Source organism: Pectinophora gossypiella, chromosome 10 (assembly GCF_024362695.1).
Source record: "Pectinophora gossypiella chromosome 10, ilPecGoss1.1, whole genome shotgun sequence".
NCBI classification, from domain to species: domain Eukaryota; kingdom Metazoa; phylum Arthropoda; class Insecta; order Lepidoptera; family Gelechiidae; genus Pectinophora; species Pectinophora gossypiella.
This window is the reverse complement of record NC_065413.1, coordinates 11982149-12126327: the sequence shown is the minus strand read 5'-3', so window position 1 is coordinate 12126327 and position 144179 is coordinate 11982149. Positions and strand designations below refer to the sequence as shown.

Genomic DNA, 144179 nt, shown 5'->3' with positions numbered 1-144179 from the left:
CGCTCACTATCATGTTCTCCAACCCTTCGTCCATCTCCCACACCATTGTGTACAGGTCGAACTTCCTGGAATTATAAAAAACATGGGTCAATGAATTTGTGCCTGCTTATAAACCTTTAAAAGCACAAAATATCATAAACAAAGAGCGTTCATAGGCGCAAGGAAATAATATTTTAATAATGTACAAGTAAATAATTAGGATTTTTATTTTCCTACAAAACTGCATCTATGGATATACATTAGTTTATAAGTAGAGTTGTGATTGATTTAAGATAATGAAAGGAGTATTATGTGACTTAAAAACATGGTCCTAAAATTTTAATTACAAACCTGTAATAGGAGTCCAGCTGAAACCAGTCGGCAGTCAGTAACGCCGACATTTTACAATTATTTAAAGTTTACGTTATGAAATGAAATATGAGTACAAATGTGATAAGTTTGGCGATAACTGGTAGATTTTCCTCATAGAAACAACAAAATTATAGATCTGCCGGTAGCAACTCCATTTCCACACGAATTATTGTATTATCATGTCAGATATCCACCAAATATATTAAGTGCACATTTTTATTGATTTGAGAATATTTTAATTAGAGGAAATATATTTTTCCTTGGATTTACTACAAATTCATAACAAACAATTCACGGATTTTGACGTTTAACGAGATTTTTTTTTTTTTTTTTTGTTTTTGTTTTCCCCGAAGGGTAAGGCAAAGGGAACTATGCCCATACAGCCATGTCTGACGTATTTTTTTTCTTGATGATTAATGAAATGATGAAAGGTGATGATGATGAAACCTAAGCCCCCACCCTCGGAGTAGACTCCTACTCCGAACCCCAAACGAATTAACTCAAAAGTCCGCATAAACTTTTGAGTTATGAAGCGGCTTCCTGACACGAAGCGAAAATAGGCAGATACACTTTGTTTATTGAATACTCCAATATAATAACACTCGCGAATGTCTCCCGACTAACTTAATGCGATCATTAACCACAAAACACCACTTCGTATTAATTATTTAGATTATTCAATGAAGAAAGCAACTGTCCCGTTCCCGTTTCCCGCCAAAAAGCCCGTTTAACGAGAGCTGTCGTCTGTCAGATTGGCATATTTCGTATCGTTCAAAAATAAAAATTTGTACGTTTTGAAATATGATCAACTAAAGATTTGTAAAAATGTATTATTAATAAACATAATTAATTTTAAATATTAACAAACTAAATAATTATATTAAATTTGCGGCTTCTTTTTCAATTAAACCAGTTTTAATTTATAGACTCAAGTAATATTTTTATTTTATTTTTTTACTGGCTGAAACAATGAAAATATTTGATATTATGGCTATTCGTTGCAAATAAAAAATATATATATTTTTTCTATTTCTAAAGGCGTTATATATATTTTAATTTTAGCGTTTATTGCCAGTTTTATGTATAATAGTATTTTATGCAACAGTTGTATAAGAAGGGTCAAAAAATGCGAGTGGCGTGAGTTGCGATGTGAGCCTTGGCGAACATCGCAATAAGAGACGCCACGAGCATTTTTTGACCTAGTTATACAACGTTGCATACAATACTTTTTCTACGACGACGTAATTTTAAACGAAACACAAAAATTTTCTAATTTATTTTCCAACGCGCGGGAAAATGGCGGCAAATGTATACTTTTTTTTTATAGTATATCTATGGCACCAAACAAAGTAAAGGTGCCAGTTTGCAGGTCAAAAAAAAAAAAAAAAACAACAACAATGCTTTTTTGGCGACATTATAGTACAGTTACTTTTTTTTTTTTTTTGTTTTGGTTTTCCCCGAAGGGTAAGGCAAAGGGAACTATGCCCATACAGCCATGTCTGACGTATTTTTTTTCTTGATGATTAATGAAATGATGAAAGGTGATGATGATGAAACCTAAGCCCCCACCCTCGGAGTAGACTCCTACTCCGAACCCCAAACGAATTAACTCAAAAGTCCGCATAAACTTTTGAGTTATGAAGCGGCTTCCCGGCACGAAGCGAAAATAGGCAGATACACTTTGTTTATTGAATACTCCAATATAATAACACTCGCGAATGTCTTCCAACTAACTTAATGCGATCATTAACCACAAAACACCACTTCGTATTAATTATTTAGATTACTCAATGAAGAAAGCAACTGTCCCGTTCCCGTCTCCCGCCGAAAAAGCCTAGTACAGTTACACTTTGTAAACAATGCTTTTATAGGCCATAGAGCGTACACTTTTTCAAAGAGTTTAATTATGTATGTACTTATATTAGACTTTTTGGTTATTTAAATGCCAGATTAAAGTAGAGGAGTAGAAAAAAAATATAAAATACCTACATTCAAATAAACTAGTTTATAATGAAAAAGTTATTTTTTGAAAAAGTATTGAATAAATAAATTATAAATAGCTTGTTCATTGATTGGCGAATAAAACTATGGGCGAATTTACCTTTATTCATTTTCAATTTCTGTTTTCGACTGGAATTAATTTCAGAACTAATCATAAGTTTTTCTCTGAACCTGATAACGAGGTACTTACCTCTTATTTACCTCTATCGAGGTTAGGTGGCGCCACCGTTGCGTACATATTCAAATTCAAAAGCTCCGTATTTAAATTATTTGTAAATAAGTAAATTCTAATCGTATAAGTGTGAAATAGTTAAAAAGGTGTTCAAGATATTCTAAATTCTTGTGACTAGTGTTATCCAAGCGAAAAAACAAGTGGATATCTAAATATTATTACGTAAAATGAAAACTGTGAATAATTGCCTGTTTACTTCTTAAATGACTTGCTAAATACTTTTGAATTACATAGAAACATAGTGAATAATAAAACGCGAACAGTGGAGTGCAGAAAGTGGAGGAACAGTGATTATAGCAATAAAATAAAACATTGTTTATATACCTACCAGTGACTTAAAATTTCAAATTAGCTTTCAAATCAACCGCCAATTCCATAACTCTGTAGCTGAGACATGAATTGACATGATTGACAATTTCACCGCACATTCTATCAATCGATTAGCCTAGCGTACTAACTTGCGCGCGTCGAACGAAAGGTCGTGGGTTCGAATCTCAGTAAAAATAGATTTTTTTTCCTAACTAGTAAGTAAAAAAAAAATTACTTAAATTCTTTTGACTTTTTTTAGTTTATTTTTTGTTATTATTAAATATGTGCAAGAAAATAAATATCAGGGTACGCCAAAAGTACATAGTATAATAATAAGGGTAGAAGTAATATCACAAAAAACGCCATCTATTGGATTTTTGGTGAACCATTTTAATATAGAAGAAATCGAAATAATATCCTACCCAACAACTCTAAGCATCTCACAAGATGGCGCTAAAATGCAGTAAATGTACTGGTGATATTGAAAATAGGCATTATTTATGTTGTCAATGCTGTGGGAAGGCATTTCATGTTGGGTGCACGATAATCGCAGAAAAGCTATATAATGCCTATTATGCCGGTAATCCTGAAAAGAAGAAAACATGGATATGTAACGTATGCCGATCCACAACAAACGCCACAAATCTCCAAACATCACCGATACTGCCAAGCACTTTCGGAATTAAAAACGCCACTACTCCTGTCAATTATATCACACAACGGAAGAAGTCTGTTGTTAACGTATCTACTTATAATTCGTTCCAATCCCTAGCCGACTCTGAAGATGATGACGAGGACGTCAACGTATTAGGCTCCGTGGACGGAGCACGACACATAAGTTGCCCGATTCCGACAGCACTAGATTCGGAAGATATTGAAGAAATAAGATGTAAGCTTCAAGCCTTGCAAACGAAGCTTGACGCAGCTGATGGCGAAATACGTAAATTATTGAGTGAGAATCGTGAGCTAAGAAAGAAATTACAAATTAGTGAATCAACTAATGAAACATTGTCATTGAAACGCACATCACCAGTAGTCACACCTGAAAAGAAGAATGCTTCCACAAACTTACGAAAAGACAAACGGGAAAAAAAGCGGCTTGACTTCGGTCAGTGTTGTACCTCAACTCCAGAACAACAGAAGGACCTCTCCAGCATCGCCGAAACCAACATCTTGACCTCGAATAAAACTAAGGTAGATAATTGTAAAACTCAACAGGAGCAAGCTGTGACAACCAAATATCTCGGGGGCGATAAACACGGAATAGATCCACCGAAGAACAGGGTTATGATTTATGCGGATGAAAACGGAAGATATTTAAGGAAAATATTAAGCAAGCTGTTGGGAGATGAGTTCATAGTAACTGCAACACTGAAACCGCATGCGTCATTTGATGAATTATTAAGTAGCTGTAATCGGGAATGTCGTAATTTCACAAAAAACGATTATGTCATTATATTGTTTGGTGTAGGATTAAAGTATGGAACTGATATGTTTAATAAAATGATGCAAAGGGGTGTCAGAGAATTAAATAACACCAATGTTTTGATAAATGACTTAATGAGTAAGCGACAGGGAATTAAAAGTGTAGACACGATTATAAAGTCGGGTTGTCTTTGTCTGGCACATGTAGAGAGTTACGAAGTATTTTTGTATGATGATAGAACGCGTAGTAGAATGCTTAAAGTAGATACTTGTAAATCTGTATGGAGAGCAATTATGTACATTAAAAGTCACACGGAATTGAACCAATTAATACAAGTGAATAATGCTGGACCGTACTTATTGAATGCTGAACGTAACTCTGTAGTCACAACTACACGTATGTTTGATGTATGCACTCAGACGGATGATACGTTTTTTCGTGACTGACCTGGAAACTTTTAGTAATCGTTTAGACCAACTAGAGACTTGCTCAAAAAATAAACCTGTACAAAGTTCTAACATAACTATATTTTATCAAAATATTTGTGGAATAAATTCCAAAAAAGATGAATTATGTTTGTTTTTAAATACTCTTGGCCAAAGACTACCACTTTATGTTTGTATAACTGAACATTTTCTGAATATCAATAATATTTCATTATTTAACATGGACAATTATAAATTAGCTTCTAGTAACTTTAGAGAGAATATGATACGGGGTGGTAGCTTAATACTAGTTCTAAATGAGTGTAACTTTGAATCCCTGTCTATATGTAATGAGTTGTATAAATGTCTTTACTTTGAAGTGTGCGGTATAAGGGACATCGACAATAATTTAAATGTTTGTTGTGTGTACCGTAATCACAAGACATTTCGTTTTGTTGAATTTATGAATCAACTAGAAAAGCTGTTGGAACATTTCTTTAGCAAAAGATGTATTATAAGTGGTGACTTTAATATCGATTTATTGAATAATGATAAGTATACCTAAAGACGATTTTTTGACACTGCTAAAGTGCTATAACTTTAGACCTCTGGTAGTAACTACGACATTCATAAGGGGAAATGCGCATTCTTGTCTAGATAACATTATTACAAACTTACCTGAAGATATGATAGTCTCTACTTCTACGAATGATAATGGATTATCAGATGGCCATGCTGCGCTCCTTTGTGATATAACGGTCCCCGAAACATACATAGATAGGAAAAAAGAATTTATATTTACTGACAGAAGAATATTTAATCCAGCTAATACAAGTCTCTTTAGATTAGGTATATTGTCTCACGACTGGACTAGCAACGGGGTTAATGGTTTTTTATTGGAATTCGGTGGGATTTTCAAAAAATGTTTTAGTAAGAAAAGATGTAAATTGAAAGATTTTACAGGTATTAATCTTCAATGGACAACGAAGGGCATTAAAACCTCAAGTAAAATGAAGCGCTTATTGGTTACTGGTTATAATTCTGCATATGATGAATCAATAATACAATATAAAAATAAATATATTAGGATATATAGGCGTGTAATTAAATGTGCACGTAAACTAGCAGTGCAAAGACTAATTAAAAAGGCAGAAAATTGTCCTAGGACTATTTGGAAGATTGTCGACAAGCATAGAAATAAGGATAGAAAAAAGAAAACTTTAAAAATACACATAAAAACGAACGGAAGATTTATAGATGACTCTAAAGAAATAGTGGAATTGTTTTCTAATTGTTTTGATAATGGTGGCAGTGGTGCAGTTGTTACGAAAGATAAAACGGAAGCAGCAAAAATATTAGAAAAATGTGAGAAACGTATCGAATGTGATATGAAGTGGAAGTATATTACGCCTTTTGAAATCATTAAAATTGTTAGAAATATGAAAAATAAAAGGTCATCTGGGTATGATGACATTCCTATATCAGTTATTAAAGACAATATTGATATTTTAGCAGCGCCTCTGTCTGATTTTTATAATAAGTGTTTTGAGGAGGAAGTGTTCCCGGATCAATTGAAAATAGCAAAGGTAGTACCAATTTATAAGAAAGGTGTAAAAACAGATTTAAAAAATTACAGGCCAATTTCTCTACTGCCCATTTTATCCAAAATTTTCGAGAAAATTATTAAGGTTAGATTAGTAAAACACCTCGATAGCAACAATATAATTAATGATCGACAATTCGGATATCGAACTAGTATAGGCACCATAGAAGCCATAGATACCCTAGTGGATGACGTGGTGGTTGGTTTAAATGGGAAAGAGAGAGTTGTTGGCATATTCCTGGACTTGACAGCTGCTTTTGATACTATTGATCATTCCATTTTGCTGGATAAACTTTACCATTACGGCATCAGAGGAAAAGTCCTAAATCTTTTCAAATCTTACTTGACTAATAGGTATCAGTTTGTGGAACTTGCGGATGTAATCGAAGGTCAAGAAATAGTGTACAAAAGCAAACTGACCGCCGTCAAAAGAGGTGTGCCACAGGGCTCAGTGCTGGGGCCTATACTTTTTAACATCTTCACTAATGATCTCGTCCATTACATGTGTAGTGAATTGAACGATGTTAAGGTGGTAAGTTATGCAGATGACACCAATGCTATTATCTCGGCAAAAAGCTTCCAGGAATTACAAATCAAGACAAATTATGCCTTACAAATGTTTGACAACTGGTTTTCCACTAATAGCCTGTCCTTAAATATAGCTAAGACTAATGTTATGTTGTTTAGAACCACTGCCAGGAAAAAAGAATCTTTATGTGTAGCTTTGAATAATATAGATATTAAACCTGTAGAAGCAGTCAAATTTCTTGGTGTACGTATAGACACTTTTTTGAATTGGAAAGATGAACTCTCTCGCTTGGAATCTAAGATAAGCTCTGCTTGTTATGCATTGAGAAGTTTACGCGACGAGTTAAAAGTGGAACATCTGAAAACTGTTTATTATGCTTTGGTAGAGTCACATCTGAGATATAGTATAAAGTTTTGGGGTAACAGCTATAGTTATAATATAAACAAAGCGTTTATTTTACAAAAAAGGGCAATAAGAACAATAGTGCGCATTCCTCAGTGGATATCATGTAAGGAATACTTTCGCAGCCTTGGAATTTTAACGGTACCTAGTCTGTTCATTCTTGTCCTATTGACTGATCTTGTAAAGCGGCCGAGTAGATTTGAAAGTTCTGAAGAAAGAACAAAAAGAGAGACGACACGAAGAAAGGACTTACAGAATGCAATAGCCCCCCAATTCAAAGTGGCAGAACAAAGTGTAAGGTATCAAGCGGTCAGATTATTTAATTGCCTCCCAAAAGAATTTAAAACTACTGATGACGCTAATTTATTTAGTAAAAATCTTAAACTCTTTTTGCTGGAGAATTGTTTTTACAGCGTTGAGGAATACAAACAACATCGACATTGTTTTTAGTGTAAGTTTAAAGTGTAAGATATTTTTTTTTTTTATTATTTTGATATTGTATGTGTTTGTTGTAATAGTTTGTTAGGTATATTGTAAGTAAGTTATAGTCCCACTGTTGTTTTAGATTGTAATGTAGTTTAAGCTTGTTTTTATTTATTTTTTATTTTCAATTTCCAACACAATGTTAAGTTGTTACAAGGAATAAATGAATATGAATATATTTAAGAATGGAAAAATAATAATCGGAGTTTATTAAGTACGTCCACCACGCTGCTCCACTTTGGGTTTGCGTAGGTGTTTTTTTACGGCTAATAGCCGGGACATGCGGCTTAACGTGCCCTCCGAAGCACGGAACGATCTTTCCTTTTTCGGACAATCAGCTGATATGCTGTGGGAGTATGCTCCATGCTCTGATTGGTTGAGGGGAGGACGGGGCCCAGCAGAAGGGGCTTTTTATGTTTTATGTATTAAGTAGGTAGGTAATATTTTCTATAAGTAGCGCAAATATACACGTAGGGTATAACATTTAAAATTATAACTTTTAATTGCAACCTCTTTATCGTGGCCTTACACTTCAGCAAAGAAGGCACAGGGAGGGAAGGAAATAGGGCCTTTCCCCACAAAAGCGAACCTAATTTTTAATTCCATAAACGATTCATGGTGATCTTCTTCTTATCGTGTGGGTTGTGAGGTGGAATACCACCCTCATCGACCCTGGTGTCAGTGTTATTACTGAGCCGCCAAAGATTGATTTTCATAGTGATGAAAATAATATGATACATTATAAATTGAATGTTTGTATTGGCGCGATCGACATAGAATAATCAATATTAATTGTAATATTAGGTACCTACCTATCACCAAAATGATGGCGGAAAGAGAAAGCGATGAAAAATAAAGGGAAAAGGGTTTCCCAATTCTAACTTCCTTGAAAATATTCCATTACACTTAATTAATGCTATTTACGTAGTATTTACTCAAGTTTGTTTACGGTACATTAATTTTAATTAAAAGACGAAGTTTGAATTTCTTATTTTTTGCTTAGGTTGGTACCTAATTCAGGATTTTGGTTTGAAAGAGGTTTGATTTCAAATAGGCTAGTTTCCAGTAGTCAAATCCGTTACTTTTTTCTAAACGACAAAACACGAAATTACCTACTTTAGCACACTAAGTATGACGTCATAGAAAAAAGTGATAAAATGTTGGACTTATTATAACGTTTTCTTGATTAAAAATGAAAAATAAGTTAAATAGAAAAATAAAATGATTTTCGTGAGTTTTAGATCTGTCTTTAGTACTTAATCAAAATATTATAATTTATCTTGAACCTAGTACGGTCACGAGCATCAATATGCATGCATACACTTTGGTACCATGTCACATGATGTTTTATGACAAATTGCACTGTAAGTCTCACTAAATGTTAAATTATGTTAGTGCGACAGAGTCCTAAAGTGGGTACATTATATTGCTCATGACTGTACACGACACGACCCAATTTCCTCTACTACTTAGAGATGGACGAGTTCCCGGCTTCCCGGTGCCCGGTAAAAATATTTTTATACCAACCTCTGTAAGGATGTCATCCTCTGGTTGGCATCGCTCCTGGCCACTAACTTCAGGTCCTGGATGGTTGCCTTACTGACAATAAGTACACGTTCAAAATTATTTTGTTGAAATATTATGTTAATTGAAAATGATTTGAATAATAATAATGATAATATGAAAAAAAAATTAATAGATAATTAAACGACCTCCGTGGTCCAGTGGTTGAGCGTTGGGCTCACGATCCGGTCCCGGGTTCGATTCCCAGTGGGGATATATCACAATAATTACTTTGTGGTCCCTAGTTTGGTTAGGACATTACTGGCTGATCACCAGATTGTCCGAAAGTAAGAGGATCTGTGCTTCGGAAGGCACGTTAAGTCGTTGGTCCCGGTTACTACTTAATGATGTAAGTAAGTAGTTGTTATAAGTATGAGCCATGTCAGGAGCCTTTGGCGGCTCAATAGTAACCCTGACACACGATAGATAGAAGAAGAATAAATAATTGTTTAATTAAATAATTAAGATAATACGTAATTCAATGAGTCTGTTACTAACTTAGTACCTACGTAAGTTCCAATTGTAACGAACCATCTTTACGCTAAGTTGCTTGAAAATAAATGTTTTTTTTTTAAATTCATCTAGCCCATATTTAGACCTTTTAAGGCACTTGCTTTCGTTCGCCGACTTGAACCCGCTTTTTCTTTATATAGATTTTTTATGACTTGTCATTTATTTTTCATGGCTTCAACTCTAACTAAAAATATAACGGTACGAGGAGTGACTGGCCACTTAGCAGGGCTATATTGAGAGTGAAAATAAGACAGATCCGTCCGCTTTGAGGTGGTTCTTAAACCTGATCTTATCCGCTCTAACCAGTACTGTAGTGTTTACATAAGTACATAGATACATCTTATTGTGGGTGGTGAGGATGGTATCCCGACGTGCCGGCAGATTAGAGGAATGATTGGTGATAAACGATGACAAATAACTTCAGCAGGAATATATATAGTTTATTAATAACACTTCACTAACAAATCCAGAATTAGAGGGCACCCCTAGAGCTGAACAGTATAATATCTTTATGTTGTTCTTATGAAGGTCGGGGATGCAATGAGTCAGTGTGAAATGAAAGGAAATGCGGAATGGAATGAGAATTTGGTAATTTAAAATGATTGACGGTCAGAACCAAAGGCCAGTATGTGCAGAGTTTGTACTCTGCTACAGATATAATTAAATATATAATATATTATTAAATACTTGAATCGATTCATAAATACAGGGTATTAGTAACATCGTAACGAATACTGAGGGGGAAGATTCACTCGATACTCGATCCACTTGATAGTAACTCAGAATAATGAACTAAATCACCCCCTCAGTATTCGTTACGTTGTCACTTACACCCAGTATATTCTGTCGTCTCGGGCACTACGCGGTGGCCACAATTAAAAAGTAAACGGGACTGGTATGTGCGTGGAGTGTAGACGTAGTGTGTGGCAGCTTGACCTAGGTCTGCCAACCATTGCCCAATGGCTCAAATTAGCTTCCAAACGTTTTTTCGATTCTGCTCCGCACCACCCAAATCCCCTGGTAGTTGCGGCTTCCGAGTACAATCCGCTTAGGGACGGTACTGAAAAGTATCGGCGTCCGAAGCACGTAATATACGATCCCGACGACCCGATTACTCTAGCCATAGAGGCAGCCAATCAGCTCGCGACACCAAACACTTCAGGTCCCCGATACCGACCCCGCCGGCGTGGTCGACGATTTCCCTCATTCAGCGCTTATCGCTATCGACCCACTAGGGTCGATTAATTCTTTCAAATATTTTTCCTCTCAGACGACGCCCTGAGCCGAGGTTCGCGCCCAACTGGGCACCCTCAGGCCTGTTGTCTTAAACGTTGTACCGGGTGAGAGCCTTCAGCGCTCCCCATTTGTCCGGCCAAGTAGTTAATGCCATCTGCGGCAAATCTACAATAAGTCACGTCAAAAAAAAAAGTGTGTGGCAGCGAACCGATATTTAAATTATATATTATATTGAGGCGAATACACTACAACCTTAATATGATCAGTAAAAGCACAAATAGACAATGGAACCTGTGCGGTACGCACCAGGAGCACGATAATGCGGTGCGGAGCGGTTACTTGTCGTGGTAAAGGTATCGTAGCAAGGATGGTAGTTGCAAATAATGCGATTTTAGCTTGTTTTGCCGTAAACGACATGTCGTATGATGTCATCACACATCGCTAGCTCGGAAACGATTGGACAGTTCGTGGTGCATTGCGTGAACCGGAATGAACTTTTTAGCGAAAAGTCCTAGTAATCCTAGTAGTTCTAAGTTATATTACAGAGAGTTGCTGATTGATTGACTAATCAAATGTAAATTTCTTCAAATTACGTTAACGTTAATACTGACCTATCGCGGTAGCCTAATAATAAAGCTCGGCGAACCGCGGGTACCTATTTAGTTCGCAATGCGATGATGTACTTTGCCGCATAAATGTCACATACCTAACTGTATAGTGCTGTATGTAATGTATAATCTTTATTTGTTAATTATGTTCTGTCGTCTTACTCTCTCTAGAAAGTAACAGTTCACGCATTCCCAGCACTCCTTGTAAATAATCACTACAACTTTACGCACAAGTTAATAATTTACTTTGCTATCTCTCTAGTAAGTAATATAATCTATTTTCTTACAAATAACTGGAAAAACTCGCCGCGTATGAGGTGTGGTTACACTGGGCACTCTCATATACGAGCCTAATACATGGAACTTGTAAGAAATACAGCTTTCTAAGTCAACTTGCCAGCTTTGTCATGTTATTATGAGCAGTGGCGGGCTTAGCAAAATATTTAGGTGGTGCGAGACATCACAGTGACGCCCCTTCAAAATAGAGGGTTTTTCTCGATTAGTTTACGGCTATCGAAATATAACTAATTAAATCTTTTAAAAATGTCGTTTACGGCCACCCATTAAATGTATGAGTTTTACGTGGCCGCTAAGAGGTCCCTGATGCCGGGCAGCAGCGGTATTAGTACTGGTCGGAGGCCGAGGAAATGGATTCTGGTAGGGCTCTAGCTAGAACATCACCGATTGAGAAATTGGTCGGTGTACTGCGGAACGGAAGGCGATTGGGGCAACCACCGTTCTACACGCCCTATCAGAATCTGTGGAGTAATGAAGGCGATTACTCCACCGACAAGAGCGCAGCTCTTAAATAAGGAGAGAGAAAGAGGTCCAGGTAATTCGCAGGGCAGGTGTGCCCAATCCAATTCCTCCCCTTAGTGCCAAGGCTGCCAGCCAGGGTGGTCCGTCGTCAGGGTAGCTGATTTTGACGTCCCTCACCTAGTGCCGCCACTGATTGTGAGCAAGGTCTCATAAGGGTGAAATCGAAAGTGTTGTAATAAGTAGGTACTTACCTAATACGAATTTTAAGAAAATTTACTGTATTGTATAAAATGGCATTATTAAATATAGTTAGGTATTTATACTCTGTTAAATTAGGAATTAGGTTTTTAAAAATACCTATCCGACTGCGTAAAAATTTAACTAAACAGAGGTAAACAAGATGACGTAGGAAAATAGTAGTGACAAATGAAAAACATTTTTACCAGATTTACGTTAAGGTATGTATCTTCTAGGTACGACTCCTGTTACCTACATGGTACTACTACACTATTACCCTGCGTTATTCAGCAACTAACTCTACTATTACCCTGCGTTATTCAGCAACAATCCGTCTGACTTCTTCTGAACAAAACAAAAATGGACATTATAAACCGTGTTCTTTTACGAAGATCAGGGATAGAAGCCAATGGAAATCCACGTGCCTGCGTACCCCGGTGGGAAATAGGCATGAGTTTATGTATGTGTATAAATGGTGGAACTGAAAATTCTGACAGCGTGTATGTAGCTTTAGAAGACTAAGTGTATGTATCTAGAAATTTACTTATACTGTAGGCTGTTTATATAATATTTTATGGTATTTTTGTATTAACTGTTCTCCCTCAAAAGTTAGTGTCTTAATAGGTAAACACACATACATAAACTCACGCCTATTTCCCACCGGGGTAAGCAGAGACTATAGAATTCCATTTGCTTCGATCCTGACACACTTCTCTTGCTTCCTTCCTTGCTTGTGATAGAGTGAGAAACAGTGTGATAAGATAGAGATGTGGTGTAAAAGACGATATAGTGACTAAGATTGAGAAGGGAATGTTAGGTTGGTTTGGACACTTAAAGCGGATGAAGGATAATAGAATTGCAAAAGCGGCATATAAAGCGAAAGTTGATGGTAGGGCTGGCAGAGGAAGACCGAGAAGGACTTACGATGACCAAATTGGAGATGTCCTTAGAAAAGGTTTAATACGATCTACTCTGAACCGGCCTGCGTGTATGAAGCGATTGAAAATAGGTAAAATACACACATATAGTAAAGGATGTATTGACTATATGCGATGAAGCTGGATGCACCGTCTGTTGCATATAGTCAGCTTCCAAGGTCGCAGGGTGACTGCACAGAATGCACTGCGAGAGAAATAAAAATGGAAACCGGTCATCTCAAGATAGACTTGTTTACAGAAAGCTGCATATTATATGAGCCGAGTTTTTGATGTTGTGTATATGCTGGTTTATACGAGATACTAGAAGTTACACTTAATCTAGGTACCCACTTATCTAATAATCGACTTAAGTCTTTTTTTACCCACGACGGAACGGAGCAGGTATATGCGTTTAGGGTGAGAGATGTTTGTGTGTGCGTTTGTGCAAAGAAATGTTACTAATTATCTTCTAAACTAATAATCCGATTTTGATGCGGTTTTCAATAACGGGTTTGTGTTTGATGAGTTCATGTTATTATTGTTTAAGAAAATTGCTACTAAAATGATTTCAAATCAAATACACTTCTCATCAAAAAAATCGAAACACTTCCGTTTTCATTGTTTCTGTCCGAATTTAACACAAAAAAGAATTCATACGATGAAAAAAAAATACATAAATGTATAGCTGGCAGTTTGGCCATTACAGTAATAAGCGAAAATTCTAAATTCAAAATTAGAATTTCATTTGTTTATCTTATAAACGAAATGAATCACTGTTTTGAGACAAATGTGTGTTTAGGGTTGGAGTACATTTAGCGTTTAAAAACTAAAAATTGGCACCTATCCTTAAACTTTTTGTTTTTTATTTCAATACTGTGACTTTGGGACGTCTGAAAAAAGGTTTTTTTTCTAAAACGTATGGATACTTCGCCCACAGAAGCCGCCCAAGTTGTGGCATTGCTGGATTCTGGCCTTAGTCAGCGTGTTGTGGCTGCAAGACTGCATCTAAGCCTGTCATCTGTTCATAGAGTCTATAAACGTTATCGGGAGACTGGTTTGTTCACGCGCCGTTCAGGATCTGGCAGGAATCGGGTCACTTCTGAGCGAGATAATCGATTTATTGTAACAACTTCTTTAAGAAATCGACGCCTTAACGCTTTTCAACTGCAGCAGCGGCTTCGTGTTGTACGAAGGGTGGCTGTAAGTGACTCTACAATTAGAAGAAGGTTGAAGGATCGTGGACTGGTACCGCATAAGCCAGCAAATGGGCCGAAATTAACTGCAGACCATCGAAGAGCGCGCCTTAACTTTGCACGTGAGCACCTAAATTGGTCATACCTACAGTGGAGCAAAGTTCTCTTTTCTGATGAGTGTAAAATTATGCTGTATGGTAACGACGGAAGGAACAAGGTCTACAGAAGAGACGGAGAACGCTATGCACAATGCTGCATTGAAGAAAAGGTCAGCTATGGTGGCGGTTCGTGGACGGTTTGGGGAGGAATCAGCGCCGACGGTAAGACAGAGCTTGCTTTCGTGTCTGGGCCACGTCTGCCTGCACTAAACTGTCATCGGTACGTCGAAGAGTGTCTCGAGCCTCATGTGATGCCCTATGCACATTTTATTGGCAACGGCTTCATATTCATGCACGACAATGCTAGGGCTCACACCGCGGGCGTCGTACGAGATTATCTTAACGAAGTCGATATCTCTATTATGGAATGGCCAGCAAGAAGCCCGGACATGAATCCCATTGAACATCTGTGGGACGAATTAAAGAGACGAATTCGAGCAAGAGATCCTGCCCCAGAAACACTTAGCCAGCTGCAAGATGCAATCCAAGAGGAATGGGACAATATACCACAGCATGTGATCGTGACTCTCATCCGATCGATGAAGAACCGTATGGAAGCAGTAATTAGAGCTCGGGGAGGGAATACAAGTTATTAAATAAACGTTTTTTAGCTTTTTTTCATTTACGTGTGTTGTTTTATCCATTTCCTTTATACTCCATACGGAATAAAAATGACTCATTTAACAAAATACGAAACCTATGAAAAATTCATTTAAATTTAGAACATTAACATTAAGATTTGATAAGCTCATATTACTCACTATTAAACGACATTTAACATTTATTCCTAAATGTACACATTTTTCTGATAATCCTGACAAAACGTAAACTTGCAAGGTGTTTCGATTTTTTTGATGAGAAGTGTAGTTTTTTTAATTAAAATGGGTTTGCTCTTGACTTCGTTCTTCCGCGAGGAGAAGAAGAGATCGACGTAGTCTATAAATGTAGTCGTCGTATCGTGTCGTCGTCTGTCTATCGTAGTCGTGTCTGTCTGTCGTGGTCGTCGTAGTTTACATTAATATGTATAAGTTTGGCGAACAATCTTACTTCCCGTCGTCTTGCATCATTAGTCCATAGTTCTTAGACAAAACGCAAGCGACTGTAATGCAGTTTACGCCGGTTCGTTCCTTTAAATTAAACTGTTGGGGATTCCTGTCACATCTAGCTTAATAAGTACCTTCTACTGCAGGCGAGGGACCAGCGAGCGGACCCTTACTGTGGGGGACACGCCACGCCGACTAAGCGCGACTGATAATCTGTGGGTACCTTTTTTTTGACGTGACTTATTGTAGATTTGCCGCAGATGGCATTACTTGGCCGGACATCTGTGGGTACCAGTCATAGTACAAAAAAAAAACAAGGTATGCTCAAAGTGACAGTTAACATTTCAAGGTTACCCGCGCTGACGTCATCTCACCCTCCGTTGCTATTTTGTAAAAAACGAATCACCCACGAATAATGTTTTTAATTTACTTTGCAAGGCAATTTTAGTAAAAGATTTACTTACAGTTTTAATGATTTTTATATATGTGACCACTAGTGATAAGTGATCTTCTTCTTTGCGAGTCGATGGCGATCGATACTAAATTTTTGCTGACCAATAATTGGCTACGCTTACGGCATTGTCAGTGGCTTCGTAAAGTTCTTTAATAGTGCAGATGATAATTGATAGTAATTAAGTACGTAAGCCAGTAATTCGCTTAATTTTCAATAATAAAATGTAAGTCCTTGGAATGAGATACCAATTTAATGGTAACGTTAATATAACACTTACGTTATCAAACGGCTAGCAAAGGCGGCTTTTCATATGATTGAGCATACCTTCTTTTGTTGAATCATGGGTCGTCACTAATTTAGATTTTTATTGGTATCACGGGTACCGGTTATAAAATACAATTAACATTTATCCGCCCCGCGATTTCATTCGCGTGAAACTACTATTGAAACTATAGAAGATTCATACAAAATTTGCGACCAGGCCCGCAAATACCGCCTCTTTATATGGCCAGTCCAACGCTGGTATAGTCATGAGCAATATCATGTACCCGCTTTAGAACCCTGTCGCACTATCATAATTGACATTTAATGACACTTACGGTTAAATTTGTCAAAAAAGTTAATGTGACATGGTTTCAAAGTGTATACATATTAGTACTCGTGACCGTACAGTACACTGCGCTGACCTTCCGCGTGGCGTATCCCTACACCAACATTTCGCACGGACCGCCTGCACCCAGCAATTTTCTCACGAGTCGTCTCCTCCACTGACTATTAAGTAGTCACTGGAATTTGCATCCATAATGAAAATATTCCGTCTCTATCCCACGTATGATAAACATGCACGTGTGAGGGGTACATTAGAGTCATGAAAGCGTATCCTCATCGGTGGAATTAGCAGTAGTTACGCGCAAGTTGTTCCGAAGTTAGCAGTAGTCGCTCATGTTTTCTATTTAAAGTAATTACTTAATTAATGATTTCATTATTGTACACGAAAGAGTTGAAAACTATGGCCACACGACATAAGATAATATCACACCTGTATGGTCACGAGTACTAATTATGTAATACACTTTGAGTCCATGTCACATTAACTTATTTGACATATTAAACCGTAAGTCTCATTAAATGTCAAATATGATAGTGCGACAGGGTTGTAAAGTGGGTACATGATAATATCAGATAATACCTGTGTAAATGTCATGATTTTGTTTTTTTAGGTTACGCTTTTTAAGTTTTTAAATATGTATAACCGTAACCGTATAAAAGAGGAAGCTAGTCTAGGGTGGATCATGCTTACCTAACAAATGCCAATTCACTCTAGCCTTGAAGAATTCCAGATTATAACGAGTTGGAAAAACAGACAACGTCCATCTATAGTAGGGCAGTCCATCTACAGTAGTTAAAAGACAATGCTGACAACATAAAAAAATGTTTTTAAAACGAAATATGTAACTAACTAAACATATTTAAAAACTTAAAAAACGTAACCTAAAAATACAATATTATGACATTTACACAGGTACCTAAATGTAGAACCAATCTCGAAGTGGGTTGGGGTAAATATTTAAATTATCCTGAATATATTATTAGATTAAATTATCCTGAATATATTATTAGATACAATCCGGAATTTCGCATCGGAGATTTTTAAAGGACTGCTGAAACGATTTTGGAACTATTTATAAAACGGAACCTACTAAACAGGTATCCACCTCTGCCCACCAGTCCCAACTGTTTTAGGAACTTACTCGAACATTACACAATACGATCATGCCTATTTCCCGTACATTCATAAAACAAAATTCGATAGACAACAAATTAGGCAATTAACCTTCGACGAAAAACTACTGAACCGAAAAATATAGATTTCTAGGTTAGCAATGTTATAGATTTTAGCTAGTTTACTTTAGCTCCTCAATTAAATAATTGAATATATTACCACAATGTTACAATAATGAACAGCCTCCGTGGTATAGTGGTTAGAGCGTTGGGCTCACGATCCGAGGTCCGGGTTCTATTCCCGATAGGGATATCGTTGAAAACACTCTGTGAAACTATCAAATCAAGTATACTTTATTGCACAGAACTAAATTTCAACAATCAGACATAACTGTCCTTTGTGTGGTAAGGACATTGCAGGCTTGAATCACCCGATTGTCCGAAAAAGGAAGATTCCGTGCTTCGGATGGTACGTTATTCTGTCGGTCCGGATGTTAGCCGTAAAACAGCTCTACCAACCCGCAGTGGAGCAGCATGGTGGAGTATGCTCCGTACGTCTTCCGGGTGATTGAGAGGAGGCCTGTGCCCAGCAGTGGGATGTATATAAGCTGGTTATGTTTTTATGTTTATGATATAATAATGACAGGAGCTCGGTGGCGCAGCGGTAAACGCGCTCGGTCTACGATTGTTGAAGTAAAGCAACTTTCGCAAAGGCCGGTCATAGGATGGGTGACCACAAAAAAAAAAGTTTTCATCTCGAGCTCCTCCGTGCTTCGGAAGGCACGTAAAGCCGTTGGTCCCGGCTGCATTAGCAGTCGTTAATAATCACCAATCCGCAGTGGGCCCGCGTGGTGGTTTAAGGCCCGATCTCCCTATCCATCCATAGGGAAGGCCCGTGCCCCAGCAGTGGGGACGTTAATGGGCTGGTGATGTGTGATGTGATATAATAATGACAATTATTTGGAAAATAAACTTAAAACGGAAGAAATAGAATCATGTAACAGGGGGCGAGCCTATTGACAAATTATTATCAACTTCCACACAATGGCCTCCGTGGTCCAGTGGTTGAGCGTTGGGCTCACGATCCCGGGTTCGAATCCCTACGGACATATCACAAAAATCACTTTGTGATCCCTAGTTTGGTTAGGACATTACAGGCTGATCACCTGATTGTCCGAAAGTAAGACGATCCGTGCTTCAGAAGGCACGTTAAGCCGTTGGTCCCGGTTACTATTTACTGATGTAAGTAAGTAGTCGTTACGTGAGTCATGTCAGGGGCCTTTGGCAGCTCAATAGTAATACTGACACCAGGGTTGATGAGGTTGGTAATCCACCTCACAACCCACACGAGAGAAGCAGACAGGGCGAGCCTATTGATAATTTATTCTATTATCAACTTCCACATTAGTACACATTAGTCGCTGGTGCGCAGGATGCGGGCCAGCTCCAACAGCGTCCTGATGATGATTGTATCTAGACTGGACTGCCCTTTTCTTCGGCATTGCTGTGAGAGACATCTCTCTGTGCCAGTGCCGGAAAGGGGGTTCTAAATGGATTTTATTATTTTACTCAATATTAATTAATTTTTCATTTTAATAAATATGATTTTAATTTTAAGTACATTTAGTATTTATTTTAATATTTTTTAACTTTATTTCATTATTATTTTAAAATTTTTCATTGTGATAACTTTTAATTTTAAATTGACATAATTGTATCTTACAATATGGGTACCTACCCGAAATAAATGCATTTTAAAAAAAATATTTACAAACCTTTTATTATCTGTCAACTTATTAATATCTAATGGTACAACGCTTGCAATACTGTACCGTCGTAATAGAACCGTCGGAATTATAAGGGCCTTCAGATGGCGGTTTTTTCTAACATGACTTACGAAGTCCTTGACAAGTTGAGATGCTTGTTATACCAACTTTAGAGGAACATACAGCTCGTTAGGAGACAATTTATTGCCCTCCCGACTGAAGACCCTTTATGGGTTAAAAAGATTGGCAAGATCCCAACCCACATATATAAGTACGTTTCTATTTATGTGATCTCCAACCCAATGTATTTATATCGATTGAAAAGAGCCCGCTTTTTCGGTATGGTATTTATATCGGACATTTGTCCTCATTTCATTTCGTTGTTATTTTGATATAATAAATAGGTATTTAAAATATTCTCCATAATAGGTTTTACAAAACACGTTTCTGAATTTTGTTAATTCATCAGTAAGAGTATGCCTAGAGTATGTATGTATACTCCACTAACCCGCAGTGGAGCAGCGTGGTGGAGTATGCTCTATACCCCCTCCGGTTGATTGAGGAGAGGCCTGTGCCCAGCAGTGGGACGTATTATAGGCTGTTTATGTAAGAGTATGCCTCAAGAACTGTTCATTTTGTAATCACAATGTCCCCATCGGGAATCAAACTTGGACCTCCAAATCGTGAGCCCAAAGCTCTAACCACTAGACCACGGAAGCTGTCACTGAAACGTTAATATAATGATTCATTATATTAGGTACATAAGTAGGTATAATTAGAATTAGTTATTTTTAACTCACTGGTCTAGTGGTTAAAGCGCTGGGCTCACGATCTGGTGATCGAAGTTCGATTCCCGATGGGGACATTGTAGAAATTACTTTGTGAGATTTGTCCTTTGTTTGGGACATTGCGAGCCTGAATCACCTGATTGTTGCAGTAGGACATGTATAGGCTGTTTGTTGTCGTGTGGGTTGTGGGGAGGAGTACCAACCTCATCAACCCTGGTGTCAGGGTTACTATTGAGCCGCCACGGATCATCTTATGTGAACAGCCTTTAGTGTCCTAACCAAGCTAGGGATCACAAAGTAATTTTTGTGGTATGTCCCCACTGAGAATCGAACCCGGGATCTCCGGATCGAACCACTGGCCAACAGAGGTCTTTACAAAGAAGTAATACAGAGACAGAATTTTCCTAATACCCCTCGCTACGACATACTGTACACCCAAGTAGCAATCAAGAATTGTCATTAAGTCATATATGTCTAAACTTTAGCTAAAGTGAGATTTATCCAAATCAAATAGGACTTATTAGGACTTCATAAATTCATTTCCTTCTTTAATACTATATAGTTTTCAACAAATCCTACTTTAGATAATTTAGAATACACAAAACCAAGTTAAGTATTCACAAAACTATTTAGTCTTATCTCAGCCTAATGTTAAGTCTACAAGTATTCTTTTACTTTACTCAGATTATTTAAAGGCTCACTTAACACTAAATTGATTTAGTGAAGTATCAGTTTAGTCTTGTAAAGTAAAAATTGATTGCCTAGATATACTTAAGGCAATTTTTATTATTTGTTGCTCCTATACAAAACTGTTTTATTCTTTTTTGACTACAATAAGTAAAACATAAGAAAAGTCTATTCAATGGACGATAAAATCGAAATAGAAGCAAGCAAAAAGATGGATGAAGACCAAATAATAAAAGGATCTGGTGGTTTTCGAAGGCAGAATATTAAATACAGAAAATTAACCTGTGATAATGCACATCCCACTGTTTTTGTTAGCGATGCGATATCTTCTTCATTGCCATCATTTTTTTATATCGATTGGTATAACACAATCATTTAATTTTGGCAAAAAAATCGTAAATTCCTGTTTTTCAATTCCGATCCAGCGTGTGGCGGCCCAGGTACCTACGTCTCGCACAAATCTTCTCAAAAATGACTAAGCTAGTCTAACCTAGTCTAAGCGCACGGCAAGACTACACCATGAAAAATCGAGTTTTATATTAAAACCTGCTAAGTTCAAATATAAAATTAGGTACCTATTAGTCTAATAATAAATAAATCCAATCAAAAACATAAATGTGAAATGAGAGCCAAGTTCAATATTATGCAATGCTTTGGTTGTTGACTTCAACGACAAAAGAAGTGAGATCTAAATGGGTGCCAAGTTCAATGGTCAGTCCTGAAATTTATTTATAAGTAACAGTATAACATATCATATCTTCTTATAACACAAGATAATATATTGTAGCCTAAGGTCTGTCTTATTGTAGGTAAGTACATATCTTCGTAACGCGTGGGTCCTTTTAAAAGGACAAATTCAAAACTAAAAGTCGACTTTATAGGTATAAAACATTTGAATACCTATTAAACTCGTTTAAGATTCACGTTAAGTTAAAAAAAAAATAATATGCCAGTAAAATGGATGAGAGTTGTGTTGTATCGTGGGCGAAAAGCTGACAACCTATCACCGCTAAACACATGTTCCAACTTGCTTACCTACCCTTAAAGTACTTGTCGAATGTGGCATCAAGTGGTTTTATGATCACTTAGTGCTCTGCCTACCCCGATAGGGCATACAGGCGTGATTGTATGTTATGTTAAGTTAATCTACATACCTACCACAAAAGGACCGGCTGTCATGAGTTTTGATTACTTACTGATTCTTACATCTATAGTTAGGTACAGGCACTAATTAGGTATTTATGTTAAGCGTTCATGATGGAATCTAATTATTAAAAAGTTGCCAGTTTTTTTATTTTTTCCTTTATATTCATCTAATTACCTATCTGCATACCAAATTTTAACTCTCTAGGTCATCTGGAACTGGGTTAGAGTTTTGATAAAAATGAGTCAGTCAGTCAGTCAATGATAAAAATGAGGATTTTGGACATATCTAAATAACCGTTTGAGATAAGCTTATGAAATTTAGAACACTTATATATTATGTATCTCACAAGTTTCAATATATGAGCCAAATTTGATACGTTTATGTGAAATAGTTTTTGATTTATGAGGGGGTCAAAAGTGGCTCCAAATGGTTCGTGTAATAATACACACGGTGCGGCTCGCCAGTTCTATTTCTTGAACTTGGCTTGACATGCTAACGCGTGTCTAGATACTTTTCTTTCTTCTTTCATTCTTTCTTTTAATAATTTTAAAAATGTACCTATTTTTAACTAAGCTTTATTCACAATCATAAACAAAATATATCTATTTTAAGTTTTGTGTATGGTTAAATGCATTTAAAGTGGACATTAGATTCGATTCCTTTATTTTTTTAGCTTGATAAAGACATCGGGAATTTGGCCGCCTTTTTTAACAATAATGTTTTAGGTGGGATTAGAAACTACCGCGCACACACACGACGTTAATCAAATTGCAAGGGTTCTTCGTATATACAATATTCAAAGGATACTCGTAAATTTTTACAATAATCACATTGTTTTGGCAATTAGAAGCGCGGTGATCGTACCTACTTTGCGTCAGCGAACCATGTAGGTACCTATGAGAATGTATGCGCGGAGACTCATTAGCAAATTGAGTTTATGTTTGTTAGTTCCAATTGTGATAAATATTAAATAATTAAGTAAATCTTAGTTCATCAACATTCCTATCCAAGTAAGAACTCAGCATAACAATATTTTTTTATCTTCCACGAGTCGAAAAACTTACCTCTCAAACAAACATACTTTCCATAGGTTTTAAGCTTGTTCGATTTTAATTGTTACTTGTTACATAGATGATTCTGGCACAGAATAAACAAACATGATTTTACGACATTACTTTACTAAATCAAAATAGAGGATCACTTTAGATATAAGAGTTTTAAGTAGGAATTCACTAAATACTTTTTGTCTTAAGTTGGTATACTCCTAGACAATTGAAGTAAAATTTATCTTAACTAGTACTTGATGAAGTGCAACTTGACTTTACTTTTCTAAACTGATTCTTACGAAATCAATTGTTTCTAAAGTCTTACTTCATTTAGAAAAATATTACTTAACGCCATTTTGCACTTACAGGAAGAAAACATGTAATATTTTTTTGACAATATTATCGTCAAAAACTGAAGTAAATTAATATATATTTCTGTTGTAGTAACAATTACTGCGTTCAGCTGTCACATATTAATAGAAAATGAATTTCTCTATACTATATGTCACCATTTTTTTTATTTGCTGTATAATCAATCCAAATTTTATTATTATTTTTCTGGTATATTAAAGGCCCTTCTGTTTTTTAACACTTTCTATCGATTTTACACGAGAAACAATCATGCGTTTATAATTTCCTGTATGTGAAACGGCAGAATAACCTTTTGTTAAAACAACTTAACAAATATTTTAGACGCCATTTTCTTACAGACTTCATTTCTTGTGTTAATATAAATGTTCGCCATTATATTCTAAAATAAAGACGCGTGAAGTAAAAATCGTTTTAGTATGACCTGAAGTTTTACTTCGTTAAGTTACAATTGACTCAGTGCAATTCAATCCTATAGTCTTAACTAAGTATTGTAGATATCTTCAAGTATACATTCTTGGTATTAAGTGATACTACAAGAATTCTAAGTTTAGAATATGCAAGAACATTGTCTAAAGTAGGGTTTAAGTCTGACTTAGCGTTGTCTTAAGTCTGTCTTGTATAAGAGTTAAAGTATGTGCCCACTTTTACTAAACTGTATCTTCAAGATATCTTGAGGGATATCTTGGAGACCTATAAGACTTATCCAAGACAAGGGTTTGATTTAGTCTACTTGCCTTCAAGATATCTACAATTCTCTTTTAAGACAATCGGTTGCTACTTGGGCAGTCATGAGCAATATAATGTACCCACTTTAGAACTCTGTCGCACTAACATATATCTGACATTTAGTGAGACTTACAGTTCAATTTGTCAAAAAAGTTAATGTGACATGGTACCAAAGTGTATATTAATGCTCGTGACCGTACAGAATTCAATAAATGTGTTGTCTGGACACATATATTACACACCTCCCGTCTTTCATTTTCCGTTTATATTTGTATATGGGGGTGTGGGTTGTAAGGTTAATGACCGACTACATAAATGTCACTGACCTTTAACAAGTTTATCCTTGATAATTAATTGCGTTGCATAAAGAGTTGATTAGAAGTTCGTTAGTTCTTCAGAAGGCTAGATTCTGACTTCGATCGAGAAGTCAGTTTTTTAGAAAGGGACTTTGAACTTAATTTCTCCGCCAAAAGCTAAACAACTTTTTCTACAGCTGGAATTTGAAGCAAATTGTGAAGGAGCAACAACCTCATCGGTGGCGGCCCTCACCTGACATTAAAAAAAAACTATGATTCAAGTCTAAAGCCCGGTTTAGTGGCTTACTTCGAGAAGGTGTGGATTGATAGACTTTACTTATAACCACAGAGCACGGTACAAAAACTACGCATGGTATTTACTAGAGGTGAATATCTAATGTAATGTACCTGTCTGTCTGTGTCTGTGGAGTCCGGAAGTAATAAATGTTTCTGTCTTTCTTTCTTAATAATTATTGTGCCGATTGTCTCAAAAAATTTCCAGTACTTAAGTCGATTCATTCAGTCATGAAAATTTCGAGTACAAAACCCTGAGGGCCTAAAATTGCTAAATGACAAAATATACTTATCAAATAGCATCAATAGAGTCAATGTAGTGTGTCGATAACCTATATACCTATACAAATAATGAAAATTAATTATGAACATAATAGAGTTCGGTAGTCTGTAGTAGGTAGGTATGTACGCTCCGTGCTTCATTCTGGCTATACCATAAAGTTAATTTGTTTCTGTAAGAGAAATTAATTACTGATAAATACATGTCTAGTCGCACCCAAGCAGTATGTCTGTGTTCCTGGGCGCCCTCAGATATGTTGTCTTAAATGGTTGTTTGTCCAAGTAGTAAATTCCATCCGAGGTAAATATGGCAGCCATTTTTACTAAAGGCATGTCTAGTAGCGGGCGAGCAGTAATTGTATCCGTGCTCTTCATTGCTCACAATTAGGGTTGCCAAGCAGTAAAATACAAAGGCCGGATATTTAGCTGTAAAAGCCCATGTTTTTTTAATAGCCAAAAATATTGTTTTTACAGCTGGGCTGATGAAAAAATTATGTGTAGTCACACGTAGTTTGCTTTCCGGTTGCCTGTACCCACCCAGCCCATTGTCGTAGGTATCCCTACTGTAATAAAAAGCCTAATAAAAGCCGGACAAGCCTTACCCGGAAATATTTGGCCGGAGACAACCGCAAAAAGCCAAACATGTCCGACTAAAGCCAAACACCTGGCAACCCTACTCACAGCTATCGTTCACTGGTGCCACCAGCTTCCCTTTCGAATCTGTATCGCGTGCTACATCTAAGACTCTAATATTGAACTAGTTTCGATCCAACTTGTTAACACCGTGGGAATATAACGTTCTTGCTTTAGCTCCAAATTTTTGGTAAGTACATTTTTGTTCGGTTGCTTGTTATTTTTCACTTTAGTTCACTTATACTTAGGTACTAGTGAAAAAAATGAGTTTGTATTTTTTAAACACTGTTTGCCAAAATTATGATTTGAAATTGACTGTCTCTAATTGATAACCTGCACTGGAGTGGCGTGGTGGATGCTTCATAGCCGCTCCTATTGCTTGAAGCGAGTCCCACTGCTGGGCACAGGTCTCCCCTATGTCCCATGTCATGTAATTGATAAGTACCTAAAAGTACTCAATTAAGTAAGTCTTGATTTCTATTAAGAATAACACAAGTGTCTTAATCTATAGATAGTAGGTAGTTACCAAAGTTGAAGTAATTCCCTTACGAAGAAAGACACTAATGTCCTCCCACAATCTATGAAATTAAGCATTATTATCTACAACAATAGTGTCAAAAGAAAACAACTTTTACTGTCACACACCATTGTTCCGATGATATCTAAGCGTGTTCTTCCAATAACGACCCTAAAAACCTTGTATTCAAGCCTTCATCCGATTCTACATTTCGGTAGACAAATGCCAAAATCGTCAAAACACCGTTTATATTATTGTTGCAATTTATACCGCCAACAACAATACTAGTCGTGACGTTGATAAACTGAAATAGTTTAGCTTAGAAATGTCAAAGCCTCCGGCCTCGGTGTTCCCACTCTCGGAGCAACGGTATCACGGCGTCTCGCGTTCAGTCGGCGCCCGCGCACGCAGCTCCGCGCCACCTCGCCACCTCGCCGCGCTCGCGCCGCCGGGGTCTCTGCCCTCACAACATAGCCTGCACGCGTCGCTGCGCTAGCGCGATTCACATTCCACACAAAAACGTTATCCCGACAATTCCCTCGTCCCTCAAACAAGTCGAGCATTCAAAAACTTTTGACAACTTTTAATGTGACATTTCACATTACCGTACGCAACGGCGTGTAAGCAAACTTTTCTGAGCGGCCTGTTGAGATTCATATTCAGTGTGATTTGTGAAATGTTATGAGTTATGGAGATTTTGTGTATCGGCGAAGTGCTTTTTTCTCGTGATTGAACAGGAGTGGTAATTTTTGTGAAGTTTGGAAGGAGTCGGCTGGTTGGCCCCGAGCACAGACGGCGCAGCATCGAAGGTAAGTCGAGTTCCAGTTACGAATATAAAACAGGTACTTTTCAATATGAATAAACGTCTTCGGGCTTCAGTTGGAACGTGTCTCCTGACGAATACATTTGTTTAAATTTTACAAGTTGATCACGAAACGACTTGGAGATGGCGTATTTGAATAAATGAATGTATTGTCTTGATAATTAAGAAGAAAATTTATGTAGATAAGGGTGGTAACTGTGGTAAGGGAACGGCAGTGCTCGCTTTGTCGACAATACTCGACAATGAGGTAATTTCAAATTAGGAGCTTTCTCGTATACGCTCGCGGTAAAAAGCTGCGAAGTTAAATTACGGTGTATTGTTACAAAACGTTGAGCATTTCATCAGTGATAAGGAAACTGACGCTAAAAACAGGAGTACGTGCATGGGCAACGTTTTTCGTGAAGTTTGCGTTGCGGTACATTATGAAATGAACTAGATCGCTGAACTCTTGCATCATGAAACGTGACTGCAGAGTAAAGGTTAAACGCAGGTAGAGCTGCAAGAAACAATCTAACTGCAAAAATATTTATCGCGGCACCGTTTCAACCGATATAACCAGACTAACAATAAAGGAGAATGGGCGAATCTGGTCCAAGAACCTCCACTGATGAGACTTATATGTAATGAAAGCTTATGCTTTCTCTATGAATCTGGCAAAGTTCTATCAGATTCTGTCCCGGGGTTCTTTTTTTACGGCCATGTTTGTCCTGGCTAAAAATGTGATAAAATACAGTGGGAGCTAAAATCGGCTCAAGATTTGTTGCTGGATAACTAAGTCTACATAAATAATTATGTATCATATTGTATATCATTTTAAAGAGGATCTTTTCCAGAATCCGAAACATAAAAAAAAACAAAAAAAAATCTTTTTGTAAGCGAATTATAGTCAATTTATATCTGCAGCGCCATTGTTTCTCGGTAGCTAAGTTCAAGTTTCATGCCTTTTACCCCTTCCAAAAGTATCTTACCGATTTTTTTTATATTGCTTCCGGAATTTGATCTGAGTGATAATAACAAGAAAAATAAATAAACACCTCTCCGATAGAGACCGGCTAAGCTATTGCCTATTGCAAGATAACGTACTCAAAGGCTAGTCATTATAATCCAACAGACGTAACATGATTAGAATGCGGCGGGACGGAAATGTAGTACATCGCCTTATGCGAAAGAGACGAAATATGTGTCTCTTTAATACTAACAGCAATACAACTATACAGCTTAGTACGAGAGAAACAAGAAATAAGTCATTCTAATCAAGATGCAATACAATGACTCTATTGTATACAAAAGAAACACATTTATTAAACAAGTTCAGGCAATAACTGGTGCAAAAGGCGGCTTTATTGCCAAGGTAGCAATTACTACCAGGCAACCTTACGTTTACGATACGTTTGTTGTACCATTCGGCATTGTTTATAAGACAAGATATAAGCCTGGATTAATAAAACAAGATTGTGGTGAAAGAAAACATACTACATTTGCGTCCTCCCGCATTCTAATCATGTTACGTCTGTTGGATTATAATGACTAGCCTTTGAGTACGTTATCTTGCAATAGGTCCATAGCTTACGCGGCCTCTATCGGAATGGTATCTATTTTATTTCTTGTTGTTGTCACTTAGTCTTGTCAGGTTAAGAATGCAATATCAGAAGAAGGAAAAAATGATTGGGCTTCTTTGGAAAGGTTGGAAGGCGCGAAACTCGTACGTAGCTGCTGAGAAAAATGGTGCTACGGACGTGAGTTGGCTAAAAGTCGTTTACATACTTAATGCATTTTTTTATTTGTGTTTCAGATTCTGATAACCTTCCCCTTTAAAATTGATATACATTATGATATATAATTATGTATATAGACTTAGTTAAATAGTTTATCGACAACAAATCCTGAGGTGATTTTGCAGTCCACTACTGTACACTCAGGACAAACATGGCCGTAAAAAAACCCTAGGACAGAGTTTGATAGAACTTTGCCAGAATCATAGGACAAGTATAAGCTATCATTACATGCAAGTCTCACCAGTGGAGGTTCTTGGACCAAGTTCCAAGTTGCTGATAAGCTTATAATATGCAATACCGTAATGACTTGCTAATGATGACGATTTCTTGCAATAGGCAATAGCTTAGCCGGTCTCTATCGGAGAGGTGTTTATTTATTTTTCTTGTTATTATCACTCAGATCAAATTCCGGAAGCAATATAAAAAAAATCGGTAAGATACTTTTGGAAGGGGTAAAAGGCATGAAACTTGAACTTAGCTACCGAGAAACAATGGCGCTGCAGATATAAATTGACTATAATTCGCTTACAAAAAGATTTTTTTTTGTTTTTTTTTTTATGTTTCGGATTCTGGAAAAGATCCTCTTTAAAATGATATACAATATGATACATAATTATTTATGTAGACTTAGTTATCCAGCAACAAATCTTGAGTCGATTTTAGCTCCCACTGTATTTTATCACATTTTTAGCCAGGACAAACATGGCCGTAAAAAAAGAACCCCGGGACAGAATCTGATAGGACTTTGCCAGAATCATAGGGAAAGCATAAGCTTTCATTACATATAAGTCTCATCAGTGGAGGTACTTGGACCAAGTTTCATACAAAAGTGCCCATTGTCATTTGTCGAAGCTAATTTGACTTTTCGAGGTTTACAAAGGGTTTGGAAAGCAATTCAGGTTTTTAATAGAGTATAAACATGAAAATTTTGATAGAGCAATTTCTGAATTATCATAATTATTATTTGCAAGCATTTTACAATTGTCAACCCCTATTTTTATTTGATAAATTAAATAGATTATGGAGAAGACACGAAAGATCTTAATAGGAATAATTGTGATCATATAAATGAGGCTTGCTTGCTTACTTATCACTATTAATCAATATATAACAATACGTATATATATAAATCCAAAAGAATCTAATAAAAATGGGAAATAGTGTTAAGTAAGCATGTATGCCTCATTTAAATGATCATAATTAAGATCACCAATGAGAAGTACTTAAGTTACTCCAAACTCGCAAACAGCCTGCCTCGCCGAAGTACTTACCATTTCTTTCTAACGTACAAACTATTTCCAAAACAATAACAAAGTAATAATGTAGTAAGTTGGAACAATAAAGGTCCCAGCATTATTATAACCATCAATCAAATACCAAAATTAAGGCCGCGACGAATTTGTTCTTGTAACACTTATTTGACCCAACCGGGGAAAAGTTAAACATCCTGTGTGGAGAGTTTGCACGTCTCGTGTGAAGTGTTATCTATATCTAGTTTCATCTATGTCTACACTCATCTCGATGTCCGTTAAGCGTTTGACCGCATTCGATACCTTTGAAAGTATTTGCAAAAGCTTGAGCAGGCCTTTTAATTAAATAACACGTTGCTTTGCTAAGCCTACTTCTATTTTGTCTTGATCGTCATTTTAGACAAGATTGATTTCTTTGCCATGATTTTTATCAAATAGTTAACAGGTTTTACACATAAAATATTTAAATATGTACAGTTAATTATTATGCTTACCAACTTTATAAATGTTCACTTACTATCTAATATCGAAGCGCTGCTTTAGAAGATATTATGTACAATTTTGTTATAAACTAGGAGTTCCGTAAGAGGTTGGAAGCCTGGTGATCTGTCATACAGGGTCACACCTAGTACAGACACCAATCTCTCATAAAGGTACTATAGCTCTATGTATCATTCATTACCCTAGTTAAGATTAAGTAATTTATGTTACCTTTGTGAAAAGAAAATAAAGATTTTTATTATTATTTATTACTTTCCATTTTGTAGGTCAGTAAAAGGATCACAACTGGTTCTATCGAATAGGTCATCTTTTAGTTGCAGTTCTCTGTATTCATAAGACTGTCTTCATAGGACACAAGAGCCCTTGACCCCAAATACTACATCTTTACAAGGCATCAAGGCAGCTCCGCAGCGTTTGCATAATAAGGGTGGTCACGATTTCAGCGACTCTGGTTTATGATACCGTTGGATGTTTAGCATCAATAAAGTCAAATTTTGGAGGTAAAGCTGATTTGTATCTATACGCTAAACGCTTGTCTATTGACCTGTCCTTGTTTAGGTTTTGTCGTTTAGCACTTTTTGGGGAAAACGCTGACTGTACTTATAAAGTTTTCTATAAAGCAATGGTCTTACAAAATAATTTACATCAAATATAATTTTAATACCCATTCGCATATGACAAGGACTGATTCATATAATCAAGTTGCTGCGTAAGTATCTTTTGTACTTACAGACATTCTTGTTTCTTTATTTTATATTTACAAAGTAATAAATATTATACGTAATTCAATGCCAAAAATGTTGTAACTTTTATATAGTCTTGTTCATGTCAATTTGTTTCTAATGATTGTATGTTGTGTTTGTTAGATTGGTTTAGACTCTAAGCGCACCAAGCGCTTCGCTTGATCTTTCATAATGCGCACAGCCAAGGAATTGAATGGGCTGCCGGCGTCGGTGTTTCCTGTATCTTATAACCTGGGGTCCTTTTAATCACGGGTGAATAGGCATTTTCTGGGTAAGCTCGTTGCACCGTCGATCTCTTCCTCTCCTCGTGGAAGAACGAAGTCAAGAGCAAACCCATCTTAATTTAAAAAAGGACAGTTCTATTTTGTTTCCGTAAAATTTTGGAGATTATCTTCAGTAGTATCTTCAGGCAGTATCTTCAATCTTAAGCAATTATGCATGACTGTAATGCTTTTTAAGATAGAAGAAAAATCGTGCTAAACTTTTGTTGAGATGCATGATAATATTTACACTTTTACTTGGCTGTAAATGTTATCTAAAAAGGGCTGTTTCTCGACTCTCAGTGTCACGGCTAGGTTTCAAACGAAAGTTAGTAAAAGGTAAAAGTATGTGCATAGGGAGCGATTAATTTCATCACCTTAATAGAGAGTTTGAAATGTAATACGACTAATGAAAGAGACATTTATGTAAGTATGTAAGGCTCTAAACGGACTTTAAATAGTCTCGAGATTTCGAATTCTGTTTTAAATGATAATTGATAGGTAGGTATTATTTAGAGTTGATTGACCTAGCGAGAGGTAGCTCTGTCTAGTAGTTTTCATTAATAAAGAACTAACTTCTCTTGAGTTTTAAGGGGTTTATGCAGGTTTACGAGATATTAGACACTGAGGGAAAGGATTCTTTGAAATCGATCCTGCTAGTTTTCATAGAAGTGATAAATAGAATTCGTTCTCATTAAACAGTCTTCTTCTATCGTGTGGGTTGTGAGGTGCAGTACCGACCTCATCAACCCAGGTGTCAGGGTTACTATTGAGCCGCCAACGGCCCCTGACATAGCTCATGTATTGACTACTTACTTACATCAGTAAGCAGTAACTTTGCATTCCGAAGCACGGATCATCTTACTTTCGGACAACCAGGTGATCAGCCTGTAATGTCCTACCCAAACTAGGGACCACAAAGTAATTTTTGTGATGTGTCCCCACCGGGAATCGGACCCAGGTCCTCAACCCAGCCCAACGCTCAACCACTGGACCACAGAGGTCGATAACAGTAAACGAACGACATAAACAATCTATATAGTTTGTTATAGTCTGTCTAGACTATTCTAGACCTCTTTTGTATAGTAGCACTGACTGACTTGAGGTATTTCTAATTCTCCAGATTGTGTTGGACGTATATTCCGCCTGTCCTGGCCAGAGAGGCGAAGACGAACAATAAATTCCCTATATAGTTTATTTCAATTATAATTATAATATTTACTGTATTCTTGGGCCTTAGGTGCCTGAAACAAAAAATAAATAAAAAAATATATGACGGAGGACTATATTATACAAAGAACGTCAGTTGCCAAGGCGACGTCCCTCTGCAGCTTTATTGTTCGTTCACAAGACATGATGTAAAAAAATTGCAGTATATTCTAATAAAGTAGGTACTTTGCGTGACAAGAGAAGTTCTAAACATAAACAATGTAATGTATGAACATGTTTAGGTAGAAAGTTACAGTATGTTTTCCTAAATATTAAATAATTTAACGAAGTGGCAGTCTGAAGTTTATTAGCATTTAAATGTCCGCTTTCTTACCGCGAGTTACGTTATGGCTTGGATAATAGAAATGGAAATAGTGTTTATTTTAGTGCACAAATAAACTCTCTTTGTTTGAGCAGGCAGAGTTACAACTAGTTTAAAGATCACTTTTCGTCAGTTTTGTATGATTTAGAGAGTTAGAGGTTTTCAAACCATCGATCACATAAGATACCATGGAATATTCTACGTACACATACATTCATAAGACCACGCCTATTTCCCGTTGGGGTTGGCAACGTATTTTTTTTATAAACATACATTAGTAAAAACCTAATTTTATTTTAAGTTATACCCGTCATTTTCTTATCCGCCGAAAAGAAAAGGGATGATTGACAACTGTTAATTTTAAAACGAATGAGTTAATAAATGAATAACCCAAGCGAATCAAATAGGTACCTCTCTAGGTATGCAACTTTATTCTGTCGGGTATTGGCTGATTTTTAGAGAGTTGTTTTAGATTTCTGCCTAAAAATGACGTGTGTTCCATACATAAACATTTTATGCCTGTTGATTACCCGTCCCTTTCTTTTTCAGCAGATAAGAAAATGGCAGGTATAACTTAAAATAAAATTAGATGGTCGGTACAGGAATTAGCACCAATACGTCTCTATTAACATGTACATTATGAATGAAAAGCGTTATTTAACAAATGAATTGCTCGGCGTATTACGGATTCCCAATTACGATTTTATTTGATTGTAATAATAATATGATATAATAAGATATCGTTGATTGCTATGAAACCTTTTTCGTCGTATTTTCCTTAACGTTAGAAATAAGTCGTTACACACGATCGAGCAACTTTCCTGCTGAGTTTTGTTCCCTTTGACGTCGACTGTTTCCGTAAATGAATAGTTGTTCTTTTCTATTAGAATAAGACACAGTGTTAAGGGATAAGGGAAAGTAAAGTTGTGGTGTGAAAGAAAATGTATTGAGGGACTTTCTAGGCTACGTTGCCCAAAAACTGTAGATTTAACGTGATAATTACCTATTTTTTCACTGCTCGGGGTCTTATTATTATCTTAATGTCAGAGGCTTATATGCCTATATTGCTTCTCTTTATTTTGACCAGAATAATAATGGGTGTTATGCATCATTTATACCCAAAAACAAAGAAAAAAGATGCATATGTCTGTTATCCATGAAATTTGAATGTTGAACGAAGGCAAATCTGTACAGCGCCATCTGTATTTGAATTGGTGAGCCGCCTGGAAAGTCCCTCATTGAGAAAATGATGAATGGGTGGAGTTTGTGTATCAGAATTTGAATTCAGAACTAACTATTGTTGTTTTGTTTATTCTTCGTTACGTTTATTGGGGACCATAGAGCTTTTTTTGTTTTGGTTTTCCCCGGAGGGCAAGGCAAAGGGTACTACGCCCATACAGCTATGTCTTATGTATTTTTTCTTAATGATGATTAATGAAATGATGAAACCTAAGCTTCCACCCTCGGAACAGACTCCTACTCCGAACCCCAAACGAATTAACTCAAAAGTCCGCATAAACTTTCGAGTTATGAAGCGGCTTGTTGGCAAGAAGCGAAAATAGGTAGGTACACTTTGTTTATTGAATATTCGGATATAATAACACTATCGCGAATGTTTTCCGACACCAAAACTAATGCGATGATTAACCACAGAAACCACTTCGTATTAATTATTTAGATTATTCAATGAAGAGCGCAACCGTCCCGTTCCCGTTCCCGCCAAAAAGCCGGACCATAGAGCACCACGAGCTTCCGGGGAATAAAGTTTATTCTACATGCAGTTCGAACTCTGTAAAAAGTAGTAGACCTAGATAAGTCCCGAATGTCAATTTTTCTAACTAAAGTTCCTATATTTGTGGTGCACCGTACGCGTTGAACCCACGTACAACAAATGTGTTTGTAAACCGTTAAAATGGTGTTTTGTGTAATTACGCCAACATACATTCACGTATAACAGTCTTCCATTGAAGCAGAAAGATAAGATCTACCGAGTACCCACGTTTCAATACCGAGAACTTTATACTTTTTAAAATGTGACTTTCTGCCCTCAGGCTTGTAAAGGTCTTTTTTGGTTGCCGTTGCTTCGCTTGTCCTTAAGTCGTAACTTTATAAAGGTTAGATCGCATGATACCAGGTTTGGCGAATAACTTACTTACTCGAGAAGTGTTTTCGGTATGTGACCTAATCTGTAATTGGGGTGGTTTTTCCTTCACATTGGACGGTCAGATAGGCAGTCATTTCTTGAATGACCGGACCTGTTAAATCTTCAGGCAAGCGAACCCTGAGATGATGAAAACCAGGTTTGGCGAGTTCACACAATTTTTTTTCAAATTAATAAAGTTTTACCGTATCTATCCTGTAATAGCGATTATAATTCCATATGAGTAAAACTGAAATTTGACGCGGAAGAATTTTGGTCACGCGGTTCATTACCCGAATAAGTCCAATATTTTGTTGATACGAGTACACACGCATGCGCTGTGGAATTTCTCGTGTCGGTATAAAAAAAACCATTGAACATTGAAGACCATCGGTTCCGCTTTTTAACTACTACTACATAGTGTGGTCTGGTTTAGTTAGAAGCTTGTTATGGTCAGTTGCCGAGCCATTTGCACGGAATTAAAGTCAAATATCACACTGAAAGCTGTTAGAGGCCCTAATTTGAGATTAACTACGCATAAAATTGCAATATTTTAAACAGTTGTCGTTTTAAAGGCGATATAATTACCTACTTTATTTTTACTTGAAGTGGGTACTTTGTGGCGCATAATTTAAGGTCTGGTATCGTCTGAAATTCAACAGAGAAACGGAGATAACTCATGGATGTAACTATTGATGTATAATACTTATGTTACTATAATGTAACTATCGGGAACAAAATAAGAACCAGTCTCCGAAAGAAAATTTACCTTTGTAACTGATGATGGTGAACCACTGTGAAAACAAGTTCCCAGTCCTCAGTACATAATAATAGTGTATCACATCATGTGGTGAATTCTGTAGGTACGGTCACGAGCATTAATATGTATACACTTTGGTACCATGTCACTTTAACTTTTTTGACAAATTGAACTGTAAGTCTCACTAAATGTCAAATATGTTAGTGCGACATAGTCCTAAAGTGGGTACATTATATTGCTCATGTCTGTACTACTAAAGTAGGATACTGGTACGTGAATAGCCAGGTGTCTATTATATATAGGTCTTCCCCTAAGAGGTAGCCAGAGGTGTAAGTAAGTACACCCACTTCTCGCCAGCCATGTTTAAGTCTCATGTAATAGTGGGCGAGTCTATTGTCATTAACCGGGTACAAATCCTGAAAACCACGTGATGTCAACACAGGCATGATGCTAATGCTATGTTATGGTACGATATGTCTTATGAATAAAGCCGGCTTGCGTGCAGAAGTGTGCAGAAGCAGATTGACTGCAATGTATTGGAGTGATCTGAAGACGGACTACGAAGAAAAACAAAAAGATAAGTTATTTTTTTTACTCATTTCTAGTTCATGGACCATTAACTTTTTAACTTGATTGGATGTTACTGAGCGAAATGGCGACTGATTGCACCTTGCACCTGTTGAATAGTAGAATCAGAATGAGAATGTTGCCATAAAAATTAATGATTGGGCTCGTTGTCTCTCGATGACTTAACTGTAACGAAACCACAGAATAAATAATACGAAATTACGGACCTTGAAATTTTAATTATAATGCGTCGCGAGAAAGTCTCACATTCCTTTTGAGAAAGAAAGTAAAAATAATTGTTAAAAGTCCAATGTCAGATTGAATGATTGTATGCAATTAAACTCTAATAGTAACGCTAGTGAGTCGTATATCGAGTGGAACGGTGTAAGATGCCCCAAAGTGATTCAATTGCTTAGATCGCTCACCGTTTTTGTTCAATGGAATGAAAAGATAGTGTAGGTTAGAAGAGAACTTAAGAGTATATATTTATCTACGTGTTCATTTGGAATTGCATTCTAAAACAAAGATAGTAGTGATGATTATTTGTTACATCATCAGTTTTCCCTAATGGTTTGAAGTAATTATCAGATCCAGTTACCATGTAATCGGTGGAATATATACTTGTACCAAAATGAGTCGATAAATGTTATTAGTCGACTCTATTTTGGTAATAATTATATCTGTTCATGTTAGGTAGATTATTATTTATATTATTATAAGTACATGAATTCTAAATAATTTACATTGATCTTAAATCTGTAAACTTAAATAATAAATCCTCAAAGGCGAAATCCTCAGTTTTATTACTTCATTTTCTAGTATGCTGAAAATATATTTTCATTTTTAAGTCTTCCAAATATTTAATCGAATTAAATAGACTTTCGATTAAATATATCTAATATTACCCACTCATTTTAGTTCGAAATGCTTTAAAGGATTACGTTAAGCCAATTAGTTTGAGCGCATTTGTGTCTAAACTATATTAAATAATGGAGTGTTGTAAACTTATTAACAAAGATTATTGTAAGTACTTATATAACCCTTATCTGGCTTAAAAAATTGAAATTAATTGAAATAAATCGAGGTTTTATGAAGAAAATCACATTAAATTGTAATTTTTCAAAGAAGCGCTTTTGGTGGTTTTCACTGCAAGTTGGCGTTGTGTGAATTGTGAATCTCGTACATAATACATTTTCAATGATTTCGTTAGTACTGACGAAAACTAATAAATAGCCTCTTAGCTAGGGCCACAGGTTCGATTAAAGAGACTGAGTATCTAATGAGAAAGACTAATTATATGAAGACTATGTTTTTGTCTACAATAGTACTGATCCCAGCACACACCATTTAATTTTATTTTAAGTTATATACGTACTTGTCATTTTTTTATCCGCCAAAAAGGAAAGGTACATAATCGACAGGCATAAAATTTATGGAATACACGTCAATTTTAGGCAGAAAAAATAGCCCTCACAAAATTTTACATTGGTCAATAACCCGTTACAATTAAGTTGACTGGACACGTCAAACGGATTGCATATCAGTGAGATTTTAATTTATTAATTCATTCGCTCGTTCCTTTTTAAAATTATTAACTGTCAATCATTCGTCCCTTTCCTTTTCGGCTGATAAGAAAGTGACAGGTATAACTTAAAATAAAATTAGGAATCAGGGCCAATTTTATTTTTTTTGAGTTTCCCCCGAGGTTTAAGTCCACCCTCGAGAGGAGTATATTCTAGGCCAATATTTGTATTTGTGCAATAAAGTATTGTTGTATTGTATTGTACTTAAGTGTGTTTAAAACATATATAACGTTTGCTCTTTACCAGGCTAAGAAGGGGTCACGGTCGCATCTCCGTTTCATGTCGTGTGGTGAAATAGCAGTTGTGTTCTTTCATAATTGTTTCACACCACTGTACGACTGAATAGCACAACATGCAATACCTACTTGTGAACGTTGAGTAGATGCGGGGTGATATTAATTTATTTTACATAATTACCGTCCGAACGTTTTATTTATTAAAAACATCATAGAAGGGAAGCTACAAAGAGTTTATATGGAACAGATTAAAGAGAAGGCGAACGTCTTATAAGGAAGTGAAGGAATTGGTCTTTGATAGACAAGAATGGAGAATGCTACACCGACAAGAGCGTGGCTCTTAAATTAGTGATGAATTACCGTCTCCTTATAGTAAAACCACGTAAGCGCCTTCTTGAAAAATCACATTCTGATGTAATTTTCTTCAACAAAACCTCGATTTCTTTATTAAGTTAAAAAGGAAGTTTTAATTCTTACCCGGATTTAAGTAGTTGTCTATTGCAGGGTGTTGTTAACAAAAATCATATTCGGCATTTGCGGTCTTCACTATAAGAGGGCAATAAATTCCTAGATAAAAAAAAATCGAGATCCGTTTTATATTTGACAAGTTAATTTTAGATTATTTAAATTACCTAACAACAACTTAAATTACAATAAACCTTTATAGGTACGAGTCATCATCTCCCTAGAATTATCCCGTTTATTCACAGGATCCCCTTATCTAACCTAAAGATTTGACAAGTCTGGTTTTTTACAGAAGCGACTGCCTGTCTGACCTTCTAACCCGCGAAGGGAAAACCAGACCCAATAGAGATTAGGTCACTTAGGAGTATCGTTCAATATTTATTACACTACTGGATGGCATACAACTTGGCTGGACAAATTGGGAGCACTGAGGAAAGGCCTGTGAAGCTAGCTCTACAAAAAGTGACAAATTACACAATATACGGTTACATTAAGTTACATGGCATACAAAATCGATTTCGCGGGTTATTGAGAATTATCGAGTAAAAGCATCGCTAATGGGCGCTGCTCACTTTAGTTTGATAAGCGAGATTGAAAAGATACCCGTACAACAAACTCAAATGATTTTAGTGATGAAAAACAATTTACGTTTAAGTACTTACTTTAAATAGCGTTGGAAAAGTTTTGCGTGCTGCCAACTAAACAGTTCGGCGTTTAAAATTAGTTTAGGTTTAACGCCATCGCGACGAAACTTAAAGATTAAATTGGTAAGGTCGCGTCTAAATTAAATTAATTTAGGACTTCCAAAGTTTCCGCTAATCTGAACAACAGATTTACAGTGGAATAAATAAGATCTTTTGGACAGCAAACTTGTAGGTATTTACTTTGTTTAAACTTGTAAACGACGTTACATTAAGTTAAACACTTGGGTCTCCATGGCAAGCATAATTTACCTTTACACCTAGACGATTTAAGTGTACATTTAGCGAAGTGTATCTTATTAAAGTAGCTTATGTTTGTTTGTCTCAGTTTTACGAATTTAGTAGGTACTTACTTAATTAATTCTGAAAAAATCGGTAACAATTCGGTAATCGGTATCGGTTTTTTTATATTCGTATAGTAAATTGATCTTTGCCATTTTATGTAAGTAATTGAGATAATTTACAAATTATAGCACGTTGAATGAATTAGCATTTTGTATTGTGCATATTTTATCTTTTATAATACTAGATATAACATTGTGTAATTCACTCTATAACCGATTAATGTATACCTACATACTTGCAGGTAAAATATGAGGCACTGTCTATTAAAAATGTAAATATTACCATACTTGTGGTTTTTTTTATTCATCTTGGCGCATACGGGCACACCACACCACGGACACTCCGCACAAAACTATCATTCTTACTGTGGCCGCTTAAGTGCGAGCGAGACAAATAGTCTGCGCGCGCTCCCTCTTACTCCTTAGCGGTTTACGGCCATTTCGACTAAAGTAAGACCCAGAGGGGTGAGGTAAATTTAGCTCGGCGCCCGATACGGATTGGTGCGGGGCGAAGACTTCCATTCTTATACGTTGATTATTCCTTATTCTATGACGTAGGTACTATTTATTCTATTCGTTGAGCTCTCTCATCCGGTTTTAGGGCATGCATGAATTTATGGAGGTATGTATTACAATTAGCTAATTCTGGTTTTTAAGTCTTTTTAAGTCGAAAATGAACGCATCTATAAATAGTCAGGTTTCAACGGTACATTGATGAGACCTGTCTGAAGCTAATTTACTTTTGAAATTAGTTTATTAATAAGGCTGTAAAATGCACACCTGTCCCTACGTTGACCGGTTTAAAAAAACGATAAAGTCCATGCTGTGGACGGTAAATTTATTCTAATTATTCTACTGATTGAGAATGTTAAAAAACTGTTAAGTTCATTTATGTATAATATGTTACTATTGGCATAGAATAAGGAATAATACTACGTTTAGAACGGCAATTCTCCGCTCTCCATCAGAGGCTAGGTAAGTTAGATTTACTTCACCCCTCCTCGGTTTTAATTTAGTCTTCAATCGTATTGACGTCAGACGTCTCACACACAGATGCGCGTGTACGATAACTTCAATGTGAAGCGTCTGTGTAATAAATGAGGTATTTTTGTATGAAGTGTCCGGGATGTGCTATTGGTTAAGTTGCTTAATATAGCAGTAAGTAGTTATATTGGGTATCTATGTGGTACTTACGACAATTATGTAATAGGTACCTATCTTATATAAACATTTTTTGATGTCAAAATAATGAAGTCGTTAATTTATATATAATCAAGTTTTATTAAAAAGAGCATGGTTACTAGCATGATTATTGGATATTTTTTCTTTCATTATTTGGTGCTGGTTTTGTCCTACTACTGGGTAATTGTCTCCCTTATTTTTCTTCTACTCTCTCCCAAATGCTTCCGGTTTCCGGCCGTCTTATTGGAATTGTTGACGTTAGTTAGTTACTTATACGAATCTAAAAGTTATTTTTGACGTGACCTTTTCTCTCTTCTATCGTGTGGGTTGTGAGGTGGATTACCAACCCCATCAACCCTGGTGTCAGGGATATACGTGACCTACTGCTATATTATTATTATAGATACAACTGTAGATTTACCTCAGATGACCTTCTCTTTTTAGCCGGGGTTTTTTAAAGGATTCTTTTCCGCATTAAGCTGTTTTCATTACCTATTTCTTATACCTCTATAGCCAAAGGTTGCTTATAGTTACTTGAGATAAGATAATTAGGTATACTTCAATGGGCACAAAGCACACAAGGTACAGATAATAAAAAAAAATATATGAGAAATGTACAATAAGCGATCTGCGGCTCGTGCGGCAATTTCTTCCAGGTAACCTTTAGGCATATGAAAACATTTATAGGTACAAATGTATAGTAGCGGGTTAGTGCAGTACTGAAAATAAAAAAATCTACTTACCTACATGGGAGATATATATTTATACTATTTATGTATATTAATATATTTCTACATATATTGCTTCTCCTTATTATGATCAGAATAATAATGGGTGGAAGATGTATTGTGCCTGGGTGTAATAAAAAGGATCATCAGTAAAGATATACCCAAAAACAAGATGCAAATAAATGTCGGTTATCCATGAAAATACGGCTCACTACCTATCACGAAAGATCGGTGAGGCGTGGATACTTAGTTCATCTTGCGATGGATATACTCTGAATACCCCAATCGTGATACAATCATGAGTTTATGTTATATATTATATTATTTTATGTTAGCTGGAAATTACTATATACTCACGAAAAGAGTTAGGCACTCCGTCCTTTTGTGCTTTCTGTCTTCTTCTCGTGTCATATTTACTTTGTCTAAACCAAAAATCTCATCACAAATCTCATCTTTTATCTGTTTGTCTTTGCTTGTTGTTTGTTTGTTTTTTGTTTGTTTGTGTACAAAATTTATACACAATAAAAATCTTTATCTTTGTCTTTCTAAAACAAAGTACATTTTATTTGTTTTATTATAGGGCAGTAACCACAAAGACAGAAATCATAAACAGTTTATATAATAATTTGCGATTTAAGAAATAAAGCAAAGTCACTCTAACTTTAATTGGTTCTGTGAGCTTGACCTCTAGACGTCTCGCATCAAAAGTACAAAGTCAGACAAGTTTAAATTAAACATACTTATTCGTTTAATACCTCTTATATAATCTTACTTCCCTCAATCATCGCTTATCGCTATCGACCCACTAGGGTTGATTAATTCATTCAAATATTTTTCCTCTCAGTCGACGCCCTGAGCCTAGGTTTGGGCCCAACTGGGCACCCTCAGGCCTGGTGTCTTAAACGTTGTACCGTACCATACTATGTATGGATGAAAAACCTAAAATCGATTTTCGTGGATCACGACGTCTTTGTATTTATCCTTTTTTTATACACGTGGGTTAAATAACGTTATATATTTTGTCTATTCTTTATTTACTCTGTTTTTTTATTTGTAAAGGGTGAATCACGCATTTGAACACAATAACACTACATTGTCTTCAACTAACACACTACTATATATAATATATTTGTACCTATAAATGTTTTCATGTTGCTAACGGTTAAAGGCGTGAGTTTAAAAAAAAAACACATAATGTATACGGTCACGAGCATTAATATGTATACACTTTGGTACCATGTCACATTAACTTTTTTGACTCTTTGTCTCAGTAAATTATGTCAAATATGTTAGTGTGACAGAGTCCTAAAGTGGGTACATTATATTGCTCATGCCTGTACATATAGTACTAATGGTATTGTACAGTTTACCAAGAGAGAAGTAATTATTGTTATTTTTGACAAATCTACTATAAGTCACGTAAAACTAACAACAAAAATAATGGCCCTGATTCCTGTAGACACGTCCTAATTTTATTTTAATTTATACCCGTCATTTTCTTATCCGCCAAAAAGGAAAGAGACAGATGATTGACGACTGTTAATTTTGAATGAATGAGTGGGTTAATGAATAATCCGAACAAATCAAAGAGGTATCTTGTTTGATGTGTGCTGTCAACTTAATTAGGTCGGGTTAATGGCCAATGTAAATTTTGTAGACGGTTGTTTTAGATTTATGCTTAAAATTGACGTGTGTTCCATAAATTTTATGCCTGTCGATTACCCGGATTACCCGTCCCTTTCCTTTTCGGCGCATAAGAAAATGACAGGTACTTATAACATAAAATAAAATGAGATGGTGCCTACTGGAATCAACACTATAATATTAGATAATAGTTATAATGTTTGCTCTGTTGTGGAACACACGCGGCACATACTAATCGACAAATCGTGATTAGAATAATGGAAGGATTGATAAAATTCGACACTCCGGCCGATGTAGGAAGTACGTGTTCTGAATGGAATTGTTTAGTATCCAAATGCATTTTAATAGTTTAAAATTCTGGTGTAGTATGCAAATTATATATGCACGTACGATCTAAAGGTGGTAATTATGATTTACGTTTGTACCGAATTGTAGAGATTGGTAAAACGTGTATTGATGAGGGTGGCATATTCTGTATAGAAAAAACCCTCTTTAAAAAAAAAGGAAAAAAAGACGAGTATTGAAAAGGGTTAACAAGGGATTGCAGTCTTTCATTTAATTACCCTACAAACAATATTACAATGCGGCTAAACGTAGCCATATTGCAGAACATGTTGGAATGACAATCCGGCTGATTGTTGACCCGTCATATTACAAAACAGCCCTATTTTTGAAAACCGCTAGTCGTAATGTAATGCGGTGGATTATAAAGTCCGGGTACGATATTACTGATATCAATAAATACAGCAGAATAGATTTACGTAAGTAATCCGTAACGTGGTCAGAGCAACAAGTCGTCTAAGCTAACTTCATCATCATCATCATCCGTCCATTAACGTCCCCACTGCTGGGGCTCGGGCCTTCCCTATGGATGGATAGGGAGAACGGGCCTTAAACCATCACGCGGGCCCAGTGCGGATTGATAGTAATTAACGACTGCTAATGCAGCCCGGACCAACGGCTTAACGTGCCTTCCGAAGCACGGAGGAGCTCGAGATGAAAACTTTTTTTTTGTGGTCACCCATCCTATGACCGGCCTTTGCGAAAGTTGCTTAACTTCAACAATCGCAGACCGAGCGCGTTTACCGCTGCGCCACCGAGCTCCTCAACCCAACCCAATCAACCAACATTGTTACAAACGTTATGAATATGACGTCGACGTCTTACTATGCTATCAAAGTTTTACCTAACATAGATAGACATACTTTGAATGGTAAGCAGTGCGCTAAATTCTGAATATCTCTTTCCTTGAATGTTAGTTTAGAAACGTTCATTTACCAATTTTTATTGTAAGTAAATATTTCAAATTATCGTCTATAAAGACAATGCATTTACGGATTATTTTTATGTATCCTTTGTTGTGTTTGTGAAAAGTCAATAGTAGGAGGAAAACATTACGGTTGTTTCTTTACTCAATAAACTTTTTGTGGATCAATTTGCTTTGGCTTCAGCAATTCACCAACATAATTCTTTGTTATTTTATTACTCGTACTGAAAGTTCGCAGTTTATTTAACTTCGAAGTCTAGAAACAAATAATTGTACAAGAATTGAGAGTAGCAACTCGTGTTCAAGTAATATATCACGTACAACTTTTAGCAATAAACCTACTAAGTCAAATATTACCTTCCTTTGTTGAGATTTCAGTTAGGTACCTACTACAATGTTTGTTCAATTAACCTTTTTCTCACTTTGAAGTAAGTAGGTACTAAATGAGTGCTCACGATGATAGGTAAATCTCACAGGCTTATACTATAATAGCACTAGCAAATGCTATAAAAAATGATTTGTTTTGCAGTTTGAAAAAATATCGGTGGTTCAGTCGAAAACTCGAATGGAGGGTATCAATAATCACAATAAAATATCTGAAGTTAAGATCGCTTTAACTTTCGTTCATTTTGTCATTCCACCCGATAGTATAAGGGTGGTTCGACGTTATTTGCGGGATCTCCTCCAACTTGAGCCATAGAAATCGGAAAATTCAAGCAATTCGCGAGTTGAGATAAGACAATGTCTCCCGATTTCTTGGAGTATTTGGATGATTGAAGTCTTCCATTCCTTGCATCAAATTGTGTCTATAGAACTCTGATAATTCCCAAGAGTCTTAAATCTTCCCTTATTATTATTTCGTTGCGCTCTTATATGCGAAATTGCTAGGAATAAATCTATTTTTAAGGGCTGGCGTTTTATTTCGATTGTACAGTCATGAGCAATATCATGTACTTACTCACTTTAGAACTCTGTCGCACTATCATATTTGACATTTAATGAGACTTACGGTTTAATTTGTCAAAAAAGTTAATGTGACATGGTTTGAAAGTGTATACATATTAGTGACTCGTGACCGTACCTACCCTATTTTAAGAAAAATCTATAATTTTACACAGAAAGGAAGCAGTGGTATAGGATAATAAGTACATGCATTATTATCGTGAAAAATACAGTAAGTACCTACCTACAACTGCCAATACCACTCTCTTTGATTAAACGGCTTTTCATAAGGTTCGAAAACCATTTCGCGAAATTGCAATAAAAAATCTACTGAAACAACTCGCTAAGTATAGTCTCTATAGTTTTACTTCCTTCATAAATTCTTGAGTATCTTCCCCACTATCAAATGAAAGGTGGCTGCAGTATCGAGGGAAATTTATCTTCAGTGGATAAGCTGTCAGACGATCTCTGTTCAAGATCATGGCATCAAAAGCACGATTATGCTGTGGAGTTGAATTTTTATTCCTTAAAAGAATTCCGAAGATGCGGTAGCCACGAGTTGGAAATGTACGGGATAACACGGATAAGTTAAATCTTCATTATTTTTGTACATATTCTATGCTGAATTCTAAATTATAATTATTTTGGATTATAAAGAGATATCTTCAAATTGTAACATTCATCACATATTTTGGTGACTAACTTTGTATTCATCCAAGCAATGCTTTTCAAACTTACTTTACTTATCTTAAGAGGTTAGCATTTAATTGAAAAGTTTTGCCTAAATGGTATTTCTCTCTCACCACTTTAAATATACGTACTTATCTACGTGATTCATATTAGTTGTGTCACTTTGAATATACTTCAGCTACATCTACATCTTATTCATTAGTTACTTCTTTTTTATTATTTTTTTGTGTTTCATCGTTGCTAGAAGATGATACTACGCAGATTGAACAAAGAGAGATGGAACATATTAATATTAATTTTAATTCACATTCGATCTCATTATAAGTTCTGTTCCATATTTGAATAAATGGCCACTAACTACTTCCTTCCAATTATAATAAATGGTTTCAAACTTTTCAAACAATTTCGGTGCGGTACAGTGTACTGAACGTGGTGAAGTGTGGTCGCCGTTCGCTGGCTCGCTGGCATTCCTCTTTCATGTCACGCTTTCGTCTGCGGCGCATATCTCACAGACATTAATGCCTTTTTCCATGCCTTCAGCAATTCAACAGACGGAAAGCGGTATTCCCGATAATTCGCCGCTTTTTTCGACGTGTACTCTCATTATTGGATTTTCTTTTCGACGTTGAACGGGTTTTAAAAGGCTTAAGCTGGATTGTGTTTTTGTTGGACGTCGTTCGTTTGTAGGAAGTATGTTTGTACGTGTGTCGGCTGGCTTAGTGTTTGCTGGTTAAGGTAAATATTCAGGTGTAAAGCACAGAGGAATTCGCAATAGAAGCTAGAGAGCTTCTGTTGCGATTTTCAATATCGGTTGCGATAAGAAATGTTTCAATCAATAAACTAGTAAAGTACCTTATTGGGAAAATTTATTTAATTGATAAGGGTAAATAAGGTGGTGGTTTATTAAAGTATTTCTCTATAGAAATAACCATTGAAGTACTTACCTAAGTAAGTACTTTAAGTTTAGCAAAGGTAGGTTCACGTTTGCTAAACTTAGCTATAGATTATACTTACCTATAGGTTATATCGTCACTGGAAAGGCAAAATTACGTAAGCGCCAAAATACAATTTCGAGAAAAAGCCGTGTAATTTTTTTTGTGTTTTTTATCATAACTTTTTACCTATTTATTCAATTTAGATGACGTCAACATATGATACGTTTTATGATATATTGTTTTACATTTTCTATGCAATTCATAATAATAATGTTATCATAACATGAACTGCTACTTCAGGATATTTTGGCAATTACGTAATTTTGCCATTCCTTTGTGTTTTTCAAAATTCCACGTACGGCCTAAGATGATTGTGTTTTTTTACTTACTGAAAATACTTACTTGTCACTTTTCCCCCTCATTTCATGCCTAATTTCTTCTTATCAATAAGAAATGCAATAAAACATTAAATAGGTCTGCGTGTTTCTGAACCTTTCATTTAGATTTGTATCTGACGAAGGTCGTATTAATTACATTCTTCCATTTGGAATTTATTCGGTATTCTTTTGTTTTATTTTTCTTCCTATTGGTTCTATTGTTATAATTCGCCAATTTAAAATCTATTATATGTGCAAAAAATATTAAAAGATAATTGATATTACGTATATAAGAGTTTGTACTGAATGTTTTAGGAGCAAAATACTATTCAATCCTGACAAGAAATAATTTTAACGAGGGCGACATATAAGAGCTTTTAAATTGGCAACGACGATTTGAGATTTCTGGTAATAAGGATTTTTGATTCATATTATAGTAGTAAGTATCTATATTTTTTTGTGGAAAGATCCCACAACGCTCCTCATATGTCCAGCCCCATCCATAGCAAATGAAACTTTGAAAGTAGAAAAGGTGAAAATATTGATGTTTTGTGGTAAATAATAGATCAATCGATTAGCATTTATGTCCGCGGTCGATACGAGAGCAAATCGATTCGAAACCGTCAGTGGTTTTCATGAGGTTTTCATTTCTAAAAAGTCAGTGACAGTCTATTTCTACTTCAAAAATTAGACAACTCAGGGGGGTTAAAATGGCCACATCTAAGAAAGCAATATTGCAATTTGACATTTGCGCATATAAAAGTAATTGCGCGATGCAAACAAATCCCCTAAAGCAATATTGCTTTCTTAGATGAATTGCTTCGGTGTGACCATCTTAAACCCCCTTGTTCCTTAACCAAACTTTTTTTTTTTTTTGACGTGACTTATTGTAGATTTGCCGCAGATGGCATTAACTACTTGGCCGGACAAATGGCGCTGAAGGCTCTCACCCGGGTTAACCAAACCACACCTTGGACACTCCATAGAAAAATCTCATTCTTATGAGGGACTTTCCAGCCCACGTTCCCCAAAAATAAATATAGATGGCGTTGTACAGATTTACCCTCGTTTAACCTTTTAATTTTACGAATAACAGACATTATGCATCTTTTATCTTTGTCATCATCATCATTAACAGCCTATATACGTCCCACTGCTGGGCACAGGCCTCCCCTCAATCAACCGGAGGGGGTATGGAGCATACTCCACCACGCTGCTCCAATGCGGGTTGGTGGAGGTGTTTTTACGGCTAATAACCGGGACCAACGGCTTAACGTGCCCTCCGAAGCACGGAATCATCTTACTTTTTCGGACAATCAGGTGATTCAAGCCTGAAAAGTCCTTACCAAACAAAGGACAGTCTCACAAAGTGATTTCGACAATGTCCCCATCGGGAATCGAACCCGGACCTCCAGATCGTGAGCCTAACGCTCTAACCACTAGACCACGGAGGCTGTCTTTATCTTTGTATTTGGGTATAAATGATGACTCTTTGTTACACCCAGGCACAACACATCTTCTACCCATTATTATTCCGAACAACATAAAGAGATGCAATATAGGTAGCAACATAATTCTATACATATCTGATCCAAATGTCAAGCAACAATTATTTTATATATGCCTCTGTCTAATGACAGAGACAGAGACAGGTACTCAGGTAGGTAGGTAGGGTCTAATGTACCCCGAAAAATGAAAAAATAGGTAATTATCCCACTAAATCTGAACAGCGCCATCTGTACAGGGTGTAAGTGACATCGTAACGAAAACTTTGAAGGATGAATCAGACCATGATTCTGAGTTGATATCAGGTGGAATTTTCCCACACAAAAATCACTAAATTTTTTAATGAATTTTCCGTCAAGAAATTCCACTTGATATCAACTCAGAATCATGGTCTGAATCATCCCCCTCAGTATTTGTTATGGTGTCATTAATACCCATACCTACTTGTATGGCTACCGTATGTACTTGTACGAGGAGTAAGTGACATCCTACCGTGACATCGAGTATTGAGGGGGTAGATTCAGCTTATTATTCTGAGTAAATATCAAGTGGAATTATCCATAGGAAAAGTATAAAAATGAAAATAATTAAAAAAACTAAAAAAACATGAATTATGCGACGAATAATTCCACTTGATACGAACTCAGAATTATGGTCTGAATCAACCCTCAAAGTTTTCGTTACGATATCACTAACACCCTGTATGTTTTTGGGGGCATATCCTGAAAAGGCCCTCGTTGTGTGCCGCCTACTTTTACACTAAAGTAAGACCCATGTCACAGTTTTCGATAATATGATCAAAGGTCACATTGAATAAAATTAAAATATAATTTTAAAAGGGAATAGGATATTATTTGTTGTAGGTATATTTCAATTTGTGCCAGTCGCGGTCACTTCAGTTGACATGGGTTGAAGTGGAGGGCCAGAGTTTGCCTCGTCAAGCATTTTATTGTACGAATATTCCTCGTGTTATTCTTAACATTTTAAACATTAGGAGAATGCTTATTCAAAATCATTCTTGCGAAAATACGAGCGGAGTTTTATTTTCAAGTATTATTTTAGATCGGGCCAGCGATTTTCTGTGGCACATTTAAGCAGTTAAGCAAAGGGAAAATGGGAAAGATATTTAATTTTCTAGTCACTTGTCCTTTTTAGATTTTTTTTTAGATTGACACGTTTATGATGCCTTAACCTGTAAATGTTTTAATTTTTATTTATTTATTAGGTTTGCCTACAGACAAAAACACTTTTACACGTAATTTAACCTATATACAAATATGACTAGTGCTCATCCAATTATAGGCAAACACAGCATGCTAATTTATTTACGCTACAAAGGACGAAAATTTACATAAAATAAAGAAACAATAGCTAATAAATCTTAAAAAAAATAAAAGAATAAAACAACACTTAATAAACTTAAATGGTTAAAGATTAACCATTAGGCTAGGTTGGTTGCTTTGCTTTGATTTGAATACTCTGCCAAACGAACATTCACAAAATTATTTAATGTATATATATATTTTGAACTCAACGTTGAACACAACGTGACGTGTAATCGAAACCTAATCATCCCAAACACAAAATGGTAAAGATAATTCCAAAAAAAATTCGACCGTTGTCTTTTAAATAATTGCTCTTCAATACTTGACTTCGGAAGGCACGTTAAGTCGGTGGTCCCGGTTACTACTTACTGATGTAAGGGAGTAATCGTAACATGAGCCATGCCAGGGGCCTTTTGGCGGCTCAGTAATAACCCTGATACCAGGGTTTATGGGGTTGGTAATTCACCTCACAATCTACACGATAGAAGACGAATACTTGACTGAAATACTTAATAGGTATCAGACTTAATTTTGATTTGATTTGACTGCATAGTAAACCTTTTGAACAGATGTAATACATACTCTAAATAGCACAACGGGCTATATTAGCACCTGAATTCCATAGGCCTTTCTCTATCTCAAACACGACAATTAGTTTCATGCGATTGCGCGTACGCACCGAGCAAGCGACTCGAGCAAGTCACGCTAGCTCTACTTGCTCGTCACGCACGCGATTTGCTACTTGCAATTATCTGCACTATACCGTGGCTGTGCTTACACTTTGCTTACATGTGCCTCGTTTAGCATGGTCAACGCGGAAATATAGAAGTAGGTACAACTGCAAAATAATGTGACAAATGCCGATTTTTCCAATATTACGGCTGTCTTGTCATAAATGTCTCGTTGGTAGATATCAACCGTACCATATTCCCAAGTCATAGAAACCATAGACTCACACAAACACAGATAAACTTTGTTTTTATTAACTAATGGTCGAAAGTCTGGCGGTTGCTCGCTTTTAGGCAATAATGTTCAATTGGTATTTGATAGAACAATAAGGTCGATTAAGTTAGGACATTACTTATAGAGTTGCAGATGTTGGTCATGTCAAGTGCTTGTCTATCATTGCATTCCTGCATAGTTATGACAGAGTTTATCGCCATTCGGTAATGCAATACTTATTAATATCATTATGTCCTCAAGGTAACTTAAGGAGTATGACTGCTAGCGTATAGCGATAACGATTAGCGATTTATTTTATTTTTATTTTATTTATTTATTATGGACAACTTACAAGCTACACTGTGCACATGCAAAGTTACAGACAATAAAAAAAAGATTAAGAGCTAGCTCAATTACAAGTAGTCACAGCATGCATAATCAAGTGAACAAGAAAAATGGTAAAGGTAATATGGGAATTGAAATGAATTTGGGTTTTTTTTGTTGCTGATAATACAAGTGAATTGAATTGTAGAATACATCTATTACTTACTTTGAGGTTTACGCAATTATTATCATAATTCAAACACGTAATACCGGGTTCTTACCGCGTTATTATAAGAGATATGAGACTCCCGATATTTCAACACTACACTACAACACAAACTTATAGGTCTACCTACTTCACTCCAATTTCATCAGTCGTTCCGTGATCATGGCACTTGCAGTGTTGAAATATAGGGAGTCTCATGTCCCTGATAATAACGCGGTAAGAACCCGGTATTAAGTGTTATATCTGTTACTTATAGAGATGCACCGGATCCTACTTTTTCCGGGTATACGGCCATCGGGTACCCGGCGCTACCCCGTGCTGGGTTCCCGGCTATCCGGCAAAATTACCCGGCACTACAGTCGCGGCTTTTCCCTAGTTTGGTTAGGAAATTACAGGCTGATCACCGGATTGTCCAAAACGTAAAAAGATCCGTGCTTCGGAAGGCACGTTAAGCCGTTGGTCCCGGTTATTACTTACTGATGTAAGTACGTAGTCGTTACATGAGTCATGTCAGGGGCCTATGGCGGCTCAGTAGTAACCCTGACACTAGAGTTGATGGATAATTCACCTCACAATCTACACGATAGAAGAAGAAGAAGATCCGGCATGCGTTAAGTCAGTAAATCTAACCATAACGCCCTCAAACACTCACCCGTGGTAGAATTAGACCACTACCTCAACTCAGCACTGGACTGGTTTTCCCTTAAAATTCAGGCAGTTGTTTCTGTACAACTCCTGGCTGAACACAAATCCTGGAAACTATGTGATACCTATCAATTATCTATGCTCCAAATAGTCGACTACGAACTATGGTTTTTTTTAAACTAATGTCGCTTATTCGCTTGTAGTTGGATGGTGATCATTAGTCTCATATCGACAAGTATGTCGAATTATTGAGCGGTACGTAGGCGTGCCGGGCGACCTCGGCAAATAAAAGTTGCCACTTCTATACTATGCGGATATTATACGACATTAGGGAATATCTGAATATTAATAATGACTATTAAGAACTTGGAAGGTTTTTATAGACAGTCACAAAAGGTTCTTGCCTTCAACTTGTGGTCTTAGGTCGTATCGCGTCATCATCGGCCATTCCGGATTCTCGTGTGTAATTAAATGGTTTTTCATGTGTATAAAATGTATGTTTTTGTACGTCGCGTTTTTCTTTATTTCTTTTAAGAATATACGCATATACTCTATTGCATACAACATTCAAAACAAGTTTTACACACACACGAAAGATACAGTACAATCAGGCGGCCTTATTGCTAAGCAGTAATAAGATTATAAAGTCTTCCAGGCAACCAGTAGCAAGAAAACATATGCACTTAAAATATGAAACATATACACATGGAATATGAAACATATACACATGGAATATGGAAAATATGGGATGGGAACTAAGAAAAATGTTTTTTCTATTAAGTATATAAAGTTTTTTCGAGAAAATAAAATATTTGAAGAGGCGTAATATAAGCATTTGTATTTTTTAAAATATAAATACCAAAAACCGACATTTTTTTGACATGACTTATTGTGGATTTTCCGCTGATGGCATTAACTACTTGGCTGGACAAATGGGGAGCGCTGAAGGCTCTCATCCGGTACAACGTTTAAGACAACAGGCCTGAGGGTGCCGAGTTGGGCGCGAACCTCGGCTCAGGGCGTCGTCTGAGAGACCGAAAACTATCAAGTAGTCAATTGCAATTGCATTATAACAGTTGTAGGTTGCACATTAGGCAAATGCACTGCATACAAACACAACGTTAACTTGTCGTCCGTCGGTTGCACTTGGGAGTATCACACTGCAATACTAAGGCCCGGATAATCCGGTCCGGGGGTTGGGAGATCATTCGTTACGCTACGTATCTCGTAGAATGAATACGGTTCATATAGAATGTGGTATACAGGGATATACTGCAGACTTTAAAGTTACTTATACTTATTGCACACAAAGGAATTTATAGATATACATCATAGTTCAAATTTGTGACCTCATTATACAGTGTGTAACATCGTAACGGATACAGTGGGGGATGATTCGGAATTAATATCAAGTGGAATTTTCCGCCGCAAAGTTAGTGTTTTATTAGCGTTCTTTTTTTAATTATTTTCAAATACTTTTGCAGTGAAAAATTCCATTTGATATTAACTCAGAATAAAGAGCTCAATCATCCTCCTCAGTATTCGTTACGATGTCACTTACACTCTGTACAAGTACGTATGGGTGATAGTGACACCGTAACAAATGCTGAGGGGGATGATTCAGACGATAATTCTGAGTTGATTTCAAGTGGAATTTCCTGTCGGAAAATTCATGTAAATTTTAGTATTATTTTTATTATTTTCAGGTCCATATTTTTGCGACGGAATCATTTGATATCAACTCAGAATGGTCTGGATCATTCCTCAGTTTACATTACAATGTCACTAACACTCTGTATTACTGCCTGTATTGGGCTTGTGTCACTGTAAAAAACCGGACCAAACTGGATGGGAGATATTTGTATTAAAATACTGATAGCCACTGTTCGCGCTCCGGATAATCCAGATTCGTGCATCGGGCTTAAAACTGTCGACTATTGACGAGAAATTGCTTATTGGATACACGCTCGTGTTTTTACATTATTTTTGTCAATTTGTTGGTTGACTTTTATTATTTTACTTAATTGAGATTGTAATTTATTTATTTTTATTTATTTATTTATCAATGTTCTAGAACTATCTTTACAAGACTATCCCAATACAATAGTTCACTAGAAATATACATAATTATACAAATCTTAAAGTAGGAGCAATTAATTATATAGTACATAGCATGTAACATATAAGGTGACCTTTCGGAATTCGGCCAGGCTACATATAAATATATCAGTCCTTTCTGCGATCTCATTAAGTGTGTGCAGTGCACGAGTCAGCGGCGATTTGTTTACAAGGTTCGTCCGTCCCCTGGCAACGCTGAACAGCCGAGGCATCCTTCTCCGATACGCATATCTGTCGGGTACACTTACTTTTAAATATGCTAGTGCACTGGGATTGTGAATTATTCCACGAAATACTTCACACAAGTACACAGATAACGCCAGGTTCCTCCTAACTTCCAGTTTGTTGTATCCCAGTTTTGATATAAGTACCTAGTAAATTTATTTTGCATGTAATGTTCATGTTGATTACGTGTTCCAATAGTATTACAAAAATAGGTTTGTTAGAGTGAGGCCGCCGATTGTGCTTATGTTTTCATTCGTATGTTTATGTCCTTTGTACATGTCGTTGTGCAATAAAGTATAATTGATTGAAACGTTGTGGATATTTCGGGTATTGGGACGCCTTGGGACAGTGAGGAAGCGTCGTTATGCATACATACATATGACCACGCCTATTTCTTTGGGCTGGCAGAGACCACGGATTCCACTCACCACTATCCTGACACACCACTATTTCTTCTTCCACACTGTCATCAACACTTCATACATGCACGCCCGTTCCTTATACAAATACCGAGATAGTAGGTAAACAGGGTGTTAGTGACATCGTAACGAAAACTTTGAGGGATGATTAAGACCACGATTCTGAGTTAATATCAAGTGGAACTCTCCATCGCATGATATTTTTTTTAGTTTTTTTAAATTATTTTCAATTCTATACTTTTAATATTAACTCGGAATCACGGTTTGAATCATCTAACTTAGTATTCGTTACGATGTCACTAACACTCTAAAATAAACTATAACACTACGTATACAAAGGGATATGGGCTTGGATTACCTCAACCCCTCTTGCGGGTCACATTAGCTGTTAAGGAGGAAGGGGGACTGTCTGTCTTCCTCGCACGCACGGGGAAGGCGGCACACACTGCATCTGTGTAGTGTCTATGTAAGAACGAGATTTTTGTAAGGAGTGTCTGCGCTGCAACATAACGTTGTTATTATAATACTAATGTATTTTTAATGTGATTCAAGTGCAATAAAGAGTCTTTGTATTGTATTGTATTGTTGCGCCTGCACGCAGGAGGATCTGATGAGCGCTGCAGATAGCGCCATACTTGTTGCCAGGTTTTGGGCCGATACTATTTAGTTTGCCATCGACACAACAACAAGAAGAATAATAGCATTGCGAATGTTGCGATAACGCCGCGTAGGCGCGGAAACACGCTCGTAAGGGTTCGCTTTAAAGCTTACTTTTTGCATTATATACAGTCTTTATTCCAATCTAAATAATGGACTTCAACTCACTCTTTTAAGTAACCGAATAAAACTCTTTTATACCGGATAAAAATGCTCATTAGTCCGTATTTAAGCTAGCTCACGTCCGAGGCGAAGTTTAATGTTATGTTGAAGCTGCTAAGGCCATTAACTCATATTAAACTTATAAAGTGCACTAGGAAGTGTCAAGGAATTGGCCTTTGATAGACTGGAATGGAAAATGCTACACCGACAAGAGCGTGGCTCTTAAATTGATGATGATGATGATGAAAGTGCACTAGGCATGTACTCTTATGAACTTACCACATTTAATATGAGAACCCGCGGAGGTCCGTGTTGCTCTATGATGAGAAAATACATAGATATAAAAACTCACGCCTATTTCCCACCGGGGTAAGCAGAGACTATGGAACAACAACACACTATGGGTGATGAGAACATATTAACCCTTTCACGGGCAGAGGTCATGGGTCATTGATGGTTCATAATAGTAAGACACCTTGGAATCGGAACGTCATTAGACGTTCTGTCCTTGAAAGTGTTAAGTATATGTTATTTACATAACCAAACTCCACTGCGGCGGCTATTTTGGTTATCTTCCAAATGATCGACAATCTACTGCCACAAATATAACATCGAAAGGGTATGGTAGGCATAGATATTATATTATATACACCCCCTTCCACTAGCTATGTTTAAGTGCCATGTACCTAATAGGAGACGAGCATAGGATTGACAATAGTGTCAATCTTCTGTCACATCAGTCTATAACCCATCGTAGCTGTAATAAAACGAATATCAGGATTTTAAAGATGTTTGGCCTTGTCTATCCCGTAAGGGGTAACAGGTGACTTTATGTAGGTACCTATGTAGAAAAATCACTGTGGTATAACAGAAAGATCGGTGAAATGTGGGTACTTAGTTCATCTTGCGATGGATGTACCTCCGACTACCCCAATTGGGATATAGTAGTGAGTTTATGTTATGTTGTGTTATGTCTAGAAGAATCGGATCTGCTCTGCTATAGCTAGACTGGTTTGTTATATTTCTTATAGTTTTAAAATCCCTGCTGTCAAAGGCGAAGTTAAGATTTCAAAAGGTGCACAACTTAAAACGTTTTACAGCACGAGAAAGGCATTCAGAGTCGAGCAAAGTTTTTGATAGGACTTGAAAGAGATGTTTCTAGAATCTAGTAAACATGTCTAGTATTTCTGTGAAGTGAGCTGTACCGTTAACTCGGCAGCATTCTTTGCAAGCGGACTTCAAGAGAACACAGCTTAATTGCTCTTCAACTATGTGTTTCATTACTTTTAACTCATTTTGCACGTTGCAAAGGAATTTCGCCGTTTAAAACCTTTGTTTGGTAGATAAACTACGAAAGTAATTTTCTTTGTGAGAAGAGAATTGGGGTTAAAATAAACATTTTAGTTTCAGAATAGCGTTTCAGTTTATTTTTGTAATTTATTATTTTTTTATTACGTACGTTGCTTCTATGCAGTGCAGCAGCTTGGTGGAGTATGCTCCATACCCCCTCCGGTTGATTGAGGGGAGGCCTGTGCCCAGCAGTGGGACGTATATAGGCTGTTTATGTTATGTTATGTATGTTGCTTCTATGGTGGACCGGGTGGGAATGAATACAGGCATAACATGTAAGTACAGTGAGTTCGGAGAACGTGAGACTTACATCGGGTTCGAATCCTCGGTCGGCTGTGAACTACTGAATTCGAATTTATTTATTTATTTATTTTTAAATTAAAATGGGTTTGCTCTTGACTTCGTTCTTCCACGAGGAGAAGAAGAGGTCGACGGTGGGACGAGCTTAACCAGAAGATGCCTATTCATCCGTGATTTAAAGGACCCCAGGTTTGATACAGGAAACACCGACGCCGGTAGCCCATTCCATAAAATTGAATTCGTATTTATGAGGAGCTCGGTGGCGCAGCGGTAAACGCGCACAGTCTGCGATTGTTGAAGTTAAGCAACTTTCGCAAAGGCCGGTCATATGATGGGTGACCACAATAAAAAAAGTTTTCATCTCGAGCTCCTCCGTGCTTCAGAAGGCACGTTAAACCCTTGGTCCCGGCTGCATTAGCAGTCGTTAATAACCACCAATCCGCACTGGGCCCGCGTGGTGGTTTAAGGCCCGTTCTCCCTATCCATCCATAGGGAAGGCCCGTGCCCCAGCAGTGGGGACGTTAATGGGCTGATGATGGTGAATTCGTATTTGATAATAGATAAATGATATCACGCGGTTTCTCTGTCCGGTTAATGACAATAGGCTGGCCCCCTATTACATGGAACCTAAAAATAGCTGGCGAGGCGTGAGTGTAGATATACAGGGTGTTATTGACATTTCAACGAAAACTTTGATAGGGGGTTTAGACCTTGATTTTTCCGTTGCAAAAGTATGGAACTGAAATAATTAAAAAAAATAGAATTTTTATGATAATTAAAGCGCATAATAACGGGTTCTTACCGCGTAAACCGTTATTATGTGCTTTAATTATGATAATAACCGCGTAAACTTAAAACAATGTAGATATTTTATGAATTTTCCGAGAGGAAATTCCACTCGTTATCAACACAGAATCATGGTCTGAATCATCCCCGTCAGTATTTGTTACGGTGTCACTAACACCCATGCGCACTTGTATTGCTACCTGTACGGGGAGTAAGTGACATCATTAGACATTATTCCGAGTTAATATCATGTGGAATTTTCCATCGCAAAAGTATAGAATTGAAAAGAATTAAAAAAAAATACACAAAAACAAACTAATTTGAATGAATATGAATTTTGCGAAGGAAAAGTTCACTTGATATTAACTCAGAATCATGGTTTAAATCGTCCCCCTCAGTATTCGGTACGATGTTACTAACACCCTGTGTACTGTTCACTTGCTTATCTTCTCGGGCACGTTGTCGTGAAAATGACAGAGGGATTGTGTCCTTCATACCAAGGAAAGTGACATATTCGATAGTATGTCAACGGTCATACCCAGTTCATGTTTGATTCTTGTGTACCTTTTGAAGTCACAAAACTGAAAATTTCTGATTCAGATCTTTATTTGCTTTCCGCAACATAACATAACAAATACTTTATTGCACAAACAGAAAAAAGAACAAAATATAAAACAAAAGAGAAATAGAATGAGTACAATAGGCTGCCTTATTGCTAAGTAGCAATCTCTTCCAGGCAACCTTTAAGTATAGGAGATATTTAATATTATGTAATATAGCGGGATAGTGTAGCATGTGAATACTTGTACGTATAGAAATGAATCAAAGATAAATACACTTACGAGTACATAAACTACATAATAATTGTTATAAGAAATAAATATCAATACTTAAACTACTACATATTATACTATGGAAGAAAAGGAGTAGATAGATAATGAAGATGAAATAGAAGTAAGGAAATGCGCCTTGACTTGCCCTTTGAAGGACTCCAATGACAAAGCTCTCCTAATGCTTAAGCTTCTAATCCGTAAGTATTTATGATAGTATGATTGTTTACACACAGTTTTATTATAGTGTTATGGTGGACCGCACTTTAAATGATAATGGGCAAAAATCTAAGGAACTAGGCGGCCTCTATCGGATTGGTGTCTATTTTTTCTTGTTATTGTCATTCAGATCAGGTTCAGGAAGTAATATAAAAAAAAGTCGGTAGGATTCCTTGGGAAGGAATAAAAGGCATGAAACTTGAACTTCGCCACCGAGAAACAATGGCGCTACAGGCGTAAATTGCCTAAAATTCGCTTACGCAAAACTTTTTTTCTTTTTTATGTCTTTCGAACTCTGGAAAAATTAGTTGAAAATCGGGTTAGTAAACCCCGGGTTCAAAACACGCCGGGTTTGCAACACACGGACTCAAATTTTTGTCCACCGCTGTATTTTATCACATTTTTAACCAGGACAAACATGGCCATAGAAAGAAAATCCCGGGACAGAATCTGATAGAATTTTGCCAGAACCATAGGAAAAGCATAAACTTTCATTACATGCAAGTCTCATAAGTGGAGGTTCTTGGACCAGTTTCGCCCATTCTCCTTTTATCTCTATAGATTGAAATCACTTACCAATGGTTACACGTGGTATTTGATAGAAACTTACATAAAATTATATCCGCAAACAGAAGCTTATCGGGGATCCCTTGTAAATTAGCCAAAGATTTTGTAATACTTACCAGGAAACATAGCTCAATGATTATAAATCGCTTATCAAAGTATTTTGCGGAGTTTGCTCAACGATATTGGAAAACTTTTGGACGCCAGCAATTCGTAAATGTCCGTAAGATATCAGTCACAGTGTTTGAGTTAACGACGAACATTCTTTGATCAATTCCAAGGGGAAACTATTCGCGGATCCGCAAATAAAATTAATGCAATCGGTTTGAAGTTTAAACCAATCGTGGTGAATGCAATGCTGGTCGGAAAGTTGGAATGAAACACACGGGAATGAATACAGCAGCGGTGGTTTTGGCTTTAGGGATTTAATTGAAACCTCGCTTTTTCATTTCCTAACCTAGATATTTAAAAATGTTTTCAGGGAAAACCACGTTGATATGATAAAGCTCCGACTTTTTATTTTCTCCAGTCCGCGGAGGATCGTGTTGCTCTATGGTTTATTTTATAAGTACGCATTTTTTTTGAATTCTCTGACAGTGGTGCCAACCTCTAAGGCTTAATTTTGTAACTGTAACTTGTTTTCTGTCGTTATGTGACTCTGCAAAACTGTGTGCTCTGAATGAACCATACATGTAGTACTTATATCTTCAGATATATCATATAACTGTACTGTAACAGATGGGTAAATTATAAACACAAAAATTTTTATCAATAATACAATTAATATTGTAAAATTCACTTTCAAAGTTTATCTTTACATATAATATGTTGAATAAATAAATTTTGAATTGATTTTATTTATTTTTAGATTTTATTTTTAAATTAATTTGAATTTTGAACTGAATTTGAATTTTGAATTGTATGTAATTAAGAAATATATTTACTTACAACTTTTTCACCTTTCCCGTCACCTACTCGGTTTCTTCTCTCGTGTTTTCCGCTTCCTTCGCTCGGGAGAATTATGTAGGAATGCAAATAAGTGGGAAAACGTAAAAAAGGCGATTATGCACAATGATGTTGACCATGTAAACAGGCTTTTGAAGACTTCAATCTTTGCTCGGCAAATACGGTGCGGGCTGAGGCAGGAGCGGGTTGAAGTTACCTTGTGCTGAAAGCTCAGTTTCTTCCGCAATAGGATTTGGGTAGAAGTACAGATTAAAGTCACTCTCCACTACACTACCTACTGCCACTCTCGTACTCTCGCTCGCTCTCTGGGCTACTGTCGCTCTCGCATCGGACTTTACAGCCATTTTAAAAGCTGCCACAGAAACGCTGTTTGAATCATCAGATAAAGATGTAAAGGCCTGAGATGATTGGATGACAGATTAAAGTTTAGTTTACGTTATACTGATCCTGACACTAGCTAATATATTATGTACTTTATTTTATAATCGTTTGACAGCTTTAAAACTAAAAGAAAGAGATAGAGCTAGTTTTAGGAGGTGCCAAACTAAAGGAAAATATGTTTTCTCTCTGTCAATCACATAATTTAAAACAATTTATTAACAACAATGCATGTAATGCAAAATATTGCTAAATTATTATACCATATTATAATGAATACAACAACTTTCGCAGAGGCCGGTCATAAGATGGATGACCACAAAAAAAAAGTTTTCATCTCGAGCTCCTCCGTGCTTCGGAAGGTACGTTAACCCGTTGGTCCCGGCTGCATTAGCAGTCGTTAAGAACCACCAATCTGCACTGGGCCCGCGTGGTGGTTTAACGCCTGATGTCCCTATCCATCCATAGGGAAGACCCGTGCCCCAGCAGTGGGGACGTTAATGGGCTGATGATGATGATATAATTAATACTTACAGGTTTTTGGTAAAATAATATATTCGTATAGGTACTTAATAAAAGTATTTCAATATAGGTAGGTAACACTTATATAATTATAATGTAAGTACGTATAGTATAACTAAATTCATTATTGCGCTTCCCTTAAGGTGATGCCTTTCAGTCAGCTAGGTAACGCTGCGTCTGACTTCTGCAGTTTTCGTATTTTTTTCCATTTATTCGTTTAGTGTTGAGTTCTGACCCAGTGAAATGTTAGGTGGCGAAATCTTATATACATTATCTTTAAGTTAAGCTACAATTTTGAAGTATTTACTGAAGATATCATATTGAAACATTGCATCAAAAGTTGGTGTCATTTCAATTTGTGTACAAACACGAAGCTGTCACACACACATGCAAACTAGGTTAGCTATTAAAAGAGATGCATAATTTGAAGTCTACTTCTAACTTCTAAATGGCGCATTTGGTAAAGCAGTCGCCGCCATTCTTAAGGTTCACGGTTCAAACCCAAGTGCATGTTTTAATTGTTTATACTTTTTGTATTTTTTTTTACAATTGAATTTGGCGAACCCGTCTATTTGTTACGGAATTTTCAAAAAGTATCACTTTTACCAATAATATTATAATTATACAATAATGTACTTTGCACTTAAGTACCTTCCGTAATTTCCGTATTTTTTATTTTGTAAAATTCTAACAGGCATTAATCGCATCAGTGAACATGCGGCTAACTAAAAAACTACTGAACGGATTTTCATACGGTTTTCACCAATGAGTAGTGATTCATGGGCGTGCTTTAGGGTATATAATTTATACAAGTATTTTTTTTTGTATAAAATGGTTCAAAAATGATGATGAATGTCAAACATAATTATCGTTACAAATATAGCCGACTTGGAGCTTTCGGCGAAAACGCTGCCTGATCCCATTGAGATATAACAAAACAACGTATGGTTGAATTGTTCCTTTTTTGTAGGTCTACCGAAAAGTCCACAATATGTCATAATAATTATATTGTGTATAAAGAATTGTGTATATGTATTGTATGATTTTACAAATAACGATCACAGTACAGTAATAATAAGGTAGATTTTTCCTAAATTGCGTCGGTTCAAACTTTGTCGCACCGCGTTTGAAAGATGTAATAGCGCTTCAGGACGTCCCGCAAGCACGGCGCTGATGTCGCAGTATCCGCATATAATTATTATGACTTGTCATTTAGTTCCAATAAAATCCGCGGGACTTCATACGTATGTCAGTGACAGCTGGTGATAGCATGCGGGACACTTAGCAGCTAATCGAATTCTATGTTGTTTTCGCGCCCAGTCCAGACGACTTGCAGCGCATTTCTGGACATATATTTACGCGTGGTGTTCATTGTTAGGTTAGTTAGTTCAGGTTAGGACGTCTTTTTTTAACGAGGACGTTAAAAAAAGACGAGGCTGGGACGTATTGAAGTAGTATTTCCATATATACGCGGCCTGAAATGGGCTGTTTCGGGGACCTGAACTGGTTGCTGTCGAACTTATTATCACGTTTTCTTGATTAAAATTCATAAATAAGTCAAATAGAAAAAAGATTTTCGTTAGTTTTAGATCTGTCATGATGTCTGTGATGTTTGTTTATCATACATAAGAATTTCAAAATTTATCTTATTTTATTTTCCCAAAGGGCAAGGCAAAGGGAACTATGCCCATACAGCCATGTCTTGTGTTTTTTTTTCTTGATGATGATTAATGAAATGATGAAACCTAAGCCCCCACCCTCGGAGCAGACTCCTACTCCGAACCCCAAACGAAGTAAGCGGCTTGTTGGCGCAAAGCGAAAATAGATAGGTACACTTTGTTTATTGAATATTCCGATTTAATAATACTATCGGGAATGTTTTCCGACTAACTGAATGTGATCATTAACCACAAAACACTACTTCGTATTGATTATTTAGATTATTCAATGAAGAAAGCAACCTTCCCGTTCCCGGTCCCACCAAAAAGTCCGCGGCAAAGAGAATATAAATAAATCTGTATGTTGGATGGAAAAACAATTAATTATAAATGTTTAGGCCGGCAAATGCAACAACTTCTTTTTTGATTTGGTTTTCCCCGAAGGGTAAGGCAAAGGGAACTATGCCCATACAGCCATTTCATTTTATGTATTGATTTTTTATTATAATATATGTCCTCTTTTAAAACACGGTACTTACCCATTATTTAAAAATGTTTAAATAATATGTGTTATTACAAAAATATTTTTCCAATATTCCTTTTCTCAGATTGTAGTATTTTTAGTTTTTTATTTATATTTATTCTCTTCATACAAAATCTCTTTATAAATTGTCACTGACATTCTATTACACTTGTCAAGTAGTCAAAGCCTTTAGAGAAAAAAAAAACTATCACGCACACAAACTAACATTGACACCTCTACACGCTCAGCAAATACACTGTAATCTGCACCACTACAAATGTAGAATTGATCAAAATTGAGGGTCTGAAATATGGTACTTCTCGTATTCGGACCTTAAATTTTTGTTAGTTTGCGAAAATAATACACCAAAATATTACTATTTATCGGTTTTATAACAATATTCCTCTAACCGTTTTCCTGTAGCACTGCATCAACTTTTGTATGGAAAACGAATCACCTTAACGTACCTAACTTAACCTCACCTCAAGTTACAGAAAGGAAAAATATTTTACTTTTTAATTTTATTTGAAAAGGCATGTTCTTGAGAAGCAAGTGCTTGTTACCGCGAGTGAGAGAGAGGTGAACTTTTTATAAGTATCGTGTAGGGGAAGTAAATCTGACATAATCATATTATGAACAAAGTAATAACCACCTTATTTTTCGCAGTGAAACGTAAGCTCTTTCAAAGCTGCTTATAAATATTCCATCGAAGTTCGTGACAGAAATTTACGCAATATTGATTTTAGTGACATCGTAACGAAAACTTTTGAGGGATGATTTACACCATGATTCTGAGTTGATATCAAGTGGAAATTCCGTCGCAAAAGTCATCATCATCATCCCCGTCAGTATTTTTATGGTGTCAGTAAGATCCATACGGACTTGTATGGCTAGCTGTACGTATTTGTACGGAGTGTAAGTGACATCGTAACGAATACAGATGAGGGTGATTCAGCTCATTATTCTGAGTTAATATCAAGTGGATATAATACCTTCTACTTTATGACGGCCCTAAGTTAGAGAGGATATAATACTTTCCACCTTATGACATGCTCTTAAAGATATTAAAGATACTATCTGAACACCTCTAAGTTTCTTCTTTACTCCCAGACAAGCAGAAAAAAAAACAATTTTCAACACTGAAATGGTTTCGTTTCTAAAAATATTGATTTAACACTTACACATGGTCACAGATTACTTATAATGTTAACACTGGTACCATGTCACATTAACTTTTTTGTTGAGTTGAACTATAATCTTCACTAAATTTCAAATAATAGTTCGATAGGGTTTTAAAGTGGGTACATGATTTGCTCATGACTGTACCTGCTTTAATTATTCATCCCGAATTTTTAGTAACATGTAAGGGCTTTAGGATTTCGGATGGAAATAAACCTGTCAAATGTTCTGAACATCATAAAATGTAGAAGAAATTATCCAGTTGTCATATTGTGACCGCATTCGATCCATCAACGTCGTGGCGCCGGATTTTATATATATCTCTGCTTAATCCCACTCCGATGGTAAAACCTATAAAAACGAAGAGAAAATATCTTAAAATTCTTTCTCCATTCATCTTTGACAGCATCGTGTTACGAGTTGGTAATTATATTAGGGTTTACTGACTTTCAATAGAGTTTTAAGTTAATTAATGGCTTTACGGCTTTGCCTGTGTGAGTCTTTCTGGCTTAATGGATACAAAATTCACACCCGTCTTGAGGATAGCGATAGGATTACTTGCAGACATTTTTGGTATTAGAAAAATAAAAAATACTTTATTTCGGACTTTTCACATACATATTAGATAAGAAAAAAGAAAGAAAAATACTTAAAAGCTACAAGATAATGGCACACGGTTAGATACTGATGGGTCTGGTGCTTTATAAAACTGCTGTCCCACTTCTCGGCTAGTACTGGCTATGTATGTATGTCTTATCTTTTGCAAAACGCTGCATGTAGCTGAAGAAGCTAGATGTAGTACTTCCTTCTCTTATTTCAGTGACACTCCCTATCAAGCTTGCTAATGCAATTTATGCATGCAATGGAATTTTATTGTATTTTCTATTTGTAATATGAAATCATTGTTACTACTGGGTCCAAGTTACCCGAAGTAAAAAAGTTATTTACAAATTTATTTTTGGTTATTTATTTATTTTTTTATTGGAAGGCCAACAGTTAACGATACGGAATACATCATAAGTCATAACAATGTAAACGAGAAAGCCAATTACAGGTCCTCACCTGTAGAATAACACATGATTTCGTATATCTACTTATTTTTTTTATTGTTCACATTATCTAACTCTAAAATCGACCCAGCACTTCTCAGATGACAGACGCGCTTATCAACAGCCACTATTTAATACATTTTTTTAGAGATTCGAAGATTCTTCTTTTCTAACCATGCGTGGAACATTAAAAACTTGTATATAACATCTGTATAATAAAGTTGGATTAGCATTGTCGTTATCGTAAAGTTTTAAATGTTATGTGAGTTTGAAGTGGGTTCTCGGCGTGAAGGCCTAGACGGGAACTATGTTGGACACGGATTACTATAAAGGCTTGTAGAAACTTTGCTCGTTGGTTCATACACGAACAAAGTCCCATAACATTGGACAATGGGACTGTTTCTAGGTAAACTCCATGGAAAATACGTTGGCTTTAAATTTTGGCGGGTTAGAAGTTAAAATGTATAAGAAATGTTCGTAAAATTGGACAAAAGAGTGCTTGTATTACTTTGGGTGGTAAACAGATAGAAATCATTTAGTTTAAATTAGCTACTATGCACATTGCATACAGTAAAAAAAAAAATTGTAAATAATATATTATTATATTTTATAAAGTAATCATCATCTCCCTAGCATTATCCCGTTTTTTCACGGGGTTCGCTTATCTAACCTGAAGATTTGACTTTTGACAGGTCCGGTTTTTTACAGAAGCGACTGCCTGTCTGACCTTCCAACCCGCGAAGGGAAAACCAGCCCAATATAAGTTAGGTTACATTTTATAACATAATAAATATTAATATGTATTGTTGTCCACAACATCTCTGCCTTCTCCTCGTTAATCTATCACTCCCAATTGCCTACTCGAAGTCATGTCTCTAGAAATAAGTTGTGCCTTTTGTCTTTCTTCTTGTCAAATTGTTCTGTGTAATCTTTGAGTAATTGGGTCGTGTACTAAGTTCAAGATAAATTATGAAATTCTGATTACTAAGTAAAGACAGATCTAAAACTGACGAAAAATATTTTCATCAAGAAAATCGTAAGAATAAGTCACGTAATTTCATCACGTTTTTATGACGTCACAGTGTACTTTTTCATACAAATTCCATAGTAATTTCGTCAAAAACGTTTAGTAAAAAGTGACTGATTTTACTAGTTAGAAACTAGCCTATTTTTATTACCGCAACTGAAAAAGAGACGGCGATATAGCCTGATAACACAAAAACTTCATTCAGTAAAAAAGTTGTAAAATAAAAAGAGAACAGAATATAAGAATTGCGTTAAATGTTATAACAAAATGTACCGGATTTCGCGAGAAAACCGGTCTTAGGCAGGCCAAATAACTGTTGTTGTTATGTTATGACTCACTGAGAAACATATTCGGTCGAAACGACCAATGTGACATCGATTCGGCGTAACTTAATGGCTAAGTTAAGTAACACGGTATTTTTTACTTCAGCAACTTAAATTTTGTAAATGCCTTGGCTTGTTTAAACGTACATACTCATTTAATTCAAGTTAAGTTAATGTTTGTTTCCTGGTGGTCAGCAACGTCAAAGGACTGTTAGATTTCTTTGGGGAATTACGCTGGCTGGAGTAAACCAGCCGTTTCAGGTATCACGCAAAATAGGCGCTCAGTCAGTAGTGGAAAACGGCCCGCTAATAATACAATCACGGCCGCCCAAATTGTACTGCATTCATGTGTTATGTCTGGTTTGTACTGGTCCTGTGCAATAAAGTGTATTTGATTTGATTTGATTTTTTAAGTTATATTTCTTAATTTAATTTCAGTGTCATATTGGTGTGACGGGATTAGAAAATCTTGAAATAGCCACTTCATCATCATTTCCATAGAGTTAACCCGTGGTATTACAGAGTCCGCGTTTACTAAACCTGACCTGTGGTATAACCACATTGTTTTAAGAACGTCTAGGGTCCTGCAGCTACTTTTCCTCGGTTATACTTGGGTGGTACAAGGTATCTTGTTCCTCGTAGTTAGAACTATTCTTTTTCTTGTTGGAACCTAATTTTTCAAAATAATATGAAAGTTCGCCACCAAACTTGGCACATTTTGATATTCACCCACTTACTGGTTGAGAAGCTGCAGTTGTATGTTGGCGAAGAAGATGGTTATATAAAAATCGACGATTGAATGTGTAACTAAACTACGTACATGTTACTTTTGAGTTTGAGTTTGAATTTTACATATTCCGGTTACCACGTATTAGCTGTATCAATGATGTAGCCCTGTTTAACCCTGGCTAATAAACAGCTATTCATAGTAAATCAAAGATGTCAAGAGTCCAATTTGCGGACGGAATCACGGATCCGAAAAAGATACACAAGGTTACAAATTGCCAATAAAAACCTAACAAAATGCTGTGGGTAAGCATTCCGGTCAAAGCTGTAAATCCCGGGGCTCCAGCCATAAATTCCGGGAAAATATCGAAAGCCGTGTAATACAGTTACAATAGGGCGGGACAGCGAGGCAAGTCCCGTCTCCGGCGCGGGACAAAAGCAGGACTTACCTTACTTACCATGTTTCCTCGAAGATCAGTTAATCTCAAGGATGACAAGGATGTATCCCGGAAAAAGCATGAAAAGAAAGTTAATTGATTCTAATCTTTATGTCTCTGATAGAAAACACATGATTCTGTGCATTCTGGTTCTGTTATGACTGATAACAAAATACCGTTTTATCTGATTATTGTGCATTGTGAAAAAAAATAAGTATGCAAAGATTCAATTTTGAAGTCGAAGCTTAGCCAGAAAGCTATTCAAAAAATGCTATCTTAATTAGACCGGTTGTGATGATGAATAATGATGTTAATTAATTGTTGACATACTTATACAGTTATAAAATTTGATTTAAAATGATTAAAGCTCGTCATTGAGAAGAAGAGCACAGAAAGGGGAGGAAGGTAGGTAATTAATTAATCATGTTCAAAACTGGCAACATTCACAGAAACGAGTTATTTTAGTTATAAATGTCCCGGAAGTTCTCGGAGTTACAAATCAAACACAGCTTGTAGTCCCGCGGGAAGACCGTATTCCAGGGACTTACCAGTCAATTTTTTTAAATGTTAAAACGAGGTAGATGATTGCGCCTTTCATTTGGTATTTCCACTTGATCAGGGTAAAGCCCGCTTTTTATTTTTGGCCAGGATTTAACGCAATTCTTCCAGTACTGATCCGAAAGGTAAATCTCATTACATTTCAATCCTTATTGTTACCATTTTAGTAGATATTTTCTGTTTCGCACAAATCTCTTTTGCTCCACGGATGTTCCTCGAAATTTAATAAAGTGCTACAGAAAATAAGATCTCAGTATTTGTTATTTGTCTACGTCCTCCGAGTAATGGACAATTTAATTAAGGAAGTTTAGATTTCGTTTAGAAAAATAAATGACTGTTTAGGGTGCCCATTTCATTCCTTGTACACCAAGTTTTTAATAATAAGAAATTAATAACAGTTGGTTCGATCATTATATAGACGGCGATACGGCTACCTATCACGTTGGTCTAACAGAAAGCTCGGTGAGGTGGGTACTTAGTTCATCTTGCGATGGATGTACCTCTGACTAGGCCAATTGGGATACAGTTATGAGTAATTTTGTACACGTGACATGGAAGCAATAATAAATTTAGTCCTAATAGACTATTTTACAACTTAGTCAATTGATATACTTTTTACAAAACGTAAAACTTTTTTTTATTGAATTTACTCATTGGTGCTAATTCCTGTAAATACCATCTAATTTTATTTTAAGTTATATCTGTCATTTTCTTATCCGCCGAAAAGGAAAGGGATGGGTAATCAACAAGCATAAAATTTATGGAACACACGTCAATTTTAAGCACGAATCTAAACCAACCGTCTAAAAATTTTACATCCGTCAATAACCCGACACAGTTAAGTAGACAGCACGTCAAACGGATTGCATACCAGCAACGTACCTTTTGATTCGCCCGGGTTATTCATTCATTTACTCATTCTTCCTAAAATTAAGAGCTGTGAATCATCCGTCCCTTTCCTTTTCGACGGATATGAAAATGACGGATATAACTTAAAATAAAATTAGGCGGTGTCTGCAGGAATCGGGGCCATTGTAACACTATTAATTCGTATTTAATTAAAATTGGTAAATAAGTCAAAAAGAAAAATGGGATTTAATGATCATGCTATAGGCTGACTATTACTAGTAATAGCATCATCTCCCAGTATTATCGTGTTTCACAGAGTCCGCTTACCTAACTTAAAGTTTTGACATGTCCGGTTTTTTACAGAGGCGACTGCCTGTCTGACCTTCCAAACCGCGAAGGGAAAACCAGCTCAATACAGGTTAGATCACATACCTCCGAAAATACATTTATCGGAAATGTGGGTTTCCTCACGATGTTTTCCTTCACCATATAGATAAACATTTATGATCCAAACATGAATTCGAAAACAAATTCGACAATCATTGGTTTAGGCATGTACTGGTTCCGAACTTGCGACTTCAAAGTGAGAGACAAGCGTTCTACCAACTGGGCTACCACGGCTTACTACTACTAGATTCGCATTTTATAATTTAACCCAGGGTTAAAAGTTTTAGATCTGTCTTTATTTAGTAATTAGAATATCATAATTTATCTTTGACCTAGGCCACTATCCGATTGTTTCTGAAGATATTGTTTGCAGTTGTTATTAGGTGTAAAGGTAAACGGTGTGTTTACAACGCACAACGCTAGAGAAATACATTTTATAGTTGCAGCAAGCTTCGGGACTGGACTGGTATAGTGATTATTTTTACTTGCAATATTTGTAAAAGGATTCGTCAATCTGCGTAATAATCAGCTGATTGCTCAAGGTGCGCGGATGTAACAGAGATAGCTATTTTTGGAACGTCTCTTAACGCTTCTATCCCTCTTTCTTACCATCAAATACATTTTAAAAATCAAGCTGTCACTTGGAAACGCGTCTGGAAGGGTTCCTTCTAATACTATGAATAATAAAAGTATATACATACATACATAAATAGCCTATATACGTCCCGCTGCTGGGCACAATCAATCGGAGGGGGTATGGAGCATACTTCACCACGCTGCTCCAATGCGGGTTGGTGGAGGCGTTTTTACGGCTAATAGCCGGGACCAGCGCCTTAACGTGCCCTTCGAATCACGGAATCATCTTACTTTTTCAGGCAATCAGGTGATTCAAGCCTGAAAAGTCCTTACCAAACAAAGGACTCTCAAAGTGATTTCGACAATGTCCCCATCGGGAATCGAACCCGGACCTCCAGATCGTGAGCCTAACGCTCTAACCACTAGACCACGGAGGCTGTTGTATACGTGTATACGTGTAAACTAATTTAAGAAGATTAAGACAATCATATTACGATTGATGAAACTCTGCTTACCCTAACCGAGAATATAGTTGTGAGCTTATGTTATGTGCAGCCTTAAACCCTTAACCCAACCAAATTAAATAGCCACCTTATTTCAAGAGTTTTATACCAGCGAGGTATCATAACTTATTTAAGTAGGTACATCTCTTTCATATTTCAATCTTCTACTAATTTATAGGCAGCGTCATTGCAAACCTACTTACAAACTGAAGAAAAGAATGAAGCAACTCGTTTTAATATAACAGTACTTGTACTCTCAATACTTAACTGCTTTCTTGGCAGGACAAGGTCGGCCTACAACCGGTCTCAGCTCTCGTGACCTTCATACAGCTTCCCGTAATAGTGTTACCTGCTTTTTATCTCCTCTTGTTTTGGATTATTAGCCGATGGCACAGTCATGAGCAATATAATGTACCCACTTTAGGACTCTGTCGCACTAACATATTTGACATTTAGTGAGACTTACAGTTCAATTTGTCAAAAAAGTTAATGTGACATGGTACCAAAGTGCTCGTCACACTGGTGTTTAGAATTAGAACAGTATTTTGTGTGACGCGCTGCACCTTACACTTAGCAGGTAACGCCTATTATTAAGAATATAATAAACAATATCATAATTCTGGACGACCTCCGTGGTCCAGTTGAGCGTTAGGCTCACGATCCGGAGGTCCCGTGTTCGATTCCCGGTGGGGACATTTCACAAAAATTACTTTGTGGTCTGGAATGGAAGTTTCTAAATGATCATCATCATCACCAGCCCATTAACGTCCCCACTGCAGGGGCACGGGCCTTTCCTGTGGATGGATAGGGAGATCGGGCCTTAATGATGATGATGACCCACTCCTCGCCAGCTAAAAAATATATATTACTTATCTTCTATGTACACTTAATTTTATACAGTTTCTTCTACGTACTTTGTGTCTAATTCCAACTACACTTAGGCAAATGAACCAACCCATTACCATAATTATCAGTCCAACACACGTATCAGTGCCAATCAAGTCTACAGACAGGCACAAAAGATAATTAGAATCTCAAATTTCGTACCATTCCAACATAACAGTAAAATCGACAAGAGTTGAAATAGCTAAAGGTGATTCCACACCATTCCGCCAGTGTTCGGCCTACTATAATGTTCATGTCCAATGCGCGTGGTACAAATGTCGCAGATATCCTTCTCTTTGGATGTTTGTATTGACAGACATTATCATTTAGAAGCTCGGTGGCGCAGCGGTAAACGCGCTTGGTCTGCGATTGTTGAAGTTAAAGCAACATTCGCAAAGGCCGGTCATAGGATGAGTGACCACAAAAAAAAAAAGTTTTCATCTCGAGCTCCTCCGTGCTTCGGAAGGCACGTTAAGCCGTTGGTCCCTGTTGCATTAGCAGTCGTTAATAACCACCAATCCGCACTGGGCCCGCGTGATGGTTTAAGGCCCGATCTCCCTACCCATCCATAGGGAAGGCCCGTGCCCCAGCAGTGGGGACGTTAATGGGCTGATGATGATGATGATGATGATGATATTTTTACGAGTATGATATTTCCCGGGCAGTTTGTGATTTCATTGTAAAGGTAGGTACAAAAGAAGACAGTAATTGGGTCGTGTACTAGGTTCAAGATAAATTATGAAATTCTGATTACTAAATAAAGACACATCTAAAACTAACGAAAAACATTTTCTTTTTTCTATTAAACTTATTTATGAATTTTAATCAAACAAAACGTAATAATAAGTCCGACATTTTGTCACGTTCTTCTATGACGTCACAGAGTGCTTTTTCATACAAATTCCATAGTAATTTCGTGTTTTGACGTTTAGTAAAAAGTAACTGATTTGACTAGTTGGAAACTAGCCTATACTAAGTAGGCACGTACGGTCACGAGCATTAATATGTATACACTTTTGTACCATGTCACATTAACTTTTTTGACAAATTGAAATGTAAGTCTCACTAAATGTCAAATATGTTAGTGCGACAGAGTCCTAAAGTGGGTGCATTATATTGCTCATGACTGTACCTACTGAATTGGGTCATGTACTAGGTTCAAGATAAATTATGAAATTCTGATTACTAAATAAAGACAGCTCTAGTCTAACGAAAAACTTTTTCTTTCTGCTATTTAACTTATTCATGAATTTTAATCAAGAAAACGTAATAATGAGTGCGCCATAGTTTGTAGCCCAAATATCCTAAAGTTGGTTAAGTTGAAGTTAGTTTTCGAGTGCATATTTTTTATTTTATTTTATTTATTTATGGCATACATAACTAGTTACAGTCGTTAAATTAGATAATTAAGTGTAACGTAAAACTAGACTGTAACATTAAAACATGCATGCACATTCAGCCACTTATGTTATAATTATGATAAACATAGGGGGTAGGTTGCAGTAAACATAATCAAAAAGAAGCTCAAACCTAAAACTAGTAATGACAATTTTATTTCGAAGCGAGAACCAGATAGCACATTCAACAATAGTCAGATGAGAAAGACTTCCATTTCTGGATTAGCATCGGATATTTATTTATGACCCAGCTAAATACACCATCAAGTCCTCACGAGGAGTAAAAGTTGCTCGAATGCCATTTTTAAATTTATAAAGTTTAGGTGTAAATATATCTATTACGACGTATTGTCACTATGAAGTTTTATTGCACACTAATTATAGCTAATTTACAATATTGCCTAAATGTAGGTCGCCGCCTAAGCATAAAGCTATGTTCGAACGTATCCCGTATAACATTTTATCATGTTTTTCTATGACGTCACAGTGTGCTTTTTCATACAAATTCTATAGTCATTTCATGTTTTGACGTTTAGTAAAAAGTAAGCCTATTGAGTCAGCCGTTACTTTACGGCAGCATTACAAATTTATGATACAATTTAACAGCGCATTACTAAATTAGTAATGCACTAAATATCTTAAAATTTAAGATTGAACGGTATTTTTTACATTAAGTAATCTATTAATTTTGTAGTAGATGATAACATAACACCTAGGTTAGCGACACGGTAACAAAACAAAATAATTTCATGCATTAAACTTTAAAACCTAATTCAGAGTTGAAATTCAATATAATAATAAAAATTATGAATAATTTCGATTGGCGAATATTGTAGAATGTATTTTGCGTAATGCTCCGGCTAAGTGCCAGCCGGACTCGCGCACGAAGGGTTCCGTACCATGGACAAGGTAAAAACAGTAGGTACACAATAAATTATTATTGTAAATAGGTAAAAAAATAACGTTACTTGTATGTGTATTTTAAATAATAAATATGTATTTTATTTTGTTTTATAGCGGCAACAGAAATACATCATTTGTGAAACTTTCAACTATCTGACTATCACGGTTCGTGATATATCCGGCCAAGTAGTTAATGTCATCTGCGGCAAATCTACAATAAGTCACGATAAAAAAAAAGGTTCGTGAGATACAGTTTGGTGACGGACGGACGGACAGCGAAGTCTTAGTAATAGAGTCCCGGTTTTTACCATTTGGGTACGGAACCCTAAAAATGCTACGATATTGTATAATTTATTTCTGAAATATAACAAATGAATCGTGCGTTGTTGCAGTTGCAATAAATAGTATTTCAATGGGTATCAACAAATTAATGTTTGACGCCGCAACTTAAGAGTTGTTACTTGTTATTGCAAGAATTATTATTAATTATGACGATAAATACAAGGTGTTAGTGATATCGTACCTGAGGGGGATGATTCTGACCATGATTCTGAGTTGATATCACGTCCCGTCGTCGTCGTCTCGTCCCGAGTTCCGTCGTTAGAATCATGGTCTGAATCATCCCTCAAAGTTTTCGTTACGATGTCACTAACACCCTGTATTATTTAACTGACCTCAAACTGATGACTCTCACTATTACTTACATGAAACTGTATTCTCAATATTTGCATAAAACAGACCTAATAAGTCATTAATGTCAAACTCACTCTCGGCTAGCCTGCACGCGACCTAGATATGACCGATGGCCGTGTCTCATTATGTACAGAACACAGATGCTCTGAATATGTCACTAACTGTTGATCAATCATTACAATGACCAGTGCTGACGAGCTGAGATTGATCAATGTTCTATAGAATATTACTTGTTCTTTGTTTATAGGGCTTATTCATTGATTGACCACTATCGTAGATTCAGCGCTTGATATAAAAAAAACAACAACAATTAGCATAAAATTGCAGATACGTTAGATTGCAAAGTCAGCCACATACCCCTCGCTACGCAGCCTCGCACATCTATAGTGGAAAAGCAGCTTACCTGTTTCTCTGTCCACCTCATTAGGGATCACAGGTTGTGTTGACTGTGTATATCAACTTGCAGTTACGGTCACTATTGTAATATGATTCGATATTCAATAGCTGTCATGACTCCGGTTACAATTATAATTTACATTTTGAAAGTCATTGGAGGTCGTCAGTTCGATATCGAAGAACTATTAAATAGTTCAATAGTCATAATGTACCTAAACAGAAGACAAACCACGTGATATCAAAGTTATCTCATTTATATTATATAATTTCATTTAATAATTTCTATGCGCTATATTCGGTTCCCGTTTGAAAATATACGCCCCAATGAAACAATAGAGGCTCCAAATTTAGCATTGCGGCTAAATCGTCTATTTTCGGCGGCAAAAACCATATTTTATGTCCATTACGGAGCCGAAAACAACGGATGTACAACAATAGCCTAAGATAAGTCGCTACCAAGAATACTTTCATTTTACCAAACCGCCGGAACGACTAGACCTTAAGTAATACGTTCACATAACAATACAAAGATTCATCTTCAAACCAATTGTAGTGTTTAAAGAGAGTTAGCCATTACAAAAATGTAAATATTAGCGGGTTTTATGTGTAGAAATCTGCGGAATACTGCAAATAAGTGTAGGATGTATTGTGTAACATGACATAAGCTAAGTCAATGGATGCGTTAAGCTGGAAGACTGTTATTATTGTTTTGTAAAATACAATTTCATTTACATAGTTACAGTTTACAGACGAGAGTGATTGTTTTGTAATAGTATCTTGAAAAAACTTGCAGTCGGAACGTAGAGTTACTTAGATACTTACGTTTATTCGCTAAAGGGCAAACTCGCTAAGCGGTTTCTCAAAACGAGAATACGCCCGTATTATATCAATTTTATGCCTTAGCCTTTAAATAATATATGTCTATTAATGTGTGGCAAATAATAATGAATAATCAAATGCATTTATATTGCCTTTTATTCTTTGAAATACATATAGATAAATATTTCCTCTACTATTTTCTCTTAATGTTGCTCTTCATAAAACAATCAAAACAAATGGGCTAGTACTGTATTCTTGAAACGCGATACGAACAAAAAGAGATTTATTTCACAGACGAATACGCTATAATAAAGGTCTCGGCACACAGAGGAGGCCAGGAGCGTTCCGTGGGCGAGATTTTTTTGTAATATGTATTCGAGTTCGTATCCAATCTATAGTCTGCGCGTAAGTTCGTGTCACCATCTGAGGTAACTGAATGTTAAGAGGACTCAGCCCGTCAATCTGTGTTTGTCTACCTGTCGCTCATATAGTACCTGAGGCGGTGATAAGAACTTGCTCGCCGAAAGAATGTGTAAGTTCGTTTAGTAGTGAAAGTAGAACTCATAAGACCTAGGTTTTGTTAGTTAAACTAGCGTCACGTTATGATTGACGCGACGTTTGTTCTGTTCATCAAAATTAATTTAAATGGCACGCTCTTATCGGTGTAGTGTTCTCCATTCTTGTCTATCAAAGGCCAATTCTTTAAATTCTTTCTAAGACATGAAGTTCGTTTTTTCTTTAATGTATTCCATTAAGCTCTTCTTGGACCCTTTCCTTTCTTTCCTTGTAGCTTCCTTTCTAGTAGCGTCCTTATCATCTTGATGAACTCAATGAAGTATAGCTATTTGCTCCTTTAAAGTCGTTATTAATTAATGAGAAACTTGTATCTTAACCCTTTCACGGACAGAGATCATGGGTCATTGATGGTTCATAATAGGTAATATGACACTTTGGAATCGGAACGTCATTAGACGTTCTGTCCTTGAAAGTGAGTACTTTAAATGAGCAAATAGCTGTACTTCATTGAGTTCATGAAGTTTTCTATTAATTTTATAACTATATTGATGGATTCCTGTACTTAATAATGCCAAGGGAGTCATCATAGCGTGCTACTAGTATGTACGTAAGTTCACTACTGAACACTGTGTAAGCAGACCTTAATCGACGTACTCAAATATATTCTCTGTGGAGCATACGTGCCTCCATCGATCATACACTAAGTTATCTCCACGCCCTAACAAAAACCAGGCTAAGTGCTAGGTCAGGCGTATATATTAAGTGTTAGTATTATAATATTGTGAAGAACACGTATAGAGTAGAACAAAAGTTTGCAAAGACGAAATACCTGGGGAGTACCCACTGAGGAACTAAACTAACTAGCTTCTCTGTTCACGTGGATTTCACATGTATATTCCACCCCTAAATGACATAAAAAAAAATCCTATGCTATTTCCCAAAGTCTAATCTAACTCCGTACTAAATTTCAATAAAATCGATTTAATAGTGGCGATAGGCTGATCCCTTATCACCATAAAGTTTATCATATCCAGCTTACGACATCGTATCAACAGTGGCTGCAAGTTGTCTTTGATTACTTGTGGCACTGCCCATCCCATTAGGGATTACGGGCGTGAGTTTATGTATGTATGTTTAGTAGTTTTGATGTGAAAACGAAACTGACAGACAGACAAAGTTACTTTCCCAGGGATAGTAAAGCAGAATACAATATGATAATGGTAAACGGCCACATAAGCAATAAAATGGCATCACGTAACATTTGATCTTATGTACGTATATAAACACCTCCACCAACCCGCAGTGGAGCAGCGTGGTGGAGTATGCTCCATACCCCCTCCGGTTGATTGAGGGGAGGCCTGTGCCCAGCAGTGGGACGTATATAGGCAGTTTATGTTATGTTACGTATATAAGCTCCCATGAGGACAAAGTCAAAAACTGGTGTTTTAATAAAACATGAAATGTAGAGTAGACCCCGCCGCACACAACTTGACACCATTAGTGTAAATGCTACGGCCGATCAAGCGGAGATAGATGCGCGTACGCAGGTACAGTTAAACTCACAAGTCTTTCCGGTCCGGCCAATAGCGGTAATTGCCCGTATGGGCACATCGAATGAGACAAGTACACAAACGTCCTAGTTCCGTATAGACATAAAATAATACTATGTAGAAGGGACACTCTCCGCTCCGCACCGATATAAACTTGAATACCTCACCCCCTGTGGCGGGTCACTTTAGGAGCAAGAAAAGCAGAATTTTTACATTTTTCCTCACCTTCTGGTTGTCTGGAAGAAATCGCTTTAAGCGATAAGGCCACCATTTGCAATGTACTTAGGAGTCTTTTTGTAATTATTTCTTTTTATTTTGGTGCAATAAAGGGTATTTGTATTGTATTGTATTGTAAAAGCAGACTGTCTGTCTCGTTAACACGGTAAGGAGGCATTACCTACATCTGTGTAGTATCTGTGTAAAAACAAGTTTTTTTTTGTATGAATTCTCCAGAATGTGGTATTAGGTTAGGTTAGTGCTTAAGTGCAAGTAAAAATCAAGGTAAAATCACCGAAAAAACTTTTTACGCACTTATTTTATTTTTTCCGGCTTGATATCTCGATAGAAATGATAATCGCTACGCGCCCCATTTAAAGTGGCAATTTACCACATTTTGCGCTATTGCCATTAATAGTGTGAATTTAAATGCATTTTGTATTTATAATCATTTTTTGCGTCGCGTTCTAAGTTCGTTAGTTATTCTCCTAACTATACACTCTACACCTTTTTAATTAATTGCTAGTTTTTCTATTAATGGATACATCAAGACTATTAGACGGACATTACTCTCAAGTTCCGCTCAAAGAAACTGTACCGTTAAAGTTTAATGACTACTCAAGTTGAACTCATAAGTGACAAAGTAGTTTCAGTATTTATTTTTCTAAAAGAAAATCTGAAGGGAAAAATTGAGTGTTGCTAGTTTTACGGTGATATACCCGTAATATTTCCAGCCTCCGTGGTCTAGTGGTTAGAGCGTTAGGCTAGGAGGTCCGGGTTCGATTCCCGATGGGGACATTGTCGAAATCACTTTGTGAGACTGTCCTTTGTTTGGTAAGGACTTTTCAGGCTTGAATCACCTGATTGTCCGAAAAAGTAAGATGGTTCTGTGCTTCGGAGGGCACGTTAAGCCGTTGGTCCCGGCTATTAGCCGTAAAAACATCTTCACCAACCCGCAGTGGAGCAGCGTGGTGGAGTATGCTCCATACACCCTCCGGTTGATTGAGGGGAGGCCTGTGCCCAGCAGTGGGACGTATATAGGCTGTTTATGTACACGTAATATTTCCAATGAGGCACTTTCCAGGCTACGTTCACCAAAAACGATATAGATGGCGTTGTACAGTTTTAACGTGATAATTACCTATTTTCTCATTACTCGGGTAAGAGTAATAATTATTCCAAAATACAATATAATGGCAGAAGCATATATAAAAATAAATGTTGCTTGATATTTGGATCACATTATGTATAGAATTATAGTGCTACCTATATTGCTTCTCTTTATTTTGATCAGAATAATAATAGGCGGAATAATAGGTGAAATTATGCTTGGGTATAATAAAATGGGTCATCATTTATACCCAAAACAAAGATAAATGATGCATATTTGTTATCCATGAAATTAGAAGGTTAAACGAAGGAAAATCTTTACAGCGCCATCTACACTGTTTTTGAGGAATCTAGCCTGGAAAGTCCGTCGTTAAAAAGTAATATATGTAAGTACCCGACCGGGAATCGAATCCGGACCTCTAGTATTGGCGGTCCTGATTAGCTTTTACACCACAGAGATCGACAGGCAGGACGCCAAGTGTTTAAAACTTGCTTATCTCTTTTATTGTGCGTCATATGTCCGGAAGATTCACCTCTCTTGGAAACAAGTACCAAAGGCCAAAATTCTTTGGCGAGGGAGAGGTTCAAGGTTATCGTTTTAAAACTGTAAAACTATTGTTTGTAAAACTGTGACCTGCAATAAATTATGATTATGATTATGACAAGTACCAAAAACAAAAATACCTTGGCAAGGGAGAGGGACATGAAACATACTCCACAGTTGCTCTTGTTCGTGAAGGTTAACCCTTTGACCTACTTGACAATCCAACTGAGTAATCGGAAGCGTCGCGTTTACGCGCCTCTCGAAGCGTGGAAGATTTCAAAAGATTGTCACTATACATACGGCTACCCACCCACTGACTCGCTACTTAAGTCTTATCACTATATCGTCACTGGAAGGCAAAATGATGCGCTAAGAAAAAAAAAAGAAAAAAAAAATTTTTTTTCGAGAAAAAGACGTTTAAATATTTTTTCACAACTTTTTACCCATTCATCCAATTTCGACGACTTCCACGTAACATTACCTACATTGCTTCTTTTATTTAATTTTTTACATCTAGCAATATTATAATTATCACAAAATGGACTGCTATTTTACGATATTTTGTCGCTTGGCGTGGGTTTCCTCACGATCTTTTCCTTCACCGCTGAACAAGTGATAATAATTTATGATCCACACGTGAATTCGAAAATTATTGGTTTAGGCCTGTGCTGGGTTGTAACCTGCGACCTCAAAGAGGCAAAGGCTCACCTAACATCATTACCTATTGGGAAAAATTTCAGAGAAATATACCTATTTTCTTGTTTCATACTTTTTAGAGCGTGATTTTTCCGTAGTCGGGTTATAGTTTTTAAACTTATATTTTTATGACTCGGCTGCGTTTTCATTGACGCGGAGCTGTGCGGAGATGAGCGGAGATGTGCGGATTTGACCAATCACAGCGTTCGAGAGATTGAAAAACGAAGACGCTCTGTCACTCTCTCTCTCACGGTGATTGGTCGATTCCTGCACATCTCCGCACAGCTCCGCATCAATGGAAACGCAGCCTAGCCGTAAGACGTTAAGAACTATCTGTCTCACTCGCACTTACACGCTAGGCGGTGCATGGAAAGAACATGTTTGTACGGAATATCCGGGCTGTGACCTCGTGTCAAAAGTGGATTCAAGTTCTCTTGTGACAACTTCTGTCACTACCCAACTCATTCGTATCACGAGCGTGAATTTATGTATGTGTGTTATTCTTCTCTCATTCGACAAATGCAAGTAAATTACAGGAACCATAAAGCAATTTGAATAAAATTACTATGCTCATCATCAATGCTGTAATGACCATCTACGTAATAGCAGATCTCTTCCATTACGGTGAACGCGTAACCGTTTATGCAGCCTCCGATATTACGCTGCACTTAAGAATGCATTACCTCTACATAACATAGCATCACGCCTGTATCCCCCAAAGGGGTAAGCAGAGGTAAAATGTATACAGTAGTATTATACGCTCAATCCTCACCAGTTCTCGCGGCACGGCCACGGGCACGCGCGAATTATGTCGAGGGCTTTGACCAATAGCCGTAAGTGACTAATTTAAAAGGCCTTCTTCAAACATGAGATTTATGAGTTTTCTAATTCCTGGCTAGCCTAAGTTCCTAGTATATAAATTGTAATAGCACCTATAGAAGAATATTCAGCGACAGAAGAAGGCTATTATTATTATAAGTGTACTCTTTTTTTTTTTGACGTGACTTAATGTAGATTTGCCGCAGATGGCATTAACTACTTGGCCGAACAATAGTGTACTCTAAAACCAAGTAAAACATTCTTCAAAACAGCATAAAACAAAGACGTGATTGCAAGGTATTTCCTGTAGTAACATTACTTAAATTCATTAAGACTTGATTGCGGGAAGTATGCAGAGTACCGTTCATCGCGAGGTTCTCAGAACGCCATCAGCCGGCTCTAAGCTGTAGTTACTGGTTGCCTCACTGTCATCACGTACGTATGGACCACTGATGCAAGTACCACAGAGATACCGTTACGAAGTAGCTACTATTAAGTAGTACCAGGCCTAAATGTTTACCACAATTATAGCTAGCCACAGTGCGTAAATTTATGTCTTTTTACAAAATTTTAATTCGCATTTTTCAATAATGTTAGTTTTCTACAAATAAGGGAGAAATAGACTATTCATATAGATCGACAATAAAGGTAAATTAATAATTAATTATTGGCGCTTATCTTAAAAACACAATGCGCCACCCTATTTACTATAGATATCTACGAGTTTTTTCAAAATTCGTTGAATTGTATTGTGTAAAAGATGCATAATAGAAATAAAATTCATTGTTGAAGATAAACAATACTTACAGTATTTTGTAAATCTATCTACAATGCAAAATATTCAGTTCCTGTACGACGCGTCCTTGCCGCGGGGGTGGGCGTCTATTAGGTACTTCAGTAGTCCGGAGATGGTGATTAGTTCGGATAAGGACCCAGACCTACGGGGTATAACGTAGAACCCTTGCCCAGTCTCTTGACCTGGCAAGAGAGAAACTACTGCCGTATTATTCCCTTCTTCTTCTATCGTGTGGGTTGTGAGGTGGATTACCAACCTCATCAACCCTGGTGTCAGGGTTACTATTGAGCCGCCAAAGACCCCTGACATGACTCATGATTTCATGATTATTCCCTAAAAAAGTAGCATGGAGAATTCATTCAAATATTCTTCCTCTCAGACGACGCCTTGAGCCGACGTTCGCGCCCAATTGGGCACCCTCAGGCCCGTTCTTTTAAATTTTGTACCGGGTGAGAGCCCTCAGCGCTCTCCATTTGTCCGGCTAAGTAGTTATGACATCTGCGGCAAATATATATTAAGTCACGTCAAAAAAAGCAAATGCTACACCGAAAAGAGCGTGGCTCTTAAATTAATGATGATGATCTCCACATGACTTTCATTAGTCTTTGCACGTCCACCGGGCCGCGCGCGGCGCTAATTGTATCGACGAATGTGTTTCGACCAATAGACGCAGTCAATGCTATCTACGTGGATAGACCTCATTCAGCTTATTGATCAAAGCCCTCGATATAATTCGCGCTGTGCGTGGCGCAGTTGCCGTTCGTAATATAAACTTTGAAACAGAAACATAACCATCGAGAAAACAAATTTTATAGGATCAATAATCGAAATTACGTGATTACGAAAGGATTTACTTTAATTTAAATTGGAAAAGGTGGCGGTCCTCGTTACATTCTATAGCATTATCAGACTCAATAACACTTAATTCCTCACCCGATTGATTTTAGTAGGTATAGCCCTTCGCTGGGCGGAAGATGGACGCAAATTTTCCACTACTATGGTCGACCGAGCTAATCCTAATGAAATGTATATAGGCCCATTATACAGGCTGTTTCAAATAAGAAATTCTAATAAATAAATGTTACTATAACACTAGTGAATATCTTAATGATACTTTTGCTACAATTTCAAAACCTTCCTTCTCTCTCCTAAACTTCTATTTAGTCGTGTAAGGGTCTGTGATGGGATACTCATTATGTAACTTATCTACTTCTTCACCATCATAGTATGCAAATAAAAAATTTTAGGTAGTTTCCTGGGTCAAAGATAAATTATAAACTTCTGATTATTAAATAAAGACAGATGTAAAGGTGACAAAAAGCGATTGCTTTTTTCTATTTAACTTATTTATGAAACTTAATAAAGAAAAATGTAATATAAACTGCGACATTTTATCACGTTTTTCTATGACGTCACAGGTTGCTTTTTCATATAAATTTTCGTGTTTTGATGTTTAGTAAAAATAAATGATTTGACTAGTTGGAAACTACCCTATTGAATAGGTATTTAAGAAGTAACCTCTAAGATAGTACAGCGGTCTACTGGTAAGGTCGTTGTAATGCAACTTTAGCATCGATCATTATCATCGACTTTAGCATTGATCTCAACAAAGTTATAAACTTTTGAAAAGCTGACATACCGAAGCTTCGAATTTCCTTGACACTCCTATCGTCATTTGAAAAAAGTTCGTTTTACTCTTATATTATTGACTTGACTCGAAATCCAGGTACTTTACACTTATATATGGGGTTCATATATAAATATACACGTATGTAAAGTATATACGCGTATGATGCAATCAATAACGTGGTCAAATGTTGTAATTTAGAATGAAACGAAATAAAAAGAGATTTTTTATGATCACTTCAGAGTGGCTTCTACATTGATGTATCTATAAAAATGTTACTATAGTAATAACTTCTATATCTACGTATAGATTAACATTTTATAATTTATGATTCACCCAGATTCAATTGTTTCATTGGTGCTGATTCGTGTAGAAACGAACTTATTTTATTTTAAGTTATACCTGTCATTTTCTTATCCGCTGAAAAGGAAAGGGACGGATGATGACCACAGAGACAGCTCGTTAGAGGAATGTTTAATATTTTCGTAACCGCCTGTATATATATACCTTTCCGTATAACTGGGACAGTAATCCCGGTTTTACCTTGGGGTATGGTAAAATAATTCTAAATAGATTAATCGCATTAGCGGAGGCTTTGAATTCGATGCCGAACCTGTTAATGGACAAATCCCCTGTTTTCAACTGTTACGGTGTCCATTCGGTAGGTGATAAATGGATTTATGTAACAATATTATGTCTGTAAAAAACCTAACAGCAAGTACATATTCAATTCATATCTACATTAGGACGAATTCAAACTCAAACTTAGAAATATCTTTATATGTCTATATTTATTGCTACACCATGTCGGGACTCTTCCATACATTTTGGATTTAGTGTGTTTCGTGTCCTAGTACATTTTTGAATCTGAGATATTTATAAAAAAGTGGCTGTGACATACGGATGGATAGACGGACGGACAGACAGAAGTGACGAATCCATAAGGGTTCTGTTTTTGCCATTTGGCTACGGAACCCTAAAAATGATGTGAAGCGGTCTACCAACTAGTAGTTGATTCATTCATTAAACAAAAGAAAATCTTTTCCAATAAAACCGTGACAGTATCGAGCAGCTGTGCACAGAACAGCATGTACCGGGTCGTGTGTCCGACAGATGATATCTGCAATAATTGCGGCCGACAATAAACGTGCTGTTTGCTCCGGCCATTGTCTGACGTCCTGTAGGGTTGTCACATATTGAATAAGTATTTTTTACCAATCCATACATCCATCCCAAGATGAACTAAGTACCCACACCCCACCGAACTTTGTGTTAGAGCAACGTGATAGGTGGTGAGCCGTATCGCCGATATTTTAAATATCTTTACTCGTTATTAAATATCTTCACTCCTTATATTTTAACAAAATCCTCTAACCCGACCGACATCGCAGCAAATACTCGCCTTTCTTACTTTTTAAAACTGCCTTACATCCCATTCATTAACCATCTTCCATTCATACCATAAACAATCAAATTCCCATTCATTATCCTTCCATAGTATTTTCACTTTCCTACAGAAGTAAGGACAACAAATAAAGAAAGGCACATTAACTGACCTTATTGTTTAAGCAGCTTTTAGAGAACTACATAGTAGGTGTGTATTGGCAGCCCTGCTCATGTGAACTAAGATTCGTAGGTAATGTATGGGAATGGAAACCGATTCATTCTTCGTCACAAACGAAAGTGTCTGGCTTTGATCGAGACTAATGCTCGTGGTGACACCGACATGTTTTATTGATGCCTTTCATGCGAGTGGCAAAGGCGGAAAATTATTCGGCCAGCATTGAATTTTGGAGAAAAGTTCTAGTTTACTGCCGGTAAAAAGTATGAGGTTCTCTTCCTTTGTGAGTTCTTCTTTGTGAGTTGTTACACGATAAGAAGAAGATCGGGGTGGGTAAGGCTTCAAAGAATATACATACCTACTCACATATACTCACGCCTTGAGCTTCTAATGATCTAGAGTAACAAATATAATATCTAAATGATGGTAGAAAGTATCGCTATCGGGCACTCATACATCAAAATCCATCAAGCCGTTTACAAACAAAGAAACATAGATACACTCGAAAAAACGTTAACATTACCTTTGGCAGTCGGGTGAAAAGGTTACTATCATCGCATAAGGGGTTTGGGTCGGGTGACCCTCTTATGTAGTATATATAAACTCCTTATATCCGCTTATATGTAGTATTATTAAACAATAACAGATAATAGGTATATTATTTGCGGACGTGATCCACGAAGGCGTCAAGTTGAAGTGAAATTGGGCAGGTTACGGCTGTCGGATGTCTAACCTGTGAGCTAAGTTTACCACAGAATGGTCTCCGAGTAGAGACAGACGCAGGCGTGGCAGACCGACGTGTGTCGCGACGACTTGGGTGCTTTCTAGGAAGGCTGGCCAATGAAAGCACCGGAGAGAGTACCCTGGAAGAAATGGAGGGAGGCCTTTGCTCAGTGGTGGGACATCCAGAGGTAGATGAGATAAGAAGAATTGATACATTGATTGATACATGATACAAGAATTGAGGTGGGGCCTCTATTTTGCCATACGTTTGCGATATCGTGTCTGATGACTCGCGTAAAAGGGTCCTTAAGATAAGCGGCTAAGCGCACTCTACGTTCCTTATTCGCTGCAACTGTAGCATATAAGCGCTATTAAGAGCATTATTCCTTATTCTATTACATAAGCTAAACACCTTGCAGACATTTGCAAATTGAATTCTACTGCATAGCAGATAGCGAACGGGTCCGATTGGCACCATGCTTGGCCGGCCAGTGGTGCAATATGTGGCAGGGAAGCCTGCGGTCGATGTTTGTTCCACTGATTGCAGTTTGCGGACAAATCTGTGGCCTTTGCCATTGTTTGGAGTTTCGAACCTTTACAGCTTTGGGGAATTCTCGGCATTACTTTTACCTTGTTGTAACGGCCGTGGTCAAGTGGTTGAGCTCACAAACCGGAGGTCCCGGGTTCGAATCCCCGGTAAGATTATTACGAAAATCACTTTGTGAGTCGGTTTGGTTAGGACATCGCAGGCTGATCACCCGATTGTCGAAAAGTAAGATTGTGCCTTATAACCTGCAGCTAACCTAACCTAACCTGCAACAAACAAATATCGACTATCATGCAAGGAGATCCCTTCATATCACTGGGAAACTAAAAACCTTAGTATGATCGGCTATTTATCAAAAAAAAAAAAATTTTATATGGAGTATCTTACGAAAAGTAAATATAAAATTGCAGTCTATCTCATAAAATATATATTGCCGGTAAGGTGGCTATGGAATTTGGGAAGGAGTAGAGCTATCGTAGTTATCTGTTTGCAGGAGTAGTAGTAAAAGAGACTGGGGTTGAACCGGCTACAGCGGTTTTCATACAAAATGCGCGTTAGGTTATTTCCATCCTCTTTCTTCTATTCCTTGCTAATTGCCATAGGTAGAGCGAAGACCGAAAGTGGATGAGATAGAGAATTTGATTATCTTGATAAACACCAGGTAATTATATAGCTACAAGTACCAAGTAAGTAAGTAGTAAGTAAGTAGATGTTTATTGTTTATCGAAAGCGTGCGACCTCCTTTCAGGTAGACGGAAGCAAAGTTTAAATGCGCGGTTTGCCGACACGCGCAAATGTGCCAAACCGCACTATACCGACTGACGTGAAGTTGACTTAATCGCTATAAACTCATTGTAACAAACTTCTACTACCTTCCAACTTGATAATTGGGTTATATGAACGCGTAAATTGGATAGGGTTTAGGTATTAAAACTGCGAAGTTCAGGTAGCAAGTAATATTTATTAAGTTACTAGTTCAATCGCTCGCAACTCGTTTTGATTTTCGTATTTGTGATGTATCGTTCTTCTATCGTGTGGATTGTGTGGAGGATTACCAACCCCATCAAACCTGGTGTCAGAGTTACTATTGAACCGCCAAGGCCCCTGACATGGCTCATGTAACGCCTTCTAACTTATATCAGTAAGTAGTAACCGGGACCAACGGCTTAACGTGCTAACCTAACCTAACCTAACGTGTATCTGTAATAATCGATATGCTAACGATGATGGTCAGTATTTTTATCACTGGAAAGTACTCTATGTTCGTTTCTACGTATACTCCTGACAACGAGCACGCGTGTATTAGAAAAACGAACAACCAAATTCACTTTATCACGGGCGTTGGCCCGGACGTAGAAGAAGAAATTAATAACTTGATCTTGACAGATGAGACTTGTTTAGTAACATAAGAAATACTTTATTGCAGAAAATACAGAAATATTAAATAAAATTGAATATTGTGATTATTATTATTTTATTTGAGTTGTAAAGAAGTATAGACTCAAAAGGGTCATCTCGGTACATAACACAGATACTGTAGGACTGTTAACACTTAGAACTGTATAATTATAATATAACAATAAACACTTGAATTAAACGGATGACTGGGGATAAAATGGGCTTCGTTGCCGCTTCGAGACTCATCTCGCTAGCATTATCCCGTTATTCACAGGGTCCGTTCGTTCGGTACCTAATCTGAAGATTTGACAGGTCCGGTTTTTACAGAAGCGACTGCCTGTCTGATCTTCAACCCGTAAGGGGAAAACCAGCCCAATACTGGTTAGGTCACGTACCTCCGAAAATGCATTTCGCGGTAATGTGGGTTTCCTCACGATGTTTTCCTTCACAGCTGAGCACGTGATAATCATTTACAGGTTAGGTAACATACCTCCGAAAACGCATTTCTCGGAAATGTGGGTTTCCTCACGATGTTTTCCTTCACCACTGAGCACGTGATAATCATTTATGATCCAAATGTGAATTCGAAAACAAACTCGACAAACTCGACTCTCAACTGGTGAGTGAAAACCAAATTATGATGGATTTGGAGATTCAAAAATGGTTCCAGAACAGTTGTCAGGAAGAGAACCTGCCAGAAAGCAAAGTTGGTGGACAGGAGCGATGCCAACTGGAGAGGTTAAAATCGTTACAACTTTTACCCAAACACAAACACTTTTACTATATTAATAAGGATTTATCTCAGGAATACAATGCCAATATCACGAGCAAATTGCCCTCTGAATTTAAGGCTCTGCCCGCTCCAATAGGGATTAGGGGCATGAATATGTAAAATACACTTTTTTGTAGTACACTTTAATAGTAAAAATAGAGACAATAATAAACACAGCACTATAGGCGTTCCTTTTGCTAACGGTAACATTTCGTAAAGGTACATACAACATTACAGTGTAACCCAATGCGCTGTATGACCAGAAAATAATATAAAAAAGAAATACGATGAATGAAAACTATATTTTTTCAGGCTGAATATCAACTAGCCGGCGTTGGTGTACAGTAATGATTATTAAAAATAAGTTTATCTACTGGTAGAGGCCGCTGCGCTGGTATCAGATTTTTTTTTTAAAAAGCACCCGTTTTTAATTTGCTACAGAAAAAACTTTATTGCAGATAAAACTAAAAATTATAGGAAGCAATTCTGTGATTTTTGACGACTCTATTCGCGCGCGGTTAAAGGCTGACTACTTGATTGTATTATTGTTTTACTAAAATGAATTAATTATGTTTACATTGTAGTTTTTTTAGTGTTAAATTAGGATACAATTCAACACTACGTTATGTTATTGCCTTGTCTGATAATTAAATTCGATATTTTGTCTATGGCAAATGAGAAATCATTACCAAAAATAATATTAAGTACTTACTTTTTGTAATTACTTTTCCAATTAATAAACACAGTGTTTTTTTTATTTGAAGTAGGTATATCTAGGACCAATCTTGTTGTTTGTTTTTTGACTACAAACCATTTAATAAATTACGACATTTGCATTAGTGGCCGGTACTATACAGGTTAAGCTTCGAGCACACAGACTGTAGGGTATTTACCTAATTCCCAGAAGTAGTGAGGTCTGAAGACCGCTGAAGGCTAATTGCTAACCACAAAGTGCTGGTTTAAGCTACACCTAAACTAACATAAGTAGTTCATTCAAGTATGCAATGGTTCCATTACACACCATCTAAGTTTATTTTCTGTTATACCTGTCATTTTCTTATCCGCCGAAAAGGAAAGGGACGGGTAATCGACAGGCATAAAATTTATGGAACACACGTCATTTTCACTTTTAGGCAGAAATTTAAAAAGCCCTTCCGAAATTGTATATTGTTGTTGTTGTTGTGTATTGTTGTTGTAGTATATTTGATTTGATTTGATTTATATATTGGCCAATAACGCGTCAAACGGATTGCATATGCGCGAGATGCCTATTTAATTCGCTCGGGTTATTATTTCATTTTAATATTAAAAGTTGTTAATCATCCGTCCTTTTCGTTTTCGGCGAATAAGAAAATAACAGGTATAACTTACCATAAACTTAGATGGTGTATAATGGAATCAGCATCCTGATTCGAAACAAAATAAAATAGTGCTCGCATAAAACAAACACGATTCAACAGATATTTGCCCTTTTTTGCTCAATATCAGTGTTCCATCCATATGAGTGTATTGCGTTGTTCAGTGGTACGGAACCCTTGGTGCGCGAGTCCAACTCACACTTGGCCAGTTTTGGATGGATTGTTTCTAAGTGGGCCTTTTAACCGCACTGTTGTATTTTCTGATGATTCCGTGCTTCGGAGGTAGTTCGGAGGGCACGTTAAGCCTTTGGTCCCGGCTATTAGCCGTAATAACACCTCCACGAACCCGCAGTGGAGCAGCGTGGTGGAGTATGCTCCATACCCTCTCCGGTTGATTGAGGGGAGGCCTGTGCCCAGCAGTGGGTCGTGTACAGGCTGTTTATAATATGTTATATTGTATTTCGACCTATCACAAAAACAAGCCGCGTATAAAAGTATCGATGTCGTTAACGTTCACTTACATCGGCTTTGTTTTAAAATTTAATATCGTTTTGTTAATAATTCGTCGCTGACGTCGCTAACTGACGTATCAGGATTATTTGGCGAATCTGATTTGCACCTTTTGCACATGTCAATAAGACACAAATTATTTTTGCAAAAAAAAATGCAGATACGTCATTTTGCAAAGTCAGCCACGATATTGGGACGGTCGTACCGATAACATAGTACCTTACGTTCGACGCAAATGTAAATATTTTCGTAAAAAGGTATTTTTATTTTGGTATACATTTTAATGGTGTTTTCTTGCTTGTTTCAGATATTAAATACTCCTGTAGAATAAAAGGTTGGTAAAGCGATTGTGAGAAGCTCGGTGGTGCAGCGGTAAACGCGCTCAGTCTGCGAGTGTTGAAGTTAAGTAACTTTCGTAAAGGCCGGTCATAGGAGGGGTGACCAAAAAAAATAAGTTTTCATCTCGAGCTCCTCCGTGCTTCGGAAGGCACGTTAAGCCGTTGGTCCCGGCTGCATTAGCAGTCGTTAATAACCATCAATCCGCACTGGGTCCGTGTGATGGTTTAAGGCCCGATCTCCCTATACATCCATAGGGAAGGCCCGTGCCCCAGCAATGGGGACGTTAATGGGCTGATGATGATGATGATGAAAGCGATTGCGTGTCAGTATATACCTACCCATACCTAGAGTAAGGTGTAAAGAAGCGATATATACATTTCATCTACTGTACACGGAAATTCGATTGAGGACCAAAATTTATTTAAATAAAGAAATGGCAATCTATACCGATGATCAAACTTTACCAATTCTACCATGCTTTGAAAGTACCTATAATCGCAGATTTTTAAAACAGATATCAAGTTTAATGATAAAACGATGTACGGTCACGAGTACATATGTATACACGTTGAAACCATGTCATATTAACTTTTTTGACAAATTAAACCGTAAGTCTCATTAAATGTCAAATATGATAGTGCGACAGGGTCTTAAAGTGGGTACATGATATTACTCATGACTGTACATACCTAATTACATTACTCGATATCGTAGCCTGATATAAAGCAGCAGAAATTTACAATTTAATTTCGTTGTTTTACAACTTATGTTTTAAACCGGGCAATGAATTAAAACATTTGTAATTTTAAACTCTTATTACTTAAAGTGGCGAATGAAAATGCTTTTTATTTAAATTGCACATTCCCTCGAGTGAGTACTTATTGAAACATTGTATTTTTTGTATAATCTGGTATAATAGTTTCATAAAATATTCTCAAGCAAAACATTTTTAAAAAGGTGATTAAAATTTTGTAGTACACACCCGTTTAGTGCAATAAGAAAGTTGTTATGATTTAAATTACTAATTACATAATTTAGTATACAATGTGTTTTTTATAGGACTAGCCTGTGCTTAGGGAAAACTCAGAAAGATAAATTTTATTGATAAGAAGCGTTTTCTATAAGTTAAAGCATAATTACAAAAGCTTGTTTTCCGTCGATATATCGACTAGGCATTATTATACAGGTTAGATAACTCAGAATCACGAGCGGAATCATCCACCAAAGCTTTCGTCACGTTGTCACTAACATCCTGTATTATGTACGTACTTACATAAATATGTGCATTGGTAGAATACCAATCAGTGACCAACAATGGCCGGCACGTATGCTCAACACCACCGCTCGGACAGACGGAACTAAGGGGAATCAATTTACACCACATTTGAATGGTACGGTGCGAACACATTGATTCTAGAGACCAGGACAGCCCTATTCTGGTAGGATTGTAAATTTTGATTATGGCCCACGGTTTTGTAGATGGGATGATGATGGCTGACGGCTCAACGAGCGGTAGCATTTATTTTATTATTTATTTATTTGTACACAATAAAAACACATAGTATCGGTAAGCTTATCTCTAAACAAAGATATTTCTTTCAGGTGACCTACTTTATTTCTTTATATTTACTTTATTACTTTTTTTTTATTTATTTTTTCTATTACTTTTTTATGTTGTGTTAAATCCGCAAGCCCGTTTTCGCCCGTTGGGCTGTTTAAATTAATGTTAAGGGGACTCGAATCGAACGCAGGACCTCCGGATCGTGAGCCCAACGCTCAACCACTGGACCAGGGAGGTCGCGTCGCGCCTTACGTAGTATACTAGGCCTGCTGATACACAATGAATCTAATAATGACCATGGAAATTTTCATTCGTTTCCATTCGAATGTGCGATGATTATAGACGAATAATAAGAATATAATAGTTACAATGTTAATAAAATATAATATAACATAGTCAAATTAAATACCTACACTAAAATACGTCATTTTTTTTTTTTTTTTTTTTTGACGTGACTTATTGTAGATTTGCCGCAGATGGCATTAACTACTTGGCCGGACAAATGGGGAGCGCTGAAGGCTCTCACCCGGTACAACGTTTAAGACAACAGGCCTGAGGGTGCCCAGTTGGGCGCGAACCTCGGCTCAGGGCGTCGTCTGAGAGGAAAAATATTTGAAAGAATTAATCGACCCTAGTGGGTCGATAGCGATAAGCGCTGAATGAGGGAAATCGTCGACCACGCCGGCGGGGTCGGTATCGGGGTCCTGAAGTGTTTGGTGTCGCGAGCTGATTGGCTGCCTCTATGGCTAGAGTAATCGGGTCGTCGGGATCGTATATTACGTCCTTCGACTAAAATACGTCAAAAAACATACAAATATATAGAAAACCATATCAGGCGTCAAAGAGCCTCTCGAAAGCGAGCCCCGCCCGAACGTATCCATTATGCTTGCAGCGTTGCCTCTCTGGACCGCAAGTGAAATACGCTGCGCGAGGAAAAAGCCACCTCGAGGATCTCCGCCTCCAACCGTTATACGGCGACCAACATCACGCACCAAGTATTGTAAGATTCATTCTATCCATTCTCTGTGTCAAATCAAAAAATCTACCATAAATCAATACAATCCTCGTGTCTCGTGTCAATCTCTGTGTGATCCTAAAATTGCTGCAACTCTTCTGTCGACTTGATATCCGATTTTTTATATGTACGTATGTTACATTCCGGAATCATCTCCCTTTGTCTGGCAGAGGTATTGTGGTTTGTGCGAATACTACTCTCTGTATGTTCTATGTATTGTGTTTGAGTATTATTGGTGGAAGGATTTACTACTGGTTATATTACAGGATAATTCATCACACGGTAATATTGACGCGGAAATCCGGAATATCTGTCTGAGGCGTTGGACTCCGCGTTTCGGCATTCCCCGGCTCCCTATCAATCTGCAATTCTATGTTTTTTTTTTTATGTTTTAATGTATTTCACTTGACAGTTCTACAATGAGTCACGTCAAAAAAAAAAAAAACAAATTTGACAGTATTCACCGCTACTACTACTATCGTGTGGGTTGTGAGGTGAATTACCAACCTCATCAACCCTGGTGTCAGGGCTATTATTAAGCCGCCAAAGGCCCCTGAAATGGCTCATGTAACGACTACTTACTTACATCAGTAAGTAGTAACCGGGACCATCGGCTTAACGTGCCTTCCGAAGGATGGATCATCGTACTTTTTGGACAATCAGGTGACTAGCCTGTAATGTCCTAACCAAACTAGGGATCACAAAGTGATTTTTGTGATATGTCCCCACCGGGATTCGAATCCGGGACCTCCGGATCGTGAGCCCAACTCTCAACCATTGGACCACGGAGGTAGTTATTCACCGCTGTACTGAGGTGATTGTAATAACTATTCACTCTTAACAGCTGTTATTCGTACATTTTGCAAAATTTACGAATTACGAAGCTTTTGGCGTGGCCAGGTTGGAGCCAGGTATCATACTCAGATAAATATTTATGGTCTCTGATACCTACCATAAAATAGATATAGGTTAAATGTAGTTATTACCGTCGTCCACGGACGACGCTCAGTGGGTAGGCCCGCTACAAGGTGGACCGACGATCTGGTGAAGGTCGCGGGAAGCCGCTGGATGCGGGCAGCGCAGGACCGATCTTCGTGGAGATCCTTGGGGGAGGCCTATGCCCAGCAGTGGGCGTCGTACGGCTGATGATGATGATGATGTAGTTATTACCTACATATACCTACAAGCTATTTAATAAACGGTAATAAATTGCGGCAGGAATTGAGCTCCTTTCTCGTTTATAAATAAGAATTTATTACGAAACCAAATGTATAATAAATACCTTTTAAACTACTTAATTAACTTCCAAAACGGCTCTTTTTTACATCCCGTGTGAAATACTTTGATGAAATTAATGTTTTTTCTTTACAACTGATATCTGTAATATTTTTTATAAAATATTTGGCAGTCTACTGAATAATACGTTTGATTTCCAGTTGGCCTATTAAAACCGGGTTTATAGTTTACGAACCAATGGTCATAATTATGTTTTTGGATCTACAAGACCATCAAACAATGAGGTCTATCGAATGACTTATTTTATTCCATGGAGGTTTAAATTTCAAACGGATCATAATTTTCAAGTCGCTTAAGCGTAAACATTAACAAATCACAAATTTCAAATAAAATTTACACGGTTCACAACATAAAGCGAAGTTAATGTCACGGAAATATCTTTTGAATCAAATTCATAATATCTGTCAAATAACTGAACATAATGATTTTATGTTCCTAGATTTAAATTCGAATTGTTATTCGTTATTCCATTACTTTTTTAGATAATAGTTGGAATGTTTTTTAATAAATTGAAAATTGGAACATAGAATTTTCATCTTTCTAAAGTGGGATAAAAATGAAAAGTTAATCGTTTCCCTTATACGCTATCTACGTAGATAGCGATATAGCGATAAACCTAGGTTTATCGTATTCCTTTTTCGACTTTTATTAAACTCCTTTCAGAACAGCTCTTAATCTTAAGAACTATAGAACCGGATATGGTTCTCTATAAACTTTAATGTTACTTTTCAATTAAACAGTTTAACTTCAAGAGAATGGAAATTATAACTTGATAATTATTGTACATAATGACTTTTCTTACACGACTTTAGAGAATGGATAAATAGATCAGAAGGAATTCTGCATCGTATAGTTTGCGGTCGAGTGCTGTGCTAAGTTGAAGTATGACCTATTTGCTCATACATGTATGGTGCGCGTTTCGCGCTCAGGGCCCTTCCCACCTTTTTCTTCTATTCCGTGGTAACATTGCACTTTTTTTTCTTGTCGTTTCGATGGCATTCGGATTTTTTCAGCCCAATATTTTGCCACCCGGGCAGCATTTTCGGTGGCATTCATCAGCTTCTCTCGCGTACAGGTATCAGGGCACGCGGCGCAAGATGTCAGGTGAGCCATAGTTTGTGGCGTAACATCACATGGCAAAAAAACGCGACTTAATTTCCTCCTTTTACAACAAGCAGCGATATTTCAAATGTCTCATAACCTTCATAGTAATTCAGTTCTAAAGTTAGATTACATAAGCATAACAGTGGCAAAGACACCGTGGTACAGAAACAGAGATTACAGCTGTCAGCTTTTGGGGGTCTGTCCTTCTGTTGGTGAAGAAGCGATAAACATTGATTTATTTACTATTTAGGTTCACGTTTCACTTCAATTTCATCTGTGGTATCAAGTGGTGCATACATATTATGTAAACTCACGCCGGGTATTTCCCATCGGAGTAAGCAGGGACTATGGAATTCAGTTTGCTTCCTGACACACTTCTCTTGCTTCCTCCACATTCATCAATCGTTTCATACATACCCGTTGTTTGAGGTGGTAAGTAACGATTTTGCATCAGGTGAGACATGTCCACCTAGCAAATGATCATTAATTCTAGCCATGAAAACTTTAATATTAAGATGTTTGGAAACTCAGACTTTGGCGGTTGATCCGATATCAACCATTTTAGGCGTGAATTATAAAAGTGAATTATTGACTAATGTACTTACCTATTTGATTACTATTACTTGTCACATATAAAAAATCATTAAAACTGTAAGTAAATATTTTACTAAAAGTTCAAAATTTCCTTGGAAAGTAAGTATAAAAACATTAGACATGGGTAATTTATTTTTTACAAAATGGCAATGCTGGGTGAGATGACGTCAGCTGGGCTAACCTTGAAATGTTAGCTGTCACTTTTAAGCAGCAGGTTTTCTTATACCATGGGCAATGCCACAATTCAGCAATAATCAGCTAAACCTACAGATCCGCTGTATCACCAGCAGTAGGAAGACAACCCATCTAAACAAAGATATTCCAGAATCTGTGCGATAAAATGTCTTTTATCATTTCAGTTATTCTAGAGACGAAGTCCTAAAACAATAGAGGACAGAGAAAAGCACTAGGTAACGTTAGTTTACAAAGGTTCTTTGTTAAGTTACACCTTTAGGGACTCTCAGAGGCACTGACGGCTTGTTGTGTCTTGTGTCTGAGCACTTTGAAAGAAAAGTTGCAGAGATTACGTTAAAGTTTAAATGTTACAATTGCCTCTATGCTGGATTGGGAGCGAGTATAAAGCATTCAGCTGTTTATCTACCGGAGTACCTATGCCGCAAAATACCGATAGAGGGATTATGTACGCTCTTTCTAAAACGATAGAGGTATATGGACCATATATCACCTGTCACTATAAGGTTCATCATATCCGTTTAAGAGGCGTTCGGCAGCCGGCCAGCGCTGGCGTCGCGGACGCTGGCACAACGACGACGCTCGAAAGACGCTGGTGTGGGGGGTCAACCATTTTATCACTCACCATCTAACATTTCACAAATGTTGATCTACACTCAAGTTTAGTCATAGTATTTGCTATTAGTCTAAACCCTTAGCTCTCCATAATGGATAATCTCTATGACTTTGTATCACAAGTAGCAAGTTGTCTAGTCTTGTTATTTTTTGTTGTGTTTGATATTGACTTTTATTCCGTTTGTGGTATTCTTCAATAATTAAGGTATTTTCCTTCTGATCACACTGTTACTATGCCCACCCCAATAGGTATTACGCGCGCGGGTTTACATATTTTTATATGTAAGCGATGGTACAGTTCATCAAAACTCACCCTATGGCGGCTGAGTAATAACCCTGACACCAGGGTTGATGGAGTTGGTAATTCACCTCACAATCCACACGATAGAAGAGAAGATCAAAACTCAACTCGTCAAAATAAAATGTTCAATATTTTCTAGCAATAATTATTTGTAAAATAATATTACGTGAATAAAATATTCAATATTCAAATATCAATTCCTTTTTTACAGACAAAATAATTTATAATATGATATGAACAAATCAAGCTATTTCGGTATTTCTCTCCACATTCTCTCTAAAAATAATATATTTTAACATTGTTATTGAATTCCTCCTAATTTCCAATTATTCTCCATTCAATAGTTTATATTGTTGACTCTGTTATTCAGTTGGCGCCTACCAATAATTTCCATTTAGCATAATTAATTCCGTTGGTTTTTGTGCGTGTTTCATTTCTCTCTAAAGGCTTTGTGTCTCTAATTCATTATTTATAAGAGGCTCTTTACTCGGATATTACGCTTATGTCTAACTTAATCTCGTCTTGTTTATATTATATTATTATAGGAGTAGACTGCAAGACTGGGTCGTTGTATTGTATTGATTTACTATGGAGTTGCTTGTGATAAGCATGAGCAAAAGTACCTTGAGTACAGAGCACTAAACTTTGGGAGACTCTACATGAAAAATAATACTAGATTACAAGAATTCAATGACGGACTTTCCAATCGGCGTTCCCCAAAAACACGATAGATGGCGTTGTTAAGTTTTTTCTTCGTTTAAACTTTTAATTTCATGGATAACAGATATATGCATCTTTTATCATTGTTTTTGGGTATAAATGTTGACCCTTTTTATTACACCAAGGTACAATTACAACTTCCACCCATTATTATTCAAAATAAAGAGAATCAATGTAGGTAGCAACATCATTCTATACATAGTGTGATCCAAATATCAAGCAACAGTTAGTTTTATATATGCTTCTGCCATTACATTACATTTTTGAATAATGATGTACCCCAGCAATGAGAAAATAGGTAATTATGAGTATCACGTTAAAAACCATCAATCGTGTGTTTGGGGAACGTCGATTGGTATTAATTGTGATGCTTTCAGGCATCTTGTTTTATTGTACTAGGTGTGAGGTGTCAGCACCTATATGTCCGGTCAGCTAGTGAAGGCCAAGGCAGGACAAGCGGTTCGAGGTGCGGGATCTTGTTGGCGCTTTCATAAAAACTCCCGCGTTCCTTGCTCTATGTACAGCAAGCATGTACAGTCATGAGCAATCATGTACCCACTTTAGAACCCTGTTGCACTATCACATTTGACATTTAATGAGACTTACGCTTTAATTTGTCACAAAAGTTAATGTGACATGGTTTCAAAGTGTATATGTTACCGGCCAAACCCGATTTTAGGCCAAACTAGTTTTGCCTAGGCTAAACTAGTTCATCCTATGTGCGATCGGATAAACCGGTACAGACTAGGCCAAACTGGTCTGTCCTAAGGGTGATAGGAGAAACTAGTTTATCCTAGGAGGAACTAGTTGAGCCTAATAAAAATAAGTTCACTTCAGGATAAACTAGTCTGGCCTAGTCTATACTAATATTTCCTAGTCAGAAATGTTTAAAGTCGGCGCCGTATTTACCTGGACTAGAATGACAGTTATGTTTTAAGCTAAAGTAGTCTTTACGAACGAGACACAAAGTGTATAATGCGTTGTGTTCATTGTCGAGCCATACTTATGGCAAAATAAGCTTTGATTGTTCGGTAGTAAAGTCAGGTAGTAAAGTACTTAATTTACAAATTACAAATGATAAATACATCTTGATTTTATAACTAGTATGTCTGGTATTTTATTATTCCCTGTTAGCATAAAATAGGCTAAGCTAACTACGAGGGGAGGTCAAAAAGTTCGCGGAATGGAGGGGTTGGAGGGGGTTGGTTTGCTCGTACAGGTAGCCGCTAGTTGCACACCTCATTAACAGTATATGTACCAAGTTTGAAGCAAATCGGGTCATTAACGTTTGAACTATCGACCAGCAAACAAGTGAATCGGGAAGAACTCAGCGAATATGGAGAAAATTGAACACCGCGCCGTCATTAAGTTCCTCACCAAGCAAGGAAAATCCGCTCAGACGATTTTTCAAGAGCTGTTAGCAGTTTACGCGGACTCTGCCCCTGGTAAAACCATGGTTTACAAGTGGCATAGTCTTTTCAAGCAAGGAAGAGAGTCGATTGAAGATGACCCCCGCTCCGGACGGCCCATTGAGGCCACCACACCGGAAATCATCGAAAAAGTAGAGAAACTTGTATTAGAAGATACCCGCTTGAAGAAGAAGCAGCTTGCAGCAATGGTCGGTGTATCCGAAACAAGTATTTTAAATATCCTACATCAACATCTTGGGATGACTAAGGTCAGCGCAAGATGGGTTCCAAGAATGCTCACGCCACTTCAAAAAAGCGAGCGTGTCGAGTGTTCTCGCCAGTTTTTAGAGCTCTGTGGAGAGAATAAGGAAGAAGTTATGGCCCGGATTGTTACTGGAGATGAAACCTGGGTTCACCACTATGAACCTGAGTCGAAGCAAGAGTCGATGCAGTGGCATAAAAAAGGCTCACCTCCTCCAAAGAAGTTGAAGGTGTCACAATCGGCCGGAAAGATCATGGCCACTGTTTTTTGGGATACAGAAGGTATTTTGCTGATTGATTATAAAGATCGTGGTGTTACTATAACGGGACATTACTACGCTTCTTTACTGGATAGATCGAAAGAGGCTATCAAGGAAAAAAGAAGAGGAAAGCTGTCAAGAGGTGTGCTCCTTTTGCACGACAACGCACCCGTCCACACGTGCCATGTTGCGACGGCTGCCATTCACCGATGCGGGTTCGAAAAATTAAACCACCCGCCTTACAGTCCAGACTTGGCCCCCAGCGATTATTATTTGTTCCCAAAAATGAAAAAGGAACTGCGTGGACGAAAATTTGGCGATGATGAAGAAGTCAAGTCTGCAATTTCGGCCTATTTTGACAGCAAAGAGAAATCTTTTTTTTATGATGGAATAAACAAATTATTTGATAGATCCGGAAAATGTGTTAAGGTTAAGGGAGAATATATTGAAAAGGAAAAATAGTTTCGTGTTTAATTTCGACCCCCTTCCCCCTCATTCCGCGAACTTTTTGACCTCCCCTCGTAGCTTTCTTGACGTGTACCCATTCATAGAAGGCCCAACCAGTTTCTCCTAGGCCAGACTAGTTTATCCTGAAGTGAACTTATTTTTATTAGGCTCAACTAGTTCCTCCTAGGATAAACTAGTTCCTCCTATCACCCTTAGGACAAACCAGTTTGGCCTAGTCTGTACCGGTTTATCCGATCGCACATAGGATGAACTAGTTTAGCCTAGGCAAAACTAGTTTGGCCTAAAATCGGGTTTGGCCGGTAACATATACATATTAGTACTCGTGACCGTACAGTCCTTCAACTTTCTTAATTCCGCTCGGCAATCGTCGCATGTCTGAATACAAATTATTACAAATGAATGCAAATTTTCATGTTCATCAGTTATTAGATTTATGGTGTACTTATTAGAACTTGAATGAAGACGGTTCTTTATTGCTGTTTTGTTCACGCGGGAATTCTTCTGTTGTGTGGGTTGTGAGATGGATGACGACTACGTACTTACATCAGATAGTAACCGAGACCAACGGCTTAACGTGCCTTCCGAAGTACGGATCATCTTACTTCTGAACAATCTGGTGGTCAGCCTGCAATATCCTAACCAAACTAGGGATCACAAAGTGATTTGTCCCCACCGGGATTCGTACCCGGGACCTCCGGATCGTGAGTAGTATGCTCAACCACTGGACGCGGGAATTAAAACAAAACAATAATGATGTTACTTAGTTCTAAATTCAATTTCTGATATACGATAAATCAATAAGTGATGAATATGAAAATAAGTATTCGTTTTATTCAGAAATCGGATTACTGAGGGACATTAAGAAAATAGATACACTGGAGGTTGGTATATATAGAAAGAAAGAAAGAAATATCGCCAGACTTTTCTAACACCTTAATCAGGCCGGTTTTAAAATAAGAAATAACGGTTCACCTTGGACATATTTTTGCCGTCGAATTCTTTCCTTGTAAGTAAATGTTGAAGGTTGTTTTATTTCCATCCCGAGGTTCTGTTTGCCTTTAAAACGATTTTTTTTCCCAAATATGTTTTTCTAAAGGAATAGTGTCAATACGCAGAACGGCCTATAATGATTGTTTTAAACGTGTATTTTTTCTCTCTGACGACACGGACGCTCTGAGCCGAGGTTCACGCCCAACTGGGCACCCTCAAGCCTGTTGTCTTAAATGTTGAGCCTTCAGCGCTCACCATTTGTTCGCCAAGTAGTTAATGCCATCTGCGGCAAAACTACAATAAGTCACGTCAAAAAAATAATGATATAGAAATGTAATCGAATTTCAGTGGTTTCATTGGATAGCAAATACACACACCTGTTAATACTTATTTTTGATGTTATGTATTGTTGAGGTGTGTAGAGTTACACATATCTGAAGTCTGTAGATTGTATATAAGTACTTGCTTGAGTGTAAGTCTAGATTGGTACACTTGAAGACATTTAAATATAAGACGTATGAAGTTACAAAATGTTGTTAAGAACAAACACCACAATAACACCTTTGCCAATTAAACTCTTCCCGCTCTAAAGTCACAGTAGACCTCAATATTCAACAATTAAAAGTTCAGAAGGAACTCTCAACTGAACTGTTCTAATTTAAACGTGTAAGTTTCCTGACATACGTGTACTGTTCTGTTATATCGGAGATGCCGTGTTGAAAAGCATTTTATGTTGAAATCGCTAACCTTTTTACAATACTCTGGACTGGCTAACCTTTACCATAAAATCAGATCAAATACACTTTAGGCTGATCTCGCGTCATATCCATCTTGCGAATTCGTATCCAAAGTGACTGCAACTTCTTTTCTTATTATGACTTGTGGCTCTGCCCACTACCTTAGGGATTAAAGGCATAAGTATATACATATGGGAATTTTAAGATTTACCGATAAATTCTAAGATTTAAAAGTCCGAATTGTTTTTCGATAATCATTAATTCCGAACTTTTACCGATAGGATGATTGATCGTAAGATTTACCACTAAGCCATGGTAAATGTTAAAATAAGAGACGGACATCCAGATTGCGAGTCATACACTCAACTGGAGCACGTCTAAACATCTCTTTTTAACATTTCAAAGTCTTACCACCATCATGGTAGATATTAAGATTTATTACAAGTAATTCTTAAAATTTACCGTACTGCGGGCATTTGCAGTAACATAACGCTTCCAAGAGCACCGGCTAAGTAAAAGTTGACGTATTGCTCCAATATGGCGAGGATCGAGTACATAAAATCGGTTCACCTATCCAGTATATATTTAGATCAGTGTATGAAATGCAATAAAAGGAAAATAAAAGATAGATGCATGTACTCGCTCACACATGTCGGATGAAGCGTTTGCTCTGTGAATACCTATCGTCAGAAAGGTCGGAGATATGAAATTGTATGCCTTAAAGGACTCCGCTTTGCTTGCTTCGTATCGAGATGTCAAGACGTCAGGTTTGTTTCTGATGATGTCGAACAGGAAATAGGATTTGAAATTGCTTGTCAATACTTTTAGATATTGCATACCCTCCACAAGATTTTTGAGGGACAGCCCATTACGGTGACCTGATTTTTTCATTTTCATTATAATGCATTTATTAAATTTCCTTTATTTCCTTAAGATCACTCACATAAAGGGTGTTCATATTCCATGTTGGGGCTTGTCTTGTCTTGGTATAGGAGCATCGAGTGGAGCTGTTGTAAATTGAAAACTGAACGAGTTACTGCCCATGCGGAGGTATTGTGAACATCACGATGGGCAATTCCACACTGGTATTTGATATTTTATATACACCTATTGTTATTTCCCATTACTATTGTTATTTTATACAACGATGGGACAGCGACAACGGCGTAATGTAGTCAGGTTGTATAAATATTCAGTGGATAACGTTTTGACGTGAATTCGATGTGGTTTTTCTCGGGATTTCCATGAAAACGTTCGTGAACACTGTACAGTCGAATACTGGGGCATGTTTTGTTCATTTATATTCAAGCAACGTTTGAAATTATTCTACTGTTATACAGTGGTTGGATACGAAATTTCAACCTCATGGAAGAAATCTTTTCACCTAAAAAGATCATTAACTAAAATAACCGAATTCTAATTTAGTATTTCTACAAAGTACGTTTTAATTTTACAGTTCACTACCGTTTTTTAAGAGAAATAAAGTAATCCAGTAACGGTGATTATGATGACGTCATAAGAATAATCTAGTCGTGTAGCACTTTTCTCGTGGCAATTTTTATGCGCAAAAGGCTTCGTTAATCCCAGGTTCTAGTTTGTTCCCAGCATCGTGCCCCTATCAGAGATTGGACATGAATATTCGCAAAACCATGAATATTCGGCAAATTCTCTATTTTCCTCGAACGGGGGCGAGGGTACCCAGCAAAAAGGGTAACAAAGGCGACAATAACGATGAGGCTGGTCCGTTTTAAAACCTCCTTTGGTGCATTTGTATACCAGGAGCGCAACCTTTTGATAGGGGTGTGGTAGTCTTTTTGCTGCCGTGGCTTGATGCGGTCACTGCCGTTTAATGAATGACATCCAAACTGATGCGGGTACCGTGTTACGTTTTGTTACACTTCGCTTTACCATTGTACAGACCAGGTTTAGGTTAAAATGGGTCGCTTTAAACGCAGTTCTAGCGCTTTTGATTAATATGTCAAGTGGTGTTCCATTATTCCGATATGGTCAAACTGTAGAAACAAAATAAAAATATTATGACCTTGTAGTATACACAATTGTATTCTTTTTTAGATGAATTGCTTCGATGTGTCCTTTTAACGCCCCTGTTTTAAGTTCTAGTTTTAGGACCTGAGTTTTATGGAATCAACAGAACAATACTTTCTTCCATAGATTAAACTTTATCTTTTTGCCTGCATTGCTTTTTTCTTTGTTTAAATCTAAGAAACCGGATATAGAATAGTTGCCAGTCTTTGGATGCTTTTGAAAATTGCGTTTTCATTGGTCCTAGCCAGACAAAGGCCACGCTGGCAAGTGCAAAAGCGTTAGTTGGCGACCCGCCAGCTCGCAATTATACTTTATACAAAACAAACCTGCAATTAGAATAAACAACGAAATAAAATTCAAAAATTTAAGCAATTTGGAGGGAATAAATATCTAGTTCGAAATCCGTTCTAAATTCAAAAATTTAAGCATGTTGGGGGGAATAAATATCTAGTTCGAAATCCGTTCTAAATTCAAAAAATTAATCATTTTGGGGGAATAAATAATCTAGTTCGGAATCCGTTGTAAATTTAAAAAAAATAAGCATTTGGGGGGAATAAATATCTAGTTTGGAGTGAGTTCGGATTTGATTTTAGCGTGGTACGTCAATTGGAGAAATAATCTAGTAGCTGTCGAAAATTGAATATTTTTCACGGACCGGAATTTTTCCAATTTAACCTACATTAAAAAATGTTCTCTCTACAACATGGATTGCCAATTTAGTGGGGGTGCGTTGGTGTCAGTGGTATCGGTGTTAGATTATTGAAATGTAAATTATAACAACCTACAGCCAATTACGTATATAGTTTTTGGGACACTAATTAAAAACAAATTGTTTTAGGCCTACTTATTTTTGAAGGCAATATCGTTGGTTGAGGAGAGCTAAGTCCATACCATATAATTATGTACCTTTATAAATAAATAATAATAATAATAATACTAGCAATACATGTATAAACAACATCTGTCTCAACAACATAACAGTGACAGGTAAGTAACTAATAATTAAAATTACACAAATTGTCTTCTATCAATAATTGTTTGAAGAAATAAATCTTTCTAATATGTAGGTTCTTAGTTCTGTACCTACCAAGCTTTCTGTTAGACCGACGTGATAGATGGTGGTGACTTTAGTATTCGAGATGAAATCCCCATTAATAATCCTTTCCTATATGTAGGTTCTTAGTTCTGTACCTACCAAGCTTTCTGTTAGACCGACGTGATAGATGGTGGTAACTTTAGTATTTGAGATGAAATCCCCGTTAATGGCGGAAAAATGTTTATTTTTCAACGAGATTTGTTGTGTATTTCCATCTGGTGGTACTTGGTCGATCAAATGGAAAGCTGAGGGTTATTACCTAGTATTTAATTTAATCAATGCGTCCTTACATGGACAGAGTACTGTCCGAAGCAAAGTCACGAAGAAAAAAAAGATGTGTTGCTGTTGCAGTTTCTTGTCATTTCTTCTCCTCAGCCATAACACCTTGCGAAATGACGTAAATTCAAAAATGTTACATTGACCTTCAACAAGTTTATCCATGATAATTACGTTGAATAAAAAAAAAAAAAAAAAAAAAAAAAAAAAAAAAAAAAAAGAGACCGACTAGTACTTAACATAACATTATGCTCACGACTATAATATCATACCAATATAGCCATCACAAGATGAACTAAGTACCCATACCTGTTAGACCAACGCGATAGGGTGGCGAGCCGTATCACCGTCTGTAATGGTCGAGCCAACTGTGTTAGTGAAAACTGCACTTAATATAAATTAATAACTCATTGGTGCTAATTCCTGTAAATACCATCTAATTTTATTTTAAGTTATATCTGTCATTTTCTTATCCGCCGAAAAGTAAAGGGACGGGTAATCGACAAGCATAAAATTTATGGAACACACGTCAATTTTAAGCACAAATCTAAACCAACCGTCTAAAAATTTTACATCCGTCAATAACCCGACACAGTTAAGTAGACAGCACGTCAAACGGATTGCATACCAGCGACGTACCTTTTGATTCGCCCGGGTTATTCATTCATTCACTCATTCTTCCTAAAATTAAGAGCTGTGAATCATCCGTCCCTTTCCTTTTCGACGGATATGAAAATGACGGATATAACTTTAAATAAAATTAGGCGGTGTCTGCAGGAATCGGGGCCAATGGTGCAAGTCAGTTACGTTCGAACCGGCGCTCCCCGATTGAGAAGCAAGATGGTGTACCAAAGTGATTTTTTTAGCTAGTACAACTGCGAGTTTATCGGAAACAGCACAGATGCATGGGTTGCATGTACTAGTCATTACACCCGGTCTGTGTCGGAAGGAGTCCGGATATTACGGGCTGGCGTCTACGGATGCAATCTGCAAGCTGAAGGCAAGACTTTTATGTATAGTTTCTTGCAAATGTATGAACAGAGGGAATGTAAAAGAGATGTAATACTTATTGGAGATACCTATTTTTTAAGTTACAGGATTTTAAACAGACAGGATTTCATATGAAATGCAAGATGAAGGACGAAAGGAAATTTAAAGCTGCGCACAGCTGTAGAATAAAGAATAATACTACGTATAGAAAGGTAGTTCTCCGCCCCGCACCAATTCGTATCCGGTGCTGACTTCACCCCCTCTGGGTTTAATTTAGTCTCGAATGGCCGTAAGCCGCTAAGGAGTAAAAGGAAGAGCGCGCAGACGCTTTTTTTTTGACGTGACTTATTATACGTAGATTTGCCGCAGATGGCATTAACTACTTGATCGGACAAATGGGGAGCGCTGAAGACTCTCACCCGGTACAACGTTTAAGACAACAGGCCTGAGGGTGCCCAGTTGGGCGTGAACCTCGGCTCAGGGCATCGTCTGAGAGGAAAAATATTTGAAAGAATTAATCGACCCTAGTGGGTCGATAGCGATAAGCGCTGATTGAGGGATATCGTGGACCACGCCGGCGGGGTCGGTTTCGGGGTCCTGAAGTGTTTGGTGTCGCGAGCTGATTGGCCGCCTCTATGGCTAGAGTCATCGGGTCGTCGGGATCGTATATTACGTTCTTCGAGCGCGCGGCGCGGACTGTGTCTCGCTCACAATTATGTGTTAGCGGGATTTTTCCGTAGTCGAGTTTTAGTTTTTAAACTTATAGTTTCGTTCAACTTATCTGCATTTTACCTGAATAAACTTTTTTATTATTATTATTATTATCTTATGGTAATCTCTCTCTCTCTCTCTATTTAAGAGCTGCGCTCTTGTCGGTGGAGTATTCGCCATTCCTCTCTTCTTCCCGCCAAAACCTTCACCTCCCGATACGACACGACCTGCACCTTCTCTTTTATTTGTTTCATAAATGTTATCCTAGGTCTACCCCTTCCTCTCTTCCCTTCAATTTTTCCTTCTATAATGTTTGTTATAAATGAATCGTGTCGTATCAGGTGGCCAATCATATTTCCTCTCCGGTTCTCTATAGTCTTCAATATGGTTCTCCTTTCTTCAACTCTTTCCAGCACTTTTTCATTTGACACCTTTTCAGTCCAGCTTATACCCTACATCCTTCGCCAACACCACATCTCAAACGCTTCCAACCTCTCCCTCTCTCTCTCTCTTCTATGGTAATGTTCATTCAATAAAAAAATATTATTAATTGAGTAAGTCTTTCTTGATTTATCATTGCAATACAATGTCTGTTGAATAAAATAAGTAACATATCTGCTTTACAAGCGCGTGTGTCAGATGCTTACGATCTTATGTTATCCGCATCAGCGTGGGGTCGTGCCGGATATTGCCGCCGGGTGCATATGTCTGCAATCTTAGATGCAACTCCTTTTATTGTCTTGCTATCTTCATGTGTTAGTGTCCTGTACAAGTTTGCGAATAAATTGCTTGTTGTGGAACATTGGGAGATTATAAATACACATATAAGATCACGCCTATTTCCCGTCGGGTTAGGCAGAGACCACGGAATTCCAATTACTACGATCCTGACACAGCGCATTTGCTTTTTCCAATCTCACCATAGACTTCATGCATGCTCCTCGGGAGACATACATTGGTTTATATTAAGTCCATATGGCTTAGAAAAGGTCTAGTGGGTCATATAATGAAAGACATTTTGTTAAACGTTCTGGGCCCTTAGCCACGTTCCAAAGGATATGAAAATCGACAGTGACAGTGATAAAAATATATGGGATAGACATGTCGGGTTGGCCTCTAACTAGATACATACCTAACTACACACATACAAAAACTCACGCCGGTAATCCCTAATGGGGTGGGCAGAGCCACAAGTAATCAAAGGCAACTTGCAGCCACTGTAGATACGATGTCGTAAGCTGGATATGATGAACGTTGTGGTGATAAGGGATCAACCTTTCGCCCATAACATTAGTCCATGATGTTAGAGGACACAATCCCTTAGTCGGATTTTACGACATGTGAATGTGTTCTGTTTTTTATTTGCTTCCAGAACTAATACGTAGTAACACACAAAGCAAAATTATTATATACATTAAAGACTATATCGCAAACGTAGAATGACTTGATCGCAAAATGACATACATAGCTTGTTTAACTACATCGTTACCACAATCTGAGACTAACCCCATGTCAATAATAACCCTGACACCAGGGTTGATGAGGTTGGTAATCCACCTCATAACCCTCATGACGAGTAAGAGGCTGAATGTTGATTTTTGAACGAAAACTAACAGAGAAAAGATGGATGATTGAGTTGAAATGAACGAAACGAACGGATCGAGTGGAGTGATTTTGAAAAGGAAGGAGACGTTGGGTGCATTTCGAGGTGACAGGGTGTTTTTACGATCTGAGGGTTAAAATGGCCACATCGAAGCAGTTCATCTAAGAAAGCAATATTGCGATTTGACATTTGTTTGCATTGCGCACTTTTTTTATAAAAAAGAATTTATTATAAAAAAGATTAGTTGATTGGTCCAATTCGGGTGAGTTTAAATAGTTTTCCCAACCAATATTATCAAGTTCAGAGATGATAGAGGAGTAATCGCCACGATTGAACAAGTATTTAGTTTTTCTGCTATCTTCCAATGCATGTATTTCAACAAAGTTAGCAGAAATACGCAGGGCCTTGTGCTGGTCGTCCTCCTTTACAAGCGGGTCGTCGCAGTGCTGAACAGTAATATGATCATTAGACAACACCAAATCAAGCACTCTTTGATTGATATTGAATTCACCATTATACTGCGATAGACAAGAAGTTGTTATTTCGTCAAGGAATTCCGTTATGTAATCGGCTGTGTAATTGATCGGTATCATCTCATCCCCATCACTCGAGCGTACCCAAGCAACATCCTTACCGAAATTAAAGTCGCCTAATATAATAAATTTGTCCATGGGATGCGACAACATTAATGTAGACAAATTACTAAGAAAACTTTGAAGTTGTTCTTTATAAGAATTACCACCTTCTTCCTTAATTAAATACAACGAACAAATATGCAATTTATAAGTTATAGCCGGTTTAGTGCGTTTAAGAGTAATGGTTACCCAAATATCCTCAGCCGAACTTCGCCATTCGGGCCTATCGGTCACACACAGATCCTTACGTACAGCCAAAAGTACCCCTCCACCTAATTTTTGCCCGGTCTTTTCATAATTACGGTCACTACGCCATACCAAGTATCTCCCGTCAATTACCTCGCAATCAGAAATACTGTCCAAGAGCCAAGTTTCAGTTATCGAGAGCACATCATAGTTGTTCAAACAGACGCTTCCATAAAAATTACTGGTCTTCGTACGCAAGCCACGGACATTCTGATAATAAATGCTAAGTGAAGTCATTTCGGATAATTACTATAGCAAATATAAAAACACTCAACATGAATATGCAACTCAGACGATAGGGTTACAATACACATATACACATAAAATTGACTATTAGGTACATAATAAGATATTATTCTCATCGCTAGACCTAGGTACAATAAATAATATATAATAACAACCGAGCAAAGATAGGTAAAATATAAAAGGCGCTTACCGGAATTGAATAGCACACATAGCAATAATAGAAAAGTGCAACTAGCACTGCAACCGGCTACGATACTCAAACTTTCTAAGACCATATTGATATATAAAAAAGTATAAATGATTAGGTAAGTTATATACAGTAAGAAATTAAGTATAAGTATTACACTTTGACCATTTTCGAGATATCCTTTTCCGACTTCAAAGCAATAATAGGTGATGTCTCGTCTCTTCTCACGTAGATTTTTGAATGCTTCACCCAAATATAGCGGAACCCCTGCTCATTGGCAACTCTCTTAGCTTTGGTGAGCAAGTTCTTGTTCTGTATCGTAAGATGGTCATTGACAAAAATCTTTTGACTTCCTTTTAATCCAAGGTCAGCAGGAGTAAGAGATCCTTTTTTCGCAGCAGTTCTGGCGGCAGCTATGAAATCTTCCTTAACGTACCTATTATTAAAACAAATTATAATAGGTTTCGGCTGGTTTTCATCCCGCGTAGGAACTCTTGCAATAAAATTGATTTGCTGCTTCGATACTGAATACTGAACTTTTTGGCCAATTTTACCTATTATGTCATATAAGTTTTCAGTAGAAGTCTGAGGTACTCCCTTAACTTCAATGTTGCTCATACGCGTCCATTGCTCCCTCGAACTGCACTCCCACTCAAGCTTATCCAACCTTGACTGTAGTGAGCTGACATTCACCTGTACATTCTCAACTTGTGTAAGCCTTTTCTCAATTTCCAGCACCTTAGCACCAAACTTTTTGACGCTATTATTAGCTTCGTTAACTGTAGACTTGAGCTCCACAAGATCTGCACGTAACGCCTTTACTTCTGCAGTTATTGCATCGAGCGGAGCAAGTTTTTCGGCAAGAGCTCTAATTTCCTGTAGAATAGTGGATTCCGACTCTGATTGTAAGGGAACCGGAGGAGGCAGCGGCGAGACCGGCGCCTCCACAACCGCGACCGCAGAAGGTTGAGATCGTGGCGTTGCCGGTGATATGCCTGCACTCGCCACCGATATTCCCGATTGTTTACACTTGGGACAGCGCCAAGTCTGTTTTCTCTCCCCCAATCTTCGGTAGCCAACTTCGGTAATACCAGCACAGTGGAAATGCAGTTCGCAGTTACAACCATAGCAACGAGCTCCATCAGTCAAAACTTCGACGCAGTTATTACACTTCGGATTCATGTTAAGTAATGATAGTTTGAGAACCGGTGAAATTGAATAGGTAAGCGAATAGGTACCGCTGTGGACTCGTCCGTACACCGAGAGGTCTACGTGTAAACTGATAACTAATAGTAAATAAATAGTAATAGTGTAGTATTGTAGGCAATATTACGTTTTATTCTTATGGAAAAAAGGTTCGCGACACAATCAATTTGAAAGCAGTGGATTGAAGGGATGAACCGTCACGACCGTTCGATTTATGTCGTGTGGTAAATCTGAACTACTTTCGCAAAGTGTATTGAATAAATCGCTTTTCGATGATAAACGACCTCACTTTAAAATGCAAACATCTATCATTTTCTGGCAGTGGTTCTATCATTTTAGTGTTATGTAGCGATTTTGATTCTTATTTTAAAAGTTTGCAGACTCCTTATACCAGTGGTTGTTAACCTTTTTAGGGTACAGTTGGTACAATAATTGTCGACATGCCATGAGGAACTAATTAATAATCATTATTATTTTTGGAGCTCTGTACAATTAATGAAAGACAGAAATTATTAATAGTTAAATTTATTTATAAATTATTAGGTATTATTATTTGCGAGAAAATAATAAAAAATATATCTTAAAAGTTAGTGCAGATTTTGAGGCACTTATTGTAATGATCTTGTTGTTCATTGATGACTTCGCGGACCACTTTGGAAGATTCCAGAGACCACCAGGCGTCCGTGGACTGCCAGTTAAGAACCACTGATTTAGACATTCCATACTTCTAATTAAACTTGGACCTGGTTCCTTTTACAAGGATACCGTATTACCCGGCACGATAAGCAACTGAAAGCATTCCTTTACTTCCACAGTTTACTTAAACTAATCAAGTTTAACAAAAATCTGCGCTCAAAGCTAGGAAATGTTACCGTGTTTCTACTACCTCCTTTACTTAGTTACTTTACTATCTTTCCTCCTGTTACTCTATACTCGTGGACTCTGGTTATTGCGAGCAGCACGTTATATTTCCACCTACCTTTTCATCTCCTTTGTAAAAACCTGGTTAAAAATAAGGGTAGTTTTAACCCGGTTTTTACAAAGGTTTTTTTATTGTTGTTTCCTGGGTCTAAATTGTGTGAAATAAGTGTGAAAAACAGATAGACACAATTACTTTCGTATTTATAATATTAGTAGGAAAACTGGAAATTACCTGAGCTCACTACAGCACGCGGTCTTAGAGTTTGTAAAGTATTAAAGCACAGCTACTTACTTGGGTTTCTATTAAAAAGCCGCGCAGTTTTAAGTGAAAAACAATTTTCCCAATTAGAGATTCATGCTGGAACTTGGTCTTTCCTTTAATTGCAAAGTTGAGGCGTACATTTAGCCGTGGTTAATGAGTCTACCTATAGCAGGGATGGCAAACCTGTAAATGTTAAAGGAACTTATTATTTATTTTGTGACTTTTAGCGATGTCTAAGTCCTATTTAATTAATACTATTATTTACATGGGACTTAAACATAATTGGCAAGGATTAGGTGTATATAATATACACAACTATACACCTCTGCCTGCCACTAGCAGATACAGGTGTAATGTTATGTTATGTTGCCATGGACGACCAGGGGCCTGTTTCATAAAACTTACAATTGTAAATTACAATGACAATTTGAAGTACATTGCGGTGTGTGTGATAACAAATATTTTGCAGTTTCAAATTAGCTACGTAATGAACACCAAATTGTCGTTGTAATTTACAATTGTAAGTTTTATGAAACGATACCTTGGGATAGTCAGAGACAGGAGCCACTAGAACCAGCGTTGCAGTCTCACACGTGATATTAAATTTCATTGGCCATAGGTATAAGATAGGTATAGTGTATCATATTTGATATAATATAATCCCTAAGACTTAGCGACTTAGGGCCTAAGTCCACTTGTAGATGCTTTATTTTTTACGTATACTCTTAGTGGAATTCCGTGGTGTCTGCTCTCAACGAGAATTAGGCTTTATGTTATATATGTAGGTATGTATACTCTTAAAGAATCTGTTGTAGGAGAGAATGTTCATAGGTTCCCCACCCCTGACCTAGAGTTCATAAGTTACTTTAGCTAACGTTCCCCTCCAGCGGTCGAGCTAGGTTTGCTTCACCCATCCCTCAGTCATACTTTAGTCTTCAACTATACGAGGTGTAGTGTAAGTGACATAATACTGAGGGGGAGGATTCAGATAATGATTCTGAGTTAATATCAAGTGGAATTTTACGTTGCAAACATTTGAGTTTTTTTGTTAATATTAACTTGATATTGGCCCCGATTCCTGCAGACATCTCTTAATTTTACTTTAAGTTATACCTGTCATTTTCTTATCCGCCGAAAAGGAAAGGGACGGATGATTGACAGCTCTTAATTTTAGGAAGAATGAGTAAATAAATGAATAACCCGGGCGAATTTTTAGACGGTTGTTTTAGATTTGTGCTTAAAATTGACGTGTGTTCCATAAATTTTATGCTTGTCGATTACCCGTCCCTTTCCTTTTCGGCGGATAAGAAAATGACAGATATAACCTAAAATAAAATTAGATGGTATTTACAGGAATTAGCACCATTAACTCATAATCATGAGCTGAATCATCCCCCTCAGTATTCTGTACGATATCACTAACACCCTGTATAGTTGACAGTTTTAACTCAGTAAACCTACGCTTCGATGTTCCCTATTAGCCTGACGCATAGATAACCTATTTAATGGTTTTAGTTAGTCACAAAACTCAGACAAAAAGTGTTATATAATCCCGTTGGTGCCGGTGCTCGTAATATGAAAATGAGTTGGGAAGCGCCTACGGTCGGCGGCTACCCAACAAACTTTGATCAACCCCACTTGATTTACATTCATAGCTTTTCTGATGGTGTTTGAATTGCCTACTTATGCCCTGATGTTGTCCTACATAAATAAAACAATAATTTCGCACAGAAGTTGACGCAAAAGCATGAAACGCGAAATAAAGCAAGTTTTAATAGACCAGCAAAGTTTCTGAAAGAATTTATTTATTTACAATTTCCATTTTGTGGCGTGCGCAGTCTCGTAAACATTATCGACAAATCCCTAAAAAAAATAAAAGACCTTTTTTACAAGCCTCGATCAACCCACATCTACAAAATGGTATAAACCCGTTTAAATATCTCTATTGTTCAAAGGCACTTTGAAATTACCTATACTTTCATGTAGCTCGTTTGCCGTTAGTGGGGACGAAAACAAAGGCGTTCCATCTTCGCGTTCCACGCCAAAATGTATATTAAGTAAAGGAGTGTGTGAAAAAATGGTTTATTCATAATTCAATAACGTCATCTGTTCGTGACTCGCCTTTTATTCTGTCAGATATATGACGAAGCACATTTTATATCCTAATATTAAACAAAGGTTCTTTTATAAAATTATATACTTACATATACCTTGCGTTAAACCAAGAAGAAGGCTAGAAGAAAGAAGCTAGAAGAGAAGAAAGGTAGGGAAAAACCGAGGAGAACTTACATAGAACAAATTAAAGAGAAAGCGAACGTTGTGTTTTGGAAAAAAGTCGAAGAATTGGCATTTGATAGACACGAATGAATGCTACAGCAACAAGAGCGTGGCCCTTAAATTAGTGATGATAATGATTACCTTACGTTAAACCAATTAATGAATCAAAAACGTTATTTTAATTAATCTTTGTGTTTTTCTTCGGACGTTTATGTAGATTCCAAATATTTAGCCAGCTACTCACCTCGGAATCCGATAATTTGAAAAGTTTTGTATGGATAACCTTATTGATTTTATCGGCGGCGTCACTTAATGAAAACCAAAGTTATATCGCCAATATTCTCAATCTTGCTCGGGAAACACAAAATATGCAAATGGCTTTAAAATTGACTTCGAGATGGCGGCGACTAACTTCAAGTTTGTTTGCTTTAATCCGAGGTTATTTAACATTCGCCTGGGAGAAAAATACCGGGGGAAATGCTCTTGAGGGCTCAGCTAATAATGTAAATGGTGTTATGGCTAATTTTATGCGGGTTTCGCTAACTTCGGTCAACATTTTGAGGGGTGAGATTAGGAAATCAGGGAGGCTTCTTACGCAGCAGCAAATTGGATTTTGAGCTAGACTTTTTTCGTAACTGTTTACTTCGAGATAGTACTAATTGTATGAACATTGACTTTGTTTTATAGACCGGGATAATAGTACTGTTGTTTGTTGTTTGGAAAAGTTATTGGAACTTGTCTAAAGTACTCAGACGGGAGATAGATATTTACTTCTTCTTCTCCTGTCGTGTGGGTTGTTACCAACCTCATCATATATATTTAAGATCTTTTTGTACCACTCTAGAGCGAATAAATTTCATTTTATTTCATCAACCCTTGTGTCAGGGTTAGTAATGAGCAACCAAAGGCCCCTGACGTGATTCATGTAACGACTACGTACTTACATCAGTAAGTAGTAACCGGGACCAACGGCTTAACGTGCCTTCCGAAGCAGGTGATCAGCCTGCATTGTCCTAACCAAACTGGGGATCACAAAGTGATTTTTGTGGTTTGTCTCCACCGGTATTCGAAGCCGGGACCTCCGGAACATGAGCACAACGCTCAACCACTGGAGCACGGAGGCCGTCATTGATACTCATTGTTTATTATTTTAAAGTACTTGAAATATACATTCGAGTAATGCAGGGAGGTTGAGCAATACAGACCATGAATGCATGTGATGGTTGAATGCTCATTATGTCGACTAATTAAAATGAGCTCATGGAAATGATAGCTTGCTCGAGTCTGAAAACAGGTCATATCTCTGTAGAACCGTGTATCCTTTGTAAAATTATTTATTAATTAAGATACGTACCCTCATAATTTATATTTCTATAAATTTTCATAATATGTTCTATAATGTTTAAGTAGCTGTTGGTTTTCCATATAATATAATAAATAAATTTAGTTACTTACATTCATTATGTGGAATATGCATTAAATGCACATTAAGTTAGTTGCACACATTAAAAGTTTATTATTTTATATTTATTTTTAACTCAATATTAATTAATTTTTCATTTTAATAAATATGATTTTAATTTTAAGGTTTGATTTTTAATAATTTTCAGCTTTATTTCATTATTATTATTTTTTTTCTTTTTCATTGTAATAACTTTTAATTTTAAAGGGACATAATTATATCTTACAATATGGGTACCTACCTGAAATAAATGCATTTTATTTTTTTTATTTATAAAAATAAATTGGGTATTTGACTGGGTCAAAGATAAATTATAAAATGCTAACGTAGACACAGAAGCCAGTCTAAGATGATCAAAAATCAATCTTAAACTATTCAACTTATTTTCGAATTTTATTTATGAATGAAGTAACAATGAGTACGACGTTTGACCGCTTTTATTGATGACGTCACAGTACAGTATTTCCATATAAACTCCAAAGAAAACTTTTGTTTGGACGTTTCTCATTTGACTACGTTGTTAAGTAGCCTTTTTATAAAAACAAAAAAAAGGTTTTGTTTGTTATTTTATAAATGTGTTTACAGGCATAATCGCATATTTCTAACGATAAGAAAACGGGTGCTCGGAATATTCTACTAGGCAAGAATGTTATTAAAAACATTACAAACACTGCAGCTTTTGTATTCAATCTTGGTACTTTTACATTAAAATCCTTGCTATTCATTAAAAACTTAAAAGACCTTACAAACTTCAGACGGGTGCAGAAAGATTGCTCTTTTCAAATCAACTCGTAAAAGCTTCTTGCCGAACGTACGTTGGCAAGTACAAGAAAAACTACCAGGCAAATATAAATTCCGGGACATGTGACGTCACATGTGGCATTCGCGAAATGTGCAATAGACTTGGAATAAAGCTGGGGGCATATGTCAGAGGGTTATAGAATAAATTGGTGTATGGGGTGAGCTGTGTGTCTCCATAAAGGCTTTATGTCGCGTGAAGTGGGCGCCGTATTCCGGCGCGGCATACTCTTGAATGTAGGAAAAACGTGGAATTTTTGTCCACTCCGCCAGTTAGAGGTATAATCGGTTCGCTACCAGGCACACGAACAGGCACATCGGTTTATTAATGGATTGCTGACAGACGCTGTAAGTTTGGTTTCCTGTTTCTAGTTTTACAGCTGTTAAAGGAATTCATTTTGCCATTTTGTACGGTCACGAGCATCAATATGCATACACTTTGGGACCATGTCACATGATGTTTCTTTGCACTGTAAGTTTCACTAAATATCAAATATGTTAGTACGGCAGAGTCCTAAAGTGGGTACATTATATTGCTCATGATTGTACATGGAATAGTTAGTTGGTTTGTCTTAAGTTCATCTTGCTATGGATGTGACTACCCCAATTGAGGTATGTGTGTATGGAATATAGCTAGATCACTTATTTTCTTACTTACTCCACCTAATTCCCGGTGAGAGCTGTCAGTGCGGCAAAACATCACTTGGATAAAAAGACTGGAGGGTTTAAAAGGTAAAATTGCCATTTGACATTTGCGCACATAAAAGTAAGTGCGCAATGTCAACAAATATGAAATAGCAAACACCCAGACCGAGATTTCCCATGGAGACATGACCCCTCCCTGGGTCCGCTCATGGCGTATACCAGGGCAGTGATCGACACATCGACTTCTCGTCCTTTATATCTACGATATGTACGATTACAATTAGGAGACATTTGGAGTAGTCGAAATTGCATCGATACAATATTGTATCGAGCTGTGAGTGTAGTCGCAAACAGTAAGCCGTTGTTTAACGTTCACCTCTATGGCGTATCGAATTTAAATATTAACACAAAACAGGAACACATGTCGATACTGGTAATCACATTGCTGGCTATTTCGTGGTGCTTTTATTTTTGGTTGACACACACACTAACATACACACACATACATAAAAAATCTTACTACCGAAACCACAAACGAGTTGGGCAGGACCATAAGTAATCAGATGATAGCTACACACAGTAACACTACTATGTTACATGGTACATGAGTAAAAGACGTACTAAGAAGTACTTATGTTTATATTCAAATATTTTTTACACTCTATCTCTAAGCATGTTTACTGACAAGTTTATATTCCCTGAAATTCAAAATTTCATTCGCCCAATAAATTTCCACGTAACAACATAAAAACCGATACCTGTGCCAACACCGAAGCCCGGATTTATATCAGCTTAAGCCAGTGCAATCGAGCGGCTGCAGTGTCTCGATAAGCCAAGCCGTGCCCTATCTGTCCGGCTTGGTTTTACGCCGCGCACCAAAAGCGTAATCCAAGCACAGTACCCATGCAAAAAGGCTGGAGAGTGCAGAGCTAACAGCATTAAGTGGAGGGATTATTAGGTCTATTTTCCACTTATATAGCGTAAGTAGACTGGCTACGATTTTCAGCGCATTTTCATGACAAAGGCAAAAAATGGAACGCAAATTCTGAGCATTCCAGGCTCTGTTTTTGCGTTAGTTTTGATTTGTGACGGTAGTTATTTGAATAAGTTACTAGTACACTAAAATTTGTGTCTTCTTAAAAAAGAATATTATTTGCCAAGAGCGGAGGGAAAATGAATGCATAATCTGCGATTTTCCATTAAGAAAAGTATCTAATTATAAAGTAAATTTATCTTTTGTGGCCGGGGAATAATACCTACTCCATATTGCATAAGCTGAGTCCACATTATCACATAATGAGATATCTCTTGGAAAAGGAAGTTTGCCGAGTTCCCTCACAATGTTTCCTCCGTTCTTCCGAACTTCTGATGACTTTGCTTTGTCCCTGCATGTTAAATTCAAGGAACCAGACATCGAGACTCTTGCCGTTCAAATTAAAATGCAAATAAGAGGAAAAATAAGCCCGTAACACAAAGAAACTTCCAAAAAAACCTTTGAAGTAGTTGATGTGTAAATTTACAGGCGTGCTTTATCGCAGATTTCCCTTTGAAAAGAATTTCGTCTGAAATGAGCTTTCGTATTGTTTGTCCAGTAAGATGTTTATTCATAATCGAAAAAATTATTGTTAAATATTTGGGTTTCTCTTGTAGGTTAGACTTTTTTTGACGTGATTTATTGTAGATTTGCAGATGGCATTAACTACTTGGCCGGACAAATGAGGAGCGTTGAGGGCTCTCAACTGGTACAAAATTTAAGACAACAACAGGTCTGAGGGTGCCCAGTTGGGCGCGAACTCAAGGCGTCGTCTGAGAGGAAGAATATTTGAAACAATTAATCGACTTTAGTGGGTCGATAGCGATAAGCGCTGAATGAGAGAATTTTTTCTTTGTTATTTACAAAAAAGTTATTAGAATGAATTGTAGCGTTGACAGTGATTCCCCGAACGGCGACTGCTTAACATCACATCTGTCATTTACATGTACAGTTCAAAACACAATTTTAATCAGAATAGAATAGAAATAATTATGTTGCTTACGGTAGAAAACAATGTGCTTTTAGTTTGCAATATTTTGTTCGTTTTACCACAGATCATATAATACTAACTTGTAATGTTTTATTACCTAGAAAGTTATACTTATACTCATTCTCTAGCACTCACTGCACTCATTCCAAAAAATTTATCAAAAATCGACATAAATAATGTCTCTGCACGTACATAGGTGTATTGAAATACGAGTATCGAATTGCAATTAATGGAAATAGATTCCCGTCGGGCCTGGTACCTGGCGATCGATGGGCAGTCAGGGCCGAGCTTCATTGTAAGCTAGACTGATAACCTTGTCAAATGAGATATTCTTTACAATCCGAAAATACCTAGTTATGACGTCATTACAGCCTCCGTGGTCTAGTGGTTAGAGCGTCAGGCTCACGATCTGGAGGTCCGGGTTCGATTCCCGATGGGGATATGGTCGAAATCACTTTGTGAGACTGTCCTTTGTTTGGTAAGGACTTTTCAGGCTTGAATCACCTGATTTTCTGAAAAGGTAAGATGATTCCGTGCTTGCTATTAGCCGTAAAAACACCTTCACCAACCCGCAGTGGAGCAACGTGGTGGAGTATGCTCCATATGCCCTCCGGTTGATTGAGGGGAGGCCTGTGCCCAGCAGTGGGACGTATATAGGCTGTTTATGTTATGTTATTATGACGTCATCAATAAAAATGTCAACGAATCATCAGTAAACATAATATCTACGTCTACAAAACAGTAAGCAATGTATATGTACAAAACGACAAAAACGACATAATTTAATCAATCAATAATACTTTATTGCACAACGACATATAAGTACAAAGGACATAAACATACGAATAAAAATAAGCACAATAGGCGGCCTTATTGCTAAACAGCAATTTCTGCCAGGCAATCTTAGGGTGAAAGAAGTTGATGCATTGGAGCACGGGATGGTGCAATAAACATACAATGACACCAATATAACTAAAAACACCGTGAATAAAATATATATATATACATACATACAAATAGCCTATACAATATAATACATATAAGGAGAATATGAAAATCTCTTCCAAATTAAGTCTGCAGCAAAAGCGCCTTCACGCTTGCCGTGAAAGAGTCCAGAGAAGGAGCCCTCCTGACAGTCTCAGGTCCGATGATTCGCACTTTTTTCTATTTATTTGGGAAACAAACAGATATAATATTATAATTACACCTTATTTAAACTAGCGTCAAGCTTCTTCTCTTCTATCGTGTGGGTTGTGAAGTGAATTACCAACCTCATCAACCCTGGTGTCAGGATTATTATTGAGCCGCCAAAGGCCCCTGACATGGCTCATGTAACGACTACTTACTTACATCAGTAAGTAGTAACCGGGACCAACGGCTTAACGTTCCGAAGAACGGATCATCTTACTTTTGGACATCTCACTTTGTGATCCCTAGTACGGTTAGGACATTACAGGCTGATCACCTGATTGTCCAAAAGTAAGATGAGCGGCATGCCAATGACCGCTTTAACGTAATAAAGTACTAACAGCTATTTACTCTTATTATTATTTGTAATGTTCTTTCCGTATCTCGGGACTATGGAGTCCCAGACTTTTGGAACGCGTGTGTGGTGCGAAGCCAACACGTAAAGGCCCTTTAAAACATTTTAATCTTAAAGTGATGGTACACTTCTCTCTCTCTCTCCTTGGCATTTATTATTCCCATCTGATGGTGGGGTCTGCCTTCTTCGTACTTCTCTTCCACTTCGCTCTATCAGACGTGTCGTTCTCGAAGACATTGCACATGCACAGGTCCTTTTTGACCACATCCGCCCATCTTGTTTTTGGTCGTCCTCTTGCTCTAAGCCCTGGTATGTTTAGATTGGCTGTAACATTACCCACATAATCTGGAGGTCTTCTTTTTACGTGCCCAAACCAACGTAGCCTGCTCTCTTGTAGCTTTTCGGAGATGTCTTGTGATGTTTTTTAGCAATTGGTGATGGTACACCAATTGTTATTATTAAAGCGTGCTCGGGTGAACACTACTTCCATTGATTTGATTGAATGGGGGGAGAATCTATCCCGCTACCTAGCTTGCCTAGTTATATTGACTTTTAACTTCTATAGAGAAATGTAAATAAATTGAAAACAAATGGAAAACGCTGAAACGCTTAGAAAAACATTGGATATTGTCTAAAAAAGCGGAGCTAGCAACAATGCCGTTATTCCGTGTGTAAATTGAAACGGCAACAGCATATCGAGATTGTCGTGTTTGTTGACGACATCGGCGACACACCCTTGAGACTCCTCATAACTGTCAACACATCTGACAAATAGATCAGATATTAGTTATGTGTTGACAGTGCTCTCTGAGTGAATTCGCCATCATGTTTGTGATCAATGATATTATGTAATTTTGTTGTTGTAATATGTTTAGGGTATAAGATTGCTTCACTGTCGTATTGGGTGCATACCTGTAATGATAGATTGAATAAATAAATAAAATAAAAAATAGTTTCGACGAATTTAGGATCCTGAGTGAGCCAATCAGAACGCAACTTTTCTCACCTCCTTTATCCTAGAAAATAGGCAGTATGAATTTAATGTAAAAGAATTACATTTCAAGTGTTAATATTATTTCAATGCGAAGACTAAACGATAAATTAGATTTTAAATATAGTCTATGTCATGATAGAATTCGCGCGGACGCGGTGCTACTGGCGCAGATTCTCCATAGAATGATTATGACTTGTCAATGTTTCATTAAAATCCGTCGATTTCTTTCGTGGCGCAAATTTTTATTTTAAACCCAGTTTATCTTTAGTAATTTTATAATATGGCGGTTAGCGTCTATTTGGTTGTATCGCCGATGGTTGACTGTGATGGATGCGAAGCGGAGAGGAGAGGAGAGGAGCGGATCGGAGAGGGGTAGACGAGGAACGTATGCCATCGTGATGGATGCTGCGACCTTTGATTGCGCTGCCACTGGCCTGCCATTCCGAAACGAACTGTCACATCTGGAATGGAAAGCGGCTTTTACTACAACTCACGGCTATCGTTTCGAGCTGAAGTGGCAGAACTTTTTCAAGCCTTCGTTTGTGAGTTGCGGAAACGTTCAATCTGTTTCCAAGGCATTGGTTGAGGCATGGCTTTCCAGGCTACATTACCCAAAAATAATATAGATGGAGTTGTGGAGATTTAACGTGATATTTTCTTACATAATTATTCAAAAATACAATGTAATGGCAGAAGCGTATATTAAAATAATTATTGCTCGATATATGGATCACAAAAAACCACAAAACCACAAAAAAAAGTTTTCATCTCGAGCTCCTCCGTGCTTCGGAAGGCACGTTAAGCCGTTGGTCCCGGCTGCATTAGCAGTCGTTAATAACCACCAATCCGCATTGGGCCTGCGTGGTGGTTTACGGCCCGATCTCCCTATCCATCCATAGGGAAGGCCCGTGCCCCAGCAGTGGGGACGTTAATGGGCTGGTGATGATGATGATATGGATCACATTATGTTAAGAATTATGTTGCTACCTACATTGCTTCTCTTTATTTTGATCACAATAACAATGGGTGGAAGATGTAATTGTGCTTGGGTGTAATAAGGGTTAACATTTATACCCACAAACAAAGATAAAAGATGCACAAGTCTGTTATCCATGAAATTAGAAGCTCAAACGAAGAAATCTTTACAGCGCCACCTATATTGTTTTTGAGGCACATATGCTGGAAAGCCCCTCATTATCTATTCAAAGTTATTTTCAGTTGCCCTGTCTCGATAAGCTATGCGCCACAGTGGGATATAAAATTTATGTCAATTTATCTTTAACTGGAAACATCGCAGCTCCTAACTTAGATGGAATTTAAGATTATTTTAGATTCATGCATACTGAGCTCCAAACTAAATTAATTTTGATCTCGCAATAAAATATTTATACGCAATTTGATGGTTTGTGGAACCTGATAAACTTTTTATTCCATTGGAGATTGTTATGATGAGCGCAATTAATATTTATTGCTGCTTAGAAAGTTAATTAAGCGAGTACATTAGATTATAAGTAAAAAAAAAACAGGTACTGCTGTAGGTAATTGAAAAGGTAATAACTTAGGTATGTCTCTTACATTGCAGCACATTTAAATAAGATTGAATATGTGTAACACAGGATAATAAGTGCAACGTCTGTGTAAGTAACACTGGATAATAAATGTACTGTCTGTGTAAATAACACTGGGTAATAAGTGTACCGTCTGTGTAAGTAACACTGGATAATAAATGTACGTCTGTGTAAGTAAGACTGGATAATAAGTGCACCGACTGTGTAAGTAACACTGGATAATAAATGTACGTCTGTGTAAGTAACACTGGTTAATAAGTGCACCCTCTGTGTAAGTAACACTGGATAAGGTCCGGGCAGTTCGGGCAATACGGGAACAATGGAACATACATACATATACTTCCTTTTATAATCACAATTCTAAACTAAGTATATATATTATAAAAAAAGAAATCCCGATGAATTGAGAACTTCCTCCTATTTTGAAGTCGGTTAAAAGTGATTATTATAAGATTCGTTCCTATAGATACACTTATGAGTAACAAACCAAGCGCCTAGTAAATGAATATTTAATGGGTCAAGTACATAGAATGTGGTAACTGGCTAATATTTGATGTCATTAGCAATTCTACTAATTACCAGTATTGTTCCATGGGCCATTGGCCAGTGTAAAGCAAAGTTAATATTGAGTAATACCTAACTAAATTGTTTTGTAAGTAAAAATTATGAGAAGTTGAGCAGTTTATAGATTGCTTATTTGTGGTGTTATTGCGTTTGTATTCGTTGTGAATATTTAAATAAGTTTTTTAGCTTTTATGAGATCTATGATAATGTTTTTCTCTTTGATGAAGTGGTTGAAGTGAAGTGACTTTTTAGAGAAGTTTTTATTTACATTTTAAACTAAGATACTTAAATAGGTTTGATAGTGTCACTAGGAAGAAAAATCATTGAAAGTAAGTTTTATATAAAAATATAACATAAGCTTTATCTCAATTAGGGTAGTCAGAGGTACATCCATCGCAAGATGAACTATACCTAAGTACCCACATCTCACCGAGGTTTCTGTTAGACCAACTTGATAGGTGGCGAGCCGTATCGCCGTCTATAATGGTCGAGCCAACTGTGTTAGTGAAAACTGCACTTAATATAATATATTTTTTAATATTGACTAAGTACACAACTTAAAATCAATCCTTTTGCTCCTGGTCTCAACTGCGTACTCCTAAAGTATTACTAAGAGTGTATTTGCAATTATTTTTTATTTATTTTTTCGTATAAAAACAATGTTACAAACACTGGAATACAGACATCGGTAAACCCGCAAAGGTTTGTCTCGATGCCTGCTCCTCGCACCACGTCACAATGGTTGTCTTATATTTAATAAAAAATACAAGCTATACCTGTAGGTAGGTAGGTATTAAAATTGTACTATTTAGTTTGCCACCGACACGATAAGAAGAAGAAGTGTACGTTACTACAGTAAATAGTAATAGTTTGTTTGACTCTACATCGTTCGTCATCAGTTGCTTATGCACTAAACCAGGGATTCCCAACCAGTGGTCCATGCTATCTAAATCTAGGTTCACGAAACGTTATTGCTTTCGTTCCTTATCTGGTTAAAAAGATGGGAAATAGTGTTATCACTTTTGATTCCTACGATGTACTAAGTTGGATATGGTGAACCGTACGGTGACAGGTGATTAACCCAAACTGCCACAATTTCATCATCAATTTAAGAGCCACGCTCTTATCGGTGTATCATTTTCCATTCCGGTCTATCAAAGGCCAATTCCTTGACTTCCCACCACCATTTAAACCACCCCATTGTGATTGGTGCTACCATTTAATGGTCCATAATTTTTATAAAAAACATATCGCCTTGGTACAAAACGCAGACTAAAATATTTAATATACTGTTCGCGTTACGAACGATGTACAGGGATTTTAATGGAACTAAGTGACAAGTCAATGAAGAATCTGCGACACGCCGCCGCGCGGGTCTTGGTAACACTACACTAGCGGCTCGCCACAGTTGTGGCTTTTATCCCGCTCATCAAGTTTCGTATTAATTTATAACTGTATTGACAAAGCGAATTGCTGTACTTTATTTATGTTAGAACGGCCATCGTAGGGTACCGCTAATTTAGTTGGGAACCGCTGTGCTGTACGCTGCGTTGGGCGTTTTTGCGCACCAAGGTGTCTGGTCCCGGTGTTCAAATTATGAGTTTCTAGTGCCGTAAACTACAGGATTGCATGCTTCCTGGACACGCCAAAGTGCACCTTCAGGCAAGGCAATGGAGTATGTTATCCTATAACTAAGATAGAAAAGGCAACAGGGTTTCATAGGTAGATATTCGTTTTTCAACTTCACTATCTTAGTCGTATAATAGCTGTAGTGGGAGCGCTTTTTGGGTCAAAGGATTGTAGATTAAAGATTTTGTAAAGCAGTTTTGGAATAATTTATGAAAGAAGATTACTATTGGTCTGTTTCTGGTTAAGCAATCGGTTCCGGCTACTATTTACTTAAGTCAGGGGCCTTTCGCAGCGCTATACATATCTTCACACCGGGGTTAATGAGGAAGATTGTAATTGTGATAGCTGGTCACAAATTCGAATCCCACGAAGGGTCTAGGGAAGCATTTTTTTGTGTTTGGAATCATCATGAGGCTAATTATTATTTATTATCCTTTTCAACATGATGACCTATGTACAGTCGAGCAATATCATGTACCCAATTTAGGACCCTGTCGCACTATCATATTTGACATTTAATGAGACTTGCGGTTTAGTTTGTCAAAATAGTTAATGTGACATAGTTTCAAAGTGTATAGGTACATATAAGTACTCGTGACCGTACAACCTAATGGACTAGAAGTATCACGATTTTGTATCTGTCAGTCTGTAAAATAATCCATAATCGTGTACCTATATAGTAGTTAGTACATTTTTTACGTCGTGTCTTATAAGGAAGTGAAGGAATTGGTCTTTGATAGACAAGAATGGAGAATGCTACACCGACAAGAGCGTGGCTCTTAAATTAGTGATGTGATGATATAAGAAGAAACCTTGCAATATCTTCTATTACTAATATGATCTGTAACACGACACGTATTCAGACGCGGTGTAAGATTCCATATAAACCTAACGACTTCGCAATCTGCCATTTGGTCCAAGTTGTTTCCCAACGCATTCAACTGCAACTGTGTTTAGCAAATATTAGTTTTGTGGGGCAACGTTGGGTTTGGTCTCAGTTATTCATCTTTAACAGGCTGCAATAATGTTCGTTTCCGGTCAAATACCTACCTACAGAATAAACAAAAATACGTCTACTCGTATATCTTTGAATTTTATGTACCTAATTTTAGATAGAACGGAATCAATCGGTCTAATTTTGACTGATACATCACTTCTTCTGTACTTTCTTTCTTTTACTCTTATATATGAGCATTAAATGTACTGTAAAACATTATCATAGCAAATTGAAATATAATCACTAATTGTCCTGAATTAAGTAGACTTTTGTTTAATACTTATACAAACTCACAACAAGTAATCAAACAGAACTTGCATTCAGCGATTGTTGATACGAACCTATCGCCTATTACCCTCAATAGGTGCTTCAAATCAAATCAAATCAAATACTTACACTTTATTGCACAGGAGTTACAATACGACTTGGGCAGCCTTATTCCTCTAGAGCATTTTTTTTTCACGGCAACCACTACCAGGAAAAAACATTTACTAGACTTGGATTGAATACTTCTGACAGATTTTACGACATGTCCGGGTAGAGAAGCAGCTGAACGTATTCTATGTTAGCTATGTAAAGCTCCTATCTAAAATAAAGAGTTACTAATATAAGAGTTGCTTTTAAATAAACTTGCGTCCCTTATATCATTGTCTATTCTATTTCTCTTTTGTTTTGTATTTTGTTTTTTCCTGTTTGTGCAATAAAGTATTTGTTATGTTATGTTATGTTATGTCTAAATCACTACGCACACTAAAACAAGTAGTGCTCTAAACTTTTTTTGGAACCCCAATAGCTCTTTAAATCATTGACTGGACTAAACGGCTTCCGTGGTCCAGTGGTTGACCGTTGAGCTTACGATCCGGAGGTCCCAGGTTCGAATCTCGGTGGGGACACATCACAAAAATCACAACACCCGTTGGTCCCGCGGTTATTACTTACTGACGTAAGTTAGTAGTCGTTAAATTCTTTCTTCTTCTTATCTTCTTATCTAGCCTAAAGTGTCCCACTGCTGGGCAAAGGCCTCCCTCCATTTCTTCCAGGACTCTCTCTCCAGTGCTTCCTCCGGCCAGCCTTCCAGGAAAGCATCCAAGTCGTCGCGCCATCTCCGCCTCGGTCTGCCGCGCCTGCGCCTGTCTCTATTCGGAGACCATTCTGTGGTGATCTTAGCCCACAGGTCGTTAGGCATCCGACAGACAAAATTCTTTCTATCTAAAATTAATTAGGTACGGAACCACAAAATTGCCAAGTTAGCTTTACAAGTTTTTTATTGCAAACTTGTCAAAATTTTGTAGTTTCCATATCGATGTTGGAAATGGAGAAGATATCAAAAACTATAAGTGTCTGTTGATGGAAGTTGGGGAGTGTATAGTCAAGTTGGCTAGTTTCGACTCGCTTCCGCAAACTTTTCACATAAATTGAGCGTCGTAAATAATTTATTCGCTCGGAATTCATGCGATGTTCGCTGAAGGACATTGTGGCGACTACAGCTATTCTTCTATTCTGTATTTTCAAAGTTTCTAGTAAGTAACAAGTAAGCGCGTTTCAAAATGTATTATCCTTTGGATTTGTTGCTTATTTGGAGTCGCATAATATTATATGCCTAGCTTTTTTGTTTTTTTTTTAGTAGAGAAATAGAACAGTAACCACTACTCTATTTATTATATTTATATTTTTAATATATATATCTGAAGGCATTGTGTGACAGACCTGATTACCCAATCTGGGAACATGGTATCCGCCGGTAAAGTCAGGTGTATTACTTACTAACATTAACATTATAATCTTTTGTACCTACTAACACCTATGGATCCAAATCCAAAATGAAAATTTATTCATTCATTCTTTATAATAGAGAGAGTAATTTGATGACCTATTAATATTTACATTCATGGAATTCAAAAATAGATATGCATGTTCTATGTTCTAGAAATTCAAATTTCAATGAACATTATTTTACCTGTAAAATTACAATTAATTAAATTAATATTACAATTGTGCGACGTTCGAAAACGTCGACAACTCGTTAGTGGTTCGCGCGTATCGGAACATTTTATAAGTTTTGTAATTTATTGCAAATGCCCCTCGTTTTATTTGAATTCACGAACGTGGGTGAGGCATAACTTTAATGGAGGAGAAATTTTATTATTTCTGATAAAGTTATTCAATTATTACTGAGCCTGCCGAACTAATGATGTGTTGCGCTATCAGATATTGATTGGAATATTTGAATATAATTTAGACGTACGTGTAAAAACAGCGTATATAAATTGCTCAAAACTTCTTTGTAAAACTTAAAGGGTTGTTAAACTCAAATGGAACTATTTCGTATTTTAGAAGCAACTTTAAACTGAAAGCGCATTCGGATTTATTCGAATCGCACGCGCTGTCCGAATTTTTCAGTTTGTATGGAATTATCACTACTTTTGTTTTATTTATTTTGATCAATCGAATGTAACCCAGTGTGCAGTGCATGATATTTTCACGTCGATTTTTTCGAAATAAACAAAACAAAAGTCGACTTTATCTGTTATGTGACAGTGATTATAATTCCATACTTTTACGGAAGAATCAGTATCTGTTTTCAAAATTGTGAAGGCAGCTTTTCATGCAATAAGTAGAGGTCTGTGATATGCTGTAAAATAAACAAAGACCCTCGGCCGGTCGTAAATTCGGCGGCAATAGTGCCGGAAGGGCTCAGTGGGGAATACTCAAGCTAAAAGTTAAAGCGAATATCGCCTGATTGTAGCGAACTTCGCACTAGTATTTCGACTATATCTGCAGTCGATATACAACGCAGATTAAAGACCCAAGGTAGATTAAAGACCCAACAGACAGAACCTTTCTTGAATGTGTATATTTTTTTATATTCCTTCATTTTAAAAGTGGTGTGGAATATAATTTACTCATAATGTAGCCAATTTCAAAAATAAAACCAGGTTTAGGTCCAACATTTTCTTTTCGTGCAAACTACGTAAAAGATTTTTCAGTATTAACGAAGCGCGGGGAAAAACACAAGTAAGTATTACATGGTTGAAATAAAAATTGAGCTGACCAATTCTTTTTTGAAGGGATTTATAGTTTTTACGTCTCAGAAAAAATATTACTTTTAAGCTATTACGATACTCGTTATAATACATTTTATTACCTTTGTGGGAATACCTTCTAATAAAAGAGATAAAATGTCAGAAGGATTATGTCCTTCACCATATACGGTTCGGTGAAAAGATACGGCTGCAAATTATCTACTTCTGCTGTATGTACGCGTGAACATGATCTCCTAAGAGAAGCAATAATTTTGACATTTTTTAATCTACAAAATTAAGTGTCATATTTTAAGTGTGTTGTATTTTGTATGTATGGATTTTTTTCTGAAATAAAGCTTTATTATTATTTTTATAGTCTATTTTCTATTCTCCCTTTTTAAGGGGTAGTTTATACCCACTACACGGGCTTTAACCAAGTGTAGTGGGGTCAAGGTGATTCGATGAAATGGTGAGCGAAGTAAGGAACTTTCGGGTCTTCTTCTTTGCGAGTCGATGGCGACAGGTATTTAATATTGTAGCTTTTTATATGGTGGTAATTTATTATTATTATTATTAAAACTATAATAACTTATAATGTTGATTTTTCTTTTTTTAAGTTAAAAATGTTACCAATGTATAGTTTCATAGTTACAAAGAAAGCTGATAAAATTATTTATAAAACTTTTTTGTTTTAAATATCTAACTTATATAGTTTGGAGCAAAAATACATTTTAAAAATGTAGTACTTAGGCCTGCACCAGATATTTATCTACTTATTAAAATATCATTAAATTATTTTCGTATACGTAAACTTGTACAAATGGTTACACCTCTAGTAGGTTCTCAGTTAGTTTACGAGGTGTAGGTATCTCGTTCCACTCCTTTTACGTTTGTATCAGCCATTGGCCGAACGTTTATGGTAATGAACCCCGTGATGGTATTGTAAATGGATGGGATCAAAATAAGAAATAGTGGGGCGGAACATTCGCTACTTTGTATGCCCGATTTAGCATCTTTACGCAAACCATTGAAGGAAACTTTTGTTCATGTGTACGAAAATGAGATAGGTATATACTTCACGCATCGTCATCTCCCTAGAATTATCCCGTTTTTCACGGGTTCCGCTTACCTAACCAGAAGATTTGACAGGTCCGGTTTTTTACAGAAGCGACTGCCTGTCTTTCCTTCCAACCCGCGAAGGGAAAACTAGCCCAATACAGGTTAGGTCACAAACCACGCATATTATTATAATTTTATACAGGCGTACCTTCCTTTTTAGTTCATTGTTCAAGTGTGGAAACATTCGATCCCGCCATCATTACAGTTTTGCTGACAGCATATTAATGTTACAATATTCATCTGAAATTCAACGCCACGCTCTTCCAATTGTTCACAAGCCATCTCAGTTAATTGACAGCTGAATATCGATATTTTAGTATGAATTCATAAATTTCAACAAAAGCCTATACAAAACGCTTAATATCAGCAATTTACTTGTTTGGTTGTGGTCACGCGCATTATTGCAACAATAAACACGAAATCCGTTGAACTCTGCCGAGTTATTTATTTATGTGAATAGTTTCAGACTAAATATTTGCGCTCGAGAAACAAGAGACGTAAATTATGTTTGTTATAATAAAATATAACTGGAATTGTGGATTTGTATTCGCAGTGTTTAGAAAACGTTTATTCTTTTTGTCTCAAAGGACTTAGTGCCAAATATTATGTTTTTGTTTTGTTTTGTTTAGCGCTAAGAATATTAGATAGCTAGAATTGCTAATATTATAACCTTCGGGAATGTGCAGAAATACTAAAATTTACCATTATTTCTTCTATGGTTTCTCTGTTCTTTCGCTTCGGATTATAATATTATGATCATAGATAATTTAAAAATCCACTGTGCTTTTTACTTCAGGCTAGAGATTTTCCTTCTTTACCCTGAAAGTTATAAGATAACGTACCTAAATTCTCTAAAAAGTATTACGAATTATTAACGTAAATAGAATAACTGTACTTCGGCATTGGAATTGTGGATAAATAAATCAAAAACACAATATTGAACGAAACTGTTTTCGATAAATGATGTAATACCTACAGGTAATACGCAAGAAACTCAACTCCCTTTCTTCTTGTTCCAGATAACAATGTGGATCTTCCTCCTGCTCTTCTTGGCGCCAGCGTTGGCGCAGCAGCAGTGGGTGCCATGCTCCGAACTCAATGACGACCTGCGATACCCTTGCCGCTGCCGAGTCCAAGTAGACCGGGCTTTGCAGCTGAGGATACTGATGGACTGTGACCGCGTGGTCTTCCCAGGAGACTTCCCCACCTTGCCTTATGGAGCGCCTATTATATCCTTCAGCCAGCGGTGGGCTGGGCAGCAGACCCTGCCAACTCAGGTAAGATATACAAACTTCTTCTCTTATGTAGGTTGTGAGGTAAATAACTGACCCCATCAACTCCAGTGCCAGGATTACTATTGAGCCACCAAAACCCCCTGACATGGCTGATGTAACGTCTGCGTACCCACTTATGTAAATAATAGCCGGGACCGTGACTGTAATTCACCTCAAAACCCACAAGACAGAAGAAGTAGTCTAAGATCTCCTCAATCCATAACATCACGTACAAGTTGTGCAAGATATCAAAATCAAGAGACAATTCTAGCTACTGTCAGCGTACGCGACTCCTGAGAGTGGTTATTAGATCATAACAGATCGCGTGTGTCGAGCTCACTAGAAATCTATCACTTTCTGATACTCGAGATATTGCATTTACAACCAGATTTTCTGCATGTCTATGAAATCTTCATACTTTATATGAGGAATTTTGTTGTAAGATAGTACTTGTAGTAGAAAAGTTATAAACAGAGTCGAAATAGCGCCGTGATAGATGAATAGTGAGTTTTTATGAACTATTAATACGAATGCGGAATTAAATTTTACATTATCTCAGTTTCATTATTTTTTTAAATACTTAAACGGTTTATAATTATAAAAATATGTTTATTCCCACAGTAATTAAAAACAATACAAACACATAACTTATGAAATAAAAACATCCTCCAATGCGTCATATCGAGGTGCCCAACAACGGTATATTAAATCTTTTCAATAAATAGTAATGATTGTGTAATTGAAAATACACAATAACAATACTACAAAGACTCTTTGTATCATTCATCGTGGCAGTCCCAATGACATGAATTTCGGATATAAAATGTATGACGCCAAATTATCATGATAGGCACACAGAGCGCTAAAATTAGCTGCTGATCAGAACTACATTTATTGCGCCGTATTATCCAATTTATCCTAGTGTCCCAATCCGCATGGCCACTCATTTGCTTTGTCTGTCATGTAGGTATGAATGTCGGGATGAATTTGTCGGACTTTGTCAGTATTCTGCGGTAAATCTGCGACATGCTCTGAACGAAAAACTAAAAATTGGAAACTGAACGAGGATTCAAGTGCCGTGAGATTAATGGGAATGAAATTCGGAACATGACGTACTTGTTTAACGCTGTTATTGACTTGATTGAAACAATCAACAAGGTTAGCCAACTGAACACCTCACCTCACTTCTTAAACTGGTAATCATTGCGAATTAACTTTATTAGCACTGGGCTCTTTTTCATGATTCATTAATTTTTACAAAGTTCTTCGCTCTTTGTTCCATAAATCAGTAGGCTCTATAAAACAGTAAATATGTGACAATGTTAAAGAACTTCGAAAATTCGTGGAACGTTGCCACATAACCTTGGCAATATCGAAGACGTAAAGACATATCGGGTTGGAAGTTTTCGCAAAAGCATTAGGCGATACATAAGTCAGGATATGGAGTGGCGACGGCTGATAATGTATTCGAGATCATAAGTTTGAAGTCTCGGGACCACTCGGGGGTCTCCTATTCAACGGAGATAAGTTTGACAATGGAGGAATGTTCTCAAGTGGCATCAACTCTTGTTTGTGATTGATCGATTGACCTATTTTGTTGGGTGTAGGTGAAATCGTATCATTATAATTATATAAAAAAGTTTTTTTCACTTACATATCCAACCCAAGGCTAATATATGAGGTGTGACTTGGTTGTTTTATTTACTGACTTGATCTCTGTCAAAATCACGCATAATCGATCCTGATACAGACTTTTCTTTTGTATTGAAAATTCTAAAAGCTCAAATGCATTTATAGTTTACAGAATACGCATCTTACCTAGGCTACTTGATCCTACTGCAAAGCATTCTACTCGATTCGTGCATATCGCAAATCATCCGACAAACATCCGACAAACGTATCCCTACCAGTCCCACTTTAACTTGCCAATTTTCCCCAACATCAGTGATACCGATGTTGTATAGGTATTAATATCATAAACATTGCCGTTTTGGTATCTATACTCAATAAGTGGGAATCGTATCGAATAAATAGCGTTCCACGAATCCTTCGTGAGATGACTAAAGCTCATTCCGCAGCACTATAATACTGCTTATCTCGCGAAACGTATTCGTTCCCAGCCAAATGAATCCAACCCAAATATCCCCTGCGAGTACACGATCGAAATCGGATTTCGTACACGGTGCGCGCATATCCCAAATGAAACTCTAGTTAAACCAATGTTCGCTATTTCAATTCCAATCCTCGTCCATATTTCGGCATATAACCACATAACTAGCAGTCCCATTGCGAACTCAGGCATACAAATAGCGTATTCAACGGTAAAATGATTCGGTATCTTTTAACGCTTTTAATACACCGCATAAATACAGTGAATGTTTTGTAATTTATTCGTTTCCACAATAGCTGAATAGGTAAGGGGCGCTTTGCCGGGTATAAAGTATTATACTTACTATGGCAGAAACTGTAGGATCTGCATAATAAATTGTATTGTAACTAAAGAGTCTGCAACCAGTGTTTATTCACCCGGCGTTTATTTTCCTTACATAAGCAGCTCTCAGAGCGACTGAGGCAAAGTTAAGCGGTGCAGTGAAAACTCTGCATTCGTTGAAATTGCGGTTCAAGTTTGGATAAGTAGATTTATTGTTCGCAGCAGTGTCCAGAAAATTTTGATATATACGGTCGAATTATTCGACGAAAGCAATGAAATATATTAACTTGGAAATTCTTTCCTAGTAAGTATTTGATTATCTTTATTGTCGACAAGAGATAAATTTTAGGAGGAGACATTCCTCTAAACATTGAGTCATGACTCATGACAAAGGTGTTTGAACATTCTATAACAATCCTGACACAAGGTTGGTGTAGTCGTTCTTTGACCTCACATCGCATCTGAAACAAAAAAGATTACGATAAAGTTTAAATAGTTTAATTTGTATAAATACTTTTATGTAGCAGATTGTTTTTTTTTTGGTCTTTTATTTACTTAAGGGATAGCAGATTGTTAAACGTGTCTTTACGTGGTATGCATCTAATAAGTTAAAAAATATATCTTATTAATTAATTAATTTTTTTCCCGACGCGAGCGTTGCAGCGGTTAATAAGTAATATCTTTTTTTTACCTTATTAGATTTACACCACGCAAAGAGTTTAACAATCGACTATGTGTTACGTATGCGAATATTTAAAAACGTAATTATTATTTCTAAACGTAATTCTTTGCTATCATTTCCAATACATAACATAACATAAACAGCCTATATACGTCCCACTGCTGGGCACAGGCCTCCCCTCTATCAACCGGATATGGACCGGTTATGGAGCTTACTCCACCACGCTGCTTCACTGCGTAAAAACACCTCCACCAAGTGTTTTACGGCAAATAGCCGGGAGCAACGGCTTAACGTGCCCTCCGAAGCACGGAATCCTCCGGTTATCGTTTCGAATAACTCGACTATTTTCCAATTCCAGATTTTCTCATCCTACGGTCTACCTCTGAGAGAATTAGACTTCTCTCACAACAGCCTCCGGCGGCTGCCAGACCGTCTGTTGGCTGGAGTGAGAGGGAACATCACCAGGTTGGCCTTAGCTGACAACCTACTTGGAGACAACCTCAACCCGATCTTCTCAACCGCAGAGCTCCACAATCTGCCTGCGTTAGAGGAATTGGATCTGAGTGGCAATAACATCAGAGGAGTTGAAGAAGGATTGCTGATTGGATGTGAAGTGTTGAAGGTATTTTTTTGGATAACACTTATTTATTACGATTGATTAATTTTGATTAAAGATGTTTTGTGTTCAGAGAAGTGAATGTTCAATGAAGTAAATTGAATTCCAAAGTCTTTGCTTACATGGTGGGAAATAGGCGTGAGTTTATGTATCTGTGTATGGTTTTTGTTATACTTACACGGAATGCCTGCATAAACCGTACCTAAGTATATCTGGGGGGTTATAAAAGTCACATTAAAGCAATTCATCTAAAAAAGCAATATTGCTATTTGACATTTGTTGACATTGCGCATTTACTTGTGCAAATGTTAAATTGCAATATTGATTTTTTGGTGAATTGATTCTATGTGGCTTTTTGACCCTACTGTATTGCATAAAATTCATACGCAATAATAAAATGAAATGTTATAGAATAACAGTCATGACCTTAATTATAAAGAACATTACTGTGATTTTAAAATTTAAAAGTATAAATAAATATAACACGTATTATTTATATTCAGTATTCTAAGCTGAAACATGTTTGTGTTTACAGGTCCTTCGCCTCGACAGAAACAACATGAATTCTGTCCCATCCTCCTCATTAAATGGACCCCAGGCGCTGAAAGTTCTCTCACTGCGGGAGAACAGAATCGGTACGTTCAACGTTCTTAGAACATACGTTCTTTCTTTATTTACTACTGAGCAATAACCTCTTGGCTCTGATCCCAGACAGTATTGCTTTTCAAATCATGTCCTCCAAAGCTATAGGGCAAATCTACGAGCATTCGTATCGGTAAAATAATGTTTCTATCCTATTTCAGCTTTGATACGGCAGGCGTCGTTCGTATCGCAAAAGACATTAGAGGAAATAGATTTGCACGGTAACATGATATCGACAATCGAAGGGGGAGCTTTCATTGGCTTGAGCTCGCTGCAAAGTCTCGATCTCGGTCGAAACAGACTCTCCAAGTTTAACAGCGACGTGTTCCAAGGAACCGAGAACTTGGAAAAGTTGGATCTTTCCGAAAACTTCATAACGGACTTCCCCACCGTCGCACTCAAATCGTTCGCAGCTCTCAAACACCTTAATCTCTCAAGCAACATGATCACGGTAAGCGCGGGAAGTTACTAATTTCATTCCATTTTGTTACATCGAAAAGCTACCATTCATTTTCATTTTCATTAACAAATTTGTAATTGAAGCGTCAACAAAACTCAAAGGGTTATAAAACTAATTTATGACAATCAAGTTTTCTGAATGTAAATTGTCTTATTTTAGTGATTGGTAATTCAAAAGTTAGGATCTAAATTCGTTTTCTGTGGAATATTACAACTGTTCTTAATTGGATTAATGGATTTTGGGAATTGTGGTAATTACGTTGTGCTTAAAGACCTAACCAAAATGTAATGTATTTTGTAGAACATAGACAACAGTCACCTGAGCTCGCTGGTGTCGTTGCAAGTGCTAGACTTGAGCAGGAATAATCTCGTCAAGCTGTCACCAGGGACTTTCGTTGGGCTTACTGAGCTGAGTTATTTGGACGTCGGAGTAAATTCTCTCCGGACTGTAAGTGGTTGTGATACTTTCTTATTATAATATGATTAATTTAATATAAGTATTCTTGATTTATAACTTATACCATACGGCTTGGCGAATTACGCTCATTGATTGAGAGAAACCAATGCCTAATAATGGCGGCTTTCATGTTTGATTTTGAATCAATCAGAATTAACCTAAAGGCCTGTCTGCAAAGTAGAAAATAAAGCAGTAAAATGTAAAATTAAATAAGAATATAAGTATGTCGGGAATTTTATTGTTAAGAAAATATGTTTGGAATTTCAGGTGGAGGACGACGCTTTCGATGGGCTGACAAGTCTTCAAACTCTGCTTCTACGAGACAACAATATTCTCTTAATCCCCGCGACAGCCTTATCTCGGTTGCCGAATTTGGTCTCTGTCCACTTAGGGTTCAACAGAGTAACAGCCCTATCAAGCGACATACTCAGATCCGTTTCTGACAGAATCACTTCTTTAGTACTTTCAAGAAATGTTATAAGAGAATTGCCCGCAGCAGCTTTTAACCATTTCAAGACTTTGAACCACTTAGATCTATCCGGAAACTTACTCAATTCCATATCAGCTGAAGTATTCGACGGTTTGGAAGCCTCACTTCAATTTCTATCAATGAGTCAAAATAGAATTTTAGGCTTTACCGGGGAACAATTGAAGTTTGTTAATTTATGGTTTTTGGACCTGTCCGACAACCAACTTTCAGAAGTCCCGCCGAATGCTTTCGAGAGCATTCCCAGTTTGTCGCATTTGAACATGAGTCGCAGTGGACACATGAGTACTCTCCCTCAAAACGTGTTTCAGCATAGCCAAGCTTTATTAACAGTAGACCTTAGTAACATGGGATTAAAAGTGCTCCCCGTAAATTTATTTTCACGAACTTCTAATCTGGAACAAATTTACCTATCCAATAACTTTTTGCAAGAGATATCCGAAAATAGCTTCAAAAACCTCAAGAATCTGACATATTTAGATCTCTCTTATAATAATATCGTAAATATTAGAACCCCAGCTTTTGTAAACGTTATGTCCATTCGGTATTTATCATTGAAGGGTAACCAATTGAACGCTTTCAAAGGAGAATTTTTCAATACTGGTACTAGTCTGGAGGTAATCGATCTTTCTGATAATCAACTGAGCTATCTATTCCCATCTTCATTCAAGATTCACCCCCGTCTCCGTGAAATTATACTCGCTGACAATAAGTTTAATTTCTTCCCTTCAGAACTTATAAGTACTTTACAGTATCTCGAGTTGGTGGATTTGTCTGGTAATGCCTTGAAAAACGTTGATGAGCTCGACTTTGCTAGGCTTCCGAAACTTAGAACAATTTTGCTGTCACGAAACGAACTCGAAACAATAAGCGAAATGGCTTTCCATAACTCGACTCAGATACAGTACTTGGATCTGTCGAATAATAAAATCGATCGGCTTGGCGACAGGCTCTTTGAAGGACTTATAAGGTTAGAAATGTTAAATTTAGGAGCAAATTCATTAAATGAATTGCCAGATAACATTTTCGACAGATCTAGGCTGCATATGTTAGAAAAAATTGTACTTAGCAAAAATATGTTTGAGCAGGCACCGTTAAAGGCTTTACAAAAACAATATTTCTTTGTATCGTCTGTCGATTTGTCTCGAAACCAAATTGTCGATATACCCGCAGAAGACAGCGTGATGGTGAATATAAAGAAATTGGATCTTTCCTTCAATCCTCTATCAAAAAAAACAATCAGCAATGTACTTACTGAACCGAAAACCGTCAGAGATTTAAATCTTGCTGGAACAGGCATGACTGAAGTTGGCCAGTTAGAAACTCCATTCTTATATAATTTGAATTTATCATACAACAACATTACCAAACTCTCTGAAAAGACTTTTTCCAGAACAACACTTTTGGAATCGTTAGACGTTTCAAATAACCAGATTTCCGATGTTTCTGGAGCTCTTTCTATTTCATTGCCCAAACTGAAGAATTTACAACGTTTAAATATTTCTAGTAATCCCATAACAGCCATTGTTGATGGTAACTTTGAAGGTCTGTCGTCACTGCGAGTTTTGGACATGAGATATTTCAACATGTGTACAAGAATAGAGAAAAATGCGTTTAGAGCATTGCCTAATCTAGTAGAAATACGTGCTTATGGGTATCCTAGACTGGGATACTTTGACGTTCAAGGTACTCTGCAATATTTGCTTGCTCTAGAAAAATTAGATGTTGAAGTAAAAGATACGACGATTGGATCAGATCAGCTACATTCGATTTTACATCCACGTCTTGAAGAGTTAGGTGTCAGAGGGTTGCGGTTGAAGACAGTGTCTGCTGGTGTGCTTGCGGGTTTAAAAGCTCCCGCCATTACTGTTAGATTCCGCAACACATCTGTCACAAATTTACCACCGGCTCTATTGTTCCCATTACCGAGGTCTTCTCAAATAACAATCGATGTTGCTGGAAGTCAACTGACAACTTTACAACCTCAATTACTAGTTGCTCTCGACGACCGTCGCGCAGATTTGTCGATGTCTGGCCTTGAAACTAATCCTATTCGCTGTGACTGCAACGCAAGAGCATTACGAAGGTGGCTTCCAAACGTAGGCATTGAAGATGTCCGCTGTGACGCGCCCGATCATTTATCAGGCTTCTTACTGGTTGAGATAGGTGACGATGAATTGTCCTGTGACACAAGGCGCAGGACTACAGCCACATCACCTTCTAGTAGCATCAGTACTACTGTGCCACCACGTCTAGTTCACCGTACTTCAGCGGAGCCTGATATAATTTGGTCAGTGGCGCCGTCCCACGAGAGGCCTAAAGTGACTGGGGAGCCTAAAGGTGCTCCGGTCGTCGGGGTAGCGTCGTCGACTAACGATGATAACTTGATTATTGGGATCGTGGGTGGCGTCGTAGCGTTTATAGCGATATTGATTGTAGCGATATGTATAGTGAGGTTGAGGATGACGACGACGTCGTACAGAGGGGGTCCGATGGCGAACAGTCCCGCGGGCGCGACGCCGCTGTGGGGCGCGGCGTGGCCGGGGTACGCAGCCACGTTGCCCCCGGCGTCGCTATCTACTGCCACTTTGCCCCATAAGGTGCAGTCGGGCCCCGGCTCCGTGAGATATTTAGCCCCGCCGCCCCCGGCTCCCTACTTTATCAGTTTGCCACCGCATGATGATAAAATTTATCGGTAGGCACATAACAATAAACTTAGGTTAGAATTCTATGCCAGGAATTATGTAAATAGTACTTGTACTAAGTTTATACTCGTCTGGATATTTATATCGTTGTAGATATTACTAAAATTCTGAACAAATACGTTTTAATAATGACTGTCCCTCTGTATTTATCGTAGTAATTGTGCGCCGTAGATAGACAACGAAAGCTCGGGCTAGGTTGGATTTATCTAGTCACCAGTGACAGACTAAGTAAATATTCCATTAGAACTATAGGTACCTATTATATTGTGACAGATTTATTGTGGTTTCTAACTATGTAAATGCTTCAGTCTAGACTTGACGTAATGATAAAGCTATGTATTGATAGAACGATGTGAAAACAACAATGCTTGCCGTGTTTAGTAAAAAGAAAATGTTTGAAAAGATTTGTAAAATATTTTATTTATTTGCGTATCATTACTAAGTTAAGTTGAATGATAATACGAATTTGTGAGGTAGGGACAAGTTTTATTGAATAAAATATTTCTAAGATTTTTAAATTGGAATTTTATTTCGTCTTGATCCAAAAATGCGTGTGTTTCAATTTGGCTGATGATGCGGTGCGGTCGTGCGTGTTTGGAGTGTCAAATATGTAACAACGTCATAAGGTGCATCTCGTGGCCTTCAAAATAAGCAAACAGAATTAGGCACCCATCCTACGAGCATGACTCTCATTACGCCTCAAAAGGAACCTCAGCCGCGGGCTCGCTCTTTGAATGTATCCCATCTGCACTCACCGAACACAATCTTTTAATGTTACCTCCTACAATATTAATTACGCACCTCTGTTAATTTTGGATTACAGCCGTAGCCGCGATTTTGCAATATTAATTACATCCCTTTTTCACCAGCTTTGTGTTACGTGTCGTTAAATCGAGAGAAAAATGCTTCGGAATGGGTTCGCTTTGTGTAAATTTTGTATCACACACTGTTTGTTGAAGCCTTTGTTTATGATCAAGAGAATTTGCATAAAAACCTGACGGGCGTCACTCTTTCAGAGGAGCGTGAACGGCAATAGGTATCGCAAACAATGTAGGCGCGCGCTTTGTGAACGTGTTCCAAAATTGAATAATGACTACTGCGTGGCAGGTTGGCTTTTTGGTCGTCAGCTATTTTTTGAGCTGACAGCAAGTGGAGAATATTGATTTTACACATACAAAGTATCACGCTTGTATACCCAAAGGGGTAGGGAGAGGTGTACGTATAGTAAGTACATACACTCAT

The 144179-nt window shown here is 37.1% G+C and overlaps 2 protein-coding genes across 2 annotated transcripts in view; one reads left to right on the top strand and one right to left on the bottom strand.

The window, feature by feature from the left end:
* LOC126370041 (vacuolar protein sorting-associated protein 16 homolog) overlaps positions 1-669 on the bottom strand; it is a 19576-nt gene extending 18907 nt beyond the window's left edge. Inside the window, exons 1-2 of the mRNA XM_050014681.1 lie at positions 331-669; positions 1-65 (exon numbers count right to left, since the gene is read on the bottom strand). The exon at positions 1-65 is cut by the window's left edge and continues 125 nt beyond it. Coding sequence (XP_049870638.1) covers positions 1-65; positions 331-380 — 115 coding nt within the window. The 5' untranslated portion in view covers positions 381-669. The remainder of the gene's footprint in view (positions 66-330) is intronic.
* Positions 670-27121: 26452 nt separating this feature from the next.
* Positions 27122-143455, top strand: LOC126370034 (chaoptin). Its single transcript, XM_050014661.1, has 8 exons — positions 27122-27524; positions 92562-92588; positions 134204-134461; positions 137930-138193; positions 138723-138822; positions 138991-139280; positions 139590-139736; positions 140013-143455. The coding sequence occupies exons 3-8, from the start codon at positions 134210-134212 to the stop codon at positions 142929-142931; spliced, it is 3972 nt and encodes a 1323-aa protein (XP_049870618.1). The 5' UTR covers positions 27122-27524; positions 92562-92588; positions 134204-134209; the 3' UTR covers positions 142932-143455.
* Positions 143456-144179: the final 724 nt, after the last annotated feature.

Coding starts and splice junctions, on each gene's coding strand:
- LOC126370034 (XM_050014661.1), top strand. CDS start 134,210: ATGTGGATCTTCCTCCTGCTCTTCTTGGCGCCAGCGTTGGCGCAGCAG. Junction 138,823..138,990: donor ACTGCGGGAGAACAGAATCG/GTACGTTCAACG, acceptor ATCCTATTTCAG/CTTTGATACGGCAGGCGTCG. Junction 139,281..139,589: donor TCTCAAGCAACATGATCACG/GTAAGCGCGGGA, acceptor TGTATTTTGTAG/AACATAGACAACAGTCACCT.